Source organism: Chelonia mydas, chromosome 4, assembly GCF_015237465.2.
Source record: "Chelonia mydas isolate rCheMyd1 chromosome 4, rCheMyd1.pri.v2, whole genome shotgun sequence".
Lineage (NCBI taxonomy): Eukaryota > Metazoa > Chordata > Testudines > Cheloniidae > Chelonia > Chelonia mydas.
The window spans coordinates 89,612,142-89,756,320 of NC_057852.1; the positions used below are offsets into that span (position 1 = coordinate 89,612,142).

At 42.4% G+C, this 144,179-nt stretch overlaps 1 protein-coding gene across 2 annotated transcripts; it reads right to left on the minus strand.

The window, feature by feature from the left end:
- Positions 1-30,324: 30,324 nt before the first annotated feature.
- Positions 30,325-110,870, minus strand: KIT (KIT proto-oncogene, receptor tyrosine kinase). 2 transcript variants are annotated; one of them, XM_037897767.2, is made up of 21 exons: positions 110,656-110,870; positions 79,337-79,585; positions 74,702-74,986; positions 70,915-71,051; positions 67,174-67,333; positions 62,716-62,905; positions 60,698-60,813; positions 50,885-50,999; positions 49,364-49,557; positions 48,232-48,338; positions 48,020-48,146; positions 47,593-47,697; positions 47,394-47,504; positions 45,118-45,268; positions 43,068-43,156; positions 40,813-40,940; positions 38,148-38,270; positions 35,621-35,732; positions 35,424-35,523; positions 34,447-34,552; positions 30,325-33,103 (listed from the first exon to the last, which is right to left on the minus strand). In XM_037897767.2, exons 1-21 carry the CDS (start codon positions 110,717-110,719, stop codon positions 32,987-32,989), a joined length of 2,886 nt encoding a protein of 961 aa, XP_037753695.1. In that variant the 5' UTR covers positions 110,720-110,870; the 3' UTR covers positions 30,325-32,986. The 2 variants fall into 2 exon arrangements, with proteins under 2 accessions (XP_037753695.1, XP_037753696.1); XM_037897768.2 differs by lacking the exons at positions 67,174-67,333; positions 70,915-71,051 and having other exon boundaries at positions 110,656-110,826.
- Between the last annotated feature and the right edge of the window lie 33,309 nt (positions 110,871-144,179).

Consider the following 144,179-nt stretch of genomic DNA (forward strand, 5'->3'; position numbering starts at 1 on the left):
ACAGATTCATTAAAAATTCTTGCTAATGGGCTTGCAATTTCATGTGCCAATTCCTTTAATATTCTTGGATGAAGATTATCTGGGCCCCCTGATTTAGTTCCATTAAGCTGTTCGAGTTTCACTTCTACCTCAGATATGGTAATATCTACCTCCACATCCTCATTCCCATTTGTCATGTTACCATTATCCCTAAGATCCTCGTTAAAGACTGAGGCAAAGTATTTGTTTTGATATTGGGCCATGCCTAGATTATCCTTAACCTCCACTCCTTCCTCAGCGTTTAGCGGTCCCACTTCTTCTTTCTTTGTTTTTTTCTTATTTATATGGCTATAGAACCTTTTACTATTGGTTTTAATTCCCTTTGCAAGGTCCAACTGTACTTGACTTTTAGCCTTTCTCACCTGACAAACCTTCCTGGAGAAAGTTTCATCAAAACTGATAGAGTGCTCTTCCTGATCTGGAGCAGGGACTTGAACCTTATCTCCCACATCCCTGATGAGTTCCAGAAACACTGGGCTATAGAATCAGTCTCTCTCTGGCCCAGTGACTATTTAATTAGCTATACTAATTCAAACAGCTCCAACAGGAGAGATACTGACTATAAGCCAGGTGAGGGGACAGAACAGGAACATTATATACCTGTTAACAGGTTAAACATCCCGCATGCCCTAACCATTGGACTATTGGCTATGATGGGTGTCTGTCTTATTTCTTCCTGAAATTTTTCTGAAGGTCTTCGGTTCATTCCACATTGGAGCAGAAACAACTCTTGAAACCTCAATTTTTCATGAAATGGAATTCTTGTTTTCTAGCCATTTCTATGCTCCTGTTCTTCCAAGCTTTTTCTGAGGGGGAAGAGGTGCAAAAAGTTCAGTGAACCAGGGGAGCTGGAGTGAAAACCTTAGCTTTATAGCAAATTGAGGGGCTTTTTTAAGTCATGGAAACTGGCTCAGTTGCGCAGTGATTGGATTTATTTTAACAGATTATGCATACATGCCCAGAGCATTTTTTAAAAAAGGTTTAAGAAGTTTAAATAAATATTCTTTTAAAATTGCTTTATATAAATGGTATTAGATCCTAAGATGTGCCTATAGCCTGATCCTGTGTTATATTATATATACATAAAGAGAGAGAGAGATGTGAAGGCGATCACAAGGTTTTAAAGAGCAGAACACATGCTTTTGAGGATGGTCTGTAAAATGTCTTTTGGCATGCCTGCCTATTACTTTTTTCTAAGATCTTGTTTGTTAGGGAAATAAATGTAGCAGGCACAGAAGAAAAATGCTGTAACTGTTTTTAGCAACATGCTTATTCATTAAACCACTGGTATCATGTATACTGGACTTCAAAGTCATGATACTATGCAAAGTCCGTTTGCCTTTGAAGTCTTTGAAGTGTTCCCAGAAGCTGCTCTCAGTAGAGAGAATCTGGTGGTTTTTAAGAAATAAAAGTAGTCTAGCTACAGCTAGCCTAAGTCTGCTCCTCAAATGCTAGGCTGCAAGTAACTGTAAAGACTATATTTTAAAAAAAACACCTTGTCATTTGTTTTCCCTGTAAGAGAAGCTACATCCCCTTCTGTAGGTAGTTCAAAGGCAATATTGGCTGCTAAGTGCTGGTTTCAGTTGACAGTGGAGAGCTTAGGATCCCAAGGCCTCTATCATTTGATGTAATTAAAAATAATCAAATCAAATAAAATTGTGTGCACACAGAGCCACCTTTTTGGCCAAGTAATCTGGAATTTAACAAACAAGTGACAGTCTATGTTGTAGGTTTTTTGACCCAACCTATAAAAACTTTATATAAGATTATAGCCGAGCGCTGATCATGCAAACACACATGTGCTTAACTTTACACATCGACTGCAGGGGGACTGCTCACAGGGCATAAAGTTAAGCACATGAGTGATTCTTTGCAAGAATGGGAACTTTGCAAGAATGGGATATTAAAATCCAATATCAAGAATATCACTCCCTATTACATTCTATAGGCTTTGAGTGTAATTAATATAGAATCCCAATACAATTATCTACAACCCTATTGGTTTAATTCCCATTAAATGCTAAAGGACTTTTCCATAAAGATAATGTTTCAGCCAGGCATAGTTTGATTTACTCACACAAAACCCTTGTTGCCCTATGCAAACCTCACATTAAAGAGCGCAATAACCCTTTCCCAAATACAAAATGGATGTACCTGCAATTTAAGGAGACCCACTGAAATTTGGCTGAATCATTTAAAAAAGATAGAGGCCTTGATTTTCAAACTTGAGTGGCTACAATTGAGCAACTAAATCCATATATAGAGGCCGACCCCACACCCACTGAACTCAATGGGAAAACTCCTATTGATTTCAATGCAGCAGGAGTAGTCCTTAGGCACCAAAACAAGTGCTTTGTTTTCAGAGATATTAAGCAGCCACAGCTCCCATTCAAGTCAACCTCTGAAAATGAGGCCACTTTTATCTAGGTGTCTAAATATGGATTTAGGTACTTCACTTTAGGCACCCACGCTTGAGAATTTCAGCCCCAGTATTTTAATACAAATGTGATACTTTGTAAAGCCAGACCAATCAGACCTTGTGTGTATGTGTTACTATACAGTCAGTAATTACATGATCACTTACTATTTTTTCTACAAGACACCCTAACCTCCTAAGTTTACACCAAAAGTGGTATCTGAGTTCCATCTGAATAAGATCATTGTCTCCTGGTATTCTTCCCCAGATCTCATTCTGAGCCAGGGAAAGTTAGACTCCATACCCAGGAGTCAAAAAATATTTGCATTGGAAGAAAACATTTAGGAAATCTAGATTTTTTTGTAGCCTATGGGGATCAGAGGAAATTCCATCTCCACACAATGTCTAAGTGGATCAAGCCACATTTTGGGACTTGTTACATATTAATCCTGTAGCGGTACCTCAGAATTTTATACCTAATTCTGCTAAGGGTAAGGCAGCTTTGATGGCATCCCTTTGTAATGTTTCCTGTAAATCTGCTGTTTGTAGTTCTGTACATACATGCACAGCACTATTCCCTTCACTTGGCATTTTGATCTAATGCTCACTTTGCAAGTACAATCCTGTGATACTTGTTTAATTAAAACTCCTCAGCCCCTCAACCTGGTTGTTGTACCAATCACTGAACTCCCATAAGTGGGAATATGCAGAGGCCACTTTGAAGAAGAAAGGTAGGAAAAGTGTATAGGCATGGGGTAGTATCCCCTTAAATAGTGTGTGAGCAGTCTAGTGGCGCTCACTGTGTTCTACATTTTAGAAGCCACCAGAAAGCCATCAGAGCAGCAATATGGAGGTAGCCTTGTACATTTGTGTGTAATTGATAAACACAATTATTTGGGATCCAGCTGAGCTTGAGAGGTTTCTTTATTTTTGTTGTTGTTTTTGTAGAAAAAGCAAAAGACATATAGTGGATTATTTACCAGCAAGTCTAGGTCTTTGAAAGTGTTATTTCTGCCTATTCTGTAAAATTTGGGCAATAAACTTACCTATTTCACATGGGTGTATTTAGGATTGATTACCCCTGCTTATGCCAAGGCTGAATCTGTCCCATAAAATGGTAAGTTTTATTACTAATTGTTATTAACTTTCCTGCCAATGCTTTGGCGCACACACACTGTAGGAAGATCTTTCTTATTTACTTTCTGGTTCTATAAATTTTGGATGATCCTTCACCAGCTAAGCTCTATACATCTTAGTGAAGAAAAAGAGGAGGGGGGGGAAGTCTCATCCTGAAGTCAGCCTTATTAAAGAATGTACTGTGAGCCATTTATCCTTAAAGAAAGTATTTCCTGCTGATGCCACAGGATATTTTGTGACATTTCTTTCAGAAAAGAAGGTACCACAGAATGGGGAATGATCCTCCTCTCTCAGCTGCACTGGGAATCTTTATACCATTTGTTGGCATTAGTGGACGTTCATGTGGAATATAGAATATGAAGTACAAATGAGAGAGGAAAATTTTGCCCTTAGATTAGTTTTAGGGAATCATTTTCAGAAGTGCCAAAGTGACTTAGGAGGTGACGTCCCATTTTCAAATGTAGCTGAGGTGCCAATTTTGAAAATGGGACTTCACCTTCTATATCACTTAGGGGCTTTTGAAAATTTTATCCCTAGTCTCTTCCTGCCATACACTTCTCTGATGCAGGCTCAAGAACACTGGTGTACATCTGCATCGGTGGGCACAATGGCAGGAGTTATATGTACATTTACTGCAGATGACTGTATGTAAACACAAGCATACTGTTTGCATTCACCAGGTCCTCTTCCCATAGAAAATGGGACTCTTCAACTTAATACACACAGGACAGTCTAATGTTCACAACTGCATATATAATGTCCGTATCCCCCCGTTTTTCCCTCCCCTTCCTTGCTCTTTATCATGCCCAAACTAACTGCTCAGTTAGGTTTACGCTTGGGTCTGAGTATCATACATGCCAAAAAGTCTGCATTTACTGAAACCTTTTTATCTGAAAATCAATTAATAATGTATGAGCATAATTGGGAGATAATGTAATAATTGCTTGCTAGATTATGTAGCCAAAATAATCATTTTCAGAGATGTTTGATTTTTGCTTGGTGACTGAATTTTGTATAGATTTCAGGGCAACAGATGCTTCTCTGTTTGTTGTGGTCCAGAAAACAGCACTAACTTGAACCAGAATTACATTTTAACCTTCCACAGCACCTAATTTTACTTTTTAAAAAAAGATAATTGCCTAAATGTTCTTATTTTCAAGTGGGAAAATCAACATACCGAATCCATATATGAAGAATGCAATTTACTCCACTTAGGATCACACATCCACAATGTCAAAGTGGACAAATCTCTTTCACACACACACACACACACAGTCTTTGAACTTGATTCTAACCTTTGTCCTCATTGTAGCAACTTCATGTATATGTTTAAAATATTTGTACATTTAGGTTGTGAGTTTGCTCAAATGGAAACCTATTAGAAATCTTGTCAGGTAGTCATTCACAAAAATTATGGCCCACAAAGGGGTTGAAATTGCAATTAAAAATCCCAAACTGAGCACACAGTCCAAACATAGCTCTGGGGAAAAAAAATACAATCACCAAAAAAACAAGATAAAAATTGACCTCTTGAATCCCATATCATAAATCTAAAGGAGGAAAACACACTAACTAAACCTAGGAGGAAAAAAAGACTCCACTGGACTATCTTACCTGCTCAGCTTGATGACCAATCACTTTGTGAGCTGTTAAAAAGGATGTTACGAGTGGGTTTTTCAAAAGCACTCAGCATTGGCCTGACTCTGCTTCCATTGACTTGAGTGCCAACAGAGGCCAGCATTGGAAATCACACTACAGGGCCTTTTTCAGTATGTAAATCATCATCATTATTGTATTTCAAGGGCCAAATTCTGACCCAAATTAGCACTTCCATCTGAATTCTATTTTCCTCCAGAAGACTCAAAGAGGCTATTCCACAGGCCTCCCCTGCTATAAGATGCTGAGAGATGTTCCAAGGCAAGAACATGGCTCAAGATCTGGCACTGGGCCCTTTTCATCCAACCTAGGTTATCACAGGCACTGGCTTCCCCGCCCCACCTCTTCCTGCCCTCACCCTGCCTCTTTCCATCTATTTCTGCCCCCTCCTCCGAGCACAACCCGTCCCCGCTCCCCCCCAGCACCTCCTGCATGCCGCGAAACAGCTGACCACAGTGCGTGGGAGGCACTGGGGAGGAGGAGCTGGCAGAACTAAATTGAACCAGAGTAGGGAGGGGTAACCAGCAGTCAGAGTATAGGTACAGAACAGTGTTGCTTTTGCAGTACATGGGTACCCCTTTGTAAAAATCATCTGCAGGGGCAGCTAGGATTAGACCCAAACAAATCACATTTGGGAGAATTAGAAAATGCTGGCTGAAATTCTCTCCTTTGCTGAGGACTCATATAAACCCTTAGATCCTCAGTGAGCATGTTTCAATGACATGAATTATTAAAATGCATGTGTGACACGGCGGCCCATTGGTGATTCACTGCTCTGTGTCAGCAGCTCTTGTCAGGCCTGGCACACTCGCTGCACCGAACACATTGTTGTCATAATCTGTATCTAAAAAGTGTCTTGTGAGGTATACAAACTGATAACACGCTGGTTCTGAAAATCATTCCATGGTGTATTTATGATAAATCCACGAAGGACTTCAAGAACATATTTGCAGTACATAGCTATAAAATGTCTTAGGCAAGCACCACAGGGGCCAACTTTTCATTGTGCTGGGGGGTGCTCGACCCCCAGCTCTGCCCCAGGCCCTGCCCCCACTCCATCTCTTCCCTCAATGCCATGCCCCCACCACACCTCTTCCCACCCCGTTCCACTTCCTTCCCCGAGCGCACCGCATCCTGGCTCCTCCCTCTTCCCCTCAGCCTCCTGCATGCCGCGAAACAGCTGATTGCAGTGGGCGGGCGGTGCAGGGATGGAGGGGGAAGTGCTGCTCGGCGGGGCCCACCAGTGGGCAGGAGGCGCTGTGGGGAGGGGGAGATGCTGATGGGGGGCTGCCGGTGGGTGCTCAGCACACACCATTTTTTCCCTGTGGGTGCTGCAGCCCCAGAGCATCCACGGAGTTGGCACCTATAGCAAGCAGTGCCTAAGCCACGCCTGTTCCAGACAAAGAAATGTGGTTCCACCTGCTTGAATGTCTCTCATGTAAATTAGGTAAGGTGTGACCAAGGACAAAGAAAAGCACATTTACAAGCGAGAAAAACAAAGCTATCAGGAGAGCAAGTGGGGAACAATGAATACTTAATCTCCATGAGGGATGGAGACTGCACACCTCACCCCCGCAATCAGGGAGCCTTCCTGCCTCTTGTAGCCGGGTCAATGAACTTTGGGAAGATAGCATGGTGCTTACATGCCAGCAGGCGAGAGAAGTTTGGGTGGGGCTTACTTTTCTACAAATACATTTCAAAGGTTTACTGGATTATGAAAAGAAAGGGGAGAGGACCCCATAGTTGTCCATCACTTGGGTGATTCAAGGGTCCAAAGTTCTTGAAATTACAGAGCATTGGGGTTATCAGCCAAAAGGGTTCAAGTCTCTGGGAACTGAATATAGGTGAGAAACCTGCTTAGGCAAAGATTGTAACTTGCTAAAAATTAAGTTTTAGTCTTACAAGACTATGTTTACCTATTTGTTTGTAGCCCTTTCTATCTTTATTCCTTATATTTGACATCACTTAAACCTGTGTCCTTTTGTTAAATAAACTTCTTTTATATAAACCAATTCAGTGCAGTGATTGAAATAAGAGTGTTTGTCAAACCTCAGTGAAATTAATGAGCTGTAGTGTATTCTCTCTGTAAAGGAGCAACAAACTTAATAACTCCCGAGAGTGTTCCAGGAGAGGAATGGACATTGCAGAGAGAGATCTCTGGGGAACTTGGGATTCATGGTTTGGTACCTGCGAGCCAAGGGCTGGACTGGCAGAGCTCTGAAGAGTTTGCTGGCAAGGTAGACAAGCTGTCATGCAGTGTGGCAATAGCAAAGCTGTCCCTTGCTGAGGCTGAGAGGGGTAGCACAGTCACTCACAATTCTGGGAACCTCAGAAGATTGTCACACTGGTAGACAATTTAGGGACAATTTGGGACTGGGGGCGTGTTGGGGTCAGGTTGCTGGGCAATGGATGTCAGGGCGTGACCTGCATGCTTGTAGGCTGGCTGTTGGTGTCAGGGCTGTGAGCCACAGCAGCATAGCATTGCAGACATCCAGGGTGGCAGGGCAAATGGTGACACAATGCCTTACTCATCTGGGTTGAACCCCAAAGTGTCACCGTATGAGTGGAAGAAAGGTGAATAATCCTAAAAACTCTTCATAATTAAAGTAAAACAAGCTAGTTTTGCACTGTAAAGGAAAGGCCAAGGAACAAGAAGTGGCTAATTTGGTTAACAGGGGGCTGCTTAAAATCTGAGGGTAAAAAGGAACTTATGCTAAAAATGGAGAAGGTGGGGAGGGAAATAGACAAGACATTATTGTCAGCTAAGGCTTGCAGAGTAAAGATAAGAGCATAAAAAATGAGAAGTTGTGTATGTCAGTCAAAGGTGCTGAAGTCAACAGAAGGACATTTATAAATATAAGATGAAGGGCAAAGAGAGAAATTTCTTTTACGTAGCTCCTGCTCCAGTCAGCTCTCATGCAACATCCCAGTTACTTCTCCAGCATTTGCACACCCATCTCCTGCTTCAATCAACTCTCCCTCAATGTTGTCACACACACACACATGCACACACACACAATTCAGTATCCCTTGTCTCAATTTATTTACTCAAATGCTGATGAATTTCATCAAGCTGCTGCTTGAATCGTAAATCCACCCGGGATCTGACCAGAGATTGCATTTAAAAAGAAAAAGAATTGAGAAAAAAGAAGGTTTAGAGAATTAGCTAATGAAATTTGGGGGCTTACTGAAAAGCTATGGAGAAATAGGGACAAGTCAAAGAATTAGAATGGAGGCTGCAATCTTAAAAAAAGAAAAAGAAAAAGGGATCTGGGCTGTTACTGTCCACCCTCCTGTTAAGGCTAATTTCTGTACCTAGTAAATTAATGGAACAAATATAAAAAGAAGCAAATCTTTAAGTACAGAGCGGAGAACTGAATCTTGAGCAATAGGCAACATGAGTTTGAAAACAAAGGGAATGCAGGAGCTGCAATATAGCTAGATATTGATAAAGATTTCCGTACAGTGATACACAAAATCTTCTTGAATTAATTAGGATTGGCTTGGATATGATCATTGCCATATGGATTGAAAACTGCCTAGGAACAAAGGGTAGCAATAAGTACCCAATTCTAATATGGTTCCTAATGAGATGCGGCAGGCCTCAATATTAGGCACAGGTTTATTTCACATACTTAATTATTAATGATCTGGAAGTTTATAGATCCACTCAGGGATGGTACTAGAGTGGGAGGTACAGTAATATACTACCAAAGTATTAAGAAGGTGCACCCTCAACAATTTTCCATCTCTGCGGGCAATATGTGCAACATTCCCAGGGTGAAATTTGAAATTCTGTCCCAACCAAAAATATCCATCATTCCCATTCTCCACCCCATCTCTTCACTCAAAAAACAACCCACCAGTTCCATAGTGTGGCCCTCCCAAATCCATCACTCCTACTCCAACCCTCTTGCCCATTACTTCTAGACCCCAATGCTTTCCCCTTTCTATGTTCTCACTGAGGCTCTTCTAGGTAGCTCTCTCTCTGTGGTGGCTGTTCCTTACAGCAGAAGTGGTAGCAGGTGGGTGTCCTTTGGCCTATACTGGTGACAGAGTAGCAAATAAGTAATTTGGGCTGCTTACTTGGGGCATTCTTGAAGTGGAATCAACAGCTGGCATGGGGGAGTGGGTCTCTGTTAGCTGATGCGGGTGCAGCAGAATGGGACCCAGCCTCCACTGTCTAATGAGTGACATAACAGGGCTCCAGGCTCACTACCCTCTTGGGTCTTCAGACTCCAAGTGCAGAGGTGGGCAGCAGTGGCTACTGGATTTTCATTCAGGGCATCAGCAGATTTGGCCCCATTGCCACTCTTCATTTTTCTCAAGCACTGCTGGAACAGCTGGGGATTTGGAGAGGAGGATACGCAAGGACTATGTGCACCTGGTCCTAGAGGCACTGGTGGGGACATATGAGAACTGTTTGCAGCAACTGTTGTGGTTATAGCAATAGTCAGTGCACTTAAAGAGGGCTGGAAATTTTAACAAACCAAATCTCACCCTAGCATTTTTGGGCAGCTTGCAAAACCAAAATGTAACCACAATCTACCCACAGTTATCACCCTGTTACAAGTACACTGTTCAGGTACCATGGTGACGGGTGCCACATGGAACTTAGACAGAAGGTTAGACATATATTTTGGGGTTCTTATTTCCTTTTCTGTTGTAGTCACTATGGTAAACCCATTAAAATCCCTGTGTGGATGGGTGCGTGAGTGTGTATACAGTCTCATAGCCTGTAGTTACAGTAACAATATAATGCCCTCTTTCTGAGTCAGGAGTGGTAAAAACATGATACAGCAGAGCCAGAGAGAGAGAGTGCATGAGCTAATACTGATCATAGTCCTCAAAAGTGCAATACCCACTTTACCGGTCTGGGTGCACAGTTTTAGAGAAGATTAATACCTTATTAATACTTAACTGTTAATGATTATTTATTAAATATGGTTTTAGATTACCCAGCGCCACAACTGGATAGGGGAACTTTGGTCCACCCACTACGCTAGTTTCCAGCCAAGGGAGCCTACCATCAGCAGCCAAGGTCTGCTCAGGCTCAGCCCTTACTGTTCTCTCTCTGAGCTTCTTTCTACTTTGCCTTCCACAGGCTGTCTTCCCCACCACTCCTCTGGATAAACCCCTTCTTTCAGGGACAGGATCCCAGGACTTTTGCTCCCCCCGGTGTCCTCCTACCCACCTCTTTGTGCCCAGAGCACAACTGGCAACTTCCTGGTTTTATACAAGCCTAGCCTGCTCCTGACCAGCTGAGCTTCATCTTCAACTGGTGCTTCTCAGTCAAGCCTGACTCTTCCCCCAGGTGTGGCCTATAAGGTTAATTGGCCCCTTCTGAGCCACCTTATCTCCTTTAGGGCTGGTGCAGGGTGAACAACCCATCACAGTAAGGCTTTTGATACTCTCACATGACCTTCTCTTAAGCAAATTAGGGAAATATAGCTTAGATGAACCTACAAGAAGATGGATGCACAACTGTTTTTAAACTGTACCCATACAGTAATCAGTGGTTCATAGTCAAGCTGGAAGAGCATATCAAGTGGGATCCCACAGAGATCTGTCCTGGGTCCAGTTCTATTCAATATCTTCATAAATGATTTGAACAGCATAGAGATTACATTTATAAAATTTATGGACGATACCAAGCTGGGACGGGTTGAAAGCACTTTCGAGGACAGTATTAGAATTCAAAATGATCTTGATAAATGGCAGAAATGGTCTGAAATAAACAGGATGAAATTCAATAAGGACAAATGCAAAGTATTGCACTTAGGATGGAATAATCAGTTGCACAGACACAAAATGGGAAATGACTGCCTAGGAAGAAGTACTGTGGAAAAGGATCTGGGGACTATATTGGATCGCAACCTAAATATGAGTCAACAACGTAATATTGTTACAAAAAAAGCACACATCATTCTGGGATGTATTAGAAGGAGTATTGTAAGCAAGACATGAGAAGTAATTTTTCCTCTCTATTCCACATTGATTAGGCCTCAACTGGAGTACTGTGTCCAGTTCTGGGCACTACACTTTGGGAAAAATGTGGACAAATTGGAGAAAATCCAGAGGAGAGCAACAAAAATGATTAAAGGTCTAGAAAACATGACCTATGAGGGAAGATTGAAAAAATTGGGGTTGTTTAGTCTACAGAACAGAAGACTCGGGGGGAGGGGGAGGAGAGACATCATAGTCTACAAGAACATACAAAGTTGTTGTAAAGAGTAGGGTGATAAATTATTCTCCTTATCCACTGAGGACAGAACAAGAACTAATGGGCTTAAACAGCAGCAAGGAAGATTTAGGTTAGACATTAGGAAAAACTTCCTAACTGTAAGGGTAGTTAATCACTGGAACAAATTACCTAGGGACGTTGTGTAATCACTGGATGCTTTTAAGAACAAATTAGACAAATATGGATAATCAAGATAATACTTGGTCCTGCCTCAGTGCAGGGGACTGGACTAGATGACCTAATGAGGTCCCTTCCAGTCCTACATTTCTATGATTTCTATGATTCTATAAGGCCAACTATAAGATCATCTGACTGAAGCTAACATTCCAGACCTTGCACAATCTGGATTCAGGCCAGGACATCAGAACTGAAAAATGTTTCATTGGCACATAGGGATGGTCTCCTCCTATCCATGGATAGCTAACAGATATCCATTCTCATCCTCCTGGACATCTTTGCAGTGTTAAATATTCTTGACAATGAGATACCTCTGTCTCACCTGAGAGAATTGACAGGTGTCCAAAGTAATGCACAGAAATGGTTTGAGTCCTTCCTAGAGGAAGGCACCCAACAAGCAATGAAGGGAAACGGAACCTCTACCACTGGATCCCTCACCTGTGGGGTTCCACAAGGATCAATTCTCTCTCCAGTCCTTTTCAGCATCTACATGTAACCACTGGATGGACCGGTCAGACAACATGGAGTCAAGTGCCAGCAATAAACAGATGACACACAGCTCTACCTAGCTTTCACCTCATACAACCATACCACTACTGCCATGATGGCCCAGTGCTAGGATCAGATCAGCTCATGGATGAAAAGTATCTGGTTGAAGTTGAAACCAGCCTAAAGAGAGGTAATGCAAGTGAACAGAACAAAATATTTGGAGGAGTTTGCACCCTCCTTTGATTGAAGGTTGAAGTTCAGTCCATAGTCTAAGAGTCTTGGATTCCTTGCTGACACAGAGCTCTCACATTGCAACAGCTACAAGGAATAGGTTCTACAGCTCTGATTGGCTAGAAGATTCCTTCCAACTCCATCTCATCCTGGTGGACAAAGACCTGGCCTTGGTTACTCATGCCTTTGTCACCTTGTGTCTGTATACAGTAAGGCAATATATATGGCATGAGACCTTCAGCCGTCAGGAAACTCCAACTAATACAAAATGTTGTACTGCATCTCCTCACAAGACAGGCTATCTGAGCACATCACACCTGTTCTTCCACTTTCTACACTAGCTTCCCACAGAATTTCTAATCAAGTTCAAGATCATGGTCCTTATCTTCAAAGCATTCCATGACCTGGGCCCAGGATATCAAAAAGATCGTCTAAAGCTCCAGGACAAAAACCATGGTTGAAAACTTCACTTCTCTCACACAATGGAACTCCCACCATCACTAACTTCAACACCTTTCACTCCAAGTGCAAGGCAGATTTCTCCAATATAAACACATAGCAACAGGTAGATGTAGTAAAAATATAAAACTCTACCAAAACAGGACACTCCATTCCACATGCTTCTCCCTCTGGGGACAGGATGAGAGAACAAACAACACATGACAGATGTGTGGTCATGTTGCTTAATGCACTACTGGTGGGTGCTTAGGCACTGTGGTGATGAGCATGGTATAAAAACCTGTGTACGGCAGAAGCCGGAGCACTCACATATCTGGAGAAAGAGCCATCCTGGTAGATGAATACTAAATATCAATGAATGACAGTTGTTTTTAGACCATTTTCTGAGAATTCCATTGAGAGCCCTTGAGGCTGTTTTTTGCTAAAAATAAAACTTATAGGCACAGAGAATAGAGAAAGCAGCTTTTGTTCAACTTCCCACTAAACTAAGGAGCAGAAACATTTTCTTCCCCTTGCAGTATGTGGCTGATCAGCTTTAATCACATTTGAAGGTGCTATTCTGATTAGACTTCTATATACCCAGAAACTATAATTTGGAGTGCCATAAAACACAGCTAGTTTGCCATCTCACCATAGGAATCACACTGGTTCAGTACAAGAGGTGACCATGCTAGTCTGTAACATCTTCATTGCTGTTACACTAGGAAAATTCAGACGTGTAGTGGAGCTTTACGATGTTATACACACATTGTAGAAAATGAAGGGAGGCAAGGCAAGACATAGCTTCTGATTCTGTCCTGGAATTAGGTATAGTTGAATTGATGTATGCCAAGGGAGTCATGAAAAAATAGGGCTCCACCCTAGTCCAAGTTTGGCTGCAGTGAAAAGAATTTTGTGGCAGAGAGAACAAAGATTAATTACGCTGTGCGTTCTTTCCACATAAGCTATACTAGCTCTACCCTCACATGTTTACACACAATCTGGAGAATATCACCTGTTCATGAGGTGAAATATTTTACGTGCTTCTCAGATAGGCAGCAGGGTTAAAACACGCAAAAGAAAGTCTTTTTTTTACACAACGCACAGTGAACCTGTGGAACTCCTTGCCAGAGGATGTTGTGAAGGCCAAGACTATAACAGGGTTCAAAAAAGAACTAGATAAGTTCATGGAGGAGAGGTCCATCAATGGCTCTTAGCCAGGATGGGTAGGGATGGTGTCCCTAGCCTCCGTTTGCCAGAAGCTGGGAATGGGCAACAGGGGATGGATCACTTGGTAGTTACCTGTTCTGTTCATTCACTCTGAGATACCTGGCATTGGCCACTGTCGGAAGACAGGACACTGAGCTAGATGGACATTTGGTCTGACCCAGTATGGCCGTTCTTAGGTTGCATTTAATGTAATTGCCTCTTTGAATTATGAAGATATATGATGTTAAATGGGGGTTTCGAAATTCAGCTTTTCTTTCAAACTAATGTAATAGCTTTTTCTTCAGAATTTATAATTACCTCACTAAGGGCCCAGTTCTGCAAGGTGCAGAGTGCCCTCAACTCTCTTTGGGCCCCTCACATTCTTTTCCTAACCCCAAATTAAACAGTGTGTAATAAAGCAGGTGTAGTGTATTTAGTCTTAAATCATTTTTGCAGGGTAAACTTGACAAACATAACTCTCTTTCACGCTCCCTCCTCCCTTCCCCCTCCATCCCTTCAGGAAGTGGCGTTTTTAAACACTCGTTGCTTTGAATGGATGATAAGAACAGGTCCAAACCACTATCATATGGCTAGACACACATGTATTGCTTAGGGGAAAACTGACGCCAGTGGTCTGGTCTTGAGGAGGTAAATTGGATTAGTCTTTTCTTTCTAAAAAGAAAAGTGCCATGGTTGTGATCAGTACACATGACTATCATATGCATATGAAGCCTACGCAATGGCTGCAATAGTTCATAACATGATTAAAGGAAGATTTGTTTCAAATGCAATTTAGGACAACATCACAGGGCTTTTGTGAAAATATGTGGCCTATATCATCAGTGTACTTGACCAGCAGAAACGTGCTTACTGAAACTGTAAATACAGGAAAAATCTCAGAGTCCAGGCTCCCCTGCTGCTAGAACAAGGCACGGGGCAGTTTAGTTGACAACTAACACGGGGCAGTTTAGTTAACAGTTTAGTTTCCTGCTTGCAGGGCTATTATATTATTTAAACTCAATAGAAAAATAAAAATATAAGACACACCTCAGGATCATAGGCTTGTGAAGCAGCCTTACAGAGCAGCAATTAAAAACTGCAGGGTACCAAGAGACAACTGCCAAGCAAACCTATTTGTTTAACTCCTGCTCTCCTGGCTAAGTCCACACAGAAGATACAGGGTTAGTGGCTTTTCTTTTTACAGACCAGTTTGGTGTAGGGTGCTGTTCGCAAAGAATGGTTCACCCCTGAGCTGTGACTGGCCAGTACACCCACCACAGATAAATTCAGGCCTGTATGTACAGTTGTTAGTACACTATTACCTCTGCAGCTAAGCTGGCTGCATATCCATACGGTATGCAGCAGAGCCTTCCCTAGCTTCACACTTCGAGCATTGAGAAAAGCCCTGTGCAACATGTACTGCCCACGTGCACCATATTGGGCTAGATTCTCTGCAGAACCAGATAATACTAGATATTAAATATTATGGTCTAGATAATACTTAGTCCTGCCATGAGTGCAGGGGACCGGACTAGATGACCTCTAAAGGTCCCTTCCAGTCCTATGATTCTATGTTTCAACACTAGGCCCAGGGGAAAAATGTGTAGGGGGTTGTCAGGGAACCAGTTATGACTCCCTGGTTATTGCTGCTGGCGCTAGCCCAGTAGTTCTCAAACTGCGGGTCAGTTTTAATTTTAATGGGGTTGCCAGGGCTGGCTTAGACTTGCTGGGGCCTGGGACCAAAGCTAAAGCCCAAGCCCCACCACCCAGGGCTGAAGCCAAAGCCTGAGCCGTAAGCCAAAGCCTGAGGGCTTCAGCCCTTGGCAGTGGGGTTCAGGTTGCAGGCCCCCTGTCTGGGCTGAAGCCCTTGGGCTTTGATTTTGACCTCCCCGCTTTGGCTTTGGGCCCCACAAACTGGGGCGGTTGGGCTCAAGCAGGCTCAGGCTTTGATCCCCCCTCCTGCGGTCATGTAGTAATTTTTTTTGTCAGAAGGGGGTCGGACTGCAATGAAGTCTGAGAACTCCTATTCTAGTTCAGTGTGACAGAGAAGCTGCTCTAAATTGCACCACTAACACAGAAACCTTTATATAGGGTGCCAGGTGTCCAGTTTTCAACTGGAATGCCTGGTTGAAAAGGGACTCTGGCAGCTACCATTGGTGCTGCTGACCGGACCGTTAAAAGTCTGGTTGGCAGTGCAGGGAGGGCCCCGGGCTAAGGCAGACTTCGTGCCTGTCCTAGCTCTGTGTGGCTCCCAAAAGCAGCCGCCAGGTCCCTGCAGCCCATAGAGGCATGGTTGGCCAGGGAAGCTCCGCGTGCTGCCCCCACCCCAAGGGCCAGCTCTGCAGCTCCCATTGGCTGGGAACAGTGACTAGTGGGAGCTGCAGGGGCGGTGTCTGCGGGCGCGAGGGCAGCACACAGAGCCTCCCGGGCCGCCCATGCATCTATCGGCTACAGGGACCTGGCGGCCACTTCCTGTGAGCTGCAGTAATTGCTGCCAGGATCCCACACCCCGAACGCTCTCCCGCACTCAAACTCCCTCCCTGAGCTTGCACCCCGCAACACCCCAACCCCCTGCCCCAGCCCCCTCCTGCACCCCAAGCCCCTCATCCCTGGCTCCAACCCAAAGCCTGCACCCCCAGCCAACCCCTCACCTCCACCACACCCCAACCCCCTGCCCCACCCTGGAGCCCCCTCCTGCACCTCAAATCTCTCATCCCCAGCCCCATCACAGAGCCCATACCCCCTCCCACACTCTGAACCACTTGGCCCCAGCCCAGAGCCCCCTCCTGCACCTTGAACCCCTCATTTTTCACCCAGAGTCTGCACCCCAGCCCAGAGCCCAGACCGCTCCACACTCCAGAGCCCGCACCTCCAGCTGGAGCCCTCCCACCCCTCCCGCACCCCAACCCACTGGCCCAGCCTGGTGAAAGTGGGTGAAGTTGGGGGAAAGCACACGAAGGAGGGAGGGGGCATGGAGTGAGCAGGGGTGGAGCCTCGGAGAAGGGGTGGGGCAGGGGCAGAGCCTTAGGGAAGGGGCAGGGGTGTTCGGTTTTGTGGGATTAGAAAGTTGCCAACCCTACCTTTATAGCCTCAGGGCTAAGGAAAGATTGGTGTAGCACAGCTCTGCTCCACCTTGCCCCTTCACAGCACCTTCCTCCTCAACATGTCCTCACCACAATATTTTCATTTCGGAATGAAAGACATTGACATTTTGAATCAGTTCAAAATGTTGACAATTTAACCCTGAATTGGAAGCATAAGAGTGACCATTTGCAGTTTATTTTTCAGTACCTTATTGGGCAGGGTAAGGGAAGGGTGTGCTGTCCCTATGCTCCTGACACCCACACACCCCAAAAATCGACCAAACACTAGCACCCACATAGCCAACATGGAGAGTGGAAGGGTGAGAGGAGGATGTGGAGAAGGCCTTCGGGGACAGGGAATGTGGCTGCACTCCCTCAGCAGGGCAGCAAATCAAGAGCTAGAACCCTGTGTTCTGCATTATGGGGATATTTCAGGCTGCTGGAGAGCTTGCCAGCTATACAGGGATCCCCAGTAGCAGATGGTCAGCCAGACAGCCACAGAATACGTAAGACCTGCCCAGAAGCCCTGTGTAATGAAAAGCCCAGCTAAGGACTGTTATAAAAAGGCAGTCAGCTGCGAACCAGCTGAGCGGTGAACAGCGGAGAGGCTAACAAAGGGAGTTCGCCTGGGGAGAGCCCACTGAGGCTTTCATCTTGCAGGCTTCTCTGAGTAGTTACTACAACACCTGAGGCAGTTCGTAGAAGGAAGGTAATATGGATGGTGAGCGTTCAGCTGTTGTTACCTGCACAGGATGTGCCATGTTAGTCTTTCTTCCACAGGACAGAAGTGACTTTGTCTGTACAAAGTGGAAGCTGGTCTCCATACTGGAAGAGAAGGTTCAAGGTCTGGAGAAACAAGTATCGACCCTGCATTACATAAGAGAAACTGAAGATTTCCTGGACAAACGTCAGGATATGCTTCTATGGGCACAACATTCGGAAGATTCAGAGCAGGTTGCATAGCGGGGAGAGAAGGACAGTGAAGAAATTTGGCAGCATGTGATCTCCAGAAGAAGAAAGGGGAGCGTCCATGTAGCAGCAATGCAGATACAGGTAAGCAACCATTTTCATGTTCTCTCCACAGGTACTAATGCGGAGAGTGGACTAGATGATACATCTGAGGGAAGGGAGCAGAAGGAGACTCCACCAATTGGAAGGCATGAGATGCACTGTCTTAGGCAAGGGAGTTCCACGACCACCGCTCCCAAGAGAAGGAGGTGGGTGGTGGTGGTCGGGGACTCCCTCCTCGGGGGACTGAGTCATCTATCTGCCACACTGAGTGGGAAAACCAAGAAGTCTGCTGCTTGCCAGGAGCTAGGATTCATGATGTGACGGAGAGACTGCCGAGACGCATCAAGCCCTCAGATCGCTACCCCTTCCTATGTCTCCACATGGGCACCAATGATACTGCCAAGAATGACCTTGAGTGGATCACTGGAGACGACGTGGCTCTGGGAAGAAAGATAAAGGAGTTTGAGGAACAAGTGGTGTTCTCATCCATCCTCCCTGTGGAAGGAAAAGGCCTGGGTAGAGACCGTTGAATTGCGGAAGTCAACAAATGGCTATGCAGGTGGTGTCGGAGAGAAGGCTCTGGATTCTTTGACCATGGGATGGTGTTCCAAGAAGGAGGAGTGCCAGGCAGAGATGGGCTCCACCTAACGAAGAGAGGGAAGAGCATCTTCGCAAGCAGGCTGGCTAACCTAGTGAGGAGGGCTTTAAGCTAGGTTCACCCGGGGGAAGGAGACCAAAGCCCTGGGATAAATGGGATACCGGGAGGAAGCACGAGCAGGAGAGCGCAAGAGGGGAGGGCTCCTGCCTCATACTGAGAAAGCGGATGATCAGCGAGTTATCTTAAGTGCCTATACACAAATGCAAGAAGCCTGGGAAACAAACAGGGAGAACTGGAAGTCCTGGCACAGTCAAGGAATTATGAGGTGATTGGAATAACAGAGACTTGGTGGGATAACTCACATGACTGGAGCACTGTCATGGATGGATATAAACCGTTCAGGAAGGACAGGCAGGGCAGAAAAGGTGGGGGAGTTGCATTGTATGTAAGAGAGCAATATGACTGCTCAGAGCTCTGGTATGAAACTGCAGAAAAACCTGAGAGTCTCTGGATTAAGTTTAGAAGTGTGAGCAACAAGGGTGATGTCGTGATGGGAGTCTGCTATAGACCACCAGACCAGGGGGGTGAAGTGGACAAGGCTTTCTTCTGGCAACTAATGGAAGTTACTAGATCGCAGGCCCTGGTTCTCATGGGAGACTTCAATCACCCTCATATCTGCTGCGAGAGCAATACAGCGGTGCACAGACAATCCAGGAAGTTTTTGGAAAGGGTAGGGGACAATTTCCTGGTGCAAGTGCTGGAGGAACCAACTAGGGGCAGAGCTCTTCTTGACCTGCTGCTCACAAAGCGGGAAGAATTAGTAGGGGAAGCAAAAGTGTATGGGAACCTGGGAGGCAGTGACCATGAGATGGTCGAGTTCAGGATCCTGACACAGGGAAGAAAGGAGAGCAGCAGAATACGGACCCTGGACATCAGAAAAGCAGACTTTGACTCCCTCAGGGAACTGATGGGCAGGATCCCCTAGGAGAATAACATGAGGGGGAAAGGAGTCCAGGAGAGCTGGCTGTATTTTAAAGAATCCTTATTGAGGTTACAGGGACAAACCATCCCGATGTGCAGAAAGAATAGTAAATAGGGCAGGCGACCAGCTTGGCTTAACAGTGAAATCCTTGCTGATCTTAAACACAAAAAAGAAGCTTACAAGAAGTGGAAGATTGGACAAATGACCAGGAAGGAGTATAAAAATATTGCTCAGGCATGCAGGAGTGAAATCAGGAAGGCGAAATCACACTTAGAGTTGCAGCTAGCAAGAGATGTCAAGAGTAACAAGAAGGGTTTCTACAGGTATGTTAGCAACAAGAAGAAAGTCAAGGAAAGTGTGGGCCCCTTACTGAATGAGAGAGGCAACCTAGCGACAGAGGATGTGGAAAAAGCTAATGTACTCAATGCTTTTTTTGCCTCTGTCTTCATGAACAAGGTCAGCTCCCAGACTACTGCACTGGGCAGCACAGCATGGGGAGGAGGTGACCAGCCCTCTGTGGAGAAAGAAGTGGTTCAGGACTATTTAGAAAAGCTGGACGAGCACAAGTCCATGGGGCCAGATGCGCTGCATCCGACAGTGCTAAAGGAGTTGGTGGATGTGATTGCAGAGCCATTGGCTATTATATTTGAAAACTCATGGCGATATGGGGAGGTCCCGGACGACTGGAAAAAGGCTAATGTAGTGCCCATCTTTAAAAAAGTGAAGAAGGAGGATCCTGGGAACTACAGGCCAGTCAGCCTCACCTCAATCCCTGGAAAAATCATGGAGCAGGTCCTCAAGGAATCAATTCTGAAGCACTTAGAGGAGAGGAAAGTGATCAGGACCGGTCAGCATGGATTCACCAAGAACAAGTCATGCCTGACTAATCTAATTGTCTTCTATGATGAGATAACTGGCCCTGAGGATGAGGGGAAAGCAATGGACATGTTATTCCTTGACTTTAGCAAAGCTTTTGACAGAGTCTCCCACAGTATTCTAGCCAGCAAGTTAAAGAAGTATGGGCTGGATGAATGGACTATAAGGTGAATAGAAAGCTGGCTAGATTGTCGGGTTCAACGGGTAGTGATCAATGGCTCCACGTCTAGTTGGCAGCCAGTATCAAGCAGAGTGCCCCAAGGGTCGGTCCTCGGGCCAGTTTTGTTCAATATCTTCATTAATGATCTGGAGGACGGCGTGTACTGCACCCTCAGCAAGTTTGCAGATGACACTAAACTGGGAGGAGTGGTAGATACACTGGAGGGTAGAGATAGAATACAGAGGGACATAGACAAAGTAGAGGATTGGGCCAAAAGAAATCTGATGAGGTTCAACAAGGACAAGTGCAGAGTCCTGCACTTAGGACGGAAGAATCCTATGCACCACTACAGACTAGGGACTGAATGGCTAGGCAGCAGTTCTGCAGAAAAGGACCTAGAGGTTAGAGTGGACGAGAAGCTGAATATGAGTCAATAGTGTGTCCTTGTTGTCAAGAAGGCTAACGGCATTTTGGGCTGTATAAGTAGGGGCATTGCCAGCAGATCGAGGGACGTGATCGTTCCTCTCTATTCGACATTGGTGAGGCCTCATCTGGAGTTCTGTGTCCAGTTTTGGGCCCCACACTACAAGAACAATGTGGAAAAATTGGAAAACATCCAGCGGAGGGCAACAAAAATGATTAGGGGACTGGAACACATGACTTATGAGGAGAGGCTGAGGGAACTGGGATTGTTTAGTCTGCAGAAGAGAAGAATGAGGGGGGATTTGATAGCTGCTTTCAATTACCTGAAAGGGGGTTTCAAAGAGGATGGATCTAGACTGTTCTCAGTGGTAGCAGATGACAGAACAAGGAGTAATGGTCTCAAGTTGCAGTGTGGGAGGTTTAGGTTGGATATTGGGAAAAACTTTTTCACTAGGAGGGTGGTAAAGCACTGGAATGCGTTACCTAGGGAGGTGTGGAATCTCCTTCCTTAGAAGTCTTTAAAGTCAGGCTTGACAAAGCCCTGGCTGGGATGATTTAGTTGGAGATTGGTCCTACTTCGAGCAGGGGGTTGGACTAGATGACCTCCTGAGGTCCCTTCCAACCCTGATATTCTATGATTCTAAGGAGTTACAAACCGCAATGGTCAATGAGACAAACACCAGTCCATAATCTAGTCCCTCTCCTCAATGACTGACGTGGCAGAGGAACAGTTCAACACCCGCAGCCCCATGACACAACTCCTAGTCGAAGCATAAGTTGTGTTCAAAGCCTTTTGCAGGTCTTCCACACTGGGGTGAATTTCCCCTGAAACCCACAAGAAGACAGTCAGACATGCAGTGTATCGTACCGTAGTCCAAAGTCCCAAGCACTATCATAAACACAGCAACAGTTTATCCTCTGTGACACACCAGTCAAGTACACCAATCACATACACTGTCCTGTATTTATGGGTACACTCATCCAATCATAGAACACCGTATGGCAACATGTGATAGAACTCAGATGCCAATCTACAGTTAGATTGGCAATGTGCGGGGTTGGGGTGTTTTTTTGCAATATTTAAAAAAAAATCAAAATAAAAACATGAAAAATTATACTGAAATTTTAATTTAATTTAATTTAATTTTTGATGAAAAATGGGAAATTTGGAAATCTAAATAGTTACATGAAGCATTTCACTTTCTTCACATTTTTTACATTTGTCATTCAAAACATTTTGACTAACTGTAATGTATGTTATTATAATACATTAATTAGACAATTGGTGAATAACATGCAGCACCATAAATCAGGGTGTTGAAGGAGAAGGGAACAGATAATTTCCATGTAGCACCTTATACATCCTGATTTGCTGGGCCACTTATTTACCATAATTACTTCTAAGGTGCTGTTCGAATGTTTTTAATGCATAAACATACATAAGTTTCTAATTGCATAGTCACTAGAGTTGCCTGGAGGATGACAATTCTGTTTTGCAGCAACTTTCAGGGTTTCAAAATTTGTTTTAATTTCACATTGGAACAAAGACAAACCCTTTTGCATGTTTTCATGAAAATGGAATTGTGCTGAAATGTCTATTTTTGTGTCCAAAGGTGCATTGATGGGGTTATTCCATAGCCTGGTGGTTGGGGCTCTACCCTAGAACTTGGACAATCCCAGTTCAAGTCTCCCTAAGTTTTTCATCTGGGATCATTCTGAATCAGGCAGAGTAAAGATTTGAACACAATACTTCCACCTTCTAGGCCAGTACCTAAACTGTCAGGCTATAGAGTCTGAGCTCCTCTTGTAATCATTTCCCTCTCCCCCCAAAATGAAAACTTAGTTGAAACTGATCTGTCACCACAAAATATGTTGGTTTTGATAGTCCCACAATAAAACACATTTATCTGAGCTGAGAGAATAATTCACAGTGAATAATTTATTTGAGTAAATTACAGTATACTCCCATTTATCGGAAACCCTATTTTGTGAACCTCCGCATTATCCAAACTCCCGATTATCCAGATAAAATCTGTACCCTTGGGAGTATACTGTAGTCTCTTCTTTCTGCTTTTGGATTCTCTGCAACTAGATCATGTATCTCCACAGATGTATTTGTTGTTCATATTTATTCCGTGAGCATCTTTGCAAGGGTATGTCTACAATGCAAAAATATCCTGTGGCAGCTAGTCTCAGAGCCTGGGTCAACTGATTCAGGCTCGTGGGGCTCATGAGATGGGGCTAAAAATAGCTCACACTGAGGGGATAGGTTTTAAAGTCTGGGGTCTACCCTGAGCCCAAATGTCTACACTGCTATTTGCAGCTCCATAGTATGAGTCCTGCAAACCCGGGTCAGTTGACCTGGACTCTGAGACTCACTGCTAGGGTTTTGGGTTTTTTTTCCATATAGAAGTACTCTAACTGTTTTACTGTATGGCTTGATTGTGAATATTCAAAACATGAGCTGTGTTAGATCGCATGATGTTTCTGTTCCATAACTGGCAGAGCCTGCAAGCATCTCCAGCATGAAAATCTACAAGTGCAAACTTAAAATGTGATTTCTGCCAACACTCACGCATAGAAGTCTGAAATTTGCTTTCCATAAACACCATTCCAATAGAATTTGTTCATATGCACGTCGGCTAAGAGAACACAAAAGGGCCACGAGCAAAGGAAAAGCACATTTATTTAAAAATATGACTGAATATTCAAAGAAATTGTTTGCTCAGCTCTATTATTTATGAATGGCTTCTCAGGTAGTTAATGCAGTTTAATTGTCGTCTAAACTTTTATGTACTTGAACAACAAAAGGAACTAAACTGAAGCAGCAGCTATTAATTTCATGCTAGTTGGCAAGTCCCAGGATTCTTCTAGTTACTATGAATAGTGCCATCTGGGGAATTTCCGCTCCCCCGGCTCTGCAGAGGCAGCAGTGACAAGAACCGGAGCCTCCCCGATGTGTCACTGTGGGCAGCCCACTGCTCTCAAATCTTTCTTATGGACTGGAGACACAGTAAGCCTGGATACCATCGCCAGAACTGGAGGTGGGAGAAGTTGGTTGGCTCCACAAGAGGTCAGCAGAATGGGTGTACAAGAACATGAGGCCCTAGTCCCTCCTGCTGTTTTTTGGAAGGGGGCGGGGGAAGAGTTCAGGTGTGCCGGGCTGACAGTAGGATTGAATGATAGTTTCATTCACAGTAAGAGCTGAGTAGCTGGAGTCCAGCTATCATCTGAATATTAGCACCTCTGAATATGAATAGTACTTAAACCTGGCTATCTGCTCAGAAGCCACCTAGGTCTCTACGTAGATTCTGTTGCTGATATGGGCCCTTCAGCAGTTCTTCTTAGTGTATGAGTGTATGCCCTCCATGCCTCAGGTGCCACATGGCCAGGATTCATCACCAAATTTGAGCCACTCATTGGATCATTTGCTTCCCTGGGTGGGGCTGGGTACTGAGGGGGAGTGTGATGTGAATGCTGATCAGTGCCCCCCCCCTTCAGCAGTTATTTTGTGTGCAATTTATTTTATGTTAGAAAAAGCTTTATAGTTCACACTCAAAAAAACTATTGTGCCTTGCTTTATTCAAGCCAGGAAATGGAGCACTCTGGCTAAGGCCTTGCCCGCACTCCCCCCATGGCAAAATGGGTGGGCTGCCATCCCACTGAAGTAATCACATGCCCAAAGAATTATATTGTCAAAAAAAGGGTGTATCTATAGAACATTTACAGTGGAGAGCAGCTGGGCCCTGATCCTCAAAAGATGCCACATGGGTGGACCCCTGCATTCATGTGGCACCCCAGCAATTTCACTGAGGGTGTGTACAGGAGCCTGGGAAGGCTCTGAGTCTCCATTGTTACACGTGCTGTGTGGTATTGTTCCCCTTCCATGACTGTTGCTTTAACAACATCGTGAATTTCAATGAGCACATAGTTCCCACTGTAAAATGGAAACTTCACAGAGTGGTTTCATAGTTAGACAACTCAGAATCCACTGGTTGGTGACTGTTTCAGCATTCCTGAGCACTTTCATGAGCAAAGCTGAATGAAAGTCCCCAGAATATTTGCAGGAAGTGAACACAACAGGGATACAAGCACACAAAGTAGAGTTGTTTAAAAAAACCTAAAATTGAGGACAAATTTTAGCTCTGCTCTGAATTTGATTTATTAATAGTATTTTTATGGGAAGAAAACCAACCAAACCCCAAAGCAGTTCTACTTAGATCTGGTAATTGATGTTTTCGGTAGGTCTAACTTTACCTTTAGACCTCCCAAGGGGCTGCCCACCAGCTGGGAATGGACAGAGCTCAACACAGTTTGGTCACCCCTTCCACAACAACCCTTCTTGCCCCAACAAACTTCTGTGTCAGGTGCAGGATGTAATATAGGAGGTGCCTATGCAGGTCCCCGAAGCCAGAGGAATCCCCCGCTGGGGAGATGCATCTGGCTTCCAGTCCCTGTGTACACTTGGGCAGCACAAAAGGAATGAACAAGCTAGAGAGAGAGTTAGTCTCCTACCATTAATTTAATGTGAAACTCTTTTTGAACACAATAGGAGAGCCCTGCTGCAGAATGAGGGTATATAGCTCTTAAATCTTTTTGAGTTGTGTATTATTACAGGGGTCTACTCGTCAGATAAGTTCGACATGCTTTCAAGATGGTCTAACAGACACCTAACAAGTGAAAGTATCTGGCCTTAGCTAGTGTCACTGCCATGCAGTTCCTAAATAACCAATTCAAGTAAGTGAAGGCTGATAATCTGTTTGTCCGTGGTATCCCAGTGGATAAAGATAGGTATTTTAATACAGTTAAACCTGAACAAAAGAACAAACTTATTAGGCAGCTTCCCTCCTTAGGAGGCTATCCCAAAATATCACCATACACACCAATTACAATGCTTCTTCTTCAGTAGGTGGCCACCTCTGATAAACAACCCTAGACAGGTCATCTGAGACAGCTTGTTGTATCACAAGATCCATACATGTGCAGCCATTCCTTGCTGCTGCCAAGTCGCAAATAGATACATCACTAGGAACATTTGAGTTTTTGTCTGTTTCCTTTCTGCATCTGGGTTAAATGTTGTTGTAGTCTACATGCTACGAAGACTTTTACTACAATAAATTATATATATATAAGGGGTGACCAATAAATATACACACAGAGAGAGGAAATTACACGTTTCTGCATCTGCATCTTAGCAATGTGAGAGTACGGTGAATTTAACCAATTAGCAGAGCCCCGTACACTATTGCAGCTATTGTTAATATTCAAATAATTGCACTTTCAAGCAACCAGAAGGTCTGTTTGGCTCATCCGGCTGTCTCTACAGACCGTGAGAGCCCTCGATCAAGATCAGGACAGAGACAGAAAATCCAGTCTGGATGATAGTCTCTGCTAATTGATTAAATCAGCTCTAACGTTTGGCTGGCAGGTAATAGTTACCATTAAAATAGTGCTCTATTGATGAAGAAATTTAAGAAATTCAGAAGATATCTACACTAAGTATTTGTGACAACTTCGCTTTTGGTTACAAGCTTTATACAATTGTGGACTTATCTCTAAAGAACCATAGGAAACTGAGGGCCAACTGCAACCATTGATATACTGAAAGATTTTCTCAAAACCACAGTAGAGCTGCAGAGTAGGTTTTCATAGCAGTGCTACTATTTCCAGATTTTAAAGTTAGGTGATTTGAAATCTATTTAATTTCTTAACTACTTTCTTGAGACAACTGTGGATGCTTTTGCACATTTAATAACTATATCATTGTCCAAGGAGGGGGAAATTTGCTAGTCTTAATGGAAGATGAGCAAAATTTTGCTCTAACCTAGTTTCGTCATATCAAATAGCAAAACTAGAATGTCAGGGGGGAAAAACCTGCTCCATATAACTTCACTATTACCATTTGTTTGATCTTGTGGCAAGGTTATATTCTGTAGAGCGATTAAGAACATTTCATTCCTGATTAGTACTGTATGACCTGGTGTCTTGGTCAGGAGCATTCCATGACCATTAGCTGCAAAGATGTAAATTTACTAAGGGCCCATATTTTATAGTGGGGAGAAAAATGAGACCATAACCAGAAAATTTGAGAGAATGTAGGAATCATCAATGCTGAGATAGTTTTTCCCCTCCCTTAGCCTGCCCTTAGCTACTAGTCCTAGGCTTTCATGCCTTCCGTCTCCATTACAGGCCCTAGTTGCCCTTCACAAGTATCTTTTTAAGGCCAGCATAATTTATTGATTTCTTTTCTTGCCCTAAAATCTACACTTGGCTGATAGATCTTGCAAGCAGATTGGTCTTGTTTTGTCTGATTAATATAAAATTGTACTGTTAATGATGCTCGTTGGTTGCATCAGTGGTTTCTTAGGGATATTAGTGCTGGCTGAGTTTTAGCATTCAGGATACACGGACTAGCTGAACTGCTTTTTATCCCTGAATTTTGAATATTTCCCCTCCTACCAAATGCTCCCTATAAAACTCAGAGGTCGTTTCCAGCTACGCTTGGTCATCAGTACTCGTTCTTCATCAGTTCCCACCCTTCCATTGGAGAGTGCTCAGGGCCTTTACTATCACCCTGGTCAGTACTAAATTGTCTCTCCCTTCTGTGATTAGGTTGGAGATCACCTGGCTAGTGTTATGGATGCACATGCAGAATATTGCTCAGTGCCTCCACACACACTGCAACACTTTCAAGGTCTTTCATTCTTGTTACCTTCCATGCAAGCTATAGTCATTTTGTTCTCTCTTTAATTAGTAGGGGAGAAGGCTGAAGGATCAGTCCTAGTGTTCAATAGCAGACTGGTATTTTCCATGCTTCCAGCCAAATGAATGCATCCGATGAAGTGAACTGTAGCTCACGAAAACTTATGCTCAGATAAATTGGTTAGTCTCTAAGGTGCCACAAGTCCTCCTTTTCTTTTTGCTAATACAGACTAACATGGCTGCTATTCTGAAACCAGCCAAATGAATGTTACAAGTGAGATTCCTAAAGTTTGGTCACATGGTGGTGACTCTTGCTCATTTCCAGTTGCATTAAATGATAGATAAAAACTACATTAAACACTTTCCTAATATCACTTTCCACGTAAGCAATTGCTATAGCTGACACAGGAAAGTTATTCAATCACCAGTGGGAAGAGAACTCGTTCATGTGATCGTTGATAGTAGGGGAGGTGGTAAATGCTGCAGTCTCCAGAATAGGAACATAGTCTGGATGATTTTCTACATATGACAAAAAGCCTTGACACAATAGTCTAGGCTCTTTTTCAAAAATGCAAATTAATGATACAGTAAGCCCAGAAATACGTGAATTACCTCTGCAACGTAATTAGAGCTGTGTTGTAATAATTTATAAATATTGTACATTGATCTGGTTATTGGGATGTTTACTGCATAAATTGGTTGGTTTACTTTAGTAGTAGGGTTGGTAGGAAAAACAACCAAGAAGGGAAGCAATGGCTCAGGATCAGACACCCTTTGGTAACCACTTCAGTGTTAAGAGGCAATGCCCGAACTATTAGCTTTACAGATTCTACATCTTGAATCCAGCCACATTCTATCCCCTGGGAGGATTCAAGATCACTCCCAGAGATGTAAAGGTATGAGGCCTGGCACCTCTGGGGATGCACTCAGAGACCCAATGGGTCATAGAGTTGCAGCTAGTTCTATAACCATGACTAAGGTTAAGAATTCGTCGTGGGTATTTTTAGTAAAAGTCAGAGACAGGTCATGGGCAATAAACAAAATTTCACAGAAGCCCATGACTTGTCCCTAACTTTTACTACAAATACCCTGGTGGTTGGTGGGGGTGGGGGGTGGGTGACGACGGGGGGACGGGGGACTAACAGTCCGAACCCTGCTGCCAAGGGCTGATGGCTGGCAGCTGCTCCAGTCCCAGCTGCTTCGACTTCGAGGACTGACTCACCCCCAGCCACTGCTCCAGCTGTGGGGGCTGCTCCAGCTCCGACCACTGCTCCAGTTGACAAGGTTCTGCTCTAGTCCTGGCTGCTGACGCAGCCCTGGTGGCTGACCCAGCCCCAACTACTGCTCTGCCTGCTGCTCTGGCCATTGGGAACTGACCCAGTCCTGGGGACTGACCCAGCTCCGGCCACTGCTCCAGCCACCGGGGCTGCTCCAGGTCCAACCGCTGCTCTTCACCAGGGATGCTCTGGCTCCAGACGCTGCTCCAACCGTTGGAGCTTGACCAAGCCCTGGGGACTGACCAAGCTCTGGCTGCTGCTTCAGCCACTGGGGCTGCTACAGTTCCAGGGACTGACCCACCCCCCAGGATTGACCCAGCCCAGCTGTTGGGGTCTGACCCAACTCTGGGGACTGACCCAGCCCCAGCCCTAGCCACTGTTCCAGCCCAGGGCTGAAGCCGAAGCAGTCACGGAGATCCGTTAAAGTCACGGAATCTGTGATTTCAGTCACAAAATTGTATTCTTAACCATGACAGCCTGCACTAACCCATGGTGAACCTGCATCACAGTTACAAGTTGCAACTTGTTTTTCATCCCAGACCCCACAAAACATATTTCTTCCACTTCCTGGCTCATTATAACAGACAGCGCACTATGCATAATTTTGTTACTTCACTGATCAGTGGTATTATTAATGTAACAAAATGATGAACCCTAATAATTTCACTGAACTAGGAAATGGAAGTAAATTAAAACTTATTTCTATACCAAATGTCCCCCAACACCTGGTTGAAGGGATGATTCAGCTCATAAATAACTTGCTGAACTGGGGCCTAAGCACGTGCTTAATGGTACTGCTCACAGCAGTATACTTCTAAACTTCTTGCAACATTTTATCTCAACTTTAAATTACTCAGGCCAATAAAATATGTATTGTGGACCAATTCTCTAGCATCAAAATACTTTCACTCTTGGATACCAAAACAACCCTGCGTGCACAGATTCTTAAAAGTTTTTCACATGCTGATCTAATCTATTTATATGTAAAGAGGTCTCCAGAGAAGCATCAATAGATTGTTAGTGTCATAGCACACATTTTCAAAAATATTTCAGAATTCCAAACTTCGCCTCTATGGATCCAGATACTGTGGTTTTGCATCCACCCAAGAGTTTATTAAGATTTATAACTAAAGGAAATATTACATTTTAAGATATTACACATCAGTAGCATAGGAATATGTATTTACATTTTTATTTGAACTCTTTAGAACTGCAATTCTACAACTGGACACCATATCCAAAAGTGTTTCATAAACTTTCGAACACTTACATTATTTATACATATGGTTTTTGCATATCTATATATACATATAAAAATATTTTTGTGACTCAAGGACTGAGACTAGTCAAAATGACATTATTGCTACATTTCCATATTTACAAAAAACAATGCGTAAAACCATTTAAAACATCAAGCCACTGCAAAATAAGTTTCAAAAAAACCCAAATTATAAAAATATAAATTTAAAGAATATTTGAGACCAAAAATTCTTTCAGCTAAGTGCCCGCAAAGTACCAAGACATCTACAATTATACCAGCTAGACTGTCTACAATAGCTCTGAAAGCTAGCACACTACAAAAGAATTTTCGTAGCATTGAAACAAGAATGCTCAACAACAAGTATGATATGCATAAGTGTGCCCCCAAACAACTGGTTAACTTTAGAAAGGTGCAACAGCATAGATAGGTCCAGTGCAAATGGCTATTTTAAGATTGGTTGACAAATTTCTAGAACTATATACGAAATACATGGTTGTATAAAATAAAGTATGAAAACATGAGGTACTAAAATTATAATACCAGTGTGTGCATTTACAGCTATCTTGTTTTAGGCAGTTAGTTACACATAAAAAGTAAATGTAAACTCAGAACAATGAGACTGACTAGTATGTTGAGTATAAATAACAGAGTGCTTAAGTGCAGGCACATTGTAAATAAATAGGTACTTAAGTAGTACTGTCTCCTACATGCTTCTTTCAATGTTTTTGCTGATTTATACTTGACAGGAATATAGGAAGAGAAGAACTAGCAGTATTTGTGCTGGAAAAAATGGTTGTTTCGGACACTTAACCAGAGTCTTGGACTCAGGGCTAGTATTTTTAAAAAACATATTCTCACCCCAAATCTACATACCTGTAAAATAAGGCTGAAGCTCTATTTTGTGTTCTGCTACATTAAGATCCAATGTTTCCCAATTAATAATCTCTCCCTCTTATTAATTTTACCATCACACAATATTCATCTGGAAAGACGAAGGGACTGAGAACAAAGCCCTTCCCAGGTTACGGGTATGTGGGCCCATCTGTGGGAAATTTACACTTGTATGAACACAAGAGGCCTCTGGAAAGAAGAATTCTTTGACGAAGAATTTGAAGAAGAATTATTTGTTTAAAATAAGGTGAAAAATTAACTGCCTGTCCTTAAGGTATGTGGATCCTACTATAAACGTCTCCTCTGTACCCAGATCAAACTACTACAACTATGGAAAGAGATTTTTCACTTTCACATTTTTTGTCAATTTTTAAGATACAAATATTAGCCAAGCATGTACTACTCCCTTTCCACCCTGCAACACCACACTCTTTGCTTGGACTGAAAACTATGTGAAATATGGGCTGGGACATGAGTAAGGCTAAGATTATGTCACAGCGGTCACAGAAGTTATGGATTCTGTGTCTTCCAGCGACCTCTGTGACATCTCCCTTCAGCCCTGGGGTGAGCGGGGCTGGAGCTGTCAGCCAGCTGGGACCCTGGAACTCCAAACCACAGCTCTCAGTTGCCATGTGTGGGGAGGGTGCCCCTGCAACTCTCAGCAGCTGCTGGTGTCAGGAGTACCCAGAGCTCCAAGCCGCTGGTCCTGGAGCTCCGAGCCACTGTGAGAGGCAGAGGGACCCTGGAGCTCCGAGCCACTGTGGGCGCCAGGGGGCCCCAGAGCTGTCAGCCGAAGCAGTGGGTGCTGGACCCCCCTTTCCAATCCTGCAGCAGGGCTTGGGCTCTCATCCCCCACATCAGCCCCATTTTGTCAGTTATTTTGAGTATTTTGAGGGACAGGTCATGGGCTTCTGTGAATTTTTGTTTATTGCACATGACCTGTTCCTGACTTTTACCAAAAATACCCGTGACAAAATCTTAACCTAGACATGAGGGAAGGGGAGAGAAGCTCCACAATGCTCTCCTTCCCCAGATGTCTGGAAAGCCTTCCCTAATTGCAGAGTCCCTTCAATGGTCTAGTGGCTGCACAGGCTGAGGTGCTGGGGAGGGAAGGGGGGAGGTGTTATTTTATTCACTCCCACCCCTCTCCATGTCCACGTTACCCTCTTCTCGTGGCATCCAATTCAGAACACCTGCTTGTGACATTTGTAGCGTTTTAGACTTGCCACTTGCAAGCAGCTATTTGTATGTGTGTATGTATGTATGTATTTATTTCAGAAATGTAGCAAAAAATCCCCAACAACCAAGCAATCAGAAAATGACTATTAGCTTTCCAGGCACAGATCTAGAGATGGACTGTTTAATAGTTGGTTTGGTTTGTATTCAACTAGCTCCAGACCCAGGTTTAAGATTTAGATTTTTGTTTATATGACTCCCTACTGCAAAAACATACAATATAGCAAAGTATATACAGCTTCAGTCAAAACTGCAACAATGGATGTGGTGGATGGACTAAGTTTACGTGTAACGGTGCGTGGTAAAGGACAGTATTATAGCAACGTTCAGATTACCCTGGTAGTGAGTAAAGTAAGACAAATCATTAATGTCTACCCTCTCTTGTCCCCTACAGAATAAGAGTGCCTAATCCATCTGGGTTGCCTATTTTCCAGATGTCCCTCTCCTCTTTCAAGCATCTTCGCGTACCAGAAGGGGCTGAGTAGATGAAGCGCTGCTGCCCACAGAATTAATCCTCACTGAGTGATCTGCAGCATTTCCTTGATGGGGTGAAAAGTTTGAGTAAGCCTGGAGAAGACAGACACTATTGTCAATATTTCACTGAATGCCTCCTTCATATAAGCAGAATTCACCGTTGCTATTAGTTGCCCTGTTTTACAATGTGCCCTGGTAACATCTATCCAGGTAATTTGTTTCCTTGGGAAATTAAAGTACATCCTGAAATAGAATTTAAGAGTGCCTGGATTTAATTGTTCTCTAAAATGGTTCAGAACCTCAAACTCAGTTATTAAAAAAAGACAGGAGATTTTGTAAGATAATTTTAAACAGAAATCTTTGAAATCTTTCATCTGAATCTTTGAAAATCCCTCCAATAATTTCATACTTTTCCTCACATTTTTGCTTTTGTTTCAGTAACCCTTGTAGTTTGCCAAAAATATGTTAAAGGAAGCAATTGAACCCCAGCAGTTTTTGGTTTCCTCATTTCTCAACGTTTTGGGGAGCCACTCGTGTTTGTGTCAAAGCCAGGCACCTAGAATTTCCAAGGAACCATTATTTTTAACCTAGAAGCAAGTTCGAACCCCATATATGGCCACATGATCCTTAGGTGCAGATCTGTAAATCATTCCCCACAGGGCAGGATCTGTGTCTTTGAAATGGCATAATTCCTTCTTTAAGACCTGTTGTCCACTTATCCATCCACAAAGTTCTTAGTAAGAGAACTGAGTACAGCAAGATGCTAGCTTGTCAACACTTACATTACATGACAGGCACCAGGGCCCAGATTTTTAAAGGTCTGTAGGTGTTGCTTCATTCATATGCAACACCAAACTGATTTAGGAGCCTAAATCTCATTTTCAAAAGTGATGTAGGCAATTAGGAGCCTGCGTCTCACTGATAAAATAACAGAGCAGACAGATCAAAAAGTAAAGAAAGGCCATATCCAAAAAGTGTATTACTTAGCTGTTCAAACAAAAGAAAAGGTACATTCCTGACTGATACATCCACAATTATGAGATTCCATATATATAGATTAGTCTGTGTTTTAAGATATGAAGAAATCAAAAGCTATGACCATATTTTATGATAACATCTACAGTGCCACAGCACGTACATTTTCAAAAACATGCAAAACATCAAAAACATACTCTAATTTGTGTTTATTTCATTTTATGCAGATACACAGTTTTCAAAAGTTAGTATGAGCATACCATTTGTGAAGGAATGGCGCAGCGAAGAGCTAGGGGTAAGTCTGAAAATTATCCTAACAGGAAAAATTTACAGTGCAAAAGTACACAAATAACAAGGCCACTAAATTTTTTGCTCTCTTTTTAGAGTCTGATTTAAATCACACAGGTTTTTGAGAAATGTAATATTAAAGATTGAAGATCCATTTGGAAGCTCATACTTACATGGTTTGCATTATCTGAAAGCTGCTGCTCAATTAGCTGTACAATTTGCTTAAATGTTGGTCTCTGTACAGGATCAGCATCCCAGCAACTCTTCATTATCTCATACCTGCAAAGATGTTAAATTAAATATTATTGACTGGAAATTTCAGCAAGAAATAATTTCTGTATTAAAACTCTGTTATTATCTGTATGGGCTAAAACAGATTGAAGTTATCCAGTGTAACAATAGCAACTTATTCCAAAATTTCAAAACACAGCTAAGTAAAACTGTTTAAACAAATTTTATAAGAGTAGAAATAGTAGCACTGGCCCAATTGGCTATGGATACTAAGGACCCAATGCTGCTGAGATTCTGTGGGGAGAACTCCATTTGACAGTAATGGAAGTTCTGCGTAAGGAGTTGCTACAGCAGGATAGCTACCTATTTAAAGATAATGGGTCTGATATTGACAAATTTGAAAAAAACACTACACTGGAAATGGCTAGTAAAAAATACTAAGGAGTTCTCCCCATTTGACAGTAATGGAAGTTCTGCGTAAGGAGTTGCTACAGCAGGATAGCTACCTATTTAAAGATAATGGGTCTGATATTGACAAATTTGAAAAAAACACTACACTGGAAATGGCTAGTAAAAAAGATGCTTGGACCATCTTATTCCAATCAGGAAGTAGAACACAACTACAGAAATTGTACAAGTTGGTGCAATTTAACCAGTTTACATCAACTGAAACTGCTTAGAATGCTCTGTGTATTACCTTTATTATCTTTACCTTAGAATATCTTTAATGACAGAGCCATTAGACCATAAAAGGATCACAGTATGCAGGTGTTATACAATTAAAGCTAGTTCAGCTGTGGAAAATTTGAAGGGGAAAAAAAGGCAACATTATAAGGTACATTTAGCCCATATCTGGAAGTTTTACTTCCTTTGTTTCAAAAATTATTGGCTGATTAGTAAGTGATAGCTTGTCTCTTACATTTCAACTGGTGCACATTCTGGACTAAACATTCTGTATCCTTCCTTAATCATTTTATAAAACTTGGAGTCCACAGGCATTCCAGGGTAGGGGCTGCTTCCTGTGGATACAACATTTAATTAATCAATGCCATTTTAAAATCAGAAATAAACTCTAGGTGAAATACAAAGTACACATTCAATCAGTAAATATCTTACCTAAAGAAAACAGTTCCCAAAGCAATATTCCATAAGACCAGACGTCACTCTCGAAAGTATAAACACAGTTGAAAATACTTTCAGGTGCCATCCACTTTACAGGAAGCCGAGCCTTTACAGGGGTTGGGTATGAACGTGAAAATAAAAATTAGACAAGCAGGTTAGAAAATTTAATAATATCAAATGTACATTTATATAATGGTTACCTATCTTTTTATATATTATTACTGAAGTGGAATTCTCTCTGCAAGTCAGAGTGCAGAGATACCATACAGTTACTGATCCATCACTGTACAGGCTTTCTACATTTTTACCATTCCTTGCATTCTGATTAGTTTAAGTGTCTGATTTGCATAACAGTTATATAGTTGTGGCACCTTAGAGACTAACAAATTTATTTGAGCATAAGCTTTCGTGAGCTATAGCTCACTTCATCGGATGCATCAAGTACTCAGGTGCCACAAGTACTCCTTTTCTTTTTGTGAATACAGACTAACATGGCTGCTACTCTGAAACCAGTTATATAGTTGTTTTTATAAACAGTGTGTGACTCCCTGTTTCTGCTTTAAAATGGATGATAGCCAATCAGAATGCAAGGATTTGTATAAACATGGTATGGTTGTTTAAAATAATCAGACTCTGAATATGCATATCTCTTTATTTGAATTGGCTATTATGCTTACACTGCTCTGATGCACTCCAGTTTTTCAAACAGACAACCAAGGCAGCTGCTTTAGTTTCTAATACACCCTCCCCCCCTCCCCCCAAAAATGCAAACTGCTGAAAAGGAAATGGTTAAAAAAAGTGTTCAAAACCTCTTGATTGATTTCCTTTCTTCCCTCTCATTCCTTTGACCTTTCCGCTGTTCCCAGAATGTTTGTATTGCAACGGGAGAATCCCAGCCCTTTCCTTCTAACTCTTTTGAAACAATGTATACCAAAATATATTATAGCTACTCTGTCTAGGAGAGCCTTGATGTCCTGTAGGGAAGGGAAGCAGGAAGTAGGGAAAGGACTTAAGAGGAAGAGAGGAAAATGAGAAGGGAAAGGAAAGGGTAATATCTTTCCATCAACTGCCTAGAGTTATGGGTGACGAAAAGAACATGTAGATGTTGGAGTAGATGAGCAATTTGAGTTACTCATGGTTTACTAAATGAAATATATAGCTGCAATAGTTAGATATTGGAATAATGTTTGGCTGAGTTAGAACAACCAAATACTCGTGCAGCTACTTGCAGCAGAAGTGGCTGCCACCATTGTTTGGAGCATCAATGCTCCTATAGCCGTAGCTGGGTTTAAGATCAGGCCAGACACAATTAGAGGAGCCCCTCCCACAGCAGCCCCAGTTTCCCTTCTTCCCCAACAGCTGCTGCCTATCCTTCTCTAACCTTCTCAGACTAAGAAAAATCCTATTGTCAAGCAGCTCAGGGCAACCTAAAGCATAGTCTAGACAAGTGTAATGTAATTAGTTACTGCCCCCCCTCACAAGCTGCTGGCCTGCACTTAAAAATCCTTGATCAAGCAGATCCTGACTTGAGGTTGAAAATTAAACCTGGCCTCTCACTTCAGTTTCTTTGTAAATGTCACTGAGGAGCACTCAGTAGATATTTTACCAACCCAGCCTGGCTGCTTTGCTGAATTCTTCCTCTGACTTCAGTTGTACCCTATACTGAACTTTGGGAACAGCACACATGGCTGGGGCAGATCTCCAAAACCAGCTGACAAATGCAGTCTTTTTCACTTAAGCCTTAAATGGTCACATTCTGGTTACCTTAAAGACTGCCTCTTCCTGTGGGACACCAAAGCAGTTGATATTATCAAAGGCACCTAAGCGATCACCCATTGGGTTTATTTGGGAGGAACAGGCACTTTCAGTGAGAGAGGGACTGTGGAATTCTCTACCCTTCTCAGCTTGCCACAGCTTGATTTTTTGTTTCTTCAGCATGCTTCTGTAGTTTATTCCCATATGTGTCAGATTTTCACCAAGGACCCATGACCAGCTCTGGCAGTTAAAAAGGGACTTAAACTGGGCATAAATGCAATGTGCATTCACTTTAAGATTTGGTGAAAAGGGGTCTTAGTGTAATTGTGAATAGTCTGGATTGGAGTATTCAGACTTTTCTTTTTTGGACCAAAATGTCACATCTCACTACAGTCCATATCTATCTGGATCTACAACTGCAAGTGTCAGGTTATGTCTGTTACATATACAAATTAAAGTCAGTTTCATTGCTAACCTCAGAATATACAACCAGTGAAAAATCAAGCCTATTTCTGCTTCCCACTTTGTCCTACTCAATAAATATCCCACATTTAGAATACAATTTCTGTTATCTGCATGATATTTATAACAAAGCAAACACCATAAAACCTGATTTTTAGAATATTGTTGTATGAATACTTATTTTAATAATTAACCAAACAAATACAGCACCACTAAGTTTAAAGGATATAAAAATAATTAAATTTTAGAAAAAGATTCTTTCACAATTAAGACAATTTAGAATGCTTCCGAGTCAAGTACTTACATTTCCTTTGACCACATAATTTGAGTCATTCTTTATATCTCTAGCAAGGCCAAAGTCACAAATTTTTGTTATTCGACCATGAGTGAGAAGTATGTTTCTTGCCGCCAAATCCCTATGAATGCACTAAAGTAATAAAACAAGCAAACAGGAAAATATTTGTTAGTATGTTCAGTCCTTTTCACTGCTGATGCAGAATTGCTGACTGTGTGTGTGTTTTCTTGAATATACATGTACTTAACGATACATAATATATAGTGCAAACTGAAAGTCAAAGCGTTTGAGTTTAAAAAGCTTACTTGGCTATCAAGCTTTATAGCACGATGATGTTACCGAAACATACAGGAGGCAGTGCATATACTGCTGTCTATAGTTAAGGTGGCCTAAGCATTTCCATTAGGAAGGATCATTTTCTGTTCCTTATAACTTTCTCAGAGTTTTACACTTTCAGCTGAAGTTCAGTGTGCTTGCTCTGAGCCAGAAATTTCTTTTTTCTGAAAGTTTCATTAAAAAGCGATTGGGCTATTTTCTAACACAGTCAGAATGGGAAAAATGCAATTTGTTTCTATGGAAAAAAAATTATAGTTTTTTTTAAAAACAATTTTCATGACCTAGGGGAAGGTCATGGAAACTAGAAATTGGCAAAAAATATAGGGTCAAAAATTCAAAAGCACTTATATTACTTAGGAACCTAATTCTCATTTTCAAAAGTGACTTAGGCTTTCATTAAGACTTGTTTGTGGGGCAGGAGGTTTAAAATTACATATATTTGTTTTTACAGTGGATTCAAAATATACTGACAGGTTTCAGAGTAACAGCCGTGTTAGTCTGTATTCGCAAAAAGAAAAGGAATACTTGTGGCGCCTTAGAGACTAACCAATTTATTTGAGCATAAGCTTTCGTGAGCTACAGCTCACTTCATCGGATTCATTCAGCATGCACAGGTGCCACAAGTACTCCTTTTCTTTTTTCAAAATATACTGTACAACGTAATGTTCCTAGACTTTGTTACTTTTTTTCATATTAATTGCCAAATTGTTTTCAAAAAGTAAAAATCTTATTGCAACTACAGGGACATTATTAATAGCTCTAACTTTCTATTTGGCACAAATCCCTTTCTGATATTCCATAATTTTTCCTATGAAACCTTTAGAAAGCACAGAGCACACAGTGTGTCCAAATGAAAACAATTTGTGGGTCTCTATGTTGATTTTAACATTTTTTAAAAAAATTACAAAGATACTTCAGTAGGAAACTAAAAGTATCCCATATGTTAAACCAAAACTTTGAAAATACCCATCCTGTAATGATCCACTTGTTTAAGAAGGTGTTCTATGGTTCAAAAGTATCAGATCATCCAGGGTTTAATTCTGAACACATACATTTTGTGCAAATAGACCTTTCTTCAGCGGTCTTCTAATGCTCTTCAGTTTGTAAACTGTTTACAGATATCACAGAGAGTAAGCCATCTAAAACATTCATGATTTTACTGTCTTTTTGGAGGGATCTCCTCCTTTGAAGATCAGATTCATTCACAAATTCTATCTAGTTTCCACAACTATAAAAGTCCCTTAAAAATTAAGTCTTCAGGGCTTGTGTGGGATCAGATGGCACCAAAAAACAGATGGAGATTTTATTAGACTGGCTGCGTGCTCCAGGAGTCAAAGGGAAGGCTATAGACCAGGGGTGGCCAAACTTATTGACCCTCTGAGCCGAACTACGACAATCTTCAGAAGTTTGAGAGCTGGGCACGCCAGTTGGAGCAGGGCTTCTGCCCTGCGGTGGGGTGGTGGGGCTAGGGGCTTCTGCCCAGAGGGTAGGGGAGTCTCAGGGTGTCAGCCCCAGGGGACATGCCTGCAGGGGCTCAGGACTTCACCCCACGGGACATGCCTCCTGGGGATTCAGCCCCATTCCTGCTGAAGCCCTGATCCCGGCAGGTGCACCCTGCAGGGCTGAAGCCCCAAGACACCCCCCTCCCTGCTGGGCAGAAGCCCCTAGCCCCACCACCCTGCTGCCGGGCAGAAGCCCCAAGCTCCCCCGCAGTCTGGTAGGTGGAGAATGGGGACGGGGGGGCCTCTGTGAGTCGCACTTTAATCATAAAAGAGCCGCAGTTTGGCCACCCCTGCTATAGACCAAAATCCTCAACCCCACCAGCAGGACATAGGAAGTAGCAACAGAAAAGGACCTGCTGCTCCTGCTTTCTCCATACACACACAGTCAGTGGAGTTTGTGGATACGGTGCACACACCCTTACAACTCCTCAGGCCTATCCCTCCCTTCACACTTCTGGGCACAGAGCCATAGCATTGCTCTGTTCCATGCACTGAAGGAGCTCTCCAATTCCCAGTGCCCTCAGCAGTGGAAATGCAACAATTCTGCTGCCTTTTGAGCATTGTACTCCCAGAGGTAACCTAGAGGTTTTTCTTCATGCGAGTAAAGTCCAGGGAAAATTAATTCTGAGCAGACTAGCACTTTTCAGGGCAAAACTCTAGGCTGGTAAAATGCAGGACTAGATTTACACAAAGGAATAGACTAGTCAAGTCTTCACAGTACAGCAGAACCCTGTTAATTTGCAGCGTTTGTTAAAAAGATTACTGAACAGGTGAAATAGTCATGTTTTAAAATGTCAATATGTGAAGAAAACCTGTCACTCAAATTCACAACTTACATTTTTGGAGGCAAGGAAGCTCATGCCCTTTGCCACTTGATAAGAAAAACTCAGTAGATCTTCAACGTCCAGAGCCAATTCATCATCTTCTAATATGGCAATGGTAACATCTTGATCCATATATGATCCTAAGCAACACAAATGCAAACACTTTATAAATGGACTAAGTATGATGGCCTGGAAACATATTTGGCTTATATTTATCAGAATGTGGTGCTGAATAAATAAGGAAACTCAGTCCATATACAGAATCATAGGACTGGAAGGGACCTCAAGAGGTCTGGTATTCTAGTCCCCTGCACTCAAGGCAGGGCTCAGTATTATCTGACCATTCCTGACAGGTGTTTGTCAATCTTGCTCTTAAAAATCTCCAATGAGGGAGAGTCCGCAACCTCCCTAGGCAATTTATTCCAGTGATTAACTACCCTGACAGCTACCCACCACCCCACCTAATGTCCAACCTAAACCGCCCTTGCTGCAATTTAAGCCCATTGCTCCTTGTCCTATCCTCAGAGGTTAAAGAGAACCATTTTTCTTCCTCCTCTTTGTGATGATCTTTTATGTACTTGAAAACTGTTATCACGTCCCCCTTCAGTCTTCTCTTCTCCTGACTAAACAAATCCAATTTTTTCAATCATTCCTCATAGGTCATGTTTTCTAGACCTTTAATCATTTTTGTTGCTCTTCTCTGGACTTTCTCCAATTTGTCCACATCTTTCCTGAAATGTGGTGCCCAGAACTGGACACAACTGGACTCCAGTTGAGGCCTAATCAGTGTGGAGTAAAATGGAAGAATTACTTCTCATGTCTTACTTACAACACTCCTGCTAATACACCCCAGAATGACGTTTGCTTTTTTTGCAACAGTGTTACACTGTTGATTCATATTTAGCTTGTGATCCACTATGACAGCCAGATCCCTTTCTGCAGTACTTCTTCCTAGGCAGTCATTTCCCATTTGTATGTGTGCAACTGATTGTTACTTCCCAAGTGGAGTGCTTTGCATTTGTCCTTATTGAATTTCATCCTATTTACTTCAGACCATTTCTCCAGTTTTTCCAGATCATTTTGAATTTTAATCCTATCCTCCAAAGCACTTGCAACCCTCCCAGCTTGGTATCATCTGCAAACTTTATAAGTGTACTCTCTATGCCATTATCTAAATCATTGATGAAGATATTGAACAGAATCAGACCCAGAACTGATCCCTCTGGGACCCCAGTTGGTTTGCTCTTCCAGCTTGACTATGAACCACTGATAACTACTCTCTCGGAATGGTTTTCCAACCAGTTATGCACCCATCCTTATAGTAGCTCCATCTAGGTTGCATTTCCCTAGTTTGTTTATGAGAAGGTCATGCGAGACAGCATCAAAAGCCTTACTAAAGTCAAGATATACCACATCTATTGCTTCCCCCCATCCACAAGGCTTGTTACCCTTTCAAAGAACGTTATTAGGTTGGTTTGATATGGTTAGTTCTTGACAAATCCATGCTGACTGTTACCTTATGAGCTTCTCGGCATTTGCAAGTTGATTGCTTAATTATTTGCTACATTATCTTTCCAGGTACTGAAGTTATGCTGACTGGTCTGTAGCTCCCCAGGTTGTCCTTATTCCCCTTTTTATAAATTGGCATTACATTTGCCCTTTTCTAGTCCTCTGGAATCTCTCTAGTCTTCTATGACTTTTCAAAAATAATCACTAATGACTTAGATATCTCCTCTGTCAGCTCCTTGAGTATTCTAGGATATATTTCATCAGGCCTCTGTGACTTGAAGACATCTAACTTGTTTAAGTAATTTTTCAGTTGTTCTTTCCCTATTTGAGCCGCTGATCCTACCTCATTTTCATTGACATTTACTATGTTATATGTCCAGTTGCTACTAAACTTTTTATGAAAACTTAAACAAAAAAGTCATTTAGCATGTCTGCCATTTCCACATTTTGTTATTGTTTTTCCCCCGGCATTGAGTAAAAGGCCTACCATGTCCTTGGTTTTCCTCTTGCTTCTAACAATAACATCCATTACCAAAATGGTAGAATAATCATTTGAATCCCTCATCTAAATGTTTTCACAACATAGAGACACATGAAGCCTTTTTAACTGAATTTATTCTTTTTTTAATCCTTGTCACATTGAATTAGGGTTTTAACTGGACACATCCATCATCAAAGATCATTTTAAAATTGAAAAGAAATCAGAAATCCCTCTTTGTACTATAGGATGTGGGTTAGATTTCTGGATAAGTACTTACCTGTCTTCCCTGATCTTCTTTTATCTGCTTTTGGTGGAACAACATAAGAGACTCCTGGTTTCATGTCCATGTATTCATTGATGACATCACTGTGTGGATAATTTAGCATAAAAATATTAAGAACAAATCTGCATCTAAAATTTTACAAACAATTAACACTGGAAAAACATAAGGTTTGTGAGTGTTAATTATTTTTAAAAAGAAAATAAAAATTCTATACAGAGAGTGATGAGATTTGACAAAATAGGCTATAAGGATGTGCATTATAAGATAAGTAATGGTCTGATCTCAAAGTCTGGAGTTTTGTTCAGATAAGCACCCAAATTTTTTTTTTTTATATTCCTTATAGTTAAGGTTGAGTCTGGAAAAGAAATGGCTAGATATTTCTGATGACATTCTAATGTTTCCTTCTTCTATTCAGGACAGCTTCTATCAATATATTCGGTAATTCAAGTTTCAGTTGAAATTCAGAAGATAAAACTGGAGAGAAAAGTTAACTGAACATCAGAATTTCCAAAAGGGTTCAAGTTTGGTTGCAGAAATCAGGATAAGTTAGAGGGAATTTGTATTTTTTTTAAATCAGTTTTCCCATCCCTATGCATATTCAAATGTATGGACTCTAATTACATATAGTTTATAAATATATACCTAGGGATTTACAATGATGAATATTTTTCCATTTAGTATCTTTTTGAACTATATGGACACAAAAATTCACTTTACCCTGCCCATATACAACACCTTTTATCCAAGAATATCTTTTCACTTTGCAAACATTACGCTTGGTCTCACAACAAACCTGAGAGGTAATTAAACACTTCACCCCTCCACTGAAGGGCAGAGACCTCTGGGGTGTTATGCAGCTGCAATTCAACAGCACACAGCAATACTCAAATTTGGTAAAGACTCTACAGACCCCATCCAACCTTTTATAAAAAAGTGCTATGTGAAACTCAAATAATGAGATTCTCAGCTTTATATCATATTTGAAAGATGGCACCTCCAATAGGAGTCATAACCTCATGGTGGGATTCAAATGGAAACTCCAGAACCACTTCCTTAAACACATAGATGGTTTCTTCAGTGTTGTCTATCCATGTACTGATCTAGCATGACTGATCTAGCATGACCAGTCTTCTCTTGAAGATGTTATGGCACAATGGTGATATGGCAGATACATCCTTAACACCAAAGGGACATAACTCCCTACTGTAGCAAAGTGCTTTAGCTACTACTAAGAGCTCTACTGGATTCTTTTTAAGTTCAGTTTGCTAAAGTAGAGTAATGGGCTCAATGCTGCAAAGTATAGACTGAAATATAGAGCGGGTCCTTTATTGCTATACAAGTGAAGGTTTGGTAAATGACATCTTCAGTACTTTAAAGAAAAGAAGGAATTAGGAGAACCTTTGCACAGATGTATGTGAAAATGTCCTAAGAAGAAGAACTTGGGTTGTATCTTAAATGGAATTCTTTAATAATATGCAGGCGGATGAACACTAGGGGGAAAAAAGAGTGCAAGAACAATGTTTGGGGAAATCCTAACTCCAAAATAGTGGCACAGGGTCTTTTGTCACAAGATCTGTATGATTTAATGCAATACTGAAAGGCATTATTTTTTGTTGTAAACAGCCATTTGCAAATGCAGGAACTCATGGTAACACAGAGTGCTATAACACAACAACATTAGCCATATTGTCATTTACGTTGCAAACTGACTGCTGCCAATCATTAGCAGTAATGATAATTAAAAATAAAGATGGAAGTTTTTGATCCAAGGAGTGGCACTGGACACAATCATAGAAAAGCCGTTGAATCAGTAAAAATAGAAGTGTATGAAATAATTTGAACTATAATCTTTAAAACAAACAAATTACTTGTAAAAATTAAATCATCTTTTTATAATAAACTGATTTTTGAAATAAACTGATGCAATCTTTAGAAAACACTACACAAAAGCCCTCTTGTGATTTCTTTTCACTAGATCAGCTTTGATTTACCCTCCCTCTGAACTTTCTGGCTATGCCTTTATGTAGTAGCAGATTATTCTTACCATGCAGGCCCTTTTTGATGCAGAAGGTTCTCGTAAACTCCTGTTTCTGCATATTCGTCATGCTTTGGGCAAATAAATGAATCGCGTTTCCTTCTCAGAAAATTCAAAAGATCACCATAGCAGCAATATTCCGTGATGACCAGAGTGGGGCCTGCAGATGCAGAGGGAGTTTAAAAGGTGGGTATAAGCTTTGCTTTCAGAATCAAAAATCTTATACAAAAATATTATTCAACTAAACACACAAAATGTCCTATTTGAAGTCACACTACACAGCATTGTCTAGACATGAAAAGTCATAGTGAAGTTACAGCAGCAGTTTCCTCATTCATGGACTAGTTACTATTGTGCAAGTAAAGCTATGTCATTCCCAATTAATTTTCCCCCCATCAATAGTATCACACTGTATAAAAATTAAACAAATAAGTCTTTTTTCCCTCTTCATGTGATAATGTTTCTGGCCAGACACATCTGTATGATTTTGCTCACTTCCTGAAGGAAGTTATTTATTCCAAATATTAGAGTAAGAGGCTTCAAACATTAATCCTTTTGATTCACTTCTGTTTACAGTAGAGCTTCGAGTTCTTTCAGCTATGTTTTTAAATAATGTAGGGTGTTATACTCTGCAGTATAATGGGAAAAATCATTCACATAGAACAGTCTGCTGAGACAGAAAACTCAGTTACACTAGATCTTAGAATATTAAAATGAAATTTAAAAGGGGAATTAAAAGTCACCAACAGCATAGATGTTTATAGATCATATGTATGCTTTCCGAATGAATGACTGCAGCGACGGCATTTGAATATGTAATAATGCTGCCCATTATTTCATTCGTAGGATCATTCTGTACCAATACATCCTCATAGTTTTTCTTTAGTTTAATAATTATGGTTTTCATAAGAGCAAATACTATAGTTAAGATTACATCAGGATTATTACAAACCCTATATTTTCATAAGCTTATATTTTATAAAATTCTCTTTTTTGTCTGAAATAGTCCATGCATTGATTCAGGCCATAGAATTTGCTTTGTGGATCATTTGAACCAAATCCTTTCAGTCATTTCTGAATTATGAAAGGGTGGAATGTTTTGCATAAATCTAAAACTCTGAATTTTTCCAAGATTTTTTCCTTTGAAAAGTAAAATGGAGAAATTAAAAATTACAAACATTTATGTTAGCATAACATGCAGGTTACACATTTAAATGCAGCAAAGTTAAGAAATCACTGTATATAAGCTTCAATTATTTGTTGGATTTTATTATGTGTGCATGTTAACATTACTGTTTATGTTCTTAAATATATAAAACCAAAATGTCCAGGATGTGCAATGTAAACAAAGTTACTTACTTTGAGAACCTTACTTTTTCATTTTTTGACTGATAAGTATTTAGAATTAATAACCCTCATATTCCAATAATAAATGTTTGTTGCAGTTTAAATAGATTATCTGAGGACTGTACAAGATAATACATATACCAGTTCTACAGTAGATAGTAATGAATAACTCAGTTCAGACACTAATAAACCATAGAACCATAGAAAGTAGGGCTGAAAAGGATCTCAGGAAGTCATCAAGTCCAGCCCCCTGCTCTGTGACTGGACCAAGAAAACCTAGACCATCCTTGACAGGTGGTTTGTCCAATTTGTTCTTAAAAGCCTCCAATGATGGGGACTCCACAATCTCCCTTGGAAGCAGATTTCAGAACTTAACTACCCTTATAGTCAAAAAAGTTCTTCCTAATATCTAACCTGAATCTCCCTTGCTGCACATTAAGCCCGTTACTTTTTATCTTACCTTCAGTGTACATAGAGAACAATTGATCCCCATTCTCTTTATAGGAGACCTTAACGTATTTGAAGGCTGTTATGAGGTCCTGACTCCCCCGCAGGTTTTTTTCCCTCAAAACTAAACATGCCCTTTTAATGTCTGTTCTCATTTTTGGAAGCTAATGTTGCTGACGACAAACGTAGACAGCCCATTTTGTGAACTCTTAAGAGGAAGCTGTTTTATGTGCCAATCCAATGGAGTCCAGAAATGGACCATGTGCTGGGTCATGTCAGCAAAAAACTAATCTTCATTTCTAGCCAGAATTACTATGGTCTTGGGGTTTTTTGTGTGTGGATTTTTTAATACGGTCTCAAGTCTAGAAGAAAGGTCTTACATGAGAAGGTTAAACATTTCATCATGACTAAGCAATTCAAGGTATGTATGGAATAGGTTTCTACTTCTACAATAAGGCAATTACAAAAATCCAGTAATCTCATAACTTTACCTCCAACAGTGCAGGCTCCAAGTAGATTCACAATATTAATGTGGTTACCAAGGTAACTCAGAACTTTGAGTTCAGACATTAAGGCTTCTCTCTCCGTTAAATGGGCACTTGCTGGAATGAAAAACATGTCATTCAGCAAATTCAGTATACAATAGAAGAAAGTTAGGAAAAAAGAATATTGTACATAGTAGAAACTTACGTTTGAGCATTTTTACTGCTACTGTCATTGCAGCATCAGATTTAAACAGACCATATGCAGTAGCCTCCACAACTTTCCCAAAAGCTCCAGCACCAAGAGTTTTACCTAAAAATTGCCAGACAACTTTTAATGGGTGTCACAACATTTTACCTATCAGTGGTTCTTTTTGCTTTATATTAAAAAAAGATCAGTAGTAGATTATTGGATCAATTTAAGCCTATTTATTCTTCTCAAAGGAAATGGAAGTAGTTTAAGACAGGAAACTGTTTCCTCAAATTGCATGCTGAAAAGCAGCTGTTGTCATTATTATATACTTTAGTATTCAATATATTATTGATAGCAAATGCTATGTTTTCATGACAAGGTCTCATAGAAAAGGGATTGAAAATTTCACATTGGAAATGAAGTTAAATAAACCTAAACTAACCAAAACTCAATCGGTTTCTAGGAAACTCCCATTTCTGATCATATGGAAGTTGTGTTGGGTCTATATAAACATAGTTGTTTCCATTTATTTCTTCAACGACTTTCCACTGAACTTCATATTTGGGTTTCTGGAAAAAAAGGGGAAAAAATGGCCATTTTACTGCTAAAACTTCAACAAGAACAACTAAGATGAATGTGTGCATCTGATTTTACCTGTAGATATTTGTACACAAGAATCATTACTATGATGCACATCAGTCCTGCTGCTACTCCAAACCCTATCAGTAAAGGAGTGAAGAGAGTGTGGGTACTGATATGTTCTAGAAAGAGATAGAGAAAGTTGTTAAATGTAAAATCTTTATCCCTCTAATTGTTTTTCTTCCTCAGGGAATATTTTCTTTGTTTCGGCTGGAGCCCAGATGCTTTTCCCTTTTTCCCCTCCCCCCACCCGAAGGCTGAATATCAGAACCCTCCTAAATGGACAGAACTGTAAGATGATGTTGCCTGATGGCAAGTTGAGACATCTCTTTACCCTGGAAGCTGTGCAGTTTAGTTTGTTTCTTCAGCACTCCCAGCCCCATCAAACTAGGAAGCGTGAAACCAAGACCAATTAAACTCAGGGTTTCTGCATGGTAGCACAAAGTTCTATCGTTAGCCCATTAAGACAGCTCTCGCCAATTATTTTTAGCTTTAAAAACAGGATTCATGTCAAATTAGTGAAAGAAAAAGTTTCTTAACTGAACTTTTCTCAAAGTCCCAATTTTTTAGCTTATCCAATGATTAATATGCTCTCTACAACATATTCTTTGGAAGCAAAGAATATGGACAATAACATAATCTTGTAAAGATCAATATGCCTCAAATCTGACCCATTTTTGTTTGTATATTATATATGGCACATAGTATAGAAAAAGAACAGCACAGAAACCTTAGTTTTTGCACAGAAGGAAACAACAAAGAACAACATACAGGTTGCAACTGATAAGTATTTTGGCATTTCCACTTTTACAATTCTGCGAATTCTTTTATGCTGCTATGGAGACCAAAACTCATTAGCACCCTCTAACCAGTATGTTTGCAATCTGTTGTTAATTATTTTTATTACAGTGGCACCTAGAGGCTCCAACCAAACTCAGGGCCCCATTGTATTACAGTTTAAATAAACAGGACAGACAAAGGTGTGAGAGGGCACAGAGAGGGAATATTACTGAGCAGGTCAGTGGCAGAAACAGGCAATCTATTTAAAATATGGGTCTTACTGTAATTATTTGTGATGCACAGAGCTAAAACATCCCATCATCTTAATTACATTTTATACATTTCTATATACCATTTTGGCCACTACCTTTAACAGCAAAGTTGAAAAAAGCAGTACTTCTGGCAACATCATTGGAAGCCTCACATGATATAGTGCCATTGTTTCTGAATGTGCTGGCATCAATGGTACTTTCAACCACTATCCTTCCAAATGATGGAAAAGATGAATTTCTATAAAAGATCTTCACATCCACTGGAGATATAGCTGGTGAATCGAAACACCTGGGAGAAACATTGTTGACAATTACCCCTTTATGGATAAATACTTGGAGTAAATTCTTCATTATTTGAACTTTCTTCTAAGATAAAGTTCAATATTTACAGCCAGATCCTCAGCTGGTGCGAATTGACACAGCTCCATTGAAGGATTGAGCTGAAGAACTTGCTTTTTATACTCTAATGATCAGATCTGAAGTATATTTTTTCCTCTGTGTGCAGAATTATATATGTAAATCCTCCATGACAACTTAACTGATACCTACACAGCGTGGCTCTCTGTTCTATTCTACTGGCTACTCCACATATAGAAGTTTATGAGTCTGCTGCCGCCTTTGAGCTATGGAGCCTGGCTCTTTAGCTCAGGCTATCAGATCCTTAGGTCCTGGTTTCAACTCCCACTGTTGATAACTTATTCAGAGACATTGTGTTTTAATAAGATAAAAATATATCCGTGGCCAATCTACAACAGCACCATATGTATCAAAGAACAAAATACCCAGCACTGCCTTACAAGCTGTTGTTTCTAAGAGCTACCCTATGAATTGGTCAAGAAAAGTAAGTTTACTCTTTTTTGACCAGTCAATTGTAATGTTAAAATTTGACATCTTTACTATATAAAAGCAAGCATGCTAATTTTAGCAATATTACCAGTAACATAAGTTATAAAACAACACAGATTTTCCTTAAGAAGACTAAAAAAACAGACTATTTAAGGCTTAAAAAAAATGATTCCAGTGAGATATATGTGACTTGTTAGTACTATGTCTCTGATAGAAGAAGTGAGGAGCATTTTACAATGTGTTTCACAAATATTCTACCTCAATCTTCTTAGAGACCTGGTAATTTAGTAATTTATTTTCATAATAACTCCAGACACATTTAACACGTAATCTACTGTATACACATGGAAATTTCATTATCCTGTGTCCTGGAAAATTGTGTGATTACATGATAAATCCAAAAGATAATAGCCATATACAGAAACTCTTCTGTAACTGTCATTCTGTGAAGTTACACAATTAGGGTCAAATTCACCCCCGGGTAAAAAGGTGTGAAGCCTTTGTAGTCAGTTGGCTTACAGCAGAACTCAATTTGGCCTTTAATGTCTAATCAGTAAAATACACTGAGTATCCTCCCTTCAAGGAACAAAACAAAAACAAAAAAAATCAAACAAACAAACAGCACAAACCTAAAACAATCAAGACTATGCTTACAGAAATAATGCAACAGTTGAACAGGTATTTGACTGTCTTCTTTCAACATCTTATTGCTTGAATTTTAAATCAGGTGTGTCAGGTCACTTTTAAGGCACATTCTGGAAATTACTCACCTCTGCTCAGTTCCTGGACAGAAACGCCAATCTATTGTAGGGGCAGGGAAGCCAGCTGCCACACACTGGAGCATGCCATTGCTAAGTCTGTCCGAAGTGAGAATCTCTGGTTTTGCTGCAATAAAATAAGTGAATACTCATGCTTTTGGTGAATAAATAATTTTCATTCTGATTTATTACTAATTCTGGCCCTAATTTTGCCAGCATTTATGCATTGGACTACTCACTTCCATAAAGTCGTGCATGTGCATGAGCGTTTGAAGGATCAAGGCCTGTATGACCACATCTTTCCTACAGTATCATTTTTAACATGAGCTACCTATGAAAATATATTTAATTTAAAATTATTATGTTGACAGGCTAACCTAGATTTTCCAAAGAAGGCAAAAGTAATACAAAGCAAAATACTTGATCTGTGCAAGAATTTAAAACAACACAATCACAGCTGACAAAGTTTAACCCACCAGAAAAAAAACCACCTTCCATATTTTGGAACAATTAATAAAGTTCCAACTTCTCTGCTGGTTGATCCCTCTAACATGCATTAACACTGTTTTTTTCATGATTGTGAATGTACTGTATCTGTCACACCACACTTCTGTTACATCTGCCTTTTATGTAAAACAACACCATTGCACATCCAGGAAAGGTACTACAATGAAATATACAAGAATTTCCCACAATGAATTGACTAGAGAGTTGGGATTTGCTGTGTATTTAAAACACCCTGCAAATTCTCTAGATCATAGTTGATAGAGAGCAAGATTGTTGTAAGAAACTACCCAGCAAATTAAATATCAAAGGCAACTGCCCAAAAGGGTTTGAGCAGTGCACAATAAAATATAGATGTATATTTACAAATACATTGTCATTGGTAGTTCAGGCTTGAATTTTACAAAAACTGCTTTTAAGAGATTGCACATGTAGGAAATAAAACTAATTGGATGAATACATTAGATTCCTAAAAAGTAAGTCTCAGTTAATTCATTACTTTACAAAACATTGTATTGAGCAGCTTCCTTTCCTCAAGACACTATATTTTGTTTTAGTATATCAAGAAATAACAACATTGATGTATTTATTTAAAAGACTGTTATCTGAGCAAAAGAAGAGAACGTACCAATAAAGCAGAATTTCCACATAGTGATCCAGTTTCTGAGAACTTTTGGAAGAACAGGCAATAACAGAGTATAACAATAACAGAGTTTTGACAACTTTTCTAAAACACTCTGTGAGGATTCATTTAATAGAGGATTTGGACAGTTCTAATAAATGCAGAAGTCACATTTACCACCATATGTATCTTAGCTTCCTTTCAAATAACTGTAAACGACACTAATGGAAGATTCAATCTGCTGAAATCTCCAAGGACATTGAGCAATTCATAGATGCCATTAAAAGATCTTTTTAACGCATTATTTTTCATAGACACATAAGACCAAATTTTCATGTGCTGTAAATTGATGGAACTGTATTGACTTTAGTGAAGCTAGTATGTACATTTACACCAGCTGAGATGCATATACTGTAATTTGTTTGTGGATATGAATTTCATTGTCCATTTTACTTCCTAATTAAACTTGATGCAATAAAATGCATTCAGATCCTCAATCGTATCCTCACCTACTAGTGAGACATGTTTCGGGAACTGAAAGCTCCTTCACTTCTAAATTTGCATGTAATGTTTGATTCAAAGCATCAAACAATTAACCTTGTTGCAATATGCTGGGTTCTATTTGCAACATTTAGTGTAGGACATTCTGATCATGCACATCTTGGACAGTGGGAGAGTTCATGGATGATATCTAACTTTTTTTTAAGGCCCAATTCCAAAACAGTCACATTCAGAATTTTTTTAACTTAACTAAATCTGATACTCACTGACTGATGACTGCTTTCAAACACAAACATGACCCTTTAGAAATACATACTGTACACACTGGGCAATATGCCATCCAGCACAGATTACTGCTAGAAAAAGATGGACAAATTAATAGTCAAACTGAATTTAAGAGGAAATTGAACATTAGTTACTTTAAAAATATCATGTTGGGTGAAGACTGAATCTAGACCTTTCTGGCTTTGGGTGAAGGAAACAAAAATAAAAAATATGCAGGTCCACTGTTCAGTAAAAGCCAAGTACAACAACATGCAAGCCAGTACCTAAAAGTTATACACTATGAGATGCTGGGCTTGAATCTGATCTTGGTTACAGGAGCATAAAAAGACTGTTACCTCTTCGTAACTGTGTTCTATGAGATGTGTTGTTCATCTCCATTCCATTGTAGGTGTGTGTGCTCGCCACATGCACCAGTGCTGGAAGTTTTTCCCTCAGTGATATCTGTAGGGGACCACCTCTGGCACTCTCTGGAGTGGCGTGAGTATGCACCGGTATGAGGGGCGCCACCGGCTCCCCAATCCCAGAGTTCCTTCTTGCTGGAACTCCGACAGAGGGGAAAGAGAGTGGGTCATAGAATGGACATGAGCAACACATCTTGAAGAACAACAGTTACGAAAAGATAACCATCTTTTCTTCTTTGAGTGCTTGCTCATGTCCATTCCATTGTAGGTGTAGTACCACCGGAGACGGGTAGTTCATGGACGTGTCGATTGCAACACAGCTCTGCCAAAGCCAGCACCATCTCAGGTGCTGAGTGATGGCATAATGCGTTGTGAACATGTGTACTGAAGACCACGTTGTGGCCCTGCATATATCCTGGATAGGGATGTGCGCCAGGAAGGCAGCTGAAGACGCCTGCACCCTAGTCGAATGGGCCTTCACTATCGGTGGGGAGACAGCCTGCGTCAACTCGTAACAACTATGGATGCAGGTGGTGATCCAATTTGAAGTTCTGTGAGAGGACACCAGAAGGCCCTTCATCCTGTTAGCTATTGCAATAAAGAGCTGGGTCGATCTGCGGAAGGGCTTGGTGCCCTCCAGGTAGAACCCCAGGGCGTGCCTGACATCCAGAGTGTGCAGCCGTCTCTCCTCATTGGTCGTGTGAGGCTTCGGACAGAACACCGGGAGGAAGATATCCAGGTTGACATGGAAGTGTGACACCACCTTAGGCAGAAAAGCCAGCTGAAGCCACAGCTGGACCTTGTTCTTTTAGAATATCATGTACGGGGGCTCTGAAGTGAGGGCTCTAATCTTGGAGACACGCCTCGCTGAGGTAATCGCTACAAGGAGTGCAACCTTCCACGACAGGTGGGAAAGGGAACAAGAAGCCATGGGCTCAAAGGGCGGACCCATGAGCCTGGAGAGGACTAGGTTGAGGTCCCATTGGGGAACTGGGTACTGGATTGGTGGAAAGAGCCTTTCCAGGCCCTTCAGAAACCTGATCCACATCTCATGCAAGAATATCGATCTCCTGGACACGACAATGGAAGGCTGATATGGCTGCCAGGTGCACCTTGATCAAAGAGAAGGCGAGGCCCTGGTGCTTTAACTGAAGCAGGTAATCCAGGATAGACTGCAGAGACGACTGTGTCAGGAAGATGTTGCACTCCCGATACCCAGCAGGAGAAACACTTCCACGTTGCCAGCTCGCTGTGGTGGAGGGCTTTCTGCTATCCAAGAGAACCTGCTGTACCTGACTAGAGCAGACCTGTTCCTCTGGATTCAACCATGCAACATCCCAGCTGTGAGGTGGAGAGAGATGAGGTTTTGGTGCAGGAGCCGACCATGATCCTGCGAGAGTAGGTCTGGGTGACTGGGAAGTGGCCACGGGGCTGGCACAGCCAGCCCACGAGTATGCCACACCAATGCTGCCAAAGCCATGCCGGGTCAATCATAATGACTCATGCCTTATCCCTCTTGATTTTTGCTGATGAGGGGAACTGGTGGGAAGGCATACATCAGGTCCCCTGACCATGACAGGAGAAAGGCATTGGAAAGCGAGCCTGGGCGGAGGCTTTGGAGAGAGCAGAACTGATCACACTTTCTATTCTGTCTGGTGGCAAACAGGTCCACTCAGGGAACTCCCCACTTCTGGAAGAGCACTCTGATGACCTCAGAGTGGAGGGACCACTCGTGGTGAGAAGAAGGACCTGCTGAAGTGATCTGCCAATGTGTTCTGGATGCCGGGGAGGTGCGAGGTTTCCAGGTGGATTGCATGCTGAATGTAGAAGTCCTACAGACGAACGTGCTCCCTCTTGCCTGTTGACATATAACATGGGAGGCCGTGTTATCTGTCAATACCTGCACAACCCAACCGGACAGTTGGGGAAGGAAGACACCGCAGGGCAGATGGATGGCCCTGAGCTCTCTGATGTTTATATGTAATGCAAACTCCTCTTGACACCATAACCCTTGAGTCCACAGTGTACTGAGATGTGCTCCCCATCCAAGGTCGGATGCATCCAAAATCAGGGAGACCATAGGTTGCGGGCTCATGAACAGCACACCTTCCAACATCAACGTCGGGTCGGACCACCACTGCAGAGAGATAAGTATCCTCAGAGGGACTGTGATGACTTTGTGTAGGTGATGTCTGGCCGGCGAGTAGACCGACGCCAGCCACATCGGGAGGGGACACAGCCTGAGTCTCACATGGTGGACAACATACATGCATGCTGCCATGTGACCCAATAGTCTGGGACAGACCCCGGCAATGGTGAGCGGATGTGAGGTGATGCTGGCAATCAGATCTGACATTGCCTTGTACCTGGCCTCTGGCAGAAATGCTCTGGCTCAGGTAGAGTCGAGAACCGCTCCAATAAACTCTGTTGGACCGGGATTAATGTTGATTTTTGTTCGTTTATCAGCAGGCCCAGGGCTTGACAAGTGGCTCACAACGTCTCAACGCTGCGCTGGACTGGGACCCTAGAGCGGCCCTTGATGAGCCAGACGTCGAGGTATGGGTAAATCTGGATACCCCAATGTCTGAGGTAGGCCACCACCATCAACATGCATTTCATAAACACCCTTGGTGTCGTTGCTGGGCCAAACAGGAGCACTGTGAATTGGTAGTGGGCGGTCCCAACTACGAAATGTAGGAACCATCTGTGACTGTGGAATATTGATATGTGAAAGTAAGCATCCTTCAGATCGAGGGTGGCGTTCCAGTCTCCTGGATCCAGGGAAGTAATGATGGAGGCCAAGGAGACCATGCGGAACTTCAACTTCTTGAGGTACTTGTTGAGGCTCCATAGGTCAAGGACGGGGCACAGACCCCCCTTGGCTTTTGGGATTTAAAAATAGTGGGAGTAAAACCCTTTCCCTCTCAGATGCAGTGGGACTTCCTCCACGACTCCCACCGGCAGAAGGCCCTACACCTCCCGAGCGAGTGGATGCCCACGAGAAGGGTCCTTGAAGAGGGATGAAGAGGGTGGTGGGAGGAGGGGATAGAAATAAATTGGAGGATATATCTCCCTGCTACTGTGCTAAGGACCCACCGGTCTGATGTTATAGAAGCCCAGGCAGGGATGAAGGGGGACAGGCGGTTGTAAAATAACAGGGGAGCAGGATCCAGGACACAGGCTGGAAGGTTGTCCTCGAGCGCACCTCAAAACGCCTGCTTGTTACCCAGTTGGTTACGGGTGGGGCTCAAGTGAGCAGAGAACGCCGGCTGATGGCCTTGCTGGTGCTTATAACTCTTGCTCTTATTGTGGAAGGGCTCCAACAGACATTGGCTCCCGAACCTGTGGGTGTGTTGCGGCTTAAACTGCTTCCTTGCCAGCCCCAGCATGTACAGCCCCAGGAAGTGCAAGGGAGCCCTCGAGTCTTTCAGGCCATGCAATTTACTGTCCATTTGATCGGAAAACAGTGCCAGGCCATCGAATGGGAGATCCTGGATGGACTGTTGAATCTCTGTCGATAAGCCCTAAAACTGCAACCAGGACGCCTTATTGAAAATGGCCAAAGCCATGGTCCGGGCGCAGAGTCTACCACATCTGAGGCCGCTTGGAGGGCTGCCCTGGCCACTGCCCTGCTCTCATCGAGGATAGCCAGGAATTCTTTCCTGGGTTCCTCTGGAGGTGAATTTGAGAACTTGGCCATGAACTTCCAAATATTAAAATCATAATGGCCAACCAAGGCCTGATGGTTGGCCACTCTCAGCTGGAGGCTGGACATAGAATAAATTTTTCTACCAAACAGATTGAGCCTCTTTGTTCTTAGGCGTTGATCCCGGCTGGCCATCTATAATGCTCATTGGCTGCCAACATAACCAGTGAGCTTGGGGCAGGCTGGGTATAAAGATACTCATACTCCTTAGCGGGGACGTAGTATTTTCTTTCTGCCCGCTTGGAGATGGGGGGCAGGGAGGAGGGTGTCTTAGTAATTTTCACCATCCCACCGGCAATGCCACCCTGGGAGGGGGCTGCTGCACTCAGCACATCGAACAGGGAGTTTGAGGACTCCGCCAGTTCCTCGGCTTCCAGCCCCAGGTTTGATGCGACCCTCTTCAAGAGCTCCTGGTGGGCCCTGGCATTGTCCTGGGGAACTGAGTGAGAGGGTCCTGCTGTCGCCTCATCGGGCAAAGATGATGAGGGGGCAGGTACAGGCAGGTCTGCCAACTCTGCCGCTTCTGACCTAAAAACCAGATATCAGCCCCAGACTCTGTAAGCAGTTTGTTTTTTTCTGGCCTAGCCTCTTCCACTGCTATTGAGTTCTCTCTAGCTTCCTCTTATTTAATGCAGTAAGGAGCCTCATCAGGAGTCAAATGCATGTAGACTAAACAGAATCAAATGTGGACTAGCCTTGGCAAGTGTGGACACAGAGTTTCTCATTAAGTTATCCTATTCTGAGAAGTATTTTATTATGGTTAGTTTTATGACTTCCAATATCTAATTATCCTTAATTTAAAAGCAGATAGGATTTTAATGATTATATGTTGCTTACTGCTTTGGCTATAACATGTTAATTATTTAACGTTTCATTAAATTGTTCTGCATACTTGCATATTCCCTTCAATAATCAGTCATTAAATGCTTTAAATCTCTAATTTCATTAAGTTTATTAACTGTTATTCAGCTCTTATTGATGTTTATTCCAAACATAGTAAAGAGGAACTAAAGATGCCACTACTATTTATAACTCGACGGTCTAGCAGTTAACATTGTTAATTTAATTACTTTTATTACCAATTTCTTTTTCCTTCATCATTAACAGAGGAAAATAAATATCTAAAAGTAACACTTCTATTGCCATTGTCTATCACTGTAGTCACTGGAAGAGGACTTTCTTCCTATAGCTCCAGTTTCTGGATTTGAATTAGTCTCTTTAAAATATCGTGGTGACTTCCCACACACTCCCTATATTTTCAGTAAGGCTTTCTGATATCTGGGAAACTTGAATTTAGCATCATGTGATTTGTAACATCACGGTGGTAACGTGACTAGTTTACCACCTGTAGCATCATCCTGAACTGCATATATAATACTTTGTTGATTGTCGCAACCTATATTTAAGTTTGAAAACGTCTTCACTAATTTCTAGCTGGACTGTAGTTGCTAGTCTGAAGATTTCTATCATTTCTTAATTGTTACTCCCTTCAGCATGCTGTTTGTCAATTTATATTTTAATCTTTGGCTCTTTATTTCAAAGTTCCCTCCTTCTTAAATTAATGTATGTCGTGCTTACTGTGACCCAAAGCCTTTATTTAGCAATTCTGTAGTACTTGAACTTAACATATCCTTGTGCCAAACTTATTTTAATCCAGTGCAGATAGTTTTGCACAGGGCTTTCATATCTTCTGACAAATGATTCAAAACGGAATTTTTTTTTAAATAAAATAAACAGATTCTCCTTCTGATTACGAATCCAGTTTTTCATGTTTTAATTAGTATCTGCTGCCAAAGTCAGATGCACAAACATTAGAAGCTATATCCTGGCAATTTAAGCACAACGCCCACTGACTTCAACGAGAGTTCTGCAAACAGAATGAGACCAGAATCTGGCCCTCAGCCATTATAAAGCACTGGAATGATAGTTACTTATCTATTTATTAATCAAACCACTTAAAATAATAACATAAGCCTATATTTAGTTTGTCTTTCATATTGAGAAGAAATGAACAATTTATTTACTCTTTAAAGATAAAAACTAAAATTTAAAAAGACATGTCTGAACAAAGAAGCTAAAATGCATGGGGAAAAAAAACAGTCAGAAAACACTGGCAGGCCAAATTTACCTGAAAGCTTGTACAAATATGAAAGACCAATAGAAATTATTTTATTTTATTTATTTAAAATTCCAAAGAAAACTTTTTTTAAAGCAAATAAAATATTTGCAATCCATGCACTGTTGCAACGTTTCCTGTGAGGTGCTGCGTGCCTCCTTTGAGGTGGCTAAAAACCCTCAACTCCCATTAACTGTTGAAACAAAAAAGAAGGAGACTTGAATACTGGTGGTTGTAAACACAAGCAGCTCTAGATAAGCTCAGTCAGAAGGCATTTATTTTATCTGATGCCACAGCTGTAGAAGTGATCATGAGAGCAGCCACTAAGTAATACACAGCCAAACTGTTCCTAACCTGCTACCTATTCCTGAACTGCTTTGTTAACCTGGAGTGTCTACATTCAGTCTCAGAACACTGGAGCACTTGATGTGAAGAACTGACAGGCTACTTCTGGCAGGCAGATATGACATCCCAAATCTGAGAGATCCAATCAGGTTCACAGGAACTGATGGCCACGTACATAACTCACAATTCTTTTAGTTCCTAAGTGGCATCATTGGTAATGTGCTACAATATTGTGAATGGTGATACTGTGTAAAACTCAAATGTTAACACCCAGCAACACATGGGAGCAATTCAGTAATTAGTGCTGAACATTTAATACAATTATTGTATCCTAAAGAAATAGTCTTGACTAAAAACTGTAATACATCTCCAGAGAACAGTATTTTGTAATTAAATCAATAGGATAGGATTTGATGTAAATTTACATTTCTACATTATGGATAATGCTATCACATTTTTCAACATGTTAATACTACCAAATTATTCCTTTTGCCATTCAGCTTGCAGTGCCTACCCTGTTCTCCTTAGCTTCCTCCATTTTGCTTGTGATCCTCTATTGCTTTGATTTTTGTTAAATTTGGTCTTAAACGCCAATTTTTGCTTGGTGAGAGCATGAAACTCTTATAGGATGGCTTAAATTGGAAGGCCAGAGCTTACTAACGGTTTCATTTCCTACACTACGCTTTTGTCTTGAAGAATGCTGTTTTGCATCTAAACTAACGCTCTGGAATTTTTATACAACTTTTGCTTGGGAATGACAATATACACACTTCTAAAGTTATGTCGGCCTTTTTGAAAACACATAATCTACATTATTTTGCAGATGTAATGAGACTGCCGAAATGCTAGCATGCACGTCAAGGGGTGCAATCTCCTCGTCAAGATTTCATTGTTGGCATGTAGTCCAAACAAATTTATGCAATTAATACCCTAAATTGGTTTCTGATCTGCATTTTTTGTTACTCTAGCCTCCATAGCCTATCATATGCCACCTTAAATTATTGTTTTCTGAGGCCAGGTTTCCAGGTTCTACAGATTTTTTCCCCCCATATAAACTCACCAGATCAGTATTTTAAAATTGCTCAACACTTAACCTCTAGAATTCACCTCCTATGATCATTAGCAAGGTGTATTCCATAGAATTTAACATCAGGAATGACATAAAATGTATTTGCATAAGTACTCTGTTGTTTTATATCTTGATATTTATATAGTTTTACAGACTGTACTTTGTATTAAACATGGTCTCTTATGTTGAACCACACTGTGACATCTCGTACATGCACTGAATTTTGTAAAATACGTCGGTGATAATAAAAAGTTTCAGACTGTTCATTTTACTTACTGTTCACATAGACATTAAATGGTATAGAGGACTTGGCATCAGAATTGGATACAAAAAATGTGTAAATGCCTCCTTCTGTTCCTTTTAATCGGGTAAGGTGAAGTTCACTCCTGTATCTGCAAAGACAGAGAAATTAAACATTACCACGTTTGTTACTCACTAAGTGAATGGAAGGCCAATTGCTAAGTGGTGAAGTTAATTTAAAGATATTCTGAATGTAAATGTTCAGACTGTTTATGTCACAGTTTATGCTGAAAACCACATTTTACTATATTTAAAGCTCTCTTAGGGCTAAATCTTGCCCTTGCCAATACAGGGAACAAAGTGGGGAAAGAGCCAGAAAAGGTTTGCATAAACAGCAATACGCACACTATGAGCAGGGGTGGTAGGTTTGTAGAAATTTTGGTGGTGCCCAGAACCTGACCCCGCCCAAACTCTGCCCCTCCAAACTCCACCCCCCACCTGCCCAAGGCTCTGGGAGGGAGTCTGGGTGGGGGAGGAGGTCTGGGGTGCAGGCCCTAGGCTGGGGCACGGGATTGGGGAGCAGGCTCTGGGAGGGAGTGCAGGGGTGAGGGCTGTGGGGTGTGGCTGTAGATGAGGGGTTTGGGGTGTGAGAGGGGCTCAGGGCGAGAGTAGGAGTGTGGAGGGTGAGGGCTCTGTCTGGGGCTGGGGGGTTTGGGGTGTTAGAGAGGCTCAGGGCTAGGGCGGGGGTTGGAGTGCAGGGGGATGAGGGCTCTGGCTGGGACTGGAGATGAGGGGTTTGTGGTGCTGGAGGGGCTGAGGGCTAAGGCAGAGGGTTGGGATGCAGGGGAATGATGGCTCTGGCTGGGACTGGGGATAAGGTATTTAAGGTGTTGGAGGGGCTCAGGGCTAGGATAGAGGGTTGAGGGTGCAGTGGAGGGGGTGAAAGCTCTGGCTGAGGGTGTGAGCTCTGGGGTGGGGCAGCGCTGGGGATGAGTTTGGGGTGCAGGCAGGCTGCTCCAGGACAGGGACCAGAGAGGAGGACTCCCTCCAGCCCTTTCCCTGTCGGCAGCCGCAAGCTCTCGGGGAGGAACCCCCTTTTCCTGCCCCCCCAGCAACACACTCACCCCCACCACTGTCACTGCATGTGCTCCTAGGGCCCCTCTCAGGCCCAGGAATCTCCCTCACCTCCCCCACGGTGGGTGCCAGGGAATGCTGCGTGCGCCTCCTCCCCTGCTGTTGCCCCTGACTGTAGCCTCGCTAGGGGTGAGGGATGGGGCTGCCTCCTTGCCCAGCATGGGGCAGGAGCGGTGACTGCGGGCGGGATGGTCCCCTGTGCTGCTGGAGGGTCCCTCCAGAAAAGGGAAGAGTCTGAGGTGGAAGGGCAGGCTCAGAGTCAGTCTGCCCTGGCAGTGGAGATGTGGGGCACTAGGACCCTGCGGCAGCATGGACGGAGGCAGCATGGAGCTGCAAGGAAGAGGCAGGGATGCTCTGCTCCGGGGCCCAGGGAGGTGTGTGGGGGCAGCAAGAGGGGGCCGGGGGACACTTGGGGGAGGCGCGGGGGGGTGGGGAGGACACCCGGCCCCAAATATTGGTGGAGCTGGGCCCCTGGGCTCTGAATACTGCTGGTGCCCAGGCACCACGTCGGAATATAACTCTCCGCCTATGACTATGAGGGTTTAGAAGGTATCCAGATGTAGTCCACATGAGTGTGCTAACAGATATACTCAGCTGGCACAACACAGTGACCACAGAGAGGGCATAATTATGCACAAACAGATGAGCATCTATGCCATCATCCACAGTAAGACAGCACCAGGAGCAGCAAAAATGGTTCTACCATACCACAAAGTTGAAAACAAGCACCCCATGGCATAATAAGCCAAGATCCTACTCTGTGCCAGGAGGATTTCTTCAACATTTCTCTTTCCCCAATCCTTTTAGGATTGGGGGCAAGGGAGTGATTTCTTTTGCAACTCCCCACCCTCATCTTCTGTTGGAAGATTCCAGTAGCTGTCTCAAATTAAATCAATCATGCTTATAATTACTCATATTACCTGTTATTGCCTACAGTCTTGAATTTGACATAATGGTCAGATGAATTGTGTAATGTTTCATTCATATACAACCACAGTTCTTCTTCTGGTCTTGGATATGCCTCATACTCAACTATTAAATTTAGATTTTCTCCAGCATTCACATCTACTGTTGTATTCTTCGTGGTAGACACATTGACAAATCCTTTATCTGATTGACATAGTAAGAAAAAGAAAAACAATTTTAAAGGTAATTTTTACCCAATCCTTGGGTATTCTATTACACTATTTACTAATATCAGATCAGTGAGCCAACATCAAGCTGTGAGACAGAAAACCTTACCTAGGAAGCATACTCTGAACTCTCACCTGCTAAAACCAAGTCCACTAGTTACATACGGGATTGAAGCCTTGGCTGCAAAAGAGAGTGACAACCAAACAACTTACAGCAGCCATAGTTGGCAAACCTACAGTTGCTTTAGCAGAAGTAATTTAATCTTCTGGTAATAAATTGAAATATCCTGACCATGCTCCTGGAAAAATTGAGTACATGCTTAAATTTTACTAATGTACTTAAATGTTTCCGTAATTGAAGCCCCTGACTGTTTGCCTGAGAAGAAATGTTGACAACAAATGCAAGACAAATTGATTGTTTGTGACAATATGTTTTGAGCTTTTGCTACTGTGTACTTAATGTTTCACTGTCATGTGTCATTCTTAATTACAAGTGAAACTATCAAAAACTGTAATTAATGAAATATGCACTAAGTTCACAGGTCTGGATACAGTCCTTGTAAACAAAGGCATTTCTGTTCATCTACTATTGTGTCTTAAACTTTATTTGGGACATACCATTTATCACCATTAATTTACCTTCTAAAATATCATGTAGAGCAATGTATTTACTGAAGTGATTTTCTTTTAGTTAATAAGCTCATCAGCTTTAATACTACCTTCTTTAAAAGACAAATTTTCAATTACATGTTAATTCATATGTGCATTGTCAGTTTCAGATCACTTGGCAGAAAGTGGTTTACTGCTTGTTCCTGATCCACAATAGCTATAATTTAAGTTAGACCAAAAGTTAGAACTTGGGGCCTGCGCGCTTCCAAATTGCACTTCCTGGTTGGACCCATGTACTAAAGCAGGGGTGGGCAAACTTTTTGGCCTGAGAGCCGCATTGGGTTTCAGAAATTATATGGGAGGGCCGGTTAGGGGAGGCTGTGCCTCCCCAAACAGCCAGGCGTGGCTCACCTCCCAACCCCTATGTGACCCACCCTGCTTCTCGCCGCCTAGGATCCCTGCCCCATCCACCCCCCACCCCCCCGCTCTCTGTCCCCTTACTGCCCCCAGACCCCCAGCCCTAACTGCCCCCTGCCGCCCCATCCAACCCCCCCTTTCCTTCCTGACTGCCCCCCCCAGGACCTCTGCCCCATCCAACCACCCCTTCTCTGTCCCCTGACCACCGCCAGAACCCCCACCCCTGACTGCCCCGTGCTGCCCCATCCAACCCCTCCTCTCATTCCTGACTGCCCCCCCGGAACCCCTGCTCCATCCAACCCCTCCTCTCCTTCCTGACTGCCCCCCCCCGGGACTTCTGCCTCATCCAACCCCCCTTCTCCCTGTCCCCTGACTGCCCTCAGAACCCCTGCCCCTGACTGCCTCCCGCCGCCCCATCCAACCCCCCCTACTTCCTGACTGCCCCCCCCCAGACTGCCCCCATTCAACCCCACCATTTCCCGCCCTCTGACCGCCCCGACCCCTATCCACACCCCCGGCCCCCGACCACCACCCCCCGAACTCCCCTGCCCTCTATCCAACACCCCCTGCTCCCTTACTGCACTGCCTGGAACACTGGTGGCTGGCGGCACAGCTCCACCAGGACAGGCAGCCGTGCCGTGCAGCACAGAGCACCAGATCAGGCTGGGCTCTGCAGCTGCGCTGCCCCAGTGAGCTGAGGCTGTGGGGAAGGAAGGACAGCGGGGGAGGGGCTGGGGGCTAGACCTCCTGGGCCAAGAGCTCAGGGGCCAGGCAGAACGGTCCCGTGGGCCGGATGTGGTTTGCCCACCTCTGTACTAAAGCCATTATAAAGTCCGTGGGGCTCTGTGAAAGCAGAAGTCTGACAGTTCAGAGCAGACTGCACAACTGGGGCCTTGGGCCATGAAATTTTCAAAATAGGAACACAGGAACCGTTGTACCTGGTCAAGCCTGTGGTCCATCTAGTCCAGTATCGTGTCTCTGACAGTGGTCAGAATGCTTCAGAGGAATATGTAAGAAGCCTGACAGCAAGCGGGTATGATACAACCTGTTCCCTCCTAGTTAGAAACGTGTTTAAACCCTGCAACATGAGGTTTTTATCCCATTGCAAGCTCTTGTTTTGTATTAACTCTGGATATATTTGTTATTCATTCAATACATCCTGGAATCTTATTAAGTTCAAGACTGTATCTGAAACATTTCAAATAAAATTCAATGATTAAACTGCCAATACCCAAAGCAGAATTTTAGTAATTGCTTGTATTTTACAGAAATCAACCTGTTTAAAAAAAAAAAAATCAGTAGATTCACCAACATAGCTATTATTTCTTCCAAGCCTTTTGGTTAATGTCAAAAGGTGTGTTAATTTAGCGTCTGATACAATCTCAAAGATCTCAGGTTTTTTTCCCTGTATTTCACTTCTATGATACTAGGATCTGGAACAGCAAAGAAAAGCAATAACCTATTTTATCAATTAACAGTAAAAGAATCCAGAACAGATTGCTAACTTTGTTGTAGGTGAAACTCAAGGAAACAAAAAAATATTGTTTTGAAAATGAAAAATGCCAGCTTTTAACTGATTAAGAGCTTTAATTTTTTATTAAGCATATGTTTTCTTTGTAAATATATTAGTTTATGTTTTATAGTGCTATGCTCATTGCATTTAATAAAGCAAGTATGCACAGAGCAATTGTTTTTTTCTGTGTATTTCACAAAACTATTCTGAGTGAACCAATTCAGCAAAGTCATTTGCATTTGGAGTATTTATAATAGGCTCTGTACTGAACAGCCTCCCTACCCTTATAATAAACTTTCTTATTTCCCCAACCCCTGCTCTTTGTAAAAGATTCTGTTCTTTAATTCTTAACATTGCTTCAGTACTGATTAGCTTACTTTATATAACAATTTCGTTTCATGTATAGCAATAGAGCAAAACATACATCAAAATTATGGGCCAGATCTTCAACCGGTGTGAACAGGTGTAACTGCATTAAAACCAATGGAGTTGTGCTGATTTACACCAGCTCAGAATCTGATTCAAATACTTATCTTATTTCTGCTTTCCTTGAGTTACTAGGAAGAACCATGCAAACAGTTTTGTAATGTCATTTGTGAAAGAAAACTGTTGTAAAAGGAAAAAAAAGATGACAACAGAGTAACCACTACTTCAAGAAATATTGAGGTTTCATAGCTAGATTTTTTTTTTTCCAATTTCTACATTCCTGGACGCAGAGGAACCAAAAATCTTTTAGCCAGTAACTTGGAATTACTCGAAATTCTCTTACTAACTACATCAATGTGCTCCTTTATCAATTTAGCAAATTAGCACTTACGGTGGTTTTAATATTTTAAAGTACAGCTTGTCATACAAATTAATGCAGGGCATTTGGGGTCTAAATAGTCTTCTCAGCACGACCTGTTACTAAAAGGGGCAGAGTAAAAAGATCTGCTTGCTCTTAAAGGGTGTGATCCAAAGCCCTTTGAAGTCAACGGATGGGAGTCTTTCTAGTGATTTCAGTGCGCTTTGAATCAAGCCCATGTATTTTATGCTATAATGCCATACAGAAAATAAGTAAATAAATAAATAAATAAATAGTACTTTTAATTTTATAAAAATTCTTCCAATTATTCTTTTAAACAGGGTTCAGAGTGTGGCTTCTCCTACATAAAACATATTAACACACCAATGGATGTAACAGAAAATCAATTTCCTATACACGGAATGTGGGTATTGAAGACCTGTTTTATATTTGCTCTGCCAGCACTATACAGCATGAGAATAATGTAAGGCAAATTTGTGTGGGACTAGTAATAACTCTGCACATTATTAAGACAGGCTGAGGCAAGACCCACAGCAGGAGGTAAGATTCTAGAAGATGATACCATACAAAGATGGGTGAGTAGATGAAGAAAGGGAAGTTTTGTGCTTCATTAAGACTGAAATAGTTTTAAAATTAAACCGGTTAAGAGCACACAAACCAGAGAGATGGAAACATTGTTGAGGTTGCTCTTCTATGCAAGATCACATTTGACTGACAAAGAGTAGGTTACCGTCATTAAAGAAGTGATACACACTAAAGCTTTAATCTTTCTTTTTCAACATATCACCAGTCTGCAATACCTTTTTAATAAGCTCTACTGTTCGATATTGCAGGGGGTGTTTACTTCGCATTTTCTCCTTCCAGCTCTTAGAAATGTTGTATTTCTTTAAGAACTATTTACCTAGTACGTTCAAGGTTATTGTGATATTGGATGTTCCAAAAGGGTTTCTTGCTTGGCATGTGAATGCTCCAGAATCATTAACTCCCACTGAACGGATGCTCAATGTTAATTTCTTTTCATATCCATAATCACCCATATTCTTGCTTTTGCTTTTAACAGTCTGTCGGTAAAAAACAATTAACATCTAAAATACTGTGTATGCAGCAGCCTTCCTAGATAAATTAAAAATAGAAGTAATTATAACTTCACTACATTAATATTCATAACTTTAAACCGGAATAATAAGTCTTCGTGACAAACCTGTCACTGGAACCTCTCCATACAAAACAACTACATGATCAATTCTCTGTGAAAAATAATGCTCTTCCCAAAGTTGCAGTTCCTTCCCCTTGTTCTTTATTGCCTCTCCTCCTCAAACCCCACTCCTACACCCTTAGTCTGTTGGGTTTCACTGGCCTAGCTCTCTCTAAATGAGAGTCCCATCTTATAGGATGCTGAGCACTCTCAACTCCAAATGGTTTCAATGGGAGCTACAGGCACATGACACTGTGCAATTAGATTTTATGGTCCTCAGGCAGGGGATCTACTCTGTTCCCATGTCTGAAGAGTACCAGATAATTAGAAATGGGCCAACGCCACAAAGTTCAAATCCAAATTTTCCCAAATATTTGTGTTTGTGTCAGTGGGCCAAGGCCAGTTCACTGGAGGTAATTTTCCAGCACCAGGAAAGATTCAGATTCTGCAGAAAGCAAACTTCCATAAAAATAAAAGGAGTACTTGTGGCACCTTAGAGACTAGCAAATTTATTTGAGCATAAGCTTTTGTGAGCTACAGCTCACTTCATCGGATGCATTCAGTGGAAAATACAGTGGGGAGATTTATATACTGTGACAGGGTCAGGCCAGATGGCTATAGGAGAGTAATAGAAGGCAGATATATTAGCCCCAGGTTAAGTAGGTCCCTTTTCCCTGGGTAAGGTAACAGGGAAGGTTCCAGAACAATCAGGAACCTTCTGGAGACAATTAAGACAGGCTGATTAGAACACCTGCAGCCAATCAAGAAGCTGCTAGAATCAATTAAGGCAGGCTAATCAGGGCACCTGGGTTTAAAAAGGAGCTCACTTCAGTTTGTGGTGTGTGTGTGAGGAGCTGGGAGCAAGAGGCAGTAGGAGCTGTGAGTGAGAACGCATACTGTTGGAGGACTGAGGAATACAAGCATCATCAGACACCAGGAGGAAGGTCCTATGGTGAGGACAAAGAAGGTGTTAGGAGGAGGCCATGGGAAAGTAGCCCAGGGAGTTGTAGCTGCCGCACAGCTGTTCCAGGAGGCACTCTAAATAGCTGCATACCACATGGCCCTGGGCTGGAACCTGGAGTAGAGGGCGGGCCCGGGTTCCCTCCAAACCTCCCAACTCCTGGTCAGACACAGGAAGAATTGACCTGGACTGTGGATTCATGAAAATGGCCAAACTGAGGGCTGCCATGAAGCTCCAAGGCGAGCAAATCCGCCAATAAGCTCAAGACCCACCAAGGTAGAGGAGGAACTTTGTCGCAATACATAGAGAACATGATTCTCTATGTATATGAGTCTCCCCACTGTATTTTCCACTGAATGCATCCGATGAAGTGAGCTGTAGCTCACAAAAGCTTATGCTTAAATAAATTGGTTAGTCTCTAAGGTGCCACAAGTACTCCTTTTCTTTTTGCGAATACAGACTAACACGGTTGCTACTCTGAAACCTTCCATACAAATAACGTTTCTAGTCCTTCTGTGTGGAAACTAGATGAGACCTCCGCATTGGATTTTACTTTGACATTGCTTGGAAGGTGAAGCTAGCACAGAATGTGGCTGCTGGACTGATGGTTGGTGCATCAGTCAAACAGCATGTAAGAAAACATTACCACAAAAGTTGCTCTGGCTCTCAGGTAGAGAATAGTTCCAGTAAAGTTCCAGGTAGAGTTTAAGGTGCTAATTTTAAACTGCCAAGTCCTCATAGAGCTTGAGAAGAGGCACCACTTCTTTCTTGCATCTTTCTATCACAGCTGAGCAGCATGGAGCTCTCTCAACACACACAACAGGGAGCTGACAGTAGGCTGCTAAGTGAGGGGTTCTTAGCTTTGGAATACATTTCCCTCTTTGATCAGCAAGCATCTGGATTTCTTAACCTTCTGGGCAAACTGGAAAGCCATTTTTTTCTCAAACACTTAATATGTTGGGATTCCTGTCTAGGGGGTAAGCCTGGGAGTTGAAGAAAGATTTTAGGTGTGATCTTATGATATGGTTGGGTAGTAAGTGCTTTTAGTTTTTTGTGGCATATCTACTATTAAATTGGGATGACTTGTCATTTCAAATTAGACCAAAGCATAGTGTTGAATTATTTTTATAGATGTTCTAATGAAAATGTTTTCATTAGGACAGGTGCTAGAGATTTCCAGGTGTTTCATCCATTTAACACAGTTATGACTTTTGGCCTCTTTATCATTAATATTTTATATATTAAGTCTGGAAGTGGTTGTTGAAAACAGATCTTCTACTGATTTTTCAAAAGCAGCAACAATAACAACTACTACTAGTGATAAGGGAAGCAGTGAACTTTTTTTACTTTGACCTATTCAGGCCAATATGCAATTCTGCCTCTATTTAAACTCATTAATGTTACGTATTCTAGCCATTCCAATACAAAATTTAATTTGACAGTCAATATTTTAAATGATTGCTTCCCCTGATATTTAACAAACAAGACTGAAAGGTCACACTTATTTGGTCCAAAATATTTTTCTTGTGGATTTTTCTTCATAAAAATGTAAACTAACATAGCATGAAAAAATGTGGTCAAGAAAAGATCCTGACCTTACTGCAATCAAACAAGAAAATAAAAGTGCTCAAATGCAAGATTTATAGTTAACCTTGGCAAGGAACCAAAAACCCCATCTGCAAGTACCATACTGCCTACATGTTATTTAGGCTTTAACTCTTGAAGCTGTGAGCTGGGATTTCCCAATAGATATGCACTTAGTGAAAGAAACTCTGCCAGCATCAATGGATTAGTTAGGAATGGCATAGACCCTAGAGAGTCAGTATCCAGGCCTGAGGTTGTATGATTTATCTATCATTACAGTATCACAGAAGCTTTTTTTCTATACACACATGAACAGCAAATTATGTATTCCAGTCACTGCCATTAACAACAAAAGACCTACCAATTGACAGGGGATTGTATGCTGCAGGAGTAGTAGTCGGTCTTCTTACCAACAACAACCAGTTTGGGAACTTTAGGTACTTTTATAAACTATGGCCAAACTCTTCAATGCTACTGAGATCTTGCTGCTCCCGTTGAGATCAAAGGGATTTGTGGGTGCTCAGTAGTTCTGTATTTAGGTATGCCAATATAGGCTGATCTTCAGATTTAAGAGCCTAGCCTCAGGTACCCAGGTTTGAAAACACTGGATATCTGGAAGCTGCTCTCCCCCTGGGCTGTGATCAATGATGCGCGTAGCCCACACAGAAAAGCAGGAGTGTGCCTGGTGCCCCATCTTTGGCATGCAGAGTGTTGTAAGGACAAGTCACAGTCCTGCCCTAAGTAAGGAACTGAGGTAAACTGAAATTGGCCAAATGTTACTTACTTGAGAAAAACACATACATATCTTCGCAGAAGTTTTATTTTCAAGGAATACAGACATAAATGCCTTTCTAAGGTCCTGTTGTTTTTTAGACTGTGTTTTAAAACTTAAATGATCTCACCGTGTTATTTTGAGGAATCCAATTAGCTGTCAACGAACTATCTACATCTCTTATTGTGCATGTAACTTCAAATTCTTCCCCTTCTTTGAGAAGCTGGCTGCGTTTGGATAAGGTGATAACAGGGAGTGTTTTGTGAACTGGAAAATAATTTATAAGTGCATTATTTTTCATTACATTCAGAGCTTCCAAGAGGGATAAAAATCAACAGTCATTAACCTTCCAACAAAATTCAGACCTCTTAGCGGCATTCAAATCTCTGTAATATATTAGACTAGTGTTTTCATGCTAAGTATATTTCCATTTTGTCCCCTTTTAAACTATACTTAAAGTTAGGAAACACTTAGATCTACTCAAGTCACATGGATAAATGCAAGTCACATGGATAAACGTGGATAGTATTTAACTATCAATCAGGTAACTCATTCTATGACAATGATGAACCTGCTGAATTCTACAACTAAAACCAGTTAGAATTATGTCACTATGGAATTGCATGTTGAAATTAAATGCAATTTCTTAAATATAAAATGTCTACATGAATTTAGTGCTCTTGTAAAATGTCTAACTGAATGCCCTAGAAAACGAAAGTTCTCCACTTAGACAAAGAACAGGAACTGCACAGGGAATGACAGTGCTTGATTTTACCACACCACCCTGCCAATGGGCCTTAACTCTGCCTGAGATGGATGATCACAAAGGGGAGACTGTAGGTCTCCATCAAGACTGACCAGGTTGCCAACTGAGATGGCTTTGGTGATGTGTTACTGACTTAGTAGGCTAGATACACAGCTGTTTTAAGTTGGTGTAGTTCTGCTGAACTCAATCAAGTAATGACAATTTACACTATCTGAGGATTGAGTACCTATGTATTTATCTGCAATATCTAAAGCTTTTCAATTTCCTCCTTTAATTTTCTCTTTTTTTTGTTGCTTCAACATTTTCCCTCAATCCTTCCTCTAAATTGTCTCTTGTACTATAGTATAATAATAAATAATAACAGAATCATAGAAATATAGGGGTGGAATGGACCATGAGAAGTCATCTAATCCAACCCTCTGTGCAGACGCAGAACCAAGTATACCTAGACTGTCCCTGATAGGTGTTCGTCCATTAAATATTTCTAATGTGAGGGATTCCACAGTCTACCTTACAAGGCTAGTCCAAAGATTAACTATCCTTATAGTTAGAAATTTTTCCAATTATCTAACCTAAATTTCTCTTGCTCCAAATAAGCCCCTTATTTCTTGTCCTACCTTCAGAGGACATGGAGAACAACTGATCACCATCCTCTTTGTAACAGCCCTTAACAAATTCTGAAAACTTATCAGGTCCCAGCTTAGTCTTCTTTTCTCAAGACTAAATATGCTCGGTTTTTAAACCTTTCCTGATAGGTCAGGTTTTCTAAATCTTTGATCACTGTCGTTGCTCTACTCTGGACTCTCTCCAATTTGTCCACATCTTTCTTAAGATGTAGACACAATATATCAGCTGAGGCCTCAACAATGCCAAGTAGAGTTGGACGATTGCCTCCTGTGGCTTACATATGCCTGTTAATATACCCCAGAATGATACTAGCCTTTTTGGCAACTAATCACATATTTGACTCATACTCAATTTGAGATCCACCATAAACCCCAGATCGTTTTCAGTAGTACTATCACCTAGCCAGTTATTCCCCATTTTGCAGCTGTGCCTTTGATTTTTCTTTCCCAAGTGTAGTAATTTGCACTTGTTGTTATTGAATTTCATCTTGATGATTTCAGACCAATTCATTGATTTGTCAGGTCATTCTGAATTCTAATCCTGTCCTCCAAAGTGCTTGTAGTCCCTCCCAGCATGTTGTCATCTGAAAATTTTATAAGCATATTCTCCACCTCATTACCCAAGCCATTAATGAAAATACTGAATAGTAACGGACCCAGGACAGACCACTGTGGGACCCGATTAGGTAGGTCCCCCACAGTTTGACAGAGAACCATTGATAACTATTCTTGGAGTATGGTCTTTCAACCAATTCTGCACCTGTTTGCTTATGAGAATGTCATGCGGGACTATGTGAAAAGCTTTACTAAAAACCAAGATATATCACATCTACTGCTTCCCCCCAATCCACTAGAGCAGTAATCCTATCAAAGAAGGAAATTGGTTTGGTTTGGCATGATTTGTTCTTGGCAAATTCATGTTGGCTATTCCATATAATTCTATTATCATCTGGGTGCTTATAAACTGATTGTTTAATAATTTGTTCCAGTATGTTTCCAGTTATCAAACTCTAAAATTCCTGGGTTCTTTTTGTTCCCCTTTTGAAAGGTAGGTAGTATGTTTGACCTTCTCCAGTCCTCTGGGACATTATCAATCTTACATGAGCTCTCAAAAATAATTGCTAACAATTCCAAGATTGCTTCAACTAGTTCTTTAAGAACACTATGGTGAATTTCACCAGATTCTGCCAACTTGAATACATCAGACTTATCTAAATATTCTTTCACCTGTTCTTTCCCAATTTTGACTTGTATTTCTTCCCCCTTGTTGTTAATAGAATACCTAGCTCTTATATAGAACTTTTCATATTTGACTTTTATGCCAGTGGAATTGAACTGTCCACTCCTGGACTACATTTGGATAATGTAAATGATGGTACAAAAAAGGAGGAAGTGTTTTCCAGTGGTGAAAATGGCAGTCTGATATGAGGAGCTCTGGATTCTACTACTCCTGGTTCTACCACAGATTTGGAGAGAGAACTTGGGCAAGCTATTTCAACCTTAAAAAGATGTTGTGCACCTCAACTGTTAATATATTTTAGGCGCTTTCATTAATTAGGCTTATACTTCCTTCTCTCCAAACCGATTTACAACAATTTGCTAACATACAGTGTCATTAGAAGGTTAAATAAAAGAGCTGTCTAAATGGGCTTAAAATTCAAGAGGGAGATCAGAGGTAAACAGTCACAAATGGCAGCTTTACCAGTGATGTCCCATTCAAAATTAGAGGACAAGATTTCTATACCTACCTTTTTTCACCCATGAAGAAAATAAGATTTTTCCATTCCCTCCTTCCCCCACCACACAGCTTCTCTCTCTCTCTCACACACACACACACACCTTACTTCAGTTGTGAGAAACTGTATTTGTTAGCTTACTACATTTTGTTAACCAAAATGTATTATCAGGTCTTCCAATTTCAATTATATAGATAACAGTAAGGTGATAAGGTGTCCTAGTCTTCTGGTTTAGCAGGACAGTCCTATTCAAATCTACTGAATACTGTAAGTTTTGACAGAGCAAATTAATTAGAAAGCCAGCATCGAAGACGAGTGTCAGCACTGGACCAGGGCTCAGAAAAGCCTGGGTCCCCAAATTTCTTTTAGAATCTACAGAACTACCCAAAATCAGCAGGGATTTTGCCAAAACCTTTCTAAGATCCCCACTGTCAACCCTTATGTGACACCTCTTCCCTTCTCCCTTCAAACACAAACACACAAACACCCCTCTACCAAATTCCAGATCTGGAACAAGCTCCGAAGTCCCTGCAACCTATCCACCCAGCTACCAGAACCTCAAACAAGCACCTGTTTATGACTATATTTTAAAATGTATTCTGTTTTATTATATGAAAAAAATCTAGTAATCCTAAACTCGCATTATTAACTCAAACCTTTCTGTGAAAAACAGTGATAAGTTCAAGATCCATTAGTGTTTCTTAGGAAAGTATTCGCAGCAGTGTTCATCAATCTGTTTTGTTCAGATGAATGCCCATATGCATGCAGAGGGGAAAAAAGTGCATTTACCTGGCCTTACAATCAGGTATCTATTTTCTGAAGTTTTCTCAACTCCATTTTGTTTTGCCAAGCATTGGTAGCACCCTTTAAATGATCTTTGTACATTTTTTATAATGATTCCTTTCTGGGGATTGGCAATAAACGTCAAATTCTTGGGAAATGGTTTGCCACCACATAATTTCAAGGTGAAATTTGAAACATCTGGATCTGTCACTGGACACACCACAAGAGCATCACTGTCCTCTCTTACATAGATTGAAGGGTCAGAGTCATCAAGGAAAAGGATATGTGGATCTGTAAAGAAAACAAATGTGTTAAAAAGTCAGGAATTGTACAAGTTAAGGTTCCAAAAAACCAAACTCTGCCAGATTGCGCAAAGAATACATTAAATTATACATTTTACTAATATTCTGAATACTGTATTAATTTAAGTTTATTAAATTAACATTGCTAATAGAATTTTAGAAAACTTCCTTATTTTCTGACTGTGCACTATGCTGAGGTGCAGTAGTTCTAAAACTCAGTCACTTGAGAGTTTTGTGCAGGAAAAAAAAATCTTATTTTTTCTTTTATCTTTAAAGAGAGGAAATGTATGATCAAGTGAAAGTTGAACTGTAACCTCAATTATAATTATAATTTTCATTTCTAAAAAAGACAATCTAAATGAACACATATTGCTACCAGAGGAAATAGCAAAGTTAAAACTTCTCTCTCCCTAAAAATATTGGGGATATTTACATAAGCATCTGGTTAATCCACAGTATTGAAAAATTATGATGTAGTTATTCTGTATGACTGCTTACAATTTGTCATGTCAGTCAATCTACAGTACAGTAATATCTAATCTATTAAGTATTTTTATAACCAAAGTTGAAGTCCATGCTAGCTGCTAATTTTAAAATACTAATAATTTGCTCAACAATATTGAAAACCAAAAAATTAAGAGATTTCACAATGACTGTCAAAGTTTATTTATGCCCCAGGCTACAGTTTACATTGGAGGAGTAGAATTAGAACAAGTTTTGCTCATTTTATTTAAGTTGGTCTTCATGTAACTTATCCATCCACTATCCTGAAATTACTACAGGAACTTAAGAACTAGCACCAGAAAATAGAGACCCACAATGAGGATAGGAAGAAGAAAACAAGAGCATAGCATATTGTTTAACCAAAACAAGAATGAATAGCACATTTCAAGCTTGTTTTACTTATACTGTATACTTTAAAGAACTGTAGCCTAGAGAACTTTGCAGTCAGAGATGGAGTCAGCTGAGGACAGAACATCTAATCTGCAACATTCTGTGGAAGGATAAAGTTACATAGAGCTCACTGGCCTAGTTGCAATATGAAGACATAGCATTAACTGTGCTTCTTTTCAAGTGGCAGAAACCCCCCAAAATTGAACGCAAAAGCAGCTCAGGCCAAGACCCTTACTGTAGGCTTAATGTCTTGCACCAAGAGTTTAATGGCTTCCAAATAAGATGGTAGCATACAGAGAAGCACTGAATCCCTCCAAAACCAGAAGACAATCTCAATGAACTCAAGAATAATCCATGCTGGCAAAAGCTTAAGCAATCCGTTTCCTCCTACTCAACTTCATCCTGGCTGGGTTCAGGTGCAGGAGGGTTCCCTAGGAAAAAGAGGTCCTTGGATGTGTGATAAGTGAAGTAACAGCTGGTTCACAGACAGCTGGAATTGGTGTCAAAGCCAGGGTTGAAGTGAGCAGAATTACCAAGGCTTGATCCTGTACAATCTTCCTAGATCATTCTGGAAATGGGGAGGGAAAGACGGGATGGCACAAATCAATTTGTCTAAGGGAATGAAGACATCTAAAAGGATTACACATATACTTTCCTCACTCCCCCATCTCATCCCACCGACATCTTGGGCAGTACTCCTGCTCCTCCAACACAAAATGAGTTGCTTATAATTGTATTCACCCAGCTTGCTTTTTATATAAAAGTGTCTGAGATGATTGTCCTCCATTTTATTTACCTAGAAGGGGTTAATAATTGCCTCCATCTAGACAATGGAGTTGCAAGTTCCCTGCTTCTACATGTTTAAATAGGTGGTCATTGTCCTGTTGTCTATCAACACTGCATGATTTCTGATCAAAGAATAAAGAGTGTGTGCCATGAATGACCCAAGCTCTGAAAGACAGATGATTAGTCTATATTACCCTCTGCCTTTGAAGGCTGGAATACCAGCTATAGAAATCCTGATGGTGAAATTGTGATGTCGATATCCACCATTGTAGCAAACAGAGGACTTTTTTGGAGACATTACCACATTGTTCATGTTGTCCTATGATTTCTAACTGTGTAAAAGGAAAGCCTGATAGTGTTTCATGTAGAGTTGAATGCTCTGTACTGTCATTATGTCTGCATAGGATATCATCAAGCCCACGATTTGAAGGGCATGCCACACAACGCTGCAGGAACATGACATGGCTTGAAAAAATAATTTCTTTTACCTCCAGAAGCCTATTTGTCCCAGGTGAGTGAGGAATCTGACAAAGGGGTTAACCAAGTCTTGTGTGATTGCCAGAAAGCTTCTCTGATAATTCATTGCAAAACCATGTTCATTTGACAGCACTGGTTTGCTATCTTTCATTCTGAGGTGAAGAATATCCCACTAGTAGGTCATTCTTGTAATGGGAAATATGAATGCCTTCCTCATCAAAGTTGGTTATGATAGCTACCATGAGGTTTAAGAAAATCTGTATGATAGATAAATGTGTCCATCACATACTGGCATTGGCATGTCTGACTTCATTTGTCATGATCCATGAGAAACAAAAGTATGACTTGCTCTGAGGAAGAAACAAGAGAATGTCCCCAGTGCTAGAGAACATTTGAATGGCCTCCAAGGATTCCAGGTTACTGGATGGATAAGATGGTAGGGAGAAAGCTCGTATGGAACTGGAGAGATGGCAAAGTCCAGCACTACCACTGAACTCTTGGTCTCAGACAGCTGATGGTTTGAAGGCAGATTGTGAGTGGGTGGAATGAAGAATAAATCTGTTCATACACAGGTCATAAGGTCTAAAGGAACCCAACATAGTATGTTCTTGCAAAGTCTACATGCATTTCTTGGGAAGGGGGGTTCCAGAGTTTTAGGTTAGCTTTTTGGTCAGGTCAGCTGGATAGTTAGGCCTTGTCCTGGAATTGTGAAGTGAAGAAGAGGAAGAAATTTATCCATGAAAGAAGGATGGCTGTTCTGAGGACTTGGTAGCTTTGCATTTCTTCAGAAACGCCACAGGGCCACATAGACTACCTTTGAGAATATTCCATCTGGAGAAAATCCCCTGCCAGGCTATGCTGGCTTCTCTGTCCTTGTGAAGCAGTTCCAGAAGGATTACCAGGCCCCTAAGCAACTTCCCTCACCTCTCCCAGGGACTGCTGGCTGGAGGTGGAGAAAGAGAAACACTAGTTGCAATAGGAAAGGCCACACACATACACACAAAAAACCCCCACCAACAGGAAAAGAGGGCAGCCTGAGCCACATGGGCTCAGGCAAGAGAATGGGTTGCCCTAGAAATCAGCGGAGTCAGCCCACTTGAGGCACATAAACTGGCTAAGTTGGCTGAGAGCCAGTGAGGCCATCTGTCAGAATCCAACAAGTCACAGAAGGGAGGAAAACCAGAGGAAAAGACAGAGGTGGGTAAAAGGCAATAACAGTTCAAGAAAAAGTATCACAAGACAGGCAGGTACCCACTATTGAAAGGTGTACAAGAGTTAGTCAGAACTGCTTGAACTAAAACAGAGGCCGCATGCAAGATGATTCTTTGCTACCCACTGGCTTATACAAAGGAGCGTTTAGGTACTAACATTTGTAACAAACTGCCTCAGTAAGCCAGAGGGTCGGGTCAAACCTTTAGTGACTACAGACTAGTGGATGTAAAGAATAATAACTTTTAAAATTCTACAAAGAATAAAATTAAGGAAGAAATAAGTTTTTTGCTCTCTGTACGGAACAACCCACCCAAATGATTTTAGTTCATTTTTTTAAAATGGTATCCAAATTCTCCTTCCAGAAGCCAAGTTTTTGCATATAACGGTGAAGATTTATATGGAAACGCTACCGAAAACTTCCTGTGACTACAATGACCCTAGCAAGCATCGTCTAATGTAAATACCTAACTTCTCCCTGTATGTGTTACACCATTTCTCATCCCCTGGCGTTATTGAACATTGCTGAAATATGTTGCGTTATTTTGAATATATTAAGTTCCTGCTAGGACTATTTATTATTATTATTATTATTATTTTTATTTTGGCTTAAGTCTTTTCTTTACCTGAGCTTATCAGACAATCCAAGTCTATGATTGTAGTGTATCATAAAGGACCATTGTCCGACCTCCTGCACATGCCCAGCCACAGAACCTAACCCATCCACTCCTGTAATAGACTCATAACCTTCGGCTGAGTTACTGCAGTCCTCAAATCGTGATTTACAGACTGTAGTAGCTCAGAGCCCTACCTATCTAGCGTCCCATCTCTGGCCATGGATTCCTCATGAATTTGGAATACAATTTAAACAGCTTTACTACAGTTTCCGAGTACTCATACGCAAAGGGACACACCAGACTCCAATTATGTGCTTTGGAAGGGAAGAAGGGGAAAAATACACATACAAATTTACCTTTAACAAAAACATAAATGGAGGTGTTCAAACTCTCTTTGTTTTTGCATATGTATCTGCCTGTGTCTTTGGCTGATGCATTTTTTATGTACCACTCCTTATTATTGAAATGTCTTGGTTTTCCTGAAGAGTCTGAGTTCTGAAAATCCCAAGTCACTGGACCATCATCATTGCATCTCAATCTTACTTCTTGTCCGCTATTCACAACTAAGGAAGATTTTTCTGGAGTAATAGAAGGTATTGTACCACCTGGCAGAGAAACAAAATGCAGTATACATTGCTATATTTATTGGTCTTGTTTTAACAAATGAAAATATTTACCTGATCATTTAAGTATAATTTTAGATTTTGTGCCTTAAAAAATACATAGTATTACACTTCATTAATTCTACAAGTTTCTATAGACAGCTCATAACTAAAGACCCCGGCCCATATGCACAGAGCTTGCAGCCACTGCAGATGGAAACTGGGTTAAATAAATAGTCTGGAAACTAGTTCCAGCTAAAACAGTTTCTGTCATAGTTTGGCTTGTCAATAGGGACAGAGCAAACAATTTTAACATGAAACTACATTTGTGAACTTGATTCTACCATGATTTGGTTTCAAGAGCCAAAAGATGACCTCTGATGGTATTTTTAATTGAGTGTTGTCAAGATTTAAACTCTCTTTGCCCAGTATTTATTACTGTTTTAGCTGCTTTGCAATAGGAACTGCAACTACATCTATTCTGTCTGTATATGGCTTCAGTGTAAAGTTTACAATACATTTATTTTCTTTGATGAAATACTAATTTGTAACCTCTTATAGAAGTAAGTACTCAATATAATGCAGGTATTCCTACACCTCCTGTTGCTTGCATCATTAGAGGAACTGTTTTCTTCCAGTAGAGCAAGCCCCCTCAAGTCACAAAAGTATCATCTCTTTCACTGCACATACCCTGGTCTACCCTGATTGCAGCTTTAAAAAAGGTTCTGAGAAAGTACTGCTATGCAAACTATTATCCCCCAAATGTAAAATGTAAAACATTTTCCCACCCGAAAACCAACCAAGAGCATATTAAGGCCTGTCTGTCTAAAATGTATTTAAATAAGCCAAATAGTTTTTTGCTGAGCTAGCATATCCCATGTTTCAGCCTAAAGAAATTCAAAATGAGTTTAGAAAATGGGAGTTCCTATGGGGAATGAAGACAAACTCTTACTAATGTTGACCTGTCTGAACCACACATATCATATTAAATTTATGCAAATTATGCTGAGGTCTTGTGACAGCAATCTATGCCTACCCTGACACCCTTAAGAATATGTATTTAGTCAGGTGAATGACCATCTGTTTATCTCATGATAACTGTCCATACATTAAAATATATTTAAAAAAATTCAGCCAGACTTGATGACCAATAGGCACATATACTGGTAGAAATTTACTGCAGTTGGCGATACAATGTCCATTAGTTTTCTTTCAAAAACACACACAATTCTGATGTGGTGAATTTCCCTACCAATAGGGACAATACCACAAGTTCAATCAAAACACGCTATAATTAGTTTGGACCCGATTATATTCCATCCTTAATTCATTTATCTCTCAGCTTTAGTGGCTCTTAAGGGTATATAAATGGATTAAGATCAAGTCAGATAAATGCTCCTGTTGCTGAGAAATCCAAAAACAATGGAAGAGTATAAGGGAAAGAATGACGGTCAGAACTCCTTCAGATTTTAACTATTTTGTTTGCAGGCTGGATTTCTGGACTGAGATCTCTCTGTCATTGCTGATTAAAGGCATTTATCACTGCTCAACTAGAAAGATAAACATTTTCCTTAATCCATATGAAGATCTTCAATCCATACATACAGAAATAGCAGAATTGGTATGAAGTATCTTAAAATATAATCATGTCCACTTCCAACAAAGAGGCAGACAACATCGCTGCACAGCCATACTCCATGTTCATGGCTCTGCCATACTTAGTCTGCTTTGACTATTGCATATAATATTTCAAGTCAGGAGTTCAAAGTCTACTATGACAGGTTTCAGAGTAACAGCTGTGTTAGTCTCTATTCACAAAAAGAAAAGGAGTACTTGTGGCACCTTAGAGACTAACCAATTTATTTGAGCATAAGCTTTCGTGAGCTACAGCTCACTTCATCGGATGCATACTGTGGAAAATACAGAAGATGTTCTTATACATACAAACCATGAAAAAATGGGTGTTTACCACTACAAAAGGTTTTCTCTCCCCCCACCCCACTCTCCTGCTGGTAATAGCTTATCTAAAGTGATCACTCTCCTTACAATGTGTATGATAATCAAGGTGGGCCATTTCCAGCACAAATCCAGGGTTAAACAAGAACGTCGGGGGGGGGGGGGGGGGGACAAGGGGAAATAACTTAGGCTTGAATAGAGACTGGGAGTGGCTAAGTCATTATGCAAGGTAACCTAATTGTATCTAATTTGCAAATGAATTCCAATTCAACAGTCTCTCGCTGGAGTCTGGTTTTGAAGTTTTTCTGTTGTAATATCGCAACTTTCGTGTCTGTAATCGCGTGACCAGAGAGATTGAAGTGTTCTCCGACTGGTTTATGAATGTTATAATTCTTGACATCTGATTTGTGTCCATTTATTCTTTTACGTAGAGACTGTCCAGTTTGACCAATGTACATGGCAGAGGGGCATTGCTGGCACATGATGGCATATATCACACTGGTAGATGTACAGGTGAACGAGCCTCTGATAGTGTGGCTGATGTTATTAGGCCCTGTGATGGTGTCCCCTGAATAGATATGTGGGCACAGTTGGCAACGGGCTTTGTTGCAAGGATAGGTTCCTGGGTTAGTGGTTCTGTTGTGTGGTATGTGGTTGCTAGTGAGTATTTGCTTCAGGTTGGGGGCTGTCTGTAGGCAAGGACTGGCCTTTCTCCCAAGATTTGTGAGAGTGTTGGGTCATCCTTAAGGATAGGTGGTAGATCCTTAATAATGCGTTGGAGGGGTTTTAGTTGGGAGCTGAAGGTGACGGCTAGTGGCGTTCTGTTGTCTTCTTTGTTAGGCCTGTCCTGTAGTAGGTGACTTCTGGGAACTCTTCTGGCTCTGTCAATCTGTTTCTTCACTTCCGCAGGGGGGTATTATAGTTGTAAGAATGCTTGACAGAGATCTTGTATGTGTTTGTCTCTGTCTGAGGGGTTGGAGCAAATGTGGTTGTATCACAGAGCTTGGCTGTAGACAATGGATCGTGTGGTGTGGTCTGGGTGAAAGCTGGAGGCATGTAGGTAGGAATAGCGGTCAGTAGGTTTCCGGTATAGGGTGGTGTTTATGTGACCATCGTTTATTAGCACTGTAGTGTCCAGGAAGTGGATCTCTTGTGTGGACTGGACCAGGCTGAGGTTGATGGGGGGATGGAAATTGTTGAAATCATGGTGGAATTCCTCAAGGGCTTCTTTTCCATGGGTCCAGATGATGAAGATGTCATCAATATAGCGCAAGTAGAGTAGGGGCGTTAGGGGACGAGAGCTGAGGAAGTGTTGTTCTAAATCAGCCATAAAAATGTTGGCATACTGTGGGGCCATGCGGGTACCCATAGCAGTGCCGCTGATTTGAAGGTATACATTGTCCCCAAATGTAAAATAGTTATGGGTAAGGACAAAGTCACAAAGTTCAGCCACCAGGTTAGCCGTGACATTATCGGGGATAGTGTTCTTGATGGCTTGTAGTCCATCTTTGTGTGGAATGTTGGTGTAGAGGGCTTCTACATCCATAGTGACCAGGATGGTGTTATCAGGAAGATCACCGATGGATTGTAGTTTCCTCAGGAAGTCAGTGGTGTCTCAAAGGTTAGGGTTAGGGTTAGGGTTAGGCCTGAGGAGGGAGTCTACATAGCCAGACAATCCTGCTGTCAGGGTGCCAATGCCTGAGATGATGGGGCGCCCAGGATTTCCAGGTTTATGAATCTTGGGTAGTAGATAGAATATCCCAGGTCGGGGTTCCAGGGGTGTGTCTGTGCGGATTTGATCTTGTGCTTTTTCAGGGAGTTTCTTGAGCAAATGCTGTAGTTTCTTTTGGTAATTCTCAGTGGGATCAGAGGGTAATGGCTTGTAGAAAGTGGTGTTGGAGAGCTGCCGAGCAGCCTCTTGTTCATATTCCGACCTATTCATGATGACAACAGCACCTCCTTTGTCAGCCTTTTTGATTATGATGTCAGAGTTGTTTCTGAGGCTGTGGATGGCATTGTGTTCTGCACGGCTGAGGTTGTGGGGCAAGTGATGCTGCTTTTCCACAATTTCAGCCCGTGCACGTCGGTGGAAGCACTCTATGTAGAAGTCCAGTCTACTGTCTCGGCCTTCAGGAGGGGTCCACCTAGAATCCTTCTTTTTGTAGTGTTGGTAGGGAGGTCTCTGTGGATTAATATGTTGTTCAGAGGTGTGTTGAAAATATTCCTTGAGTCGGAGACGTCGAAAATAGGATTCTAGGTCACCACAGAACTGTATCATGTTCGTGGGGGTGGAGGGGCAGAAGGAGAGGCCCCGAGATAGGACAGCTGCTTCTGCTGTCTACTATGTTTATAGTAGGCTCCCATCTTGCGCCTCCGACAAGCTGCTGAACACACTCAGCTTCCAGCAGGTACTGAGACACAGGACCTGTCCCAATGTTTACAGCAAAGCCTGTATGTCCAGTGTAGCAATGTAAGTTTCATGTGCTGGGGTTGGGGGGGAAGGAAAGGAGCAGTGGTAACAAACATACGATAGCATTTAGAAAGCAAAATCCATGATTTATGAATGCTCCAGTAACAGACGATCTACATTTCAGGGCATTGATACAGAAAATATAGGACAATTATTTCTAAGCAACATAGAATAACAGGCTTCTGCCCCAAAGTTTTTACGACCTAAATTAAACTTAACGTACTGAGTGATGTCATCAAACTAAGGATCTGATCCAAAGCTCATTGAAATCAATGGCAAGGCATTGCATGTGCATCTGTTACGGAAGGGAGTTGGAGAATGAGGGTTATAAAAGTGAAAGAAAACAAGATATGCTTAGTATTACGTATCTAAAAATCTCTGATCCTTAAAGAAAAGAAGACTAATTAATTTAAAGTAGTATGGTTTATAGGTAGTAAGATGAAGGCTGGGTGTGTATGTCTCTGGGAAGAGTGATTAAGTGATGGAAGCCTGAAGATTTTTTTTCAACAGTTTCTGATCCCCCTAATCCCAAACAGATTGTATACACCTTTTTAACATCAGAAACAGGACTATGCCTACAGTTGGTTTTGAACAGAGCTGGGGCACATGTAGGAGTAAACGACAGACACATGAAGTTAGTGTTCCATAGCTAAACAGTCACTTTCACCCATCCCGATTGCCTTAGTTTATCAAAGCTTGTTTAATTATTAGAATGCTGGGATCAACTGTGAGCAATACTGTTTATTGAAAAAAAGAACTGAAGTACCCTGGAAAAGACTTTGTAAGCCACAAATTTGCGGGGTGGGGTATTTGGCAATAGCGACTGCTGCAACAGAAGGGAGAGCTGGAAAATAGGGCTGAAGGAATTAGAGAATGATACGGCTCTAGAGAATACTGATGGAGAGAGAGATAATAATAGCAAGTCAAAAGGGAGGGATCCTACAAAGATCAGGAGATGTAAAAACAAAAAAAGCTTTGCTTCTGGAGCAAGTAACAGTGGAAAAATCTTAAGTGTGGAATCCTGATGGATTCTTGTTAGCTTCAAGCCATTTGAGCTGTAGTGCTTGTGTGACAGGGAAAGGCACTGACAGGTGGAAATTTACATCATGTTCGTAAGCACCTTTGTGTTGCCCCAAGCTGCCAACCACATCAAAGAGATTAGACTGCAGTTGAAGAATGAGACTAGGAGTCAGGAGATCTGGGTTCTACTCCTAGCTCTGACACAGGCTTCCTGTGTAACCTGGTCCCAATCACTGAACCTTTCTGTGCCTCAGTTTCCCCCTTGCCATACAATTATCAAATATTAATGGAATTGGGAGTTTATAGCAGGTCTGCAACGCACAAAAGTGACCAGGGTACACTTTCAGAAGTGATTCTTAGAAAATCTGTTTGAGAAGATTCAGCCAAAAACACCATCAGGAATATAACTTAGTTGAGCTCTACAGTAGAACCAATATCATGTGAAAGACATTAACTGAAATGTAATACACACTTCAATATACAGATTCCTATTATCCTAATTTTCTTACAATTATGTTATCTTTTAGTTCAAAAGACATGTCGCTGGCAAGACAAAGGAAGCTGAGAGACTAAAGGACTTTAAAAGTGGACGGAGAAAAGGAGATAGGGTGTTGGTTCTCCCACCCCCCACCCCCCTTTAACTTGCAAGTAGTCTACAAGGAAGAACCTGCATTGGGAGGAAAATGGCATGTTGCCAACACCACTACTAACTCTTCCTCTGCCTGCTCCTGAGGGAGCCCCCACACCAGCCAGGCATACTGACCCTGGAGGCTTCCACCCAGGCCCTGGTCTTGACTTGCTGGGAATGAAGCCTGCACATGCCCGCCGACAAAAGCTAGGCAAGGAGATCACCCCAGTGAGAGAGGTGTCTGTTGGTGGAGTCCCTCAGGAAGCAGGCAAGAGAGCTGCAAAAAGAGGTAGCTTGTCTAAATATCCCCTGGGAGCACAAGGATTTCATCACCAGGATGCACAGAGGATGCTAGCCAACTACAGCAGCACAAGAGGAAGGAGAACCAGCTGCTCTATGAGGAGGAAACTGGCTTCTGACCACTTGGGGAGTAGACAGTGCTCCACCCTCCACCCAGATTCCCCATCCATCATGGTCAAGCACCAGTATAATATACTGGAAACAGGTGGGGAGGGGCAGACCCCAATGTCTGAAGAGGAGGAGCCACCAGCCCCAAGACTGGGACACTAACAGCCACTGCACCAAAAGGAAGAGGCATAGAGTGCTGGTGGTCAGGGACTCCCTTCTGAGGGGAATGGAGGCATCCATTTACTGTCCTGACAAAGTCCTGGGAGGCGTGCTACCTGCCTGAAGCCCACATCCAAGCCATTACAAAAAGGTTCTCGAGGCTCATCTGTCCCTCTGACCACTACCCCATGCTGCTCACTCATCCCAGTGGGCACTAATGACACTGCCAGGTATGACCCTGAGTAGTTCAGCAGTGACTACAGGGCTCTGGGAGCAAGGGTGAAGGAGTTGGGGGTTCAGGTGGTGTTCTTGTCCATCCTCCCAGTTGAGGGTAAGGGCCCAGGCAGGGATACATTTATTCCAGAGATGAATGCCTGATTGTGCAGATGTGTTATTGGAAGGGCTTTCACTTCCTTGACCATGAGATGCTGTTTTCAGGAAGCAGGACTGGGAAGAGATCGGATGCAGGGGTGCCATTTAGAGGGCGCATGGGGGGGCTTCTGCTTCCCCTCCACCGCCCTCCCTGAGTTTTGGCACATGTCCTAGCTCTAGTGTGGAATGTGACTTCTCCAGAGAAGAGGTGCTGCTCCCAGCTTGTGTCCCTGGGGCAGGGAGTCAGTGTTTTCTTTACAAACAGAGGTAGGGTGATTAAGAAAGGGCTGGAAATTAAAGTTAAATGAGCCTGTAAAACAGGAATCCCTCTGTGGGGGAGGGTAGGTGTTGAAGGGAAAACACAGCAGACTCAGAAGAAATATAGCCAAGGTTACATTCAGAAAAGAGAGCTGTGAAGGGGATAGGTATAAAGAAGGGGCCAAAACCAAGGCAAGGGATAGCATGTGGCACCATCACTGCAGATCGGAGTGCCTCACAGTGTCTAACCTATTTCTTCACACAGCCCCTTGGTGAGGTAGAGCAGTGCTGTTATCCCCATTATACAGTTGGAGCACTGAGGCACAGAGAGAATAAGGGCCAGGTTTTCAAAGGTATTTAGGCACCTAGTGAGATTTTCAAAAATGCTTAGAAGGTTAGATGCTTTGTAAACCTCACTAGATGCCTAGCTGCATCTTTGGGTCCCTAAAAGCCTTTTGAAACAATGTCCCTAAGGCACTGGTCTGAGGTCATAGAGGAAGTCCATGGGGGGGGGGGGTGTACAACCCAGCTCTCTCAGGCTGGTCCAATGGATAGGGAACTAGCCCCATCTTGACGTCTGATTTGTGTCCATTTATTCTTTTGCATAGAGACTGTCCAGTTTGGCCAAAGAATAAACGGACACAAATCACACGTCGAGAATTATAACATTCAAAAAACAGTTGGAGAACACTTCAACCACCCTGGACACTCAATAACAGACTTAAAAGTGGCAATTCTTCAACAAAAATACTTCAAAAACAGACTCCAACAAGAAACTGTAGAACTGGAATTAATTTGCAAACTAGACACCATCAAATTAGGCCCGAATAAAGACTGGGAGTGGATGAGTCACTACAAGAACTAAAAAATTTCCCCCTACTGTTACTCACACCTTCTTATCAACTCTTTGAAATGAGCCACTCTGATTATCATTACAAAAGTGATTTTTCGTCCTGTTGATAATAGCCCACTTTATTTGAATTGTCTCGACCCTCCGCTTGATAAGGCAACTCCCATCTTCTCATGTACTGTTATATATCCTCCTACTGTATTTTCCACTCCATACATCTGATGAAGTGGGCTTTAGCCCACAAAAGTTTACGCCCAAATAAATTTGTTAGTCTCTAAGGTGCCACTAGTACTCCTCGTTGTTTTTGCTGATACAGACTAACACCGCTACCACTCTGAAACCTTATAATTATTGTTTTCCTTGGACCCCAGCTCCTGGGGTCAAGTGGATATCTGATGATTTCAGCCTTCATTCTTAAAGAAAAGGTACGTTGCTAGCCCTTGTGGCTGTGGAGAAGCTTCACAATGTGACCCCAGTGCACCCTAAAGGCTTAAAAGACAGAAGGTAAATAAAAAGAACATCACATTATTATTTTTACATAATCTCATGATTTTTAAGTGAATCCCATGATTTTTGCTGAGCCTGACTCCGGATTTTTGAACATTTGGGGTTGGCACTACTGTGAAAGTGACTTGAAAAAGTGTCAGTTTCACTTCTGTTTAAAGTCAATTTTTAGTCTATTATTTGTACCATGGTAACACTCCTAAAGCCCAAGGCAGGTGCAGCATAAACTCACAGGGCCTTGTCCTCGTAGGATGTTTCCAGTAATTAAATGATCTATTCCCAGCTTGGTGAACTGCAAAAATTAAGCACCCTAAATGACAGAAAGTAATCTAGATTTTTCTACAGTTGTTTCAAGTGTTGTATTCAAGAGTAAGAATATACATTAAAATTTTAAATCTACTTAGTGTCTTAAGTTACTTGATGCAAGATATCAGAACATGTTAGTATTAGAGCTCAATGGGTCTAATATTTATTTAATTCTCTTTCTCTATATAGAAATTAGATAAAGTGCTCCTGTCAGCTAATTTCTAAGTTATTATCTGAAAAAAAAACCCTAGTTTTCAGGTGCCTAAGTAGTCCCTGGAATCGAAGTTAAAATCATCCCCTTCCCCCCGACCCCCAAATGTGAAATGGCACCCCTGAAGAGATGGAGTCCACTTACCTAAGAAGGGAAAGAGCATCTTCACACATCAACTCATTAAACTAGTGAGGAGGGTTTACTAGGTTCAAAGGGAGCAGGTGACAAAAGCCCACAGGTTAACATAAAAAAAAGCAAAGTTAACACAGGGTTAGATGTTTGGAGGGACAAGGAAAATTCAAATAGGGTCATATGAGTAAGAAGAGAGAAATCAGTAGGAGAATCTGCTCAACATCTTAGAGGTCTATACAGAAATGCAACAGAAAAAATTGGAAGTATTAGTACTTAAGCTAAGTTATCACTTAATTGGCATCACAGAGAGTTGGTGAGATAAATCTTATGACTTGAATATTGATATAGAGGGGTATAGAGTGTTCGGTAAGTACAAGCAGCGAAAAAAGGAAGGCAGTGTTGTGCTATACATCAAAAATATATACACTTGTTCATTAATGATCTGGAGGATGGTGTGGACTGCAGCCTCAGCAAGTTTGCAGATGACATTAAACTGGGAGGAGTTGTAGATACGCTGGAGGGTAGGGATAGGATACAGAGGGCCCTAGACAAATTAGAGGACTGGGCCAAAAGAAATCTGATGAGGTTCAACAAAGACAAGTGCAGAGTCCTGCACTTAGGACGGAAGAACTCCATGCGCTGCTACAGACTAGGGACCGAAGGGCGAGGCAGCAGTTCTGCAGAAAAGGACCTAGGGGTTACAGTGGACGAGAAGCTGGATATGAGTCAACAGTGTGTCCTTGTTGCCAACAAAGCCAATGGCATTTAGGGCTGTATAAGTTGGGGCATTGCCAGCAGATTGAGGGACGTGATCATTCCCCTCTAGTCAACATTGGTGAGGCCTCATCTGGAGTACTGTGTCCAGTTTTGGGCCCCACACTACAAGAACGATGTGGAAAAATTGGAAAGCGTCCAGCGGAGGGCAACAAATATGATTAGGGGACTGGAACACATGACTTATGAGGAGAGGCTGAGGGAACTGGGATTGTTTAATCTGCAGAAGAGAAGAATGAGTGGGGATTTGATAGCTGCTTTCAACTACCTGAAAGGGGGTTCCTAAGAGGATGGCTCTAGACTGTTCTCAGTGGTAGCAGATGACAGAACAAGGAGTAATGGTCTCAAGTTGCAGTGGGGGAGGTTTAGGTTGGATATTAGGAAAAACTTTTTCACTAGCAGGGTGGTGAAGCACTGGAATGCGTTACCTAGGGAGATGATGGAATCTCCTTCCTTTGAGGTTTTCAAGGTCAGGCTTGACAAAGCCCTGGCTGGGATGATTTAGTTGGGGATTGGCCCTGCTTTGAGCAGGGGGTTGGACTAGATGACCTCCTGAGGTCCCTTCCAACCCTGATATTCTATGATTCTAAGGCAGGAGTTCTCAACCTTTTTCTTTCTGAGGCTCCCCAAAATACTGTAAAAACTCCACAGCCCACCTGTGCCAGAACAACTGTTTTCCCGCATATAAAAACCAGGGCTGTCATTAAGGGGTAGCAAGCAGGGCAATGGCACCATGCCACAGGGGGCACCACAAAGCTAAGTTGCTCAAGCTTTGGCTTCAGCCCCGGGTGGTGGGGCTCGGGACCCTGGGTTGCAGTCCTGCGCAGCGGGGTTTTGGCTTTCTGCCCAGGCCCTAGCGAGTCTAATGCTGGCCATACTTCAGGGGACCCCCCTGGTTGAGAACCACTCTTCTAAGGTCTAGAAGGAGGTGAGAAGCAGACTAGTTGAAAGTTGCTGAGTAAAGATAAAAGAGAAAAAATAGGGGTATGTAGGGATCTATTATAGACAATCAAATCAGTAAGAGGAGCCAGATGATGCATTTCTAAAACAAACAATAGAAATATCCAAAACACAAGACCTGGTAGTAGTGGGAGACTTTAACTACTCAGACGTCTGTTGGAAAAATAATATGGCAAGACACAAAATGTCCAATAGGTTATTGGAGTGTGTTGGGAACAACTATTTGTTTCAGAAGATAGAGGAAGAAACCAGGGAAGCAGCCATTTTAAGGTATGTCTACACTGCAAAAAACAGACGAACAAAAAAAAAAACCCTAGCAGCAAATCTCAGAGCCCAGGTCAACTGACTCAGGATCGTGCTATCGGGCTAAAAATAGCTGTGCAGACATTTGAGCTTGGTTCGGAGCCTGGGCTCTGAGACTCTCCCCCCTCACTGCTATTATGGTCCCATAGCATGATCCCCAGAAGCCCAAGTCAGTTGACCTGGACTCTGAAACTCATTGCCATGGGTCATCTTTTTTTTTTTTTTCTTTCTTTTTTTTTTTGTTTGCAGTGCAGACATACCCCTAAATTTCATTCTGATAAAGAGGGAAAAATTGGTTGCAAATCTGCAGGTGGAACGCCATTTCGGGGTAAATGATCATGAAATGGTAGATTTCACTGTTCTAAGGAAAGAAAGGAATGAGAATGGTAGCATATGGACAATGGACTTCCAAAACGCAGACTTTAACAAACTCAGAGAACTGGTAGGTGAGCTTCTATGGGAAGAAAATCTAAGGGATAAAGGAGCTCAGGAGAGCTGGCAGTTTCTCAAAGAGATAATATTAAAGACTTGACTGCAAACTATCCCAATGCAAAGGAAAGAAAGAATAGTGAGAGGCCAATATGACTCCATCAGTAGCTCTTTAATTACCTGAAAATAAAAAAAGGAATCCTACAAAAAATGGAAACATGGACAAATTGCTAACGAGGAGTACAAAAGAATAGCAGAAGCACGTACTGACAAAATCAGAAAGGCTAAGGCACAAAATGAGTTACACCTAACAAGGAACATAAAATGCAAGAAGATGATCTTTAAATATTTTAGGAACAGGAGAAATATGAAGGAAAGTATAGGTCCTTTACTTAGTGGGGAAGGAGAGCTAATAACTGATGAAATCAAGAAGGCTGAGGTATTTAATGCCTATTTTGCTTTAGTCTTCACTCAAAAGGTGACCAGATACTCAACACAATTAATATTAACAAAGTATTCAAATTGGCAAAGCCTGATGAAATTCATCCTAAGGAACTAGCTGAAGGAATCTTGGAACTGTGAGCAATTATCTTTGCGAATTCATGGAGGACTACTGAGGTCCCAGAGTATTGGAGAAAATTAGTACTTATCTTTAAAAAGGGGGAAAAAAGATGACCCAGTGAATTACTGACCAGTTAGCCTAACTTCATTACCTGGAAAGATACTGAAAAAAATTATTAAACAATCAACTTGTAGACACCAAGAGGAAAAAAGATTTATAAGGAATAGCCAACATGGATTTGTCAAGAACAAATCATGCCAAACCAACCTACTTTCCTTCTTTGAAAGGATTACTGGCCCAGTGGATAGGGGGGAAGTAGTAGATATGATGTATCTTAATTTTAGTAAAGCTTTTGACACAGCCTCACATGCATAAGCAAACTAGTTCTCATAAGCAAACTAGAGAAATTACTATATGGTGGGTACACAACTGATTGAAAGACCATACTCAAAGAGTAATTATCACTGGTTTGCTGTCAAACTGAGGATATACCTAGTGAATACTCGCAGGAGTCAGTCCTCGTCTGATACTATTCAATATTTTCATTAATGACTTGGATAATGAAGTAGAGAGAGTATGCTTATAAAATCTGCGGATGACATCAAGCGGGGAGGAATTGCAAGCACATAGGAGGGCAGTATTAGAATTCAAAACAATCTTGACAAATTGGAGAATTGATCTGAAATCGACAAGATGAAATTCAATGAAGACAAGTTCAAAGTACTACTCTATGGAAGGAAAAATCAAATGCACAGCTTCAAAATAGGGAATAACTGGTGAGGCAGTAGTACTGTGAAAAGGATCTGTGGTTATAGTGGATCACAAATTGAACATGATTAAATTGCGAAAAAGGCTAATATTCTTGGGTTTATTAAAAGCAGTGTTATATGCAAGACCCGGGAGGTAATTGTCCTACTCTACTGGGCATGAGTGAGGTCAATTCTATGCACCACACTTTCAGAAAGATGTGGAAAAATTGGAGAGACTCCAAAGAAGAGCAACAAAAATGATAAAAGGTTTAGAAAACCTGATCTATGAAGAAAGGTTTTAAAAACTAGGCATATTTAGTCTTGAGAAAAAAAGTCTGAGGAGGAACTTGATAACACTCTTCAAATATGTAAAGGGCTGTTATAAAGAGGACTGAATGCCAGACAAGAAATAATGGGCTTAATCTGCAGCAAGGCAGACCTGGGTTAGATATTAGGAAAAACTTTCTTAATATAAGGATAGTTAAGCACTGAAATAAGATTCCAAGAGAGAATGTGGAATCCCCATCACTGCAGGTACTTAAGAACAGATTGAACAAACACCTCTCATTGATGGTCTCCTTGGTCCTGTCTCAGCGCAGGGGTCTGGACTAGATGACTTCTCAAGGTCCCTTCCAGTCCTACATTCCTACGTTCGCTGAAAGGCACCCCCCCAAAACCTTACATTTAACATTTTTTAAACTATCTTCCCCATTTCTTTGAAAATAGACATAAATCATAAAGCTAAAAATAGCAATGACAGTAAAGTATTTTCAGTTTTGTGTTGAAAGTCCATAATGTGGTAACTGACTCCACTGCAGGGTGTTGCTGTGAGTGCTGTTTTACATCAGTTCCCACTAGAGATCTGGTCGGATGTTCTGAGTACCACTGTAGATTGTCCAGACACTAGGATCTATGGGCTGTAGTCCTTGGTGGGTCCCCACTACACATTTCTGGATTTCAAGGAAGTAAGAGAGGATTACTTTACTCTGGCTTCCAGCAGCAAAAGGTGCAATTACCTGCCTAGCCACAAGGTCTTCAACAGATACTACAAAAATCTACCCAACTGTTCCTAACCAAGTCCCAAGGGGCAGCCCACAGCAGGGGTATAATGGTTACCATCTCATTTGGGGCCACATCTTACAAATCCCCTGATGTGGCATATATGCTCCCCTCACGTCTTCTGCTGAAGGCCACTGTGCTGTATCCACCTGCCAGCAACAGATTGCTTTCCTGCCTGGCTTTCAGCTTTCTAGTCTCAGATTGGCCTCCTGCTCACACACAGCCGCTGGCTCTCTCCATCCCAAGCCCAAGCCACTCTGACCTCAGGATGCACTTCTTTTTCCTGTACTCTCAGAATTGTGGCTTGATATTTTCTCTACAGCTCAGCCAGGTAGTGAAAAGTTACCCCAAAATAAGACAGCAGGCTCATTAACATATACTTAGAGCAAATCCTTCCCTCTCCTTCACCCCAATATTCGATAGCAATCGAGCCAATATAAGAACCTGGGTTAATATACAGATTCTTTGTATGAGCTCAACCTTGCACGCTCTTCATAATCTTGATAGTGATAAATGGCTCCTAATTAAGTTGTACTAATATTACACAATGAAAATAATTGATCCATCACAATTTCTAAATAATCAATACTGGGTTTATGGAGAAGAAATGAGAACTAGAACTACCTTTCATATTTTTCCATGACAAGTGCTCTTGGGATCTTAAATTCAAGTAACTACATTTTCAAGATTGTTTGCAAGGCTGCAGTAAACTTGCTGAGACCTATTTCTTGTTCATCTCCTATCTCTTTGAGCACTGACTTCATCTTAAAGGATACCACACAGTTCTTGTTCACCACATTTTTCAGATTCCTATTAAATGCTATATAGGAGTTGAAATAAGTTGTGTTGATGACAATGAAAATGTACAATATACTCATGTAAAGTTATGACTGAATCTGGATTTTAGTTCCTTTCACTTAGATTCTTTTTATCCTCCAATTTATGCCAAAAGGAAACAAATAAGGTTACATCTTAAATACCAGTCACACAGGGACAGCTGTAACTTACTTTGGTGTATGAAACTCTCCCAAATTTCTCCAAAGGGGATAAGGTATTAAATTTTACGTAGTTGAGAAAAGAAATTCCCTTTTGTCCTACCCCATTCCATTGACTAGGCACCCCTCTCATGCTAGACTAGAAGTTTAGCAATGCCAAAATGTCAATTGTCTAAAATTTAATCGGAGAGCCATGTCATGTAGCATTTACATTTTGCTTCTCAGTGAATAAGGCCTGCAGAGGTGCCTTTTACTTTGCAAAAGAAAGCTGCCCATGCAGAATTTGTTGCGCCCTCCACAAAAGGGGAATTAAATACACTTCAGTATGTGATAAAATACATGATTTTCAAAGGTGCTGCGCACCTGTAGCTCCCAGTGAATCCAACTAGAATCATGAGTATTCAGCATATTTGAAAGACAGGCCTCAGTTGTTTGAGAAAGTGCCTTCTCACCCCCTTCCCCAACTTCAGTCTGAGGACTTGTCTACACTTAAAATGCTGCAGCAGTGCAGCTGCATCATGCAGTTACGCTGCTGTAGGACTTCAGTGAAGACGCTACCTACGTCACCAGGAGAGCTTCTCCCATGAGCATGGTACTCTACCTCTCCAAGAGGTGTCTTTCATCGACATAGCACTGTCTACACCAGCAGTTGTTGTACAACTACGTCCACACCTCTGAATGACATAGTTATACCAAGGGCTTGTCTATACTGGCACTTTATGGCGCTGCAACTTTCTCGCTCAGCTGTCTGAAGCCCCCCCCAGCGAGCACATCAAGTTTCAGGGCTGTAAAGCGCCAGTGTAGACAGTACACCAGTGCTGGTAGCTGCGCCCCTTGTGGAGGTGGTTTTTTTAGAGCGCTGGGAGAGCTCTCTCCCAGTGCTCTGCCGCAATTACACAAGCCGTGTTACCAGAGCTTTAACGTTGCCAGTGTAGACTAGCCCAACATAAGTTGCTAGTGTAGACCAAGCCTTAGAAGGCAAGGTTGAAAACTCAACCTTTCCATTGCTGTCACCAAACACATGTTGCAGGAGCTGCACAAATCAGACTAATCTTTCTACAGAACAAAGTATTTGTTGTCCAACATATTCAACAGAGTTAATATATGTTGATTATGCTTATTCCAAATAATGGTGCTCCTGAACTACTTCTTTAATAGCTGTATTAAAGTTTTGAATTCTTGAATGCTCATGGTCACTAAGGGAAGGACAACAGGATAAGTTTAACATGGGTACTGCTGTTTATCAAACTTGGTCTTCAACAATCTGTGTCTTTTAACATTAACTTCCTTGTCTTTCAAACCTAACACATTGAATAGGAACACAACAAAAGGCGGTGACGGTGTCAAGAATTAAGGTACTACTGGTAAAAACCCCAACCCCATACTCCAATGAGGTGGCTGGGCCCTTTTGGAAAGCAGTGGCTGAGTAGCAAGCCAGGAACTGCAGAGAAGCTGGATGCAGAGCGGAATCCCAGGAACTGCATGCAGAGCTTTCACGGTGGGGAACAGGCTGTGACTGCCAGACTTTATAGCTGAGTGCAGGTCTGTGCAAGACTTTTGAGGGAGCGGAGCAGCAGCAACTGGGTAGGGAGCCAGTGGGTAGGGTCCCCAGTGAGAGACACTAAATGAGCCTGGCCTGGAAAACTGCAAGCTCTGGTTTGCTTGTATAGAGACTGGACTGGAGAGGGCACCCCAGGCCTGAAGAGTCTTAACTCTCGATTAGACTGCCTACAATGCCTAGCTGCTGAATTACCTGCATTGCTTCTCTTGAGTTGCAGTACACCTAGCATGCTACTGGTACATTAGTGGTATGGTATTCTCCAGCACTGAGCAGTCTCAATAATTACAATAGCAACAAAGCATTCTAGATACACACAGTAGTCTTATACAACAGTGAATGCAGATTTTGTGGTAGCAATCTTTCCATGATAAACAAAATTAATACTGATGCACAACTGAACTAAATCTGGTTAGAAAGAATGTCTGAACTTAAAACAATTTAAATGGTTAATTCTTACTAAAATGGACAACCATAGAGTACAGATCTGTGGTGAATATAAACATGGCATTCACCCAAATAAAATAGCTGCTTGCAGTAACACTTGTAAAATTTGATATTTTACATGTCCTCTAGAATGACATTGCCTTCTAATATATTGTTTTCTTTTTACTCTAGTTTTCTAAATTGCTAATCAACTAATTGCTCCAATAGTTATTTTTTGCAGCCATTATACATTTAAATAAACAAAATCCAAAATAATTAAGACAGAACAATTAAAATGGATTGAAAAGCATGCTAATGGACAAAATTCGTTTATTCAAATTCTGTTTTTCATTCCTCACAACATTTGCTGGTCAATTTGCTTAATGGATTTTCAATCTCCTCACACTCTTTTTTGGTGACATTTACTTTAAAAAGTACATTATCTTTTCAATTCTGTTTCCATTTTAAAAGAATGTTTCTTGTAATGAGCACAGGCTTGAAATGGAGTACTTGTGGCACCTTAGAGACTAACCAATTTATCTGAGCATAAGCTTTCGTGTGAGCTGTAGCTCACGAAAGCTTATGCTCAAATAAATTGGTTAGTCTCTAAGGTGCCACAAGTACTCCTTTTCTTTTTGCAAATACAGACTAACACGGCTGTTACTCTGAGGCTTGAAATGTTGCTTTCTGGATATTTGTGAAAAGGTAGTTCCAACAAAGGCAAGTGAGAGAACTCGGAGCACGTAGTTTTTTCCCCTCGGATTGCAATTTGAATCAAGGGTTATTTGGAAAAAGCTCAATTAAGGAAGGAGATGTAGGACTTTTGGCAATGTGAATGATTATTATTTCAAGCCCTGGCAGCAACTTTATTAAATGGTAGCAATTTCATTAAAGGTGCACTGGTTAGTCATCTATGCATCGCCTTCAGAGGGGTAAAAGATACCAATAACTGTATAATTATGTTATCTGTACTCCTACATTGGACCACATTAAATAATGCATTAGAGGACCAAAGCTTTTTACTATCTCTACATATTTTATTTTGTATTAATTTTTTCAACAAAATTACAGCAATGAATAAGCCACACTATATATTATATGCTTTATGCTTTTAGGTTCAGTTTTCATTTAGTGAAAAAATGGACACAAGAAATACCCAGCCACAGAATCATGAGATTAGTGTATATTGATTACAAAATGTTGTTTTAGTCATGACATATCTAAGATACTTACATGGCTCCATTACCACATTATGAAAGACATCACACTTGCATATAATGCATCCATATGACACCAAGTCTGTGTGTGTTTCCACATTTAATTGCCCATGTAAACGAATTTTCTTCATTGCATCTGTTTGACAATTTTTATATAGTTCTGAATACTCTTAATGTATATTTCCATTTTCTAAATATTGCATAAGCTTTGCTAATATTTGGGATGTTGCTACCCATTTCTTGGTGTTCACTCTAAGACTGAACTCTTCTACCAACTCTTGTATACATATTTTTAAGAGGGGCATCTCTTTGTACTTTGGTCTATAGAAATGCCTTTGTACATATTGCTCCAGTATATATTTTTTATGATTTGTGGCCAGGAAACATTATGTAGGGCAAATTAGCTGCTGGTTGGCAGCATCTCCAGAATTTACCATGGTTAGCAAAACCTGCTTCGTGTAGTCGTTTTAGGATTCTGTAAAATCTGTGTAAAGTTTGGTTTTGGAAGTGTCATACAGATAGTGAGTCAGATGCATTTCTGACCATCTGTCATATTTCTTCCCAGTCTACTTTTGACAAGGAAATTTAATAACTAAACCTCCCTTTTTAACTTTTATCTCAGATGTTGGCATGTATTACAAATAAGTCATTTATATATATTGCCTGCAAGATTGTCTTTACTTTCCTAAAATATTAACACAGTCCTCTAACGAAGAGTTTTTCTACGCACAGTTTAATTGCTTATGCAGAGTTAATTGTAGGTAGTTGCCCATAGAAAGTGCCATGTGATAGAAGCAGGTGATATGTTTTGCACAAGAAATGGCAGGAATCTAATTAGTCAGTATTTATTGCTTGTTTATTTTTGCATCTACTTGTCCATCTGCTTATAAACACACCTAACTTTGTGCTATCTAGCTAGTGGTATTTTCATCTTTAGCAAAATTAAAGAGGAAGTGAAACAGATTCTGACCTCCACTTACGCCAGTGTAGCTTCATTTACTCAAAGGAGTGACAGTACCATCGATTTACACTGGTGTAAACAGTTCCAAATCTGGCCCTTGTATTCAAAAAGCAAATGACTGCAATGTATCCAAACACGAATGCAAATAAATTTTAGACAGTCTTTGAAGAGATCTCTTTGTGAGAGTCACCATTTTATAGTTGCTTAATGTCATGTAGTCAAAGGCTGTGCTTTTTTTGTAACCAACAGTTTGTTTCATTAGCTCATGGCTCAATCCCAATTTTACCACACATCTGCAAGCCCCCTTAAGCTGGTAGTCTACACAGTGTATATATTGTGTACTATACTGCATACAATCTGGGATCCTACGCACATCCCATGCAGGCCATCCCCACCATGTCCCCACCTCCTGCTTGGAATGGTGGTAGCAGAAGAGGCCACAAGATCTGTCTGCTGTAAAGGTGGGGCCAGAAGACCCACTGTTGCTCTTCTTCAGGGAGGCTCAGACCTCCCTCCTCTTCTCCGGCACACTGCTCTGTCTTCAGGGAGGCTGTAGTCCAACCCAGAAAGAGGAAGACTGTAGCCCCACCCACCCAGCAAAGAATCCTGTGTCGTGTGTGTATGGGGCAGGGGCTACATCTGCCATCTCAGTCAAGGGCCCTGCTGGGTTGGTAGCAGGAGCCACACAAACACAGATTCCTCTGTTAGGCAAGGTTTTGAAGTGGTGGCAGCCCACTCTACTTCTGGACTACAGGCTACCTGGGTCACTCCTCTTGCTCAGCCAGTGGTCCTTGTCTTCAGACAGGAGGGATGGGTTCTGGTCTAGGAGGAGGGAAACTTCAAGTTTCCCAGTACCTCAGAAGAGAGTCGTGGATATGCACAAGGAGGGCTTCCTGCCACAACTGCAATCTGAATTAATACAAACTGGTCCACTGTAAGTAGCATCCCATGTTGGCATCTTGCATGGATGGAGTGTGCTTTATGGGTGGCACTTGAAAATGTACAGCTATTTTTATTCCCACAATTTGTCCTCTTTTTACAGCACTGTAACATGTTCTTTCAATATAATATTAACATAGCTGTGAAGATATCAGAATTAAAGAAAAAATTAGCAATGCATTGTACAATACCTGGAAGTTAGAAGTGCTATGGAATAGGAAGCCTTGAGAGTCTCTGCCTCAAAAAAAAAAAAAAAAAAAAAAGCCTACCACCCTATGGGGAAGAAACATTAATTTTGCTGAAGTTAATGTGACATTTTTAAGTTAAAAAATTATACTTTTCCAACCATCAAAAGAATGCTTCTATTCCACATCTGTGTTGCCTTGCTAGCCAGCTTCCTGGGTTTAACAGTTTTGTCCTTCCTATCCAACTCCCTTTAAGCCAAATAGTCATACTGGAAGCAGTCAAAACACAGTGTTACCTACTCTCCAACTATTTATGAGTCTTGTGATATTTAGGGTTTGGTTTTTTTTCTTTTTTTAAGCAGCCTCACCTCCTGGAGTCATGTGAATGTGAGTTTTGGCTTTCATTAAGAAAATTTGCAAGTTTCTAGCCTTCAGAGAAAAACTTGAGAATATTACCAGTGGCACCCTAGAAGCTCAGAAACCAGAAAAACAGAAACCCCAAAACGCATTAATTAAAAAACAAAAAACAAAAAAAAATAGTGATTCATAAGGCAATATCATGATTTGGGTTGTAGATACGATTTTTGAATGTTTAAGGTTGGCAATATGCAAAGCAACATTTGTTTCTGAGTGGTTTAGTTAATTTGGAGCTTTTCCCTTACAACTCCTTAGTTTTCTGAATGACAGGAGATTACTAAGGAAGTTCCTCTTTAAAGCCATCCAGCTCAGGTTCTTCAACTCAGCATTTGTATCAGGCAGTTCACTGGTTAACAGTCCACTATATTCCATGAGAAATACACCAGTTCACCATATGTGGAACATTGCCTGGTTGAGACTACTACCCACAGAAAACAGAAGGAAATGTTGGTCAAAAACACCTCTGTCATCTCTATGCCCAATAGGGTGACCAGACATCCCAATTTTAGGGGACTTGTCCCGCATCCCAACTTTACATAGGTTGGGACGCCCTTTGTCCCGATATCGTCCGGACCATCGTCTGGACGTCCGGACCACGTCCTGCTCACCACGTCCTGGGGCAGCTCCTGGTGCCCACCCACCAGCAGGAGTGCTGTGTGCTGCAGGGGCGGCGCTTGCAGGCGCCGGGAGCAGGCAGAGAGCCCTCCGCCCTTCCCCGACCTGCGACCCTAGGAGCCAGAGGACTTGCCTGCCGGATGCTTCCCGGGACGGAAGCCACTCCAGGTAAGCACCACCAAGACGTCCCGCCTCGCCCCCTGGCAGGTCCCTCTGGCTCTTGGGGTGGGGGGGCTCTGCGTGCTGCCGGCGCCTGCAAGCCCTGCTCCGCGGCTCCAGCAGCTCCCATTGGGGCTTTTCCCGGCCAATGGGAGCCATGGAGCTCGCACTTGTGGTGGGCATAGCACGTGTAGTCTGGAGACTCCCCTCACCACGCTCACCCTAGGAGCCAGAGACCTCCCAGCAGGGCTGGTGAGTGCGGCCAGGGAAGGGGGCAGGGGTGTGATGGTGAGTGTCTGGGAGGTGTGTGGGGGGGTGCTGGGCTGTGAGGGTGTGGAGGGTGCTGGGCAGTGGGGGGGGTTGTGTGTTTTGGGGTGCTAGCAGTGGAGGCCTGTTGGGGGGTGCTGGGAAGTGGGGAGATCGGTGTGTATCAGGGCACTGGGCAGTGGGGCATTGTGTAGTTGTGGTGGTGGAGCTGTAGGGAAGGGCACTGGGAGGGAGGGAGGAAGGGGAAATCTGTGTGTATTGGGAAACTAGCGAGTGGGGGCTTCTGTGTGGTTTGCTGGGCAGCTATGGTGGGGCTGTGGGCAGGGGCGCTGGGCAGGGTGTGTGTGTGTGCACAGCACTGTACATTTGTGGTGGAAGGATTGTAGGGTGTTCTGGGCATAGTGGATCCAGGGGGCGCTGGGCAGGGGAGCTGTGTGGCACAGCATGCGCCCACCCCCAACAGGAAGGGGCACTCTGGTAGCACAGGGCCAGGCAGACCAGTGTGCCTCTGGCTCCAGTCGGGGCTGTGCACCTGTGTCTGTCTCTTTCCCGCCCGCCCCCCAGCTCGCCCAATGTGTCCTGATATTTAACTCTTGCGATCTGGTCACCCTACTGCCCAACCATTGTAACTCATTTGTCATGTCTGCAATGAGCACTAATATGGAATGTAACAGCCTATCTGATTCAAATCTAAATTCTCAAATTTCACTTACAAAGCTCTCAAAAACAAACACAAGTCAGCTTTATCTTCCTAAGCTTGTGCATCATCAACCTATGTTCCACTCAGATCTATCACTGCAGTTATCCCATTTGTCCACTGAAGTTTTCCCAGTATCAAGTATTAGTAGTTCTATTTCATGATTCTGTACTCAGCTGTTGGCTGAGATTTTAAATGCTAATCACTTCATGTTTTCAAATGCAAAACTATAGAAATGTGTGGTTGATTATGTTATTAAATAGTGCTTAATTTTAGTTAAGCTGCCCTCAGGTGATTTGTGAAGAGCAGTACAGCGTTACTTATTGTGCATCTGCATTAGAAAATATCAAAACCAGAAAACATTTATTGGGTAACCTACTTTTTGGAGTAATCCATCAAAATACCAAATAATAAACCCACTATGAGATTAACATTTACTGTACCTTCTAATTATTGTAATCCTGAAAATACGAGTCACATTCACTCTTCAAACACACATGTTTACACTATTCTTTTATGCTTTTATCACTAACTGCAGCAATCTTAGCCAGTGAGCAAACAATACATTTCAGTTTCCAGTGTAAAATCCCAAACCAATGAGACTACTCATGTGTACAGTTAAGCACATGCATGGCTGTTTGAAGAATTGGCTTTTAATAGCAGTTAGGTGCCTAAGTGCCCTTTTGAACACCCTTTCAGTCTGTTAAAATTCATAAATAAAACAAAATACCCCAACAGTAAAAATAGCAAAGCAAAAGAGTTGTTTTAATCAGTTTTCTAACTAGTTCTGTGCATTCTTGTCAGAGTTTGATTTTAAATAAATGAGCAAATGCTTTGGAATGAGAGAAAGGTTTAAACCCGGGGTCTCAAACTCAAATCACCAGGAGGGCCACATGAGGACTCGTACGTTAGCCCGAGGGCCGCATCACACCCCGCCCCCTAGCTGCCCCCGCCACCCACTCCACCCACGCCTGTGGGGTGCAGCAGGGGGCTCAGAGCAGGGAGTTGGGGTGCAGGAGTGAGTGAGGGGTATGGTGGGGGCTTGGGGCAAGGGGTTGCGATGCAGGAGGGAGTGCAGGGTGTGTCAGGGATTTGGGGTGCAGGCAGGGGGCTCAGGGCAGAGAGTTAGGGTGCAGGAGGGGTTCGGGTTCCAGCCCAGCACTGCTTACCTTGAGCGGCTCCAGGGTGGCAGAGGCGCACACTGGGGCCAGGGTAGGCTCCCTGCCTGCCCTGGCCCACACCGCTCCGGGAAGCGGTGGGCACCCTGTCCCTGTGACCTCGGGGGGAGGGGGAGCAGAGAACTCCATGAGCTGTTCTTGCCTGTGGGTACCTCCCCCGAAGCTCCCACTGGCCATGCTTCCCCATTCCCGGCCAATGGGAGCTTCAGGGGAGGTAACCACAGGCAAGAAGAGCTCATGGAGTTCTCTGCTCCTCCTTCCCCCGGGGCCACAGGGAAGCGGCAGGCCGCTTCCCGGAGCGGCGCAGGGCCCTCAGCACCACAGGACTGGCAAATCTGCGAGCCGGATCCAAAGCCCAGAAGAACCAGATGTGGCCTGGGGCCATAGTTTGCCCACGCCTGGCCTGGAGCTAGGCTAGGGACGTGTCACGCTGGGGAGGGGATGGGGCGGGGGGGACTGCGGGGAGCTTGGCGGGCCGCAGGGAAGAACTCTGCGGGCCACATGCGGCCCGCGTGTTTGAGACCCCTGGTTTAAACAGAAGACTGTTTAACCTTTCACCTTCAGCTGCAATGCAGCTTTTGCCTTAAACCTCATTCTTCACAGAAAGTTTCACAAGTTCATAAATTGAACAATAATCTGAACACTGAGGAACAGAACAACAATTTTGGGAGTGGGGGAATCAGGTAGGACACTAATGGGTAAAAACAAGGCAAAGATCTATACATAAAATGAAAAATTGCGCCACAATGAAGACTACTTAAAGTAAAAACTCTTTTCAGGATATTAGAACTCATTTCCTCATGTCCTTTTTTAAACAGCTGAAAGAGACTTGAGGAAGTGAGTCAAAATCCTGGAAGATGTTTGCACTACACTAAAAAGAAAAACAACATCTGTAAAATAACATGTGCATATATACATTGAGAAAGATAATGTGCAATGGCTTCTTCTCTCACGCATTTACCTTCATCAGTGGAGAGTGCAGGACAGCCCAAAAGTGACTACTGTCTCTCCTCACCAGACCAATAACATAATAGATCTTCTGTCATGTACTGTATATAAATGTTGTTGAGCCTCTTTGATGCTTTGAAATTCTTCTTTTTTCCAGATTTTGTTACTTCTTACCTTAAGATTTTTTCAGATTGTTTACTGAAAATTCAGGGTGCAAAGAAACTTTTCTTCAAAATATAAATGCATAGCATTTTATGTTTAGTTAAACTGAATGATAGATTTGTTACAAAATATTTAAAATATTTTGAATCTACAAAGAGTTATACTGTAATTACAACAAATTTATATATTGTGTTAAATTAAACAATAGAATATACAGAATGTAGAGGCAGCATTAGGCCACAGAACAGAACTGGAAGTCAAGCTAGGTTGAAATTCTTCCATTTACTTTGGTTGGGCTAGGATTTCATTCCCAGAGTCTATTCCAGACTTTGCCCCTGGCTTACTGTTCAACCTTGGTCAAGTCACAACCTTTCCGCCTCAGTTTCTCCATCTGTAAAACAGAGTAATACTTACCACTCTTTGTAAAGGGGTAACCCCTCTGATCTACATATGAGCAAGGAAATATTGTTGAAACCACACAATTTATAAGAAGTTACTGAAGTAAAATGAAAAGTATGTGAAGATTCACCATAGCCTAATTGTGTTAAGAGTTGGAATAATTTATGTCATTGTGTTAGAAAAACAGCACACAGAAATGTCACCAATTTGTATCAATAGTATTTCAATTGGATTTGAATATAAATCCTGCTTCTTCCCAAACCCTGCACATTCTCTGTTACACAGAAATGAGTATATCCTAGAGGAATCAAATGTAGGCACGTGATCACAGGAGTTTCCCAGTGACTCTGGCAGGAAAAGTACAGTGTTGCACAATCCTTGACATTTCCATTCTGCTCCTGGCAGCACTTCGGGCAACCAATATGCGCAGGAGACTCATACCTATACTCACCTATGTAGGGAAGGGAGGAAAATACAAACAGAATTGCTGGGAGATGGAGGTAAAACACACACAGAAATGGAGGGATGGGGAATCAAATAGCTTAGCAACAGTCCATCTGAATTTTTAGCAAGCTCAGTCTCTCTCCCCCAGGGCTGGCAGGTATTGGGAACATAATGGAGATAGACACGCACGTTCCAGGCAGAGGGCACACCTTATATTACTGTTTAGTTGTCTGAATAAGAGCGTTGATGGGCTCTGAAAGGAACCATGCCCAATCATAGCAGCAGAGTGAATGGGATGAGAGGATTTTCAGGAAGCCTGGGAGGAATAACAAAAAAGGGCTAGATCCACAAAGGGATTTTTGGCACCTAACTGCCATGTTAGATGCCAAAATGTAGATCCTCAAACACCTTGCTCATGGCTGCAGGCATCTAAAGTCCCTAGGTGCCTAAATTTCCTCTGGTAAAGTCCCCCAGGCACCTACAAAAATCTGCCAGTGACCATGTGCACAGTCACCTTAGGTGGGTGCCTAACTCATGCCTAAGCATCAGTGCAATCCTGAAGCTGGCCCTGCCCACCCTACCTGTGGGGAAAACCAGTGGACACTGTCAGAAGCCGTTTACATAATCAGGCCTCACAGAGTGACAAAACAGTGGAGGAGGTGATTGTTCCAGGCCTGTTTATAACTTTTAGCCCACTGGTCAGGGCACACATCCCAGATGTGGAAGACCTGGTTCAATTCCCCTCCCCCCCCGCCCCGCAACCTGATGTGGAAAAAGGACTAGAATTGGAGTCATCCGCTCCCAGGAGAGGACCCTCACCACTGGGCTGTGGGGTATTCTGGGAATGGTCTCTCTCATACTCTCCCATTAAAACTGTTCCGCTGCATATAAATAATTAAATATGCACTGAAGGAGGCCTGGAACCTCGGTCTCTCACATGGTGATTGCCATAACCACTGGGCTATAGACTCATTCTCACTCTTTTCCACAGCTCTGTGGTTAGGGCGCTCTCTTGGGAGGCAGAAGACGCAAGTTCACGTCTCTACTCCACAGCAGGCAGAGGGGGGAATTAAGCCTGGGTCTTCCACATTCTGGGGCTAAAAGTTATAAGGCAAGGTGCCACCACCTCCTCCATATTTTTAAAGAGAAAGTTTAGGTGCCTAATTTCAGGTGAGGGTTCATAGCTGTGAATCCTGAGCAGAGGGAGGCACCTCCTACCTGCCAAGACATAAGGCATCTGAGGGATAGGGCTTATAAACCCCCTCTCTCCTTGGCATTTCTTATTGGCTAGTCTAGGTGGCTCCCTGTTAAGCTTGCTGACTTTTCTGGGTCCCATTCTTCGATGCTTAACTCTGTCTCATGCATTGTACAGGATGCCTGGTTGCCTAACTCAGGAGTGTGAATTCTACTGGGCACCTCACAGAAGGTGTTGCAATGTTGAGTCCAAGTCCCCTCTGGGAATCTAACCTGAAGATTCTAAAAGAACATCCCACAAAAAGAGTGGATGAACCAAAAAAAAAAAGTAAAAGGGGAGAAGATGGCAATAAACTGAGATGCAGAAAACACAAGGACAGGGAAAGGGCACAAAATACCAGCAGCGAAGCGAGGGGACTGAAGGTTTAGTTTGGTACCAATTCATTCTCTTTTTGCAAAAGTCAGGGAGAGGCAGGGGAGGAGAGAAACTCTTGACTATCCGATAAAGAAATTAATTGTGATGTAAAACACAGACAGACACATACACACACACCCCCACACACACACACATAAACAGACACTTACCCAAAGACAAACATTTTTACTATAGTGAGTCTTACATACTATTCACTTCTCATCCCATTCTAATGCATTAATTCTCATTCACTATTCACTTCTCATCAATATTAGTAAATTCATCTACGGTGCCATTCAAAGTAAATAACTTCAGAAAATGTGTCTGAATCTAATCAAGTAAGTAATCAAGAGAAAGAAATAATCTCCCCTGCACCTTCTACTCCTTGACACAAGAGCCTGGATTTGGTGACCTTCAGGACATGTTGTAAGGCTGACCTGTTTTCCCAGGCTTTTCCTGAGGAAAGGGAGGGCTGATTTGAAGGTCAGGGACAACGAGATGACTACTTAAGGGGCTGGGGTCAGAAATGGTATCTGGAGGTTAGTAGACATTGGGGGAAGTTAAATGTAATTATCTTTTATATGCTTACAAGAAGTTTGGAGAGTAACCTCTTGTGGGAGGGGTTGTTAGTTGGTTGGTTTCGTGGCCCTTTCGACCCATGTAATTTCTGTACAGAACTAGAGCACTGAACTGGTATTTCATAAATGTAAAGAAATATGGGCTACAAACTTAGGCGAGGCCATGCTCAGCTTCATCGCACCTAACTTTTAAGTGCCTAGAAAATCACTGGGACTCAAAGCCTGAGTTTAGCACAAAAGCCAGCATGCTAGGTGATGCCTTGCCTAAACTAGCCAATGGGAGATACCAAGCCAATGGTTTATGCTAAGCCCCACCCTTCTCAGAGACAGGTACCTGTTTGGGCTGCAGGGAGGCACCTCCCTCCACTTGGAATTCTCAGGCTTGGTCTACACTACAAATTTGTGTGGATATAACTATGTAGCTCAGGGGTGTGGCTTCTCCTGTCGACATAGCTACCACCCCTGTGTCAATGGGAGAAGCTTCACTAAGTAACACAGCTGCACCGGTGCAGCTGCAGCACTGTAAATGTAGACAAGCCCTCAAGCTGCAACCCCTATGCCATTTTTGCAAGAAGCCAGGGGGGAGAAGGGCAGGAGGAAAACCTCCCTTATAATAACTTTTAGCCCAGTGGTTAGGGTACTCACCTGGGATGTGGAAGACCTGTTTCCCATTCCCCATGGGAAGGGATCTGCTATTTCAAGTGAAAAGAAAAGGAGTACTTGTGGCACCTTAGAGACTAACCAATTTATTTGAGCATGAGCTTTTGTGAGCTCACGAAAGCTCATGCTCAAATAAATTGGTTAGTCTCTAAGGTGCCACAAGTACTCCTTTTCTTTTTGCGAATACAGACTAACACGGCTGTTACTCTGAAACCTATTTCAAGTGAGTGCCCTAACCACTGAGCTATAGGAGACTCTGATGTGGGGCTCCCTCACTCATCCTGTTGAAGTTGTTCCACTGTGGCTAAATAATTACAAAATTCAATGCAGGAAGGGGACACACACTCCCAGTGTGCTAACCACCAGGCTACAGAGTCTCTCTCTCAGCTGTTCCACTGTGGATATATTAAAGAATGATTGGGCCAGAGAGGGTTATCTGCAAGACCCCACTTTCAAGAATTAGGAGAGAAAAGTTCAACCACCTTTCGTTTTCTGTCACCATGCACTGCTTCCCTCCACCCTTAGCTTCAAATAAGACAAGGGAGGGAGGAATCAATTTTTTTAAGTGGTCAGGCTTCCAATTTTGATTCAAACAGTGAGCTGAATCCATCCCTGGTGCATCCTTTAAATCATTAGAGTTATCCAAGGGGTAAATTTAGGCCACTGAGAACATCTGATGGCTTCTCCCCTACACCTCTTTTATTAAACATTTTGATGGGGAAATCCTGAATTTGTCAGCCTGATATATCACAGTTACTACATTGACAGATTGTCATCAGTAGCTTGAGTTGGGTTTGACATTGCCTGACCTTCTATACAATCTAAATCTGGATGATGGCAACTCCTCAGGTTTCAGAGATATGCTAGTAGAGCAGAGACTGATTCTGCCACCTTTTTCATGTTGAGTACATTCTTTCTACTGCAAGTTGCCCCATTTATTTCAGCAGGACTACCTGCAGATTTAAGGTAAAACTCGGCATAAAGGTGATAGGAATTGCTAAATGCCTGAGTCTGAGTGACCTGTCCAAACAAAAGAGGGCAATAAATTAGAATGACAATGGCATGACAGGTTTCAGAGTGAGGAGCATACATATTTGCTGTCCCATCGGTACCATCAACTCAGTTCTCCAGTACACTAGGCACAGCATGAGTGAAATGACCTAAAAATCCACAAGCCCAGTGCAAGAACTAGAAAGCCTCCTTTAAAAGAGGGCTTGACAGGTATTCTAACTTGGAAAGAACAGGTGATTAAAAGTTTGTCTCTCACAAGACTGACAAAATGCATAAATAGGTTGACTAGGAGATGCTCTACTAAATACAGTCATGTAACAGTGCCCTCAAAATGATCTGTGTAAAAAGAATGAAACCTGTGACAGCCCTGACGACTACATTTCACTTACACCTTCGCCTCTGCTGCTGGAAGCCGGACTCCTCCTCTTGAAAGTATTTCTCGTTACCATTTCTACTGTTTAACAGCCATCTGACCACAGGGACACTTTGTACTGATTACGAGATAGTTTACTGCCAAAACAACCCAACCCGGGCAGATGCAAGACCCCTCCCCCACCGACAGATAATAGTTCTCTGAAAAACAAAAAGGTGCATTAAGTACTAACACTCCTTTCCTGGATGTGGTAGCCAGACTCGCACGCCTGAATAGGAAATACTGTATTACCAAAAAATGCAGCTGCCATTGGCTCGGGAGCAGTGATTGTTTCTGCTTCCCTCACAGTAGCCCATTCGGACACTGCAAGAGCTATCAGGCTACCACGCTTCCCCCTCCAAAACCAGTGCAAGCCTGGCTTCAGGAAGCACTACAGCAGCATAACGAGACCTGGCATTGGAGGGCAGCAAGGAGAGCTCACGCGCCTCCAAAAATCGCGCTCAAGCTATTCATTGGCAGGACACGCTCTGCAAGGACTTGCCAAAGTTCGTGCAACTGAAACTCAGGCCAGCAGTCAATGCAACGCAACAAATACCCGGCCCCCTGTAGCAGGAGGGACCGCTAAGCAACGCGAGGAACCTGTCCTTTGCGTGAGCCGCTGCAGCGCCAGAGTTTTCACAATAAACACAACCGGTGCGGCGACCTGGTCGATCTTTATCAATGGAGTGAGAGTAAGAAAGCCAGGCGCACCTTCCTTCCCCGGCAGAGGCATAGGTGCTGAAGTAGGGGTGCCGGGTTTACAGTTTGGTCAATGGCTCTCAGTACCCCACTCCTCCCCCCACACACAAATTGTCCCGGCGCTCCTAGGCAGATGACCAGAAATAGCTGTTTGCAATTCTCCACAAACGCCTCCACGCACCCCTGCGCTGCTACCCACCCTGCCTGTCCCAGCGCTGCTCTGGAAGCTGAGGTGCAAGAGCTTTGCTAGCCCCTCACCGGCGACTGCGCAGCCCAAGTGCCAGCGGGCGCAGCTGGTGAGCGCTGCCCCTTCCCTCCCCGCACTCGCTTCTGGGAGCGGCGCCCCGGCTCCCGCTGCACACGACGCGGGCCGTTGTAGCGCGGACCCCCCTCCCGGCAGCGGCTAGACCACGCGGCGCAGTCCCACCTGTTGGAAAGCTCAGCAGCAGCACAGCGCCCGCAAGCTCCCAGGCCAGGTAAGAGCCTTTCATGCTGCCGCTGCGCCTTCCCCGGCGCCGCGCTCCTCGCTCCCCGCGCGGCCACCAGCCTCCCGCGCGCACAGACAGCTCCGCAGCAGCCGAGTGCGGGAGGGAGAGAGCCGGGAGCGCCCAGCCACCGCCACCCCCAACCTGCTCCTCCTCCAGCCACGCCTCTGCCCTGGCCCCCCTCCTCCCGGATCCCAGGCGCGGGCGGCTCAGGCAAGCCCTGCCCGCCGCTCGCTCGGGCTTCGCGCCTGGGGTGGGGGGGGGGGGACTCAGAGCCCCCGAGTCTCACCCGGTTCCAGGGCCTCCCTCCCTTTCAGCTGATGCCAAGGGCGGGCCAGAAACTCTGCGGCGGGCGGGCGGGCGGGGGATGGCGCCGTGTGTCAGCGAGAGGGGCACAAAAATTAACGGGAATTGGCTTCATAAGCTAGAGAACGGGGGAAAGTATCCCGGGAGCCCGCCTAATGCACGCGGCAGGGGCGCTACAGATGCGCCGCATGGAGAAGCGACCAGCCAGCAGCTTGGTCATATATTTAAGCCCCAGCACTCATAGTAAACTGAGGGCGAAGGGCATATTAATAGGTAGGATCGGCGTCAATCCTGCGTGTAGCCTCCCTGGGACTTTTCCTTTTTTGTGTATAAATATAAAATTTATTCAGTATAGTGTTTCGAAAAATAAGTTCACATCATCTCAGAATACAAATAAAACACATAACTGTAAACTCCTGTTACAGTACAACAACTATATACCTTAGATCTCTTTGGTTGGGCCATAAGCACAAACACCTTTGACCATAGGCTTTGTGTTCTATCACCTAATGGTGCAGTAAAGACTTCTGGTTATTCTCTAATGCGTACATTCTGTAAAGATTTAATCTTTGTTGTAATGCACAATAAACCCATATTGACTACAGAAATAACTGGTTAGTTCTGGACAAACAGTACATGCAGCAACAGAATGAATACCCTTTGAATGCCAATCCTGAAAGCCAAAAGATTCACATGCTCCTTGAGTGTAGAAATGTAAAAAGGTAGTTTTAAATTATATGAAATACACCAATGTTAGGGCAGGATTGGGCCCTAGAAAGAGAGCTCCTTCCTTAATAAAAAGAGCTACAGCTAAACAGAGTCACTTTCCTTTAAGCAAGAACCTGTCATACTATGGGATCAAATATCTCTGCCACAGTGAAAAAAGGGAGGAAATTCTTTACAGAAATGAATATAAATATACAGACATAGATACATTTTTTGTATTTTATAAAAATAATTATACGCTGGCTAATATATAATACGTATATATACCTAAACATAGACATAGGTGTTTAACAGCACTGAAATTCCACTCAGCTTGCCCCCCATAAAAGTATCATAGAGCGATTGACACTAGACAATCAAGAAAAAGCCCTACTAATTCCTACATGCGCTCACATGCAGCAAGAACTTTTATATATTATTAGACATCCAGAGAGAGAAAAGACACGCTTGGGAAGTGTCAAAGAAAACTGTCAAAAAGTGTAAAAAAAAACCCCAAAACCTTGTTTATTTTGCATCTGGATATAGAGAGGGAGATAGGACAACTTTTAACAGGGAAACAAAAAGAATCAATGTGGACTTTTTAAATTTCAAGTGTGTCAGTAAAGATCAGAAAAGTTATTGAAAGTAAGTTATTCATTTTCTTTTTTTCCAAAACTGTCAGATTTTTCCAAGGTTAACAGCATTGTCCCATATGGTCAGTCACTAGATCAAAGTCTTGTCTTGCATGTTTAAAATGGCTGTCTCAATTTCTCTGTTTTCATTTTAGACAACTAGTCTCTATTGCTGGGCAGATCCTGCCTTTGCCTGCAAAGGAGAATACATTTTTTAAATCAAATAGCATTCTTTAAAATCACATATCTCACTAGGAGTCAGCCTCAAAATTAATTTCAGAGGGGAGGGGGATTTTAATAACCAAACTTTTAAAAATTTCAGTACAAGTCTATTCACTGCTACTGAGGAAGAGGGTATCTCAGACTCCCTTTATATCTAATTTATAAAATGCTTATTAAAGCCCATTGTCCCTATTGGAGAACAGTTTAAAAACATCCCTATTTAAATAAAAACTATATCCTATTCTTAAAGATATGTCTTGTGTTATCACATCCATGGTACCCTATTATAAAAATTGTCCTAAAAGGAGAAGCTTAAGCAGAAAATGAAGGTTCTAAACTTCTTGATAAAACCTTTGTGAGTTTATAGTCTGCAATCTATATTAAGAAAAGAGAAGTCCTTACGAACTACAGGGTCCTGTGTTTTTCCCCTTTGCTACATGTCCGCATAGAAAATCCTGTGGAAGGCTATAGTAATAAGTTTCCGTCAGTAAGGGTACTGTAACCCAGTGCAGTGAATTTGTTTGAAAAGATTTGCAAAAAAGTTATTCTTCCCCAAGTTTTTTTCACTCCTGAGGATGGTGTGTAAAGCAAAAGACCAAAATAACGTAACAGGATAATATATAGAAACTACCCATTTTAGTTACAATTCAGTCCTGTGACCAGTGAGCGTAGAACTCTGCCTTCACAAAAGCATTCTGCCTCTCATAGGTGTATTTTTGTATCATTTACTCAGTGTCTGATTGGGCCTTCAAATTCTAGCCCTGCTACTTCATTCTATTCTGTGTCAGGTCTGAACAAGGAATTAACTCCTTGCTTGCTGGAAATCAAGTCAGCCCTTTACATACTGTGACAGGTTCTGTTATAGGTCATGAAAAATCCTTCTGGGATTTCTCCCAGACGAAATGCTTTGCATATCTAAAAATCTAAATAAGTTATTTGAAAGAGGTTGTCAAGCTTTTTTCCTTCTGAGGTGATTAGATCCACATGAGACTGAGTGAACTCCTCCAATATTTTCCTTAAATTACATTTTTTGTGAATGAATTACTTTGGTAAATTAATCAAGGGAATATTTCTATCTGCATATAAACTGCAATAAAAATACTCTGAAACCAATAAAAATAATAAAATCCTTGATTGATCTGATGTACATCGGAAGAGTGAGTAAGGGAATAGAGCATTTGCTTCTTGGCTATACTCTTCCTACTTGTAGCCCCGTGAGCTGAAAAGCTAAAAGCCTGTGTTTGCTTAACACATTTTAATTTAGTTATTTAGTACTTAGTAAAGCTAAAGATGTGCCAAATAAAGCGCCATCAGTGTTTGTCTAGTCCCATTTTGTTTATTTAATGGAGATTTGTCAGTTCCTCTAATCTGTCAAAAAAATGGGGTCAGGGTTACAGAGTTAACCACACCTGGGACTCCTCTTGGTCTCACCGAGCACATCCCCTCTAGGTCAGGCTATCATGTGATTCGCATTCTCAGACTACGTCTTTGTTGTAGTTCCTGTGCATCAACCATGATTACTTCAGCAGATCTGATTTACATCCAGATCTACAATTCTGTTCCCTCCGGGAGCAATGATAGTGGTAACCAGTGACGAGACAGCCTTCTTAAATCAAAGTATTGTTTTCTCTGAAATGCTAATGTTCTAATAAATAGTTTAGACTGTACATAAGTCTGGCTTACCAGGTGACTCTAACTTCTTACAGATTCGTCCTCAGGACCTCTCACTGTATCAACCTGTCTCCCTGTCAGAGCTCACTAACAACTTCCTGATCAGCTGCTGGTAACTGATTCCTTCAACAGAAATCAAGTCATGTTTAACTGATTATAGCCCTAGGCTGCTGGAACAATTTGTGAGGGTGCTGAGAGCCATTGAACCATTGAACGCATCTGATGAAGTGAGCTGTAGCTCACGAAAGCTTATGCTCAAACAAATTTGTTAGTCTCTAAGGTGCCACAAGTACTTCTTTTCTTTTTGCGAATACAGACTAACACGGCTGCTACTCTGAAACCTGTCATTGAACCAAACTGTAACCCATATATAATGGAAACCACTTCAAGCTGCCACACCCCCAGCACCAATGTATAGCCCTTTGCTCCAGTAATTCACAGCCTTGGCAAAACAAAGTTTGCCATTTACTGGAGACAGAAAGTAGGATCCTCAAAGCTAACAGCTTTCTCCATTGTCTTTCAAACGTGTGCCTGGATGATCTTAACTGGAATCATAGGCCTTATCTACACTACCAAGTTTTGTCAACAAAAACTGCCTTTTGTCGACAAAACAATGAATGCGTACACACTGCGATGTGACTTTTGTTAGGAAAAATGCCCAGTTTTGGCGACAAAATACAACCACCCCGACGAGAGACATACATCTTTTTCCTCTAAATTTTTCTTGACAAAGTGCCAGTGTAGACACCATGCTTGATTTCATCACTTTAATTGGCCTTCAGGAGGTGTCCCACAATGCCTATTGTGACCACTCTGGTCAGCAGTTTGAACTCTACTGACCTGCAGCCAGGTAAACAACCATCCACCCTTCCCCCTTAGAAGCCTTGGGAATTTTTGAAATTCCATTTCCTGCTGGATCAGTGTGGAGAGGTCTCATCACATCTTCCTAGGTGACCATGATGGGTTATCGAAGCAAACGCTATCCTGCTTGGACCACTGCAGAGCGGTTGGATCTGATCAGTATATGGGGAGAGGAGGCTGTGCAGTCACAGCTGTGCTTGAGCCATAGGAATTGGGATACCTACGGGCACATTTCTCAAGGCTTGTGCGAAAAGGGCTATGATTGGGACATGCTGCAGTGCAGAGCGAAGATAAAGGAGCTGAGGCAGGCGTACCATAAGGCGAGGGAGCTAACCATCGCTCCGCTGCTTCACCTAAGACCTGCAGGTTCTATAAGGAGCTGGATGCTATCCTCAGTGGTGACCCCACCTCCACGAGCCCCGTGCATACTTCGGCAGGCCTGGAGGCAGCAGAAAGAGGACCTAACCTGGAGGATGAAGTTATTGATGAAGAGATGGAGTTAGATGACAATGTGGAATTCCCGGCAGGGTCGCCCGGTGGGGCAGGCAGCCAGGAACTGTTCTCCATTCCAGAGGTGTCTAGCCAGTCTCAGCAATTGCTCTCTGGTGAGCAAGAAGCAGGAGAAGAGACGCCTGGTAAGTGGCTGTGGTTTGTGTAGTGTGGAGGTGGGTTCAGGATATAGAAATGTGGAAGGCTGACTGTGTTTCTGTGAGCTGGACATTTCCCCGTGTAGCTAATCGGTGCGGCAGAACAGGGTGTTGATGGACACCAAGATCTCACGGGAATCCTCCAGAGAGAGATCTCCAGGAAAGTTTCCTGGAGGTACTCGGTAATCCTTTGCTGAAGGTTCCATGGCAGAGCAGCTTTGTTCCTTCCCCCATTGTAGGAAACTTTCCTGCACCATTCAGCAATCACTTGTACAGGGACCAAAGAGGCACACAGGCGAGCAGCATAGGGAGCAGGGCAGAAGCCACAAGCATGGAGTAGATGTACACTCATTTCCCTTCTTATCCTTAGCAGTGAGATATCTGCTAGAATGACCCCCGCCTGTGGAAAAGTGTGGCAGAATTTTATAATTTTTTCCCTAGTCAGCCGCACCATGACCCTTGCAGAGTGTGTGCTCTTTTCCCCATGTGGAGCGCCTCCCTCCCACCACACCAACACTCACCAGGTTTGGGTGTTCGCAGAGATGTGTGCCTGCCATGTTATGTTGCAAAAGGTGTATTTAACTGAAATGTTTCAATGCTGTGCGTGAATTTAACAATCCTGCTTCTGTGCATTGTCCCTTATGCTTCAGCAGATGTGGCCTTCAGGAACACCCCCCACACCCCAGCTGAGCTTCTCCACCAGATAAGAAAGCGCCCAAGACGCAGCAAAGAAGACATGTTCCATGAGTGCTCCAATGCAGAGAAAAGGGAACACAAGGAGTGCTAGGAAGCCAAACGGCAGGACAAAAAAGAGAAGCAGGAGTTTGTTAAGGACGCAACTGAGCGGATGATTAAAGTAATGGAGGAGCAAACACAGATGCCGAAGTCTTTAATAATGCTGCAGATTGAGCAGATCTGTGCCCGCCCTCCCCTGCAGCACATTCAGAACTCTTTTCCATGTCTCCCCCCGCCCCCCAACTCCACTTGCACATTCCTTTCCACTTTCCAGGACTTCTCGGTTTCCCCTTCACTCCACCTCCTCGTGCAACTTTCACAATGATAGCTGGACCTACACACAGCTGTGAAAGTCTGCCCTTCCCTGGTTCCTCCTTTCGCACCAAGCATCTGTGTGTGTTTGTGCGTGCTGTTTCTTGTGCAGTAAAAGCAAAGTTTTCGAATGGTAACTCATCTTTATTTGTTTCCTACAAATTGAGATTGCAGGCACTACGAATACATGCAAGGCATTTTAATCATGTGCTTACTGGAATGCCAGGCCCCAAATGTCACCATTCCTTCCTAGGAAAACTACATGTAATGTAACATTGAAGCACCAATCGCAGAGATATACGTTACTGGTTCTCATTTTCAAAGTGTTGTCTCAAAGACTCCCTGATTCGAATTGCCCCCCTCTAGGATCCTCTAATAGCCCTGGTATCTCGCTGCTCAAAATCAGCAGCCAAGCGGGCTGCCTCAGCACAGCACCTCTGAGCAAACCTTTCACCTTAGCTTCACAGAGATTATGCAATGTACATCACGCGGCTATGACCATGGGAATATTGTCCTCATTGAGGTCTAACCTGCCATAAAGGCATCACCAGTGCACCTTTAATCCGCCAAAGGCACATTCAACTGTCATGTGGCACCTATTCAGCCTGTTGTTGAACTGCTCCTTACTGCTGACCAAGTGTCCCATGTAAGGTTTCATAAGCCATGGCTGTAAGGGGTACGCCGGGTCTCCCAGGATCACTATGGGCATTTCAACATCCCTCACTGTAATCGTCTCATTTGGAAAGAAAGTTCCCGCTTGTAGCTTTCTGTACATGCCGGTGTTCCTGAAAATGTGTGCGTTGTGCACCTTCCCGGACCACCCCGCATTGATGTCAGTGAAATGCCCATGGTGATCCCACATTTAGTCAATTGCAGGACTGGGCCCTAATGTCTCTGCCCCAGATTAGATGAGGAGTGGCTTTCTCTGAGATATATTGGGCACTTTCACCATTCCTCTCGCATATCCGGACTCCTGCAGGCTCCTCATTCCCTTAGTGGATGCTACAGGGGGTCCCTCTGCAAGGGGTTTTGGGTGCCAGTGGAGGGTGCGGTCCTGGGAGTTGTGCAGGCTCCTCATGGTCACTTGCAGGGAGCAGGAGGTGCTCCACCTCAGCAGCACCCTGGGCGTTAGCCACAGGAGAAGGAAGTGGCCGCTGTTCACAGAGAGGAGCAGTGGCCATGACAGCAGTCAGTCCCTGAAGTCGTTCAGCCATCTATTCTAGCAGCCTCTCCATTAGGGAATGCTCCTGTTCTCTATGGTGTGCCTCCCGCTCTGTGAATCGATTCATCAGTGTCTCTTCCTGCTGAATGCCTGATCCTCCTGTGCCCTGAGGAGCTCAAACTACTCCTGGTTCTCTGTGTGTGTGCCAATGAGCAGCTCCTTCAGGGTCTTTCTCTGTCTGCCTCTGCTGTTTCTAAAATGCTGCTCCTCCCCTTCTGGCAGAATGTTTTCCCTCTCACCAGTAGAAGGTCCTGCCAAATCTAAGACAAGGGTGGCATTTTGTTTTTTTTCCCTTTGGAAGAAGCCAAGAAATTCCCCTACATGATATATCTTTGCTATGGAAGGCCACAATATTGTTACTTTTCAGCATTCCAGGAATGTGACTGTTAGTCTATCTTTGGTTCTCAGAAAACTTTTGCAGCCCATGGGGAAGAAGCAGAGGCTACTAATCGTAAGATATATATAATAATATTTTCTGTTAATTAAAATTGTCATAGTGTATCAATGGGAAGGTGGCAGTTCCTTCCAGGGGTTATATTACCTGTTTGCAGATTTCTTCTTTTAAAGGCCAACAATTGGAGACCATAGCAGTTTTCAAGGTACCAGATATGGAAAAGAGAGATGGCTTTCCAGTCCTTTGGAGGAAATCTGGCAATCTATGCCAGAGAGATGTTTCTACTAGTGGACACCCCTCTACGTATAGCTGAATGGAGGGTTTTGGTCAGCTATGAAGGAGGACCAAGCAGATTTCCACTGCTGTTGAATCTCAACCCCCACTACGCCAAAAATTTGCTGAAACCAAGGGCTTGACCACAATTTTATTTTGTTCCCTGAAGTTTCAGATCGTCAAGCCCCTGGCCTCTCTGCAGCAAAGGAACACCACACTCTGTTTATCCAACTGCCAGAGTGGCTCCTTCTCCCACCCGTTTCCCCCACCATGTGCAGCATGGCTACATGCAGGCAGAGGACAGATAGCTGGGACAGGGATGGTAAAAACTTTGTAATCTTCCAAGGGAGAAAGGACTAGCTTTTCCTCAGACAAAACAAAGCGTCCCCTTCCTTTGACCACCCAAACCCGCCCCCAGCTCCGCTTTGTATGGGGATGGTAAAATTGGGGAGAGAGGGAGAAGCACTGCAACTGTGTAATCTTCCAAGGGACAAAAGAGAGCTGATACGAACTTTAAACAAGCTACTGTAAGTTTTCTACAACTGTCCCATTCCCAACCAGCACCTTTCTAAGCCCACACACTCCCTTCCCCCAGTCCACAAGACCCTAGGGCCATCACTGCCTGCATGCTGGCCGAGAATTGCACAGTCACAGGGTCACGATTGTTCATGAATAATCTGTTTTATAGCTTCTGTCAAATGCATAGTGGTGGTTCATTAGAAATCAATAAAATCATTGATTTATAGCCAGGTCTTACTCAGGGTTCATGTAAGGTTGAAGCGAGTGGGGGCTGGGCTTAAAATCAGGAATGTAGCGCCAGAATGAGAGGTAATATTGGTAGGGGTCTGTTGTAACTTACCAGCCTTGGGTTCTGATTCCTGCCATGGCTCAGGGTAGTCCATGAGCTTGTCAGGTGGGGCTTCCTCAATTGGCTCCTACACACAGAGGTGCATCACATGCTCCTTGTCCTCCAGGTCTTCCAAGGCATCCTCCACGGTCCCTGCTGCCTCCTCACCCAAGTCCTCATCGGGATCCCATTGGACAATGAGGCCAGCAGGGATGAGGAGGGGGTCATGAGCCACTTCAGGATGTGTACTGGGAGCCTATTACAGCACTGGGTCCTGCTCATCATAGAAGGGGGGTATACAAATGAGCCCCCTGGAGCGACTGTTGGAATCTTTTTCCCTTCTGTGCTTGATGCGTTCAGAATCCGCTGGGCCAGAATCCGCTCCAGCCTCTGTGAAATTTCCTAGTACACATGTAAGTTCCTGCTGCTCCGGGAGAAGTCATGGAGGACGATGTACTCTGATCACACACAGATCAGCATCAGGGAGTCGTCAGTGGGCCAAGCGGCTGTTCTCTCAGCAGAATCCATGTTCACCTGTATTGATCAAAAGAGTGCAGTGGAAAGCTGTTCTGAGGTGGTCAGTGCAGCTCGCTACTACCTGTGACAAGGAGGGATAAGGACCTTTATAGAATGTGTCAGGATCACACAGAAAAGGGTTTAGTGCTTTGTGGGAATGGGGCGGGAGGGAGGACAATTGAAACTTGAGACCTGGTACATGCCCTTTACCCCACACTGCACATTGGCATGGGTACGGGACCATGCCACAGCCCAAGGCATGTACTTACTTATCCCCCTCGAGCATGCTAGCTTACTCACCTTCAGACACTTGCGTGTGGGATTTAGATGTGGAAAATAGGGAGGTTATGGCACAACCACGGGAATTGACATGTACAGTTGCCAGTGTAGATGTAGCCCTACTGTTATCAACAACCTCAGCAACTGGGTATTTTTAGGAAGCCTCCCATCTGCTGACTACACGCTACCTTGCTTAGTTTGTGCTAAGAGACTGGCATGTGATCTAGTAAAATACAGGCTGTGTCTGTGTACTTTGCAAGCTTGCTAGGCAATGCTTGCAGACATTGAGTGTTCCATACCAGTTAGTGACTAAGTAGCTTTATCAAGATCTATTTGCTTCCCATACTTTACAAGCTCTATTCAGTGTGTATGGGAAACTTTTCAGATCCTTGAATCAGATTCTGTGGTCTACAGAGCTTACATATTCTACAGGCATACTTCAGAATTTGTCATTTCCTCTGACTAAAGAGTAAGGCCATGTCTACACTAGAGACCTTACAGCAGCACAGCTGAACCAATGTAGTTGCGCCACTGTAAGATCTCCCTTGTAGCTGTCATAGGCACCGACTCCATGGGTGCTCCAGCCTTGGAGCACCCACAGAATAAATTAGCAGGTGCTTAGCACCCACCAATAGCCAGCTCCCCTCTTCCCCCCAGGCCTCCCACCCACAAGTAGCCCCGCCGATCAACTCTTCCCTCTCTCTCCAAGGGCCTCCCATCTGCCGCGATCAGCTGTTCCGCAGCGTGCAGGAGACGCTGAGGGGAGGAGAAGCAGGAATGGGGTGCACGCAGGGGAGGGGGTTGAACTGGGTGGGGGTGGGGCTTGGGGGAAGGGGTGGGGTGGGGCGTGGCGCAGGGGTTGAGCACCTCCGGGGAAAAGAGGAAGCTGGTGCCTGTCGTAGGCGCTGTATGCTGACAGGAGAGAGGCATGATTAAACCACCCCCAATGAGCGGTGGAACCTATGTCAGCGGGAGACTGTCTCCAGCCGACATAGCGCTGTCCACACTGGCGCGTCTGTCTGTGTAACTTATGTCACTCAGGGGTATGTTTTTTTAACACCCCTGAGTGACATAAGTTATACCAACAAAAGTACTAATGTAGTAGCCTAAGATAAGTTGTGCCTCCTCATTTGGAGGCCTACTAGAGTGGAAAGGGGATACAGGGAGTTTTCTTCTTAGCCCACATGTACAGAGGCTTCCAGTGCTGGGGAGTACAGCGGATATTGGGCTACCAAAGCACTGATAACCACAAGTGGGAATGTATCTTTGTGGATGTAGGTTCTCCAGAATAGCTACTTTGGAAGGAGTATGGACCTGTCATGCAAATGTAGTAAGGGACTATTCCCATCATGTTCTCCCCAGGAACAATTAAATATTTCAAAGGCATAATTCCTCCAAGTCTCTAGTAAGCAAACTACAGCTGTAGAACAATGCAGTCCAGCAATGCCCCCAACACTTCCCCTATACACCGTCTATCCTAGGAGCGGGGCACAGGAAATATTACATTGCAAGAGATGGGGTGTTAGCTCTAGAAAACAAAATTCCAATTTGGAAAGTAATTTCATTCTGCAAACTTGAAACAAATGCCCGCTGAAGTTTTAGTTGCACAGGGGATATTTCTAGAGGGCTGTTACTCCTACTTTCTGTCCCTCTTTTCACTGTTGGAGTGATGTAAACAGGCATAAGTGTAACAGAGAATTATGCTGAATGAGTTTGGACTGGAAGTTTGGACAGCACAAGCCTTCCTGAACAAGTTATCTATATTCATTAACACATGCTCAATTTAAAAGTTTTCTGAAAAGACCACCATGCACATTACACCTTCTGCACTGCAGACAACTTGAATTCACATGCTAGTCAGCCTTGGTCCTTTTTGCACTATGCAATTCACTTTTGTAACAGTACCTAGTGAAATGGAAACAGGGTTTTTCTCCTGTTTCATTGAGGAGAACAGACATAGTGAGACACACTTCAGTTGTAAAAGGAAACATTTTTATGGGGTGACTTCTTGTTAATCAACTTACTGCTAATGACAGGTTTCAGAGTAACAGCCGTGTTAGTCTGTATTCGCAAAAAGAAAAGGAGTACTTTTGGCACCTTAGAGACTCACCAATTTATTTGAGCATAAGCTTTCGTGATGCATCCGATGAAGTGAGCTGTAGCTCACGAAAGCTTATGCTCAAATAAGTTGGTTAGTCTCTAAGGTGCCACAAGTACTCCTTTTCTTTTTACTGCTAATGAATTACACTAAAATGTTCTACTGTTCTTATTTTTACTGATAACCTATAAACATTTACAGTACAAGAGAAGATTTAGATGTTCAAAATAAAGTTAGTATTTTTGGACCATGACATCAGTTTTTATGGCATTTCAGTCTATTTTAACTACAATTAAAAGCGCTTTTTAAAAAGAACTGTGTCTAATTTCTGTGCTACATCAAACCAGACAGCAGTGGATATTTTTACTTTAAACTGGAATATCATTAGAGTGAGTACAAGGCATTACTGTAACACAGCAAACAAACAAACAAAAAAACAAAAACACACATTACTACAAAGTTATGGTTGAGAACTTAACCACACAGAAGTCTGGAAATTCAAAGTTATACTTCCCTGGGTAACTACTGTTTGGCCTACTTCCATATAAGTACCACTAAGTATGTTGTTATAATGCAGAGGCTTTTAAATGTATATTTTATATAAAATATGCAAGGTGAGTAAATTATAGCTGCTATGAGAACCACAATTTTGAAATACCTGACGTCGATGAGATTAAATTTTCAACACACATTTTATGTAGAGTTTAATCAGATTCAAAAAAAGAAGAGGGTGCAGAGGAAAAAACTCAAGATCAAAATGCTCAGTCTCTGCAAAAGTATTGTGTTCAACATAATGCCAGGGGTTTGGGAAAACATGTTAGGGATTGAATTCCTCTGCTGTGTGGTATCAAGGAAATTGTTATCTATAACCCAAAGGGAAAACTGTGCCATGGCAGCATCTCACACCTGATCCAATGTGGTGAAATTAGAGTGAAGTGAGGGCGCTCAGCAAACCCCAAGAGGCACTTTGCAGAGTTGGGCTCCAGGAGTACTTGGATCTCTTTAGTTTGGATTTACAGGATAGAGACTACACTCAGAATTTTGATCTATGATGGAGATGGATACTGATGAGATGCCCAAGCCGATATTGGTTTCTTAGAGCTATCAGCTGTTTTTGATACCATCAAGCCTGACTAATTTGCAGATCCTCACAGGAGTAGATGCAGCCACTCTTGCATTACTCCATGCTCTTTCTGCAGCAGGCCTCTTCTGGAGGTGGCCTTTAAAAAGCCACTGCTGTCCTGGAGCTCTCCTCATACCAGCCCAGAATCAGTACCAGCAGGGCAACAAAGAAGTTGAAAGGCATTGCAGCACTACTTCCCTAACTCTCATTAGACTGCTACTGATTTGTCTGGGGACTCTGGGACCCAGTGTCTCCATCATCCCTGTGGGCCTCTCCACCTCCAGGAGCATCCAGTCTTTCTTGGTGTGAGCACTGACCAGTCCTTTTTCTCACAGAATAGTCCTTACACTGACCCTAGTGAAGTGGGAGGCACTCACTGCCTCTAGCGTCCCCTGTGGTGTCATCAACTTTCTCACCCAGTTTACCAGATCTCAGACCCTTATATCACCCTTGGTTTGGACTAATAAATTGCCCTAACAGCCGAGATGCCTCTGTTTATTTTGATTTTTCTTGTCTTCACCCTTTTCCCTCCTCTTCCCCTCCACTTCTATCCTCCCTTCCATCTGCATGCCTCATCTCCTTTCACATTCCTTTACTGAACTGATTTCCATTCCCTTTCTGGGGATGTCCTGTAAGCTATAAGCTTAACCAGTTATGGGTATTGATTTGAATTTGATGAGGCAAAGATGAGGATAAATACATACTGCGGTCCTTAAAACATATCTTTGCTTGCCTCTAAAAACTGTATAGCCATACTTATCAGTTATCCTGGGCCAACCAAGACAAAATATCTTACCCCCTCATCCATATAAAACTTCAAAAGCTAAGAGAGTTACTTATATCTTTTTCAATCACTTTAACTCTTGGTAAATGCAGGGCATTCAGTAGATACCATGATTCCTATTTTGGTTTGACATTTTTCTATTCATTGAGTAAAGATGAATAGTCTTAATTTCTGTTTACTATCTTTGGTTTCTTTCTTCTTTGTGGGGTTGGGGGGGAAAGCGGGTTTCAGAGGAGGGGCTGGCTTCTATACTCCAGTATAAATAATGATTTCATAATTATTTCTGATCTAACCCTTTCAAGATTTCATGTGATTCTGTCACATTGAGGAAGTGAAAGAACAGGGATAAGTTTGTGAATAGATTTGGATACCCCCGGGCCTCAGAGTGGAGAAAATCTAGGTCTACACAGTCATTTTCTGAGATGAAGATTTCAGACACATAAGCATCTGGAGCACTCATTAATAACAAGGAACATTCTTTCATAGGATCTGTCTCTGGAAGAGACACTTTGTGCCCTGTTCTGGGAAGAAGACAGTAGCAAACACTAGTGGTGACTATTAAACCAAGGGGACTAGAAACAGCAGCAATAATAACATTAATTAAGAGAGATAGAATCTTAATTTGTTTAACGTGGTAAAGCTAGCTGAGTGGAAAACAAAAGGATTTGATTTTATTGATATCTGCAAGACAAATAGACAAGCTAAGAGGCCTAAGAATAAATATATTTCCCTGCGCTACCAGATGTATAATTCCATGGAAACAAACACTGAGACATAAATTTCAAAATGCTAGAGGGCATTTCTAATTTATCAGCATAAGAAAGAAGGAAAATAAGTATAAATGTCACAGAAGCAATAACTCAAATATAAAGAGCACGCATTGTGTTTAAATCTTATAGATAATGTGCTAAAGATTATGTTGCACACTAATAAATAACAGTGCACATTTTAAAGTGGCAATGTGTAAATCATGCCACAGGAACCAAAAATATTAAACAGTTTTAGGTTTAAATGATAGTCTAACTAATATACTCTTCTGTTGAGTCATATGTGGTGTAATTCCCACTCATGTTAAAGAGACACTGTCAAATTAAAAATAACTTTCTCAATTTTTTATTAATCATAAGTAATACCTAAGGCTCCAATCCTGCAAGTGAATCTGGGTAAACAGAACCCCTGCACCTTGGCAGAATCCCCATGACTACATGGGGTAGGCCTAGGTCTACTCCAATTAAATAGATTAAAGAAAAGGTTATTTTTTACCCAATATTTTTCTAGTTTGCATACTTTGACAGCACTATTTTATTCTTACTGCTCTCTAATCAGTCAGTTTTCCTGGTTGTTTGTCTGGATATTTCCCACCAACACAGGGAGATAAAAATATTATAAAAATAAAAGGAAAATACAATTGTATAATCTTCCAAATATGGTGAGAATTGTGAGAAAATATAGTACTTGAATCTCATTTAAAGAAATGGACTGGATTTCAAGTTGATGATGTCTCTTCAATGAGAATAAGTGGTAAAATCATCAACAGTTATGGGTATTATTTGGGAGGAGTAGGTCATCCAGGATCTCCCCCCATGTTTCACTCTACTTCCACACCCTCAAAGGCCACACTTTATGGAGACTTTCCCAACTAGGGAAGGGATCTGGATGGAGCTCCTTCTGGAGACAGTCAGTCCTTCTCCAAACTTCAACCCAAGTAAGTCACTAGAGAGTGATACAAAGCGCAGCCTCCACTCAGAATCCTGGTCCAGATCGTCAAAGGTGTGGGAGTTAGGCACCTAAATACCTTTGAGGATCTGACTCCCGGTCTTTCCTGACCTGGGAATAGGGTTGCCAGGCCTCCAGGATTGTCCTGGAGCCTCCAGGAATTAAAGATTAATCTTTAATTAAAGATTATGTCATATGATGAAACCACTGGGAATACGTCCAACCAAAATTGGCAGCCCTACCTGGGAAGCAAGGGATCAAACTCAAAGCCAAAGCTCCAATAAGCCTATGTATAAGTATTTTGTTCAACACACTCCCAAGCCCTGAAAACAATTGGGTTAGATATTGAATTCCTCCTTTGTCTTGTGTACTAAGCTGCGCTGCATATTCTGCAAACTGTTTTGTTAAATTATGTACATGTTTTTGTGGAAAGTTTTAAAGGATAACAAAGGATCAAGTTACCCCCCTCTCTCACAGATGCTCTGGAAAGGGCACTGAACTCTCAATTCAAACATGTACAGGATCAGAATGGGCAATGGAAGCTCCTCAGTGTGACAGTTATCTAACCTTAGACATTGCCTACCGTATTGGGAATCAACTACATTATAATTTGTTATCTTTACCCACTGCTGTGAACTGGCTCTGGGTGCACATCCTGTGTGTCAATTTGCCTACACTTCACTGGTCTATATTTGTGCACCAAGCTTTCCAAGGCCTGCTTATATATCAGTTCCCACAGAACTCTTCTGAATTAAAATAATAATGCTTTTAATCACAGGAAGATATTTGTGGAGGAAAGGGGAAAAAGACGGGGGATAAGTGAAATTTCTCCAAAGATCTAATAGACAAGTTAGCAACAATTAGTAGTAGCACTTTCCTAAAAGCAGGCACCATGTGCTGTAACCTGATGCAAATAATTGTTCCAGCAGCAGTTATATCTGCAAGCAATTCCTGAACCTTCACAATACAGATTTTCAGATATATTTGTTTATAGCTGTGGATTACTGAATAATACAAACAATATAGCAGTATAACAAGCATGAAGCAGGACAAGAAAAATATGATTAATATCAGGATCCAAAATCTAATTTGTGTATTATATGTCCTCAAATCACCCTTTGCCTCTAAGTTACACATTTGAAATCAGGAAGACATAGCTGAATTTTCATTATCTTTGGATGCTCAGCAGTGTATTTTATATCTAATATAAAATGCTCGCAAATGTTTCATTCATATAATACACTGCTGAGCATCCAAATATATATAGATTTTCTTTGGTAGAATCACCAAATTAGTGGTTGAGGGAACGCAGTAAAAGTAATACAGATTTAAATAGAACATTTGATATGGTGCCTCACAAAGTCTTAACTCTCAAAATTAATTCAAATTAGCTTGGATGTAAAAATTGCCATGCAAACTGAAAACTGAAGGCACTAAGCATAACCAATCTATGTTGTTTGTAGTGTTGTTGTAGCTGTGTTGGTCCCAGGATGTTAAAGAGACAAGGTGGGAGAGGTGATACCTTTTATTGGATCAACTTCTGTTGGTGAAAGAGACTAACTTTCAAGCTACACAGAGCTCTTCTTCAGGTCTGGGAAAGGTACTCAGAGTGTCACAGTTCTGAACAACATACTAATCCACAGAGACCTCCCTACCAACACTACAAAAACAAGGATTCTAGGTGGACTCCTCCTGAAGGTCGAAACAGCAGATTGGACTTCTACATAGAGTGCTTCCGCCGACGTGCACGGGCTGAAATTGTGGAAAAGCAGCATCACTTGCCCCATAACCTCAGCCGTGCGGAACACAATGCCATCCTCAGCCTCAGAAACAACTCTGACATCATAATCAAAAAGGCTGACAAAGGAGGTGCTGTTGTCATCCTGAATAGGTCGGAATATGAACAAGAGGCTGCTCGGCAGCTCTCCAACACCACTTTCTACAAGCTATTACCCTCTGATCCCACTGAGAGTTACCAAAAGAAACTACAGCATTTGCTCAAGAAACTCCCTGAAAAAGCACAAGATCAAATCTGCACAGACACACCCCTGGAACCCCGACCTGGAATATTCTATCTGCTACCCAAGATCCATAAACCTGGAAATCCTGGGCGCCCTATCGTCTCAGGCATTGGCACCCTGACAGCAGGATTGTCTGGCTATGTAGACTCCCTCCTCAGGCCCTACGCTACCAGCACTCCCAGCTACCTTCGAGACACCACTGACTTCCTGAAGAAACTACAATCTATCGGTGATCTTCCTGATAACACCGTCCTGGCCACTATGGATGTAGAAGCCCTCTACACCAACATTCCACACAAAGATGGACTACAAGCCATCAAGAACACTATCCCCGATGATGTCACGGCTAACCTGGTGGCTGAACTTTGTGACTTTGTCCTTACCTGTAACTATTTTACATTTGGGGACAATGTATACCTTCAAATCAGCGGCACTGCTATGGGTACCCGCATGGCCCCACAGAATGCCAACATTTTTATGGCTGATTTAGAACAACGCTTCCTCAGCTCTCGTCCCCTAACGCCCCTACTCTACTTGTGCTATATTGATGACATCTTCATCATCTGGACCCATGGAAAAGAAGCCCTTGAGGAATTCCACAATGATTTCAACAATTTCCATCCCACCATCAACCTCAGCTTGGTCCAGTCCACACAAGAGATCCACTTCCTGGACACTACAGTGCTAATAAACGATGGTCACATAAACACCACCCTATACCAGAAACCTACTGACCACTGTTCCTACCTACATGCCTCCAGCTTTCACCCTGACCACACCACACGATCCATCGTCTACAGCCAAGCTCTGCGATACAACCGCATTTGCTCCAACCCCTCAAACAGAGACAGACACCTACAAGATCTCTATCAAGCATTCTTACAACTACAATACCCACCTGCGGAAGTGAAGAAACAGATTGATAGAGCCAGAAGAGTTCCCAGAAGTCACCTACTACAGGACAGGCCTAACAAAGAAAATAACAGAACGCCACTAGCCGTCACCTTCAGCCCCCAACTAAAACCCCTCCAACACATTATTAAGGATCTACAACCTATCCTGAAGGGTGACCCAACACTCTCACAAATCTTGGGAGACAGGCCAGTCCTTGCCTACAGACAGCCCCCCAACCTGAAGCAAATACTCACCAGCAACCACATACCACACAACAGAACCATTAACCCAGGAACCTATCCTTGCAACAAAGCCCGTTGCCAACTGTGCCCACATATCTATTCGGGGGACACCATCACAGGGCCTAATAACATCAGCCACACTATCAGAGGCTCGTTCACCTGCACATCCACCAATGTGATATATGCCATCATGTGCCAGCAATGCCCCTCTGCCATGTACATTGGTCAAACTGGACAGTCTCTACGTAAAAGAGTAAATGGACACAAATCAGATGTCAAGAATTATAACATTCATAAACCAGTCGGAGAACACTTCAATCTCTCTGGTCACGCGATTACAGACATGAAAGTCGCTATTTTACAACAAAAAAACTTCAAATCCAGACTCCAGCGAGAAACTGCTGAATTGGAATTCATTTGCAAATTGGATACAATTAACTTAGGCTTGAATAGAGACTGGGAGTGGCTTAGTCATTATGCAAGGTAGCCTATTTCCCCTTGTTTTTTCCTACCCCCTCCCCCCCAGACGTTCTTGTTAAACCCTGGATTTGTGCTGGAAATGGCCCACCTTGATTATCGTACACAATGTAAGGAGAGTAGTCACTTTGGATAAGCTATTACCAGCAGGAGAGTGAGTTTGGGGGGGGGGGTGAGAAAACCTGGATTTGTGCTGGAAATGGCCCACCTTGATTATCATACACATTGTAAGGAAAGTGGTCACTTTAGATAAGCTATTACCAGCAGGAGAGTGAGTTTGTGTGTGGGGGGGGTGGGTGTGAGAAAACCTGGATTTGTGCTGGAAATGGCCCAACTTGATTATCATACACATTGTAAGGAGAGTGATCACTTTAGATAAGCTATTACCAGCAGGAGAGTGGGGTGGGAGGAGGTATTTTTTCATGCTTTGTGTGTATATAATAAGATCTTCTACACTTTCCACAGTATGCATCCGATGAAGTGAGCTGTAGGTCACGAAAGATTATGCTCAAATAAATTGGTTAGTCTCTAAGGTGCCACAAGTACTCCTTTTCTTTTTAGTTAAATACAAGTTGTAACACATTATTTAGCATAATTAGTTAACACTATTCTAAGGGACCATTCAAGGAGAAGTGGCCCGTTAACACCCCTATCGTCACTGGACAAAACATGAGGGGTCAGTGGCTGACAGATTGTTGTAATAAACCATAAATCTGGTATCTTTGTTAAGACTATGATTTTTAGTGTCTAGCAAAGTTGTTAATTTAAGCTTCCAGGCTCATGTTTTGAAGGTGTTGTGCAGGTTTCCTTTGACAATGAGGTCTGAGAGGAGAGGTCAAATATAGAGTGATCGTTTTGTGAAAAGGGTTCACCCACAGGTGACATGGTGTTTTTGTCTTATTTTTCTGTGTGAGTTCATTCAAGAGCATGGTGATTATCTGTTTTCACCCACATACTGTAGTTATTGGGGAATTTAGTGCACTGGATAAAGCACAGCACATGTTGCAATAAGCGTGTGTAGGACCAATGGATCTTGAAAGGTATGTTGTGGGGGAGCAGTGGATATATGCTTGCAGGTTTTGCATCTGTGGTTCTGGCAGGGACTGCTATCACTTTCAGTTGATGGGTCCTGACAGTCTTAAGTGTGTTAAGATGCATGTCCCAGACTTTCTCCTTGGAGTATATTATATGGTATCTGAGGGCCTGGCTGTAGATAACAGATTTCTTGGTGTGTTTGGGGCAGTTACTGGATCTGGGAAGGTAAGTGTGGTGTTCTATGGGTTTCTAGTATATAGTTCTCTGTAGGGTTCTATTACTGAAGCTCATCATGGTGCCCAGGAAGTTAATGCTGGTGCAGGAGTGTTCTAGAGATAATTTGATGGATGGATGGGTGGTGGTTGTTGAAGTTGTGGTAGAAATCTGTAGGGAATTTAGGTTGTCTGTCCACAGGATGAAAGTATCATCAGTGTATCTCAGATATATCATTGCTTTCATCGTGCATTTGTTCAGAAATTCTTCCTCAAGGTGACCCACGAAGAGGTTGCCATACTGGGGACCCATCCTACTACCCGTGGTTGTTCCTATGGTTTGGACAAAGTATTTCTTGTTGAATGTAAAATTGTTATTGGTGAGGGTGAAAGGGATTAGTTTATGGTAGATAGCTGAGTGTTGTCCATTGTCCTGTAGATATCTGAGGCAGATACTCATTGTGAGGGATGTTGGGGTATAGGCAGGTGACACCTATGTTGGCAAGGATGGTGTTCTGAAGGAAGTTGTTAATGTTGCAGAGTTCCTGGAGGAAGTTGGTTGTGTTCTGGAGGAATGGATCATTTGGGTGGTGAGTGGTTTGAGGATGGTTTCTATGAGTCCGATATTCCTTTAGTAAGAGTGCCACGCCAGATATAATGGGCCTGCCTGGGTTCTCTTGTTCATGTATCTTGGGAAGCAAGGAAAAAGTTCCTGGGGTGGGCTCACAGGGGATGAGGATTGCAGAGGTTCTCCTGGAGTTGTTTGGGGAAGGATTTAATGATATCCTTAAATTCCTGGTGTGAGGTCTTCTTTGAGTCCTTTATAGTAGGTGTTGTCAGAAAGTTGTCGGTTGACCTCGTGGACATAGTCATCATGGTTGAGAATTACAGTGGTGCCCCCTTTGTCTACTGGTTTGATCACTGTCTGATGACTGGATTTCAGGGACTGTATAGCTATCCTCTCAGCAGTAGAGAGTTTGTGGTGGACGTGATGTTTGTTAAGGATTTCATAGTCCATTTTTTTCCTGAAGCAATCAATGTAACAATCAAGTGTGTGGTTTTGTCCACTGTGGAGTGTCCAGTCAGATTATTCTTTTTGCTTATGACTGCCTGTCCTACACATTCCTGTCATAATATATGGTGTACCTCATCCCGTGCACTTAATGCCCCAATAACAACTATCAGAGTAGCAGCCGTGTTAGTCTGTATTCGCAAAAAGAAAAGGAGTACTTGTGGCATCTTAGAGACTAACAAATTTATTTGAGCATAAGCTTTCATGAGCTACAGCTCACTTCATCTGAATGCATCCGATGAAGTGAGCTGTAGCTCACAAAAGCTTATGCTCAAATAAATTTGTTAGTCTCTAAGGTGCCACAAGTACTCCTTTTCTTTCTGATAACAACTATGTGGGTGAAATCAGACGGACAATCACTATACTCTCAGATGAACTCACACGAAAAATGATAAAAGACAAAAATACCATATCACCCCATAGCGAACACTTTTCACAATACGATCACTCCATATTTGACTTCTCAGTTCTCATCTTCAAAGGTACCTTACACAACACTTTCAAAAGATGAGCCTGGAAGCTTACATTCATAACTTTGCTAGATATTAAAAATCATGATCTTAATAAAGATACTGGATTTATGGCTTATTACACACACACACACACACACACACACCTTTTTTTTTTGGTCTTATGGCTGCAGGAGTATTAACAAGGCTCTTCACCTTGAATGGTCCCTTAGGATATGTGTTAACTACTTATGCTAACCAATCTGTTCCACCTTATATTTAACAGTGACACTCTGAGTATCTTTCCCAGACCAGAAGAAGAGTTCTGTGTAGCTTTCAGGGTAACAGCCGTGTTAGTCTGTATTCGCAAAAAGAAAAGGAGTACATCCGATGAAGTGAGCTGTAGCTCACGAAAGCTTACGCTCAAATAAATTTGTTAGTCTCTAAGGTGCCACAAGTACTCCTTTTCTTTCTGTGTAGCTTGAAAGCTTGTCTTATTCACCAACAGAAGTTGATCCAATAAAAGATATCACCTCACTCACCTTTCTCTCTCTAATAACCCATCTACACATTACAACACTTACCTGATCATAGCCAAATACCTTTCCCCTCCCATGTGAAAAATAATTCAAAACACCGATAATTCTCAACTCAAATTGTAAACCTATATGGACACAAGAACTGAAGGCTTCCAGAAAGTTTGGAATCTTTACTTAGACTTTATATGAATAATGTAATAACTTCTACACATTATAGTTCCCTGTGCTGATGAATCCCTGCTCAGATAAATTAATCTCAGCATGATCTCCCTGGAAAGCTAAATTCACCATCATTCAGTTACTTGGAATACCTTCAATTCTTTGATAGAAACACAATTTAACTCCATTCACTCTGACCTGTTGTCATTCCCATTTCTCACCACCCCATTCATTCTGCTAAATTATTCTATGTGAATTGAATATTATTTTATGGTAAATATGAATTGATAACAAAATGTTCTGGACTAGGGCCAAGAAGTTAAAAAATGGGTGCCTAACGTTAGGCTCCTATGTCCCTGTCTAGGTACCTAAATAAGTGAACCTAATTTTCAAAGTTGCTTACTACCCAGCAATTACCTCTGACATATATTAAAGATACTTTTAAAATAAAATTAGTATTAATCACTATTTTATTTTATTATAAGGTACTTTCTCCATCTGTAGATTCTATGATTCTTTAAAACAACCAGTTTATTACGGATCAAAAGTTTGGTGGATTTTTGTTTTAAAATAAAGTTTAAAAGGGACAATGCCTGGCTTTTAAATGTCTGAAGCACTAAGCCATCCATGTGCTGTAATTTGAACAAACAAAATGAGCCATTGTGTTCGTTCTCAACACTCCAAGCTCAGCACAGGTTGCCCTGTAATTGACATGCCCAGTGCACGGTAAGGGACAGGTTATTTTTAAACAAAAGAACAATAAGTATGTTTACAACTTGCAGTAAAGAGGTTTTAGCCTGACAGAAAGATGTGATCTCCTTGCTTCTTGTTTATTCAAGGGAGGTGAGAAAACAAATAGACATTAATGGAGGACTTTCAGCCACCTCCGCTCTCAAACATTCACCAGCTCATCACCAGATAGTATTGTTTAGAAATTTAGAGGAGGATGGGGTTAAAGCTTCAGCCACGAGCAAAAGTTCTGCCTTGTTCTGATATCTGCTGTGGCCTAGCAATAGGCAGAGAACCCCAAGGTTGGGTCTGCACTTTGGGTGTAAATGCACTGAGTGAGAAAACCCTTGTCAAAACACCTGTTGCATGCATGCTTGGTTGTATTGCTGTTCCTTGCAAGACTTGTAAGCAATGCTATTTTTGACAGAACCATTCTAGCATGTCCACACACTACATTTTTTATTCCCCCCCCCCCCGCCCACTGCTCCTCAGACGTTCCTGTTAACTGCTGGCAATGGCCCACCTTGACTATCACTACAAAAGGTTTTCTCCCCCCCCCTCCCCCCCCCCAGCTGGTAATAGCTCATCTTAAGTGATCACTCTCCTTATAATATGTATGATAACACCCATTTTTTCATGTTCTGTGTGTATATAAATCTCCTCACTGTTTTTTCCACTGAACGCATCCGATGAAGTGAGCTGTAGCTCACAAAAGCTTATGCTCAAATAAATTGGTTAGTCTCTAAGGTGTCACTAGTACTCCTTTTCTTTTATAGTAGTACTAGTGCATTCTGTGACTTCCAAAGCAACCATTTTTACAATGGGGGTTGAATAGTTTCCAGTGTGGCTGGGTCAATCTAGTGAAGTTTTCTGTAAGTGTCCTAAAATTCCTAGACCTATTTATTATTGCTACTATCACCAGCTCAGACAGTGCAATGGAACAGCAATGCCTATTGTTTACTTGGCAGCTAGTTTCATAGGCATAAGAGAGTTGTGTAACTCTGGCAAAAGTAGGGGGTGGAATGCAGTAGGAGATTTAAGATTATGAGATTTCAGTCATTGGACAGTCAGACCATTACTCCAAAAGAAGCCTCAGGATGAGCGCCACATTGAAAAGCTTGACATCAGTGCTTGCTTTATGTGCGTTCTGACCTTGAGCCTTACCAAAGTGGAGCAATAGTTGTGGATCAACACATTTTTGCTCAGATGTGGGATTATGGGAGACTGGAATAAGAGTTAGTAGTTGAAGAACTTAGTATCTGTGTGAAGTTTGGCCTGCAGTGAGATCCCATCTGTATGAGAGCTGCAGCTCCCTCTCCGTCCCTCCCCCACCATGGATGAGAGAATTGAAGACAATTGCCTTGTGAAGACAGGTTACAATTATAGAGTATCACTGGGTTTGGGGTGGTCAAGTCTATGGCTGAGGCCAATGGATACAGGTGGGTAAAGCCATACATAAAGACCAGCAGTCCTGTGTGATTGCTGTTTAAAATATCCCTGATACAGCAGAAGGGTTTGGGCACGGACTTGCCCATTTTCAAGAGTTCTGGCTTGTATGAGAAGAGACACGCTCTGCAGAAGCCTTTGATGAAAATTCTTTATTATTGACAACTATATCTGTGATAACAGGGTTCACTGACTGACTATATCAGCCAGAGTGCATTAGAGGAGAAATTGATATAGTGGGGAGCTTAGATAGAGGGGACATGGCAGAGAGGGGGGACACAGCTGGTGAACTATAGGAGGTTTGCCAGCTGAGACATTGGTGGAATGGAGCTGGTAGCTCCACTTCTGATATTCTCCCTGTGGTGGTTCAATTTTTAGATGTTTCTGACAGCACCTTCACATACCAAGAATGATTCAGACTCCGTTGTTCTCTAACCCTATAAAACATAGCCTGTTCTGTATGTTACTTAAAACCATAGGTTTCAGAGTAGCAGCCGTATTAGTCTGTATTCGCAAAAAGAAAAGGAGTACTTGTGGCACCTTAGAGACTAACAAATTTATTTGAGCATAAGCTTTCGTGAGCTACAGCTCACTTCATCGGATGCATTCAGTGGAAAACCATAGGTAATCAATTGAAGCACTTCGTGTATGGTCTTGAGGAGCATTGCAAATTGATTGCTGGGTAACAAACATTACTTGACATGGTAAATTTGGCTAGTATATATAAGAGTTCCTGCATCTCAGAAACTCACTGTGACTCACTGTCTTCAAAGAGACTAGTTTTACAACCTCCAAAAGTTTTCTCTACACTAGGAAATTTATTCACTGTTGACAACAGCTGTCAGTGATGGGTGGTGCTGAATCTGTGCTGAAAAAAATGAATAACTTTATGTCTACACATGCAGCTAAGCCATTTTCAGAACAGATTCAGCTCTTCCCATTGCTGATACCTCTTCAGTAATGTGTACATATTCCTCAGCTTAGGCCAGGGCAGGGCAAACTACAGCCTGCGGGCTGGATCCAGCCCATCAGGGCTTTCAATCCGGCCTGCGGGATTGCCAGCCCCGTGGCGCAGTGGGTCTAAGGCAGGCTCCCTGCCTGCCCTGGCCCTGCTCCGCTCCCGGAAGCGGCCGGCACCATGTCCCTGTGGCCCCTGGTGGAGTGGGGGGCAGAGGGCTCCGTGCACTGCCCTTGCCTGCAGGTACCGCCCCCCGCAGTTTCCATTGGCCGGGAATGGGGAACTGCAGCCAATGGGACCTTCGGGGGTGGTACCCGCAGGCGAAGGCAGCACACTGCAGAGCCACCTGCCCCACCCCACCCCCAGGAGCCACTGCCAGACATGCTGGGCACTTCCGGCAGCGGCGCGGGGCCAGGACAGGCAGGGAGCCTGCCTTAGCCCTGCTGCGTGCCGCTGCCACCCTGGAGCCGCTCGAGGTAAGCGGCGCTGGGCCGGAGCCCACATCCCAAACCCCTCCTGCACCCCGCACCCCAACCCCCTGCCTAGAGCCCCCTGCCACACCCTTCCTGCACCCCAACCCCCTGCCCTGAGACCCCTCCTGCACTCCACACCCCCTCCTGAACCGCAACCCCCTTCCCTGAGCCTCCAACCCCTTGCCCTGAGCCCCCTGCCACACCCTTCCTGCACCCCAAACCCCTGCCCTGAGACCTCTCCCACATTCCGCACCCTGTCCTGCACCCCAACCTCCTGCCCTGGCTTAGACAAAGCTGACGATATTTATTGAAAGAGATTCAATTTTAACTGCAGTTACATCTCCCCAAACAATTAGGCTATGTCTACATTACAGCCTACGTCAACATAACTTATGTTACTCAGCTGTGTGATCCCCCTGCCCCCCGAGCGACATGTTACACCGACATAAGCATTTGTGTGCACAGAGCTGCTCCCACTGACATAGTTTCTGCCATTCATGGAGGTGGGTTTTTCATGCCGACGGGAGAGCTCTCTCCCATTGGCATAGAGCATCTTTACTGGACACGTTGCAGCACCACAGCTGCAACACGGTACATGTAGACTTGGTCTTAGCTAATAGAGACCTAATTTGAATAACTATTTTGTAGTTTGTTTAAAAATAACCTTCCCATTTTTTAAAAGTTTGAATTAAAGAAAACATTTCACACTAGAACGCCATTTAATTGCCTTTGTTCTTACTCTGTCTAGAGCCTGTCCACTTGAGAAAAAGATCCCGAATGCAGTTATTCTTCCTCACCTGCCATGCAGATCATACCACTTCTGTTGTTGAGTCCTTGCAATGTCACCTCCCCCCCACCAAAATCATATTTAGGATTCTCACCCTCTCTGTCAGGGCTCTGCACAAACTCGCCTGCATATCTGCCCTTTTATCTCCTCTCAGTATGTTGGACCACTTTGGTCCATCAGCATTGTCACAGTTTCATCACTCCATTGGCTACTGCCTCTCATTCTTGTCCTCATGCTGTCCCTCTGTCCCTGGGATTGAGCTTCTTTTCTTAATACATGAAGTACCCTTCCTTGAAAATTCCTCCTAAAAAAATTTTCTTTGACAAAGTCCTCAAAAATTAACCCATCTGAATGTTATGCCACCACCATGCCAATTAAAACAAGTTGAAGTTATCTGCATCCGCTATGCTCCTAGCATACGTTTTGTCTGAACTTTATCTGACTGTTAGGTTTCATAGAGTCATAGATTTTAAAGTCCATAATGAATATACTGGTATTATCTGGTCTGAGCTTCTGTACAGTTTCAGTTAATAGATTTTCACTCAGTGATTCCTGTGTCAAGCCCATTACTCCAGGTTGTGTTAGAATATATCTTTTAGAAAGAAATCCAATCTTGTTTTAAAGACATTGAATGATGGAGAATGCACCATATCCCTTGGTAAATTATGCCAGTGGTTAATACGCTGACTGTTAAAAATGTATGCCTTATTTCAGATTAAATTTGTCTAGATTCAGTTTCTAGCAACAGGATCTACTGACGCCTGTATTATACTAAGCCATCCTCTACCATCTGAAATCTTCTCCCCCTGTGGGTATTTGCAGATCATGATCAAGTCACCTCTTAGTTTTCTTTTCAATAAAACTATTAGATGGAACTCCTTAAATCTCTCACTATAAGGCATGTTTTCCAGTCCTCTAATCGTTCTTGTGGCTCTTATCTGAATCCTTGCCAAGTTTTTTAAACATCCTTTTTGAAGTTTGGACATCAGATCCGGACACAATATTCCAGTAATGGTCTCACCAATGCTGCATACAAAAGTAATAGCACCATTCCACTCCTACTCAATATTCCCCTGTTTATGCATCCAAAGATCATTATTCGTCTTTTGATTGTACGTTTCTCAGGGCAAATGTCATGGCTAATATTTTCAGACTTGGCTATAATTAGACAAATCCATATTTGACACCTAAATGAAAGTGAACTGATTTTCAGTGGTGCTGATCATTCACAATCCCATTAAAGGGAAAGTCAGATGTATGTGCTCAGAACCTCTGAGAAGGCAGGCCACCCTTACGCTACTGAGATCCCTGAATCTGGATTTTGGTGCCTTATTTCAGGCTCTAGATTTGAAAATGTTAGCCTAAGTTTTATTTGGGTCTTATACAGTGCTGGATTTACTGTCAGTGCTTAATAATAGCAACAATAATAAATAGCATATACCTTTAAAGTCTGTACAATATTATTTAAATCAAAATCATACATAAGCTGAAAAAAAATGGCATGGACACTAGTTGGTTACTTTATTAATGTTGCGTTTAGAGCTGGCCAGAAACAAGAGTTCTGTTTTGCAAAAAACTGAAGATTTGAAATTTGATTTTGTTCTGCATTGAACCTTTTGAAATTTCAAAAATTTTCATGAAAAACAGAGAGCAATCCCCACCAGTATAGCTAATAGACTGCTGGTTAGAGCACTCTCCTGGTTCAAATCTCTACTCTGCTTCTATCCCATATCCAGGTAGTGTCTTTTTCTCTCACACACAACGAATGTTCATTCATTTGTAAAGCATGGACCAGTTCCAACACAAGAGATTACTCTGACTCAGGCAGAGCAGGGACTTGAAACTGGCTCTTGCTCATCCCATGTGAGTCCCCTGACCACTGGGCTGTTCTGGACTCAGTCTCTCGTTCTTGCTGACCAGAATTCCTATCCTAGACCTGACAATCTTCCCAATAAAAGCTGCATAGAAACCAATACATTTCTGCAGAAAGTATTGATTGCCGCGAATCAAAGACATTTAGTTGAAAAATTCCCAACCAGCTATAGTTGTTTTGTTTCAAAGGATGAATTATATGGTAGGACCTGCATGCTGGTAATTTTTTAAGTCAAAGGTCTTATTTATAACTGAAAATGAACTAGATTTTTCTAAGCAATGTGTATCACCCAGTACAAAGGGGATGGGAGGAGACCCTATCAAAATGGAATGTCATCAACAGTGTACTACATACATAAATGATTTCCCCGTGCCCCTGAGCCCCATTCTTTTTTCTCATCACAATCTATAGCATTAACAAAGTGAGTTCTGTCCAAGACAATGCCTAAAGGCAGGTGCCAGAGATGTTAAGCTCTCCTTATTAACAAGTTAACAACTTCTTGCTTCCTACTTGGAAAAAAAACTTAGATAAAGTTTACACCGTGTGACAAAGTTCCTGCTCTACCTTGGTGGGTCTTGCACTTATTGGCGGATTTGCTCGCCTTGGAGCTTCACGGAAGCCCTCAGCTTGGCCGTTTTTCTGAACCCACAGTCCAAGTCGACTCCTCCTGTGTCTGACCAGGAGTTGGGAGGTTTGGGGGGAACCCAGGCCCGCCCTCTACTCCGAGTTCCAGCCCAGGGCCCTGTGGTATGCAGCTGTCTAGAGTGCCTCCTGGAACAGCTGTGCGGCAGCTACAACTCCCTGGGCTACTTCCCCATGGCCTCCTCCCAACACCTTCTTTATCCTCACCATAGGACCTTCCTCCTGGTGTCTGATAATGCTTGTACTCCTCAGTCCTCCAACAGTCCGCATTCTCACTCTCAGCTCCAAGCATCTCTTGCTCCCAGCTCATTACACGTGCACCACAACTGAAGTGAGCTCCTTTTTAAACCCAGGTGCCCTGATTAGCCTGCCTTAATTGATTCTAGCAGCTTCTTGATTAGCTGCAGGTGTTCTAATCAGCCTGTCTGTCTTAATTGTCTCCAGAAGGTTCCTGATTGTTCTGGAACCTTCCCTGTTACCTTACCCAGGGAAAAGGGACCTACTTAACCTGGGGCTAATATATCTGCCTTCTATTACTCTCCTGTAGCCATCCGGCCCGACCCTGTCACAACTGCTAGAGGTAGTGTAAACTTTTACTGAAGCAAGGGAAGTAAAGAGAGTGAGAGGAATATTATGCTATGGGTCATCTGTTGGAGAAGATAGTATCTCCAGAGGTGAGAATAGAAAGAATATCCAGGCCTAAGAGCATCAGAGAGAATTGTAAACAGTAAGGCACCTCCCTCAAATCTACAACTGGTTGAAAAAACAGAAAAGAAAGAGACTGTTTATTCCATTTTTCATTGTAATTTCAAAACATTTTAAAATTTTCAACTAGCTCCACTCAAAACATTTTTTGTGTGTGCATCTGTTGAGGGTTTAACCTGTGCCAGAGGAGCCTAGGCCAGGGACCCATTAATTGTGAGTCAGAGATCTTTGCTTCTGGATTTCAGACAGAGCTGGCTGGAAAATGGAAATCCCTTCCCACAAAAAGTTTTGTGGTTTTGAAGGGAAAAAATTGTTCCAAACCAGGACAACAAGTCAAACACAATTTTTCAAGAAATACTGTTTCAGGAGAAATTTTTGGTATCCTGGCTGCCTACCTGGGCAAAAAGTAAAATTGACAAGAGCCTTCCAGCCTGGCTGCTATGGAGGCGGAGAGGCAGGGGGTTCAGTTCTCCCAGGTCCAGCAGCCAGAGAACCCAGCTTTTCAGCTTCTCCACCTCTCTCCCATCTCTGAGGCCAGAGAGACACAGAGCAGGGTGCTCAGCTTCTCCACAGCTGGGGCGGGGAAGTTTGGGGGGAAATAAAAAAGAGATAGAAGATTCAAAAGTTACAATATTGGACAAGTTTATGGTTTTGTTTTAATGAGTGAGTGAGCTGACAAGATACAGTGTGAAATCCAGGCCCCATTGAAATCAATGGCAGCTTTACCATTGATTTCAGTGGGGCCAGGATTCACTTATACAAGTCCTGATACTCTGCTGTTGGTTAAAACAACGAGGAGTCCTTAGAGACTAACAAATTTATTTGGGCGTAAGCAGTTGACAAGAAGGTGTGAGTATCAGGAGGGGGAAAATTAGTTTTTGTAGTGACCGATCCATTCCCAGTCTTTATTCAGGCCTAATTTGATGGTGTCCAGTTTGCACATTAATTCCAGTTTTGCAGTTTCTCGTTTGAGTCTGTTTTTGAAGTTTTGTTGTTGCAGAATTGCCACTTTTAAGTCTGTTATTGAGTGTCCAGGGAGATTGAAGTGTTCTCCTACTGATTTTTGAATGTTATAATTCTTGATGTCAGATTTGTGTCCATTTATTCTTTTGCATAGAGACTGTCTGGTTTGGCCAATGTACATGGCAGAGGGCATTGCTGGCATATGATGACATATATCACATTGGTAGATGTGCAGGTGAACGAGCCCCTGATGGTGTCCCTTGCATAGATATGTGGACAGAGTTGGCACGGGGGTTTGTTGCAGGGTTTGGTTCCTGGGTTAGTGTTTTTGTTGTGTGGTGTGTAGTTGCTGGTGCGTATTTGCTTCAAAAACTAACTTTCCCCCTGCTGTTACTCACACCTTCTTGTCAGCTGTTTGAAATGGGCCATCTTGATTACATTGAACTCATTAGCACTACAAAAGTGATTTTTCCTCCCTTCTTGTCAACTGTTGAGAATAGCCTACTTCCACCTTAATTGAATTGGCTCGTTAACACTGACCCCCTACTTGGTAAGGCAGCTCCCATCTTTTCATATACTGTGTATTTATACCTCTCTACTGTATTTTCCACTCCATGCATCTGATGAAGTGGGTTTTAGCCCACGAAAGCTTATGCCCAAATAAATTTGTTAGTCTCTAAGGTGCCACAAGGACTCCTCGTTGTTTTTGCTGATACAGACTAACACGGCTACCACTCTGAAACCTGCTGTTGGTTGCTTTTCCTGATGCAGCTCTTCTCCATGGCACGTTAATTAATCCCATTTATGTGCCCATTTACAAATGTGAAATGTACACCCTCTGAGTTTAACCCCTGAATCCTATATATGGCAAGGAAGTCTCTACCATTGTCTTTTCTCAGAATTTCTGGCCATTCAGCTTTTCAATAGAAGAAGAGAGCTTTCCCAATCAACAAGGTGACCATAAAGAAAGCCACATAAAACAAACAAAAATACCAATCCATTTGTTTCCTTTTGTAAATCATCTCTAGGTTTCTTTTTGTTTGAGATGAATATGTCACTAGGATCGTGTTCAACCATGTTTCTATAGGTAGGTGATAAATCTTCAATTTATATAGAATTAATACACAAATGAAGATATTCTTCAATGTGTGTAATGGGCAAATAGAGCTCTAGCAACAAGCATAAAGAGTCACAAGGTAATATATTTTTAAGTGCAATTTACTCCCTCAAAATCTTCACATTCCCATTTAGAATCTCCTGCCTCTAAATGAATAAAGTTACCACTTCCACCTAAAGCTTTTAAAAATCCCCACTTGAGCCATTTGCATGTGTGCCACTTGAACAAGTGTTCTGATCAGTGACACAGAATTCTTCCCAAACAATTGATCTAATTTAAAATACAATTTACCACCTCCTAAAATATGGATAGTACAGATTCCCTCTCCAAAGTGCTTTCTGGTCTTTCCAAAGTATGAAGCACATTGAAAATCTATATATGTACTCAAACCAAACAGGATAAAGGACATTCCATTTCCTAAAGGTGGTTTATAAAACTTATAGTTAATTGGTTAGAAAAAGTCACAGCACAATCAAATTTATGGACCTCTCTCACTGTTTTAGTAGCCCCTTTTAGATAGTCAGTTGTACCAGCAGATGTTGTAAATTAGTCATGAGAAAATCACCGAAGGCCTGGCTCTGATCTCACAGATATAATTTTTAAACCCCTGTAACTCCACTGGGTTCGTGGATTTACTCTTGATTTAAAACAAGAGATCACGACTGGACCTTAAGAGCTTGAGTTTAGTTCAGAAAAGCCATCCAAAAATGTGGACGTACGTATTCCTGTGGTGGAGGGAGGAGACAAAGGAGCACTGTCCAGCCTTCAACACTAATATCATTGCTCATGCATCTAAGCATGTATTTTGAAGGACTAGTTCCTGAAAGAGTAAATGTGTCATCCACAGGTTGTCAAGCTCCAGAAAGAAGGTTGTGGTCTTCCAAGGTCCACCCAAGTGAGTTGCCAAAGTAAATCACTGCTCAGAGTAGGCTGCACAGATGTTACTATGATTGCGCTTCCCTTTAAACTGAACTGGGCACTTGATGAGGGGATGTGGTTGGGGAAGAAATGGTAGAACTTTCTCAAATATCATCCCATCCTGGTACTAAATTAAGACATTATTCAGAGTAAGTTGTGCAACTCTGATTCTCCCCCATCTCTCTGAAGACTTATTTATACAGAGAAATAAACTGGCGTAACTATATAGATAGAATTATACCAATATAACTCTCCTGTGGACACACTTATTCCAGAATAAGGGCAGTTCCACACTACCAATTTTTGCCAGCATAGCTATGTTGGTTCAGGGTATGATGATATGGTATGATCCCTGACCAACATAGCTGGAATAAACTATGCCAGCAAAAGTGCAGTTTTTCTGGTATAAATG

Coding starts and splice junctions, on each gene's coding strand:
- KIT (XM_037897767.2), bottom strand. CDS start 110,719: ATGAAAGGCTCTTACCTGGCCTGGGAGCTTGCGGGCGCTGTGCTGCTG. Junction 71,052..74,701: donor ATACCTGATTGTAAGGCCAG/GTAAATGCACTT, acceptor ATTATTTTCCAG/TTCACAAAACACTCCCTGTT. Junction 62,906..67,173: donor AATAACCTTGAACGTACTAG/GTAAATAGTTCT, acceptor TATGTCAATCAG/ATAAAGGATTTGTCAATGTG.